Here is a 144179-nt window from a genome sequence, read left to right on the forward strand (position 1 = left end):
AATTTCGACTCCTGAAAATCAAGTACAGTACACAGTTAGTACAGCTATAGGGTATGTTAGGGCCGTGCGCAAAATAACGCAACCAAATGCTAAAGGGACGTAACTTCTGTCTAATGTCAGAAAGAACGCAAAACACTTAACGAGTACTGAAGGGCTTCGGTCCTAATTAACACTGTCGCACGTAGGATTTGGTCTTGAATGTGGTAATGCAATTTAATGTAATTTGCTTGGTAAATCACGTTTTGCACATAAAGTAATGTGTTATATATGACCAAGTTTTTCAAAATCATTAGCTCACCACATATTTTGCATAGAAATTCATGTTTTGTAAATAAAGCTATGTACTATGAAGACATTTTTTTTTTAAATAATTAGCTCAGCTTGTTTAAAAGGAAAAGTATATTCACACATTTTAAAAAGAAATGCAGCAAATAATATGCTCTGAGTTATTTCGGAAGAGGGTAGAAACAGATCCAAACGGTCATTTTGTTCTGAGATGCTTGGTAATCAACTTTTAATTTAGAATTCTTAGAAGGCACGAATGCCTAAAGAGCAAAACAGCGCATGTTCACGTGCGCTCTCCAGGTACAGAAATAAGTCACGCATGGTTGGTTAAAACTGATAGCATGGCGGCACTTTGCATGGTTGGTTAAAACTGATTGCATGGCGGCGCTTTGCATGGTTGGTTAAGACTGATAGCATGGCGGCGCTTTGCATGGTTGGTTAAAACTGATAGCACGGCGGCGCTTTAGATTTTCACAATGTGCACGATTTTGCTTCCTTTGAACTTCAAACTACTGCCTATGCAAAATCACAAAATTAAATAGGTATGTATTTTTGTTTTTCATTTTGGGATACTTTATCGAAGCATATGTGCATTTGGTCTACTGTTGTCTTTTATTTTAAAATACTAACCCTAATCAGACCAACATTATTGACAGAAGACAACGGTTTTATATGCTATATACTTACGGTGTCTTTCTAGCAGTTGTTGGTCTTCGTCCCATCCCTGGCTGTAAACCATGTCTTGTGGCCAGTCAGCTTCATCATAGATGTTCACAAGTGGCTCCAAACCGATGCGGGAGAGATAAGAACTCAACCAGTCTTTGAACCGTCAAAAATGTATTCATAAATATACTACGGTTTCATGTGATCCAAAAAATATAGTCTGCAAAGTACAATGGCGATACATCTGTTGCAGACATATTCGCCAGTGCTTATTCTAAACTTTGGAGCACGAGGCAATTATGCTCAGTGAAATAAGGGGTACAACTCCAAATCCGCCAGGTACACGTGGTGTGGGTTCAAACCCAGCCTTGGTCGTGGAATGAGCAAACTAATTTTGACCACAGGTATGATATAAACATCAGTCAAATAAATAAATAAATAAATAAGCCTCATCATACTAATCTTAATTGCCGCAATCCACATGTTTTATTGCTACATCGAAATTGTTACGATCGTTAAATTCACATGTAGTTTTAATTAATAATTAACTCTCCCCCACCTTTGTTAATTAGCCTGTTGTAGATGAGACAGAGAAGGAAGGGAGCACAGGAGACTAGTGAGCAGACCGTGTTACTGATCGGGAGTTGGTCTATCCTTTTCAACAAGGCCTGTGTACAAGGGAAAGGAAAATCATACAGTCTTAAAATGATGGGTTATTGGTTTGGAGTTCACTGTTCAACGTACATAGCTGGGACTATAGCTATCAGCCGCCAAAGGTCTGGCCCCGGGATCACCAATTAACGGATCTCAAACTTAAGTTAAAATTTCAAATCATATTAATATTGTCCTTTTTGATGTAACTAGGTGCAGGTATTGCTTGGCACCGTAAATTTTGGATAAGTTATTGTACAACAAATTTCAGCTAAAATAACGGTAAGGAACATACCAAATTTATTGTTTCAAATTGTGACTTAAGTCTAAGATAGCCACGTGATCAGGAGACCAGCACAAAATAATCTGCATCTTGCTTGACAAACAAAATTCACCATGACTTCATACACTAGTATTCAGGTTGCCTTTTTGTGTTGCTGACGATCACTGAAGTTTCATTCATTCACATTTTTATCACGCACGATTTCAAACCATATACCACTTTATGCGACAGGATGGCTCGAAATCACTCAGCCAATATATCAGTCCGCCTACACAAATGAAACCTAAAAATTGCTCTTGCATGACAAACACTATACAGTTTTCTTGATCCTTTTTTACTCAGAACTCTTTTAACGTCCGTGTGTTACCATTCCTAGGAGCGCACGACTGATATCAGTGGGTTTCGCAAAGGCCTATAAGACATTATGAAACGTTACACTCGTTTTGTTAATATACGTTTATAATGATTTTATCATGATGCTAATTTAAGTTTATATACTTCCTTATCTTAAGAATTCACTGTACTTTTACTTCCACGCAGCTTCAGTGTTGCCTTACTAGTAAAAGATGAAACAGTCAATGAGGTATTTACCCATACTGCTTCAAAAAATCCAAAGTTCGGTCTGAACTCGGCAAAGATCTTTTGCCAATCGTCACTTCCGGTACATGTCGCGGAACGGAATTTCCACCAATGGCATTCACTTGTATCACCATGGCAGCATCCCATAAATTCTGGCAATTGAATAAGCCAAACATCTCCATCCGGGTCGTCCAGCCTGATTTAAAAAAAGAGAAAAATGAATGTGATGTATATGTATAAATTTTAACTGAAGACATGGCCTGTTTCACACGCCAGTGTGCATGGTAAGATGTAAACTATCAGACTACCACATGAGCTTTTTGCTACACCTGAAAAAAATTCTGGCAGAATTTCTGTGACACATGCCTCTTAAGTTTTGATGCTTAAAAGAGAACCCCAACACCTTATTTTAATACTAAATGTTCCATAGACACAATATTTTTGCTTTGTAAGCTAATTATGTAAACTGCATTTAAAAAAACATTATTTGAGCTAGTTCCATTTTAAAAACCTAAATTGGACTAAATTGCACAATTTTGGCATTGCCCTGATCGGAATCGAACCAGGTAGCACAAAAGCATCTATGCGCAACTTAGAAGGTCCAGCTTTGGGGTTCTGCTTCAAAACAGATAGCAGAACAGAAAATTGAATCGGTATTTTCAGGCAAAAGACATAGGCTTAAAGTACCAAAACTCCCTTAATACACATATGTTCACATGCATGTCTCAGTTCGTGAAGTGTCTTTCAGATGCATTTGGCAGAACTAGTTAAGTGGCGTAGCGTTGGGGTTTTAATGAAGAGTGTGACCAAATGTATATAGGCCTACGTGTGGTCGCATGCAGAATATACAAAAGCTCGCTGAAAAAAGCCTAGTGTCGGTTTCATGAAGCTTCGTGTTACGTTGCCCTTAGCTAAGTGCACTTTATATCTCTACAACATATGTTGCCATGGTAGTTAAGGGCTTACTTAGCCAAGCGAGCTTCATGAAATCGGTCCCCATATAAAGTTAAGTTGAATTATTAGTAGTTATTGTTCGTAAATTCAGAACACAATTTGTGTCAACTCGTAAAGTGGCCATGAACTTTAGCAGAACTTACATGGTCACCTACACTGGCGTAAATATATAACCATTCTGGCTGGGGGGTAAATCTACTCCAGTTGGACACTTTATTTATTTATGATTTATTCATTTATTTATTTGACTGATGTTTAACACTAAGACAAGAATTTTGGCTTGCATATACCACAGTGGTTAGGTTTATATACATGCATGGGTGGAGGGAAGTGGAGTAAACTATTGTTCTTAATTCGCCATCACACGGTCACAAGGGCCTGACAATCGCAAGGAGCCAGCAAATGCCCCATTCATCTGTTCTCGGCGAACACAAGATACTCGCCTCTCAATCAAAAGACTTTCTTTGCTCCACTACTGACGAAATGTCAGATTTAACATTATTTAAGTTCTACATAGCAGTTCTGTTTTAAGAATATAACAACTTCCTTACTAAATTCTTGAGCACGGCATTAAACACCAATCAACCGATCAATCAATCAATAAATACTTACTGGTCAATATCCCCATATGCCATCTTGTCTCTGTTCGGGATTTCTTCTTTCTCCCAACCGTTTAGTGCCAATATCAGGCAGACAGCAGAAACGCACACGAGTTTAGAAAACATCTTCTTTGCTGTATAAATACACGTTTTGATGACTCTGTAGGTTCATATAAGTCGCTAACTTCGCGGTCTGATTGAATTCTTCCCAGGAAAGCTATTCTGCCATTGTGGTTGACAGCGTAACTATGGTATGACTTGCCCTTTGTTGCGTCAATTACGGACGTTACCGAATACGACGCTTGCCACCCGTTACGTTCCGTATTACGTCGGTGACGCTCGGTTGTTTTCGTGCGTCTTTCCAACTGTGCTTGGACAAGGACGTCGACGTTTTTATACTTTCCCAATTGTTCAAAAGTGCACTTGAACTGTCAAACATCAGTATGCCACGAGATACTGCAATCTTTTCAGTACTTTCTGGAATGCATGGGTGCATTATCTTCTAGGTTTCGTCCAAGCTCTGTCCATCTTCTATCACCTGACATGGACATGGAAGCTAAATAATTTATTAGACTTTAAGTGCCGATTAAATAAACAGTTGGCATTGCCATGTACATACAACAGGAAAGCATACAACGAGACGTTTTCTTATTAGAACAATACCGTAATTCATTCAACTGATTAAGATTTAAAGGTCTCTTTAAGAGCTTTAAAAGTACAGGGAATCGTACAATACCAGCGGTAAACCAACGACCAAAAGTCCGGTAAGTTAAACAAACTTTCCCGCGTGTGACATATATACTCGGTCAAAAAAAAGCTACCGTACATTAAAGTTTTCAGAATTGCAGAAACGATTGAACGAATAACAAGTACTTATCCTACATTAATATTCGTTCTAAACGACGTCGGAATACGCATCCACAGAGGAAACTACGCGGTACATGAAATATACGGACCACGCGACACTTTTGCCACGTGGTAAGTATTTAACGACTTTGCATGCTTCGATTTGCCAGTTTTGTGTGTCATTGAATAGTCACACTTAAGCCATTGCAAGCGTTCACTCATTCACTCAACGACATTACGATGTCATGCTAAGTCTGAGTTAAACGAAAGTTATCAGACGGTTACTGCAGGATTAACACAACAGGAGGTCGCAAAGCAGATGCATCGTCAAAGAAACACCATGGCCAAGCTCGCCCAACGCCAGGGAATTTTTCATCACGTAAGGATCGTTCACGCTCAGCCACGGGTGACAACGCCTGTGCAATATCGATGGATTAGTTTGACACATCTCAGAAACAGCCGCAGAAATCATTGGAATCATTCCACACCGTCGTCGCATAAAACCACACACTGTAAGAAATCGTCCGCTAGAGATTGGGTAACTTTGATGGAACGAAGATGCACAGAAACCATCCACGCTGGTGGATGACGCTCTCGTCACTGACCTTGACAACCTTTATTGTGACCCTTCCTCCGTAAATGACCTTGAAAACACGTTAGTGGATAACCATGTTTGCCTGCTCATCAAAAATTGGTTGCTCTTGGACCATGAAAAAAGGAAAGAAAGGCTATAAACCCTACAGTCTGTCGAGTGCCCTGCAACGCTAGGAGTCTGTCAAATGCCTGGCAAAGTTAGGAGTTTGTGAAGTGCCTCGCAAAGCTAGGAGTTTGTCAAGTGCCCATCAAAACTAGGAGCCTTTCAGGTAGCTGGCGAAGCTAGGAGTCTGTCCAGTGCCCGGCAAAGCTAGGGGTCTGTCAAGTGCCTGGCAAAGCTGGGAGTCTGTCAAGTGCCTGGCAAAGCTGGGAGTCTGTCAAGTGCCCCGCAAAGCCAGGAGTTTGTCAAGTGACTGGCAAAGCTAGGAGTAAGTCAAGTGCCTGGCAAAGCTAGAAATAAGTCAAGTAGCAGGCGAAGCTTGGGCGGTTGTTTTCGTAGTAGACTCAAGCATGCTTGATCTGAGCTAACCAAGCAGTGCCTGCCTCCCAAATAATCCTCTTTAAAGTGAACATAAAGTCTGTCACTAAAGCTGAATTAATTAATAATGTAGTATTTCAGAAATGTTCCAAAAATATTTTTAAAATTCTGCATCGCTTATCAACAAAATAAATAGCAAGCAATCGTCAGTACCTGGCCACTCACTTCGTGACGCCATTTTGCCATGTTATAGATATCTAGAGTGTCGTCACAAAAACTCTGCTCCGTTTCAAAGGGCCGATGTTTCTTTTAGTTTGGCACTCGGTCAGGCCGATGTTCGTGGACTCAAGCGTTGTGTATAGCGGTCCTGCTCGTCCTCGTCCTGCATGGATGTAAACATTAGGCCAGGCCTCAGGCGATTTACCGAGCATAGCAGCACATTCTAATTGATAACAGACCCTTTCGTTCACATTTTGGGAAGATATTTTAGTAATAAAACTGACTTTCCTGCGGAAAAATAATGCCAAGTCACAATATTTTTCTTCAAGCAATGACTCTCGAGAGGCGGCTTTCTTGCCAGCCCACCCTGACAAGTTACTGCAGGACCCTGCGCAACATGTAGACCTACGCATTGTGACACGGGCAACCGTCCTCAGTTAACTGCTAATAAATGTGTGGACAAAAATGCACCAGTTTAACACTTAAACTAACTGCAAAATCCACTTTATTGCATCAGTATCTGTCTATCCACTATAAGAAACCACACCGACAATCGAGAACCAATAGTTTTTTTGACGTGACAGCCAATTAACGCGTGACACTTTCAGCGCTAGTGATTGATCAAGTTCATGAGGGCTTCTACAACATGGCGACTTGCAGTGAATTGTCCGTCAGTGCCATATCCCCACCGCTGAATCTCATCTTCTCGGCTTTCAATACTTTATAGAAGTTTTTACACATTTTTCTCTGATAACTGTGTCCTATATCATTTCTCTATGCATATATAGTGGCAGACTTTATGTTCACTTTAACACTTTTTCAATATCAAAAGAACTCCCGGAAGCAGGCAACACAGGCAACTTAGTCATGGCCCAACTTAGTCATGGCCCAACTTAGTCATGGCCCAGATCTTTGCCCACATACAGTACGTGTATATTTGTATTATTAAATGTTTTGAGATTTATACCCATGGTAAACTACTAACCTTATGAACAGATTAGATGATATTCACGCAAGTCCACCTTAACTGCGCCATAAGAGCTATAAATGGTTTATTGCAACCAATGCCGCGAAAACTTTGAAGATTCCCTGTCTGATGTTTCAATTCCTAACTGTAAACAAAGACTATCAAACAATGAGTGCGGTCAGAATGATTTATTTATTTCATTGGAGTTTTACACCGTACTCAAGAATATTTCACTTATATGACGGCGGTCAGCATTATCGTAGGAGGAAACCGGGCAGAGCCCGAGGGACACCCACGACCATCCTCAGATTGTTGGCAGGCCTTCCCACGTACGACCGGAGGTGAAACCAGTCTGAACTCTGGACTAGAACTCACAGCAACTGCACTGGTAAAAAGCTGATGGGTCATTGTGCTGTGCTAGCATGATAACCGCTTGGCCAGAATGAACAAGCAAGGCTTGTCTCTATTTATTTATTTAATTAGTGTTTTACGCTGTACCCAAGAATATTTCACTTGTGCGACGGCAGCCAGCATTATGGTGGGCAGAATCTGGGCAGAGCCCAGGGAATACCCACGACCATCCGCAGACTGCTGGCAGACCTTCCCACGTACGGGCTTGATTCTGGCGTTTCAGTGCACAGGTTTGTGTACTGCTTGATATAAAGGCCGACGTGTGGACATGTACCCATGAATAAGGCATCCTACCGTATTGGAGAAAATCCATCAGACATCCTGACATGGTTACATGAGAGCTTCTACAAAATTATCTGCATGTTTCTGCAACTAAAATCTTGCGTAACAGTTTCTCTGAAATTTTGTCAGGCTTGAATAAATAAGGAAATGTCACGGTTTAAGAGATATATGAAATGTGTCAATCTTGCCAAGCTGGAAGAAACACGAAAATTTTGAAATTTTGCTAAGGTGGAGGAAATGTGAAAATTTTTCCAAGGCTGAAGTATTAAGGAAAATCAAAGCCTAAAGATTAAGTCTATTGCTCAAGCAATTTTATAATATTTTATAGAAAAGCAAAAAATCAGTTTCATCACTTCAGTTTATTAATATTTAAAGACAAAATATGTAAATTCCTACATAATTTCATATTTGTTATCAGTAACCAGGGTGGTTTCTCAACCATTAATGAAACATTTCAGATCTGTCAGAACATATTCTGTTCAATAATTTATGTAGCCGATAAAATAAAAAAAATAACTTACAAGTGAAACAATTAGCATAAGTTCCACTACATACAGCTAACAGCATTTCATGAAACTCTTTTATTTTGTGTTTACTGATAGCCGAAAGCGACCATAAATGTCTTGTACAATGGTATCTTCATTCTAAACACTAAAGCGGTGTGGCACATTATTAACACATGGCTTTAGAAAAAATGAATAGTTTGATGCCTTGAATGTTCTACATCAAAATGAGGTGGTGACTCATAAAAAATTGTTTTCATATCACAGACGTGTGCTAAGATGAACACAAATGGACGGTTAAATGACTGAAGAGTGAAGAAAATTGAGAAGGTTAAGAGCATTATCCAAAAATATAAATGAACAACTTTTAACAGCACCAACAAGAAAGAACTTGGAATGTTTTTAAAAAAAAAGATCACAAATGTATATCCTCCACAGGCATGGAGTCAGGTTTGCTAAAAGAGGACGTCCCTAAACCAACATGAGGTCTAGTTTTGGCCTGCCTCAACCTGAAAATACAGAAGTAGAAGAAATTTAGACAACACTAATACAAGACTCTAATGTCTTGGTATCCACACCCCACCCACCTTCCAACAAGCGGCTTTAATTTGTTAAGATTAAGTTTCTAAGACCACTGCCTATTTTTTTCTAATTAATCTTAACATTTTGTATAAATTAACAATCATAGCTCTCAGAAATGTTAACTCTACCTCATTAATTAAATCTTACTTTATAGACTCACTTTATTGTTACAATATGATATCTTCACACAAACATTTTGGCCATATCGCATGCACTTTTATCACTATTATCTATTGTGCATATTGTTAGTACTTATCTATCACAGTATTTATCATTACATAAAATGTTGATGGCATATGTATCCTATATATGGCACAGCTCTACACAACGGGATACTTCTCTACACAACGGGATACTTCTCTACACAATGGGATACTTCTCTACACAACGGGATACTTCTCTACACAATGGGATACTTCTCTACACAACGGGATACTTCTCTACACAATGGGATACTTCTCCTACACAACGGGATACTTCTCTACACAACGGGATACTTCTCTACACAACGGGATACTTCTCTACACAACAGCATACTTCTCTACACAACGGCATACTTCTCCACATAACGGGATACTTCTCTACACAACGGGATACTTCTCTACACAACGGGATACTTCTCTACACAACGGGAGAGAACAAGTTCTTTTGGAGCCTTATTCCTGCCATGTTCATACCAACAATAATATCAGTATGTTTCTGTTGTAAATCTTTTTGCCTACTGATGTGAAATTGTACCCTATGATTCTGGTGAAACAAAAGACTTCAGACTTCAAAACAAAGGAATTCAACAGAAAGTGGTCTCATTTTCCTACAAAAAACCCCCCAAAAACCACACTTTAACCTTCATAGAAGAGATTACAAATGCTCAGATTATTTACTTTTTGAAACTCTTCAACGTATCAAGTGGGTATGGTCAGTTGCCAAATGTATACAGCATATTTTTGTCTAATCCAATGAAAAACAATTTTCCCCTTGTGTACCTATTTGTAATATGTCTACACATGTACTCTCGATACGGATCTTACTGATGACTGCCATCATGACCTCTTATAACATTCATGGGATCGAACAAGACCTACAACACTTCACAGTAAAACTGGTAAAATACATGAAAAACTGTCCTTATTTTGTCAACTGGATAACTTTTCCCATGAAACTCAGGTCTAAGCTGGAGTAATCACTGAGTACTAATTGACTAGTTTGCACATAAATCTTGGTTATAAGGTAAGGGATGAACAACAGTGTTGGCCCAAATCACTTAGGCAGGAAACTTTATCACCTTACAAGTACTCAATAAAACTGAGGAGAGGAGAAGAGAATTAAATGGACTTTTCCTTTAGACGCTGACCCACCTGGGTAGGGGCATCCCCCCTGTGTGTGATAGTGGACTGTTCTAGCTTCTGTACCATCAGACGAGACTCGGCTAACAGACGGTGGAGTTTGCTGGTTGGGGAGACGCTCTCCTACAAACCACAATAAAGTGCACTGTTTTAGTTTTTATGTTCCATCATGATAGGCACAATGTGGAGGTGGGTGGGTGGAGAATGTCTTTGCTCCACACACTCCCAAAGTTTGCAGGGGAATGGTCTCCTTGATGAAATGAAAGTTACACTGACTGACAGAAGACTTTTATGTATTGTAATTAACATTCATTGTATCGGCTTTCCCCCAGGCTCTGCCCGCTTTCCTCCCACCATCATGCTGTCCATCATAAACGTGAAATAGTCTGAGTACAGCAAAAACACCACAACAATAAATTGATCATAACACCCATAATTTTAGGCTATCAAACTTCCTGTTCATCATTAAAACCTAAAGTTTTGCTGAGGTAAATGGAAGATTTTAAGACCAAATACAGAATTATCTAAAATACCTGCTAGTCATATTAAAGATCATGATGTGACGTTTCACGGAAAACTTACTTCTCTTCCACTTGTGACAGAGATCTCCAGGTCTACAGTGTTCATAGATATCAGACTGGACTCTGCTGTTCCAGGACAGTCTGGGTCCTGCAAGAACTTCATGTACAACTCGTCAAATTTCTGCCGTTCCTCTTCCAAGCTTGTCTCTTTATCTTCAGATTCTGCGACTGCTGATGTTGCGATGCTACCAGACATTAAATCTGGCTGCGTTGACAACAAGGGATTGTGAGGAGTTGATGTTTCTTTGTGCGCTACTGGTGACCTTGTCTCAAGGTCAAAGGCTGCTGGTGCATTTGGGGGTGATAATACTTCGTTCTGTGATGTCAACATTCCATCACAACAGTACTCTAGTCCATCAGCATTCACCTCTGGTATTCCATCAGAGTTCACACAAGATGTCCTTGTAGAAGAAGCATTGAGCTGAAGTCCTGGATCTGACTGGCTGTCAAACAAAGCAACAGTACAATGTCAATAGAATAAAACAAAAGAAAACAAATGACATAAACGCAATAAATATGGTTCTGCTCGTAGCCTGAAATGTACAACCACTGCTGAAAACCTCCCAAATCTGAATTATGGCTAATTAACATAATCCAGACTGACCAATGGACATGATTGTAACATCATCATGCCATTGCTGTGTAGTTACTGCAAATGAAAGAAGCAGGGGAGTGAATACAGGCCAAAGTTTACCACGTTTATTGAGATCAGGTTTTAGGCAATGCGACTATTTATGGTCCTTGACACCAGGTACTGCTGAAAGTTTTTATTTCCCTGGAAATGCAAGGCTCGGTAGTTGACAACATGCCTCTTGTAAGCTTGTGTGAATATTAACGAAGACACACCTGCACTTCAATCAATGCAAATTTGTAACTGTTTTTTGTTGTACAGAGTATTGATTGGCTGACATGGGTAACATCATTCAGAAAACCAGGTCTCTGTTGACAGCATTTGGTCGGTAGATTTGAATGGTCTGTCATGGAGAGAGTAGAAATATGGTTGCAATATCAAACAAATTCTAAAATATAAATTCACTCACTCATGCTATACTAAAATGCACAGCTAACACTACCTGTAGGCGAAAAAATCCTTATTTCTAAAATATGTCTCTTACTTTTGAGAAGAATTTTTTCATCAAATTGGTTTGTGTATTCAGGTGTGATGTGACTTACACATGACATATCTAGACTTTCTGTTTCTAAAAAAAATTGTTTTGAGCATACACAATTTACAAAACATTATATTCCTCTATAATGACAAAGATGTTAATTTAGCGCTTACGCTTGAACTTAAGATCAGGAAAATGGACACTGGTCTAAGTCTGTGCTAAACTTAAAGGAGAATAAAATTTAAATATCAAACAAATACCACTGAAAAGAGTATGCATTTCCTCACAGGTGCATGCCATAAAAATTTTGATATGTACCTCATGTTGATAAATTATAAATAAATTCAGCACCAAAATCCGCTGTGGGCAACTCCATTTTGCCTAAGATCTAATCCTGAAGTCTTCTGTATTAGACGGGGAATTGCCGTCGGAAACCGCTGAAGTGCAGTTCGTACACTTCCGGTAGAACACTTCTTTCCAGAAGGTAGCAAACAGTACAGTTCGTTTTCTGCTTGACAATAGGGAAAACAGAATGTCGGACGTAGGTTTCGAGTTTACACGAACAAGCCAGCAGTTTTAACGACTCTCATTGGCTGAGAGACAACACACTCCCAGCATAAATTACAGGGTATTAAAGATGGAGGACGCGATAAATGCGATTTATGCCAGCTTTGCCGTTATCAGGCTTTATGTCTATGGAGAGCAAAAATGGCAAAATTATGCCGCAGGCACCACCAGATAGAAAAAAATGTGCTCTTTTCAGCCTATAGTATCATTTTTTAAAAGTTTTCTTCTCCTTTAAGATTCTGCGACCTGATTTTCATACGTTATAAAACAATGTCACGAGTTCTTTTCCATTTCACTATGATCCCTTGACTGAATTCAACATTGCAACACTTTTGACCCAGTTACAGATTAGTCTGAATTAGGTCATCCAATGAATTCTCTCAGCACATACCTTCAGACACAGTGTGTTTCTCATTCTATATGTTGCGTAATCATGTGACCTCAGCAAATCTGCCTTGAGCAACACTCTGATTGGCCATAACAGCTTCTATGCTCTAGCACTACAATGGCAGTAACATCTTATTTGTGTTTAAACTGAACTTGAACTACTCTGTTGTTTCTATCTGATTTGAGTGAGGTGTAACAAATGGTAACACCACCTACCTTTTGCTCAAGGTGACTTGTTGTTTTTCTATGATGTCTTGAGAAGAGTCCAGGTTAAGCTGGAGTAAAGAGAGTTCTCTCTGCTGACGGTCATACAACTGGTGGGAGAAAAATGAAGAACATCATACAACTGGTGGGAGAAAAATGAAGAACATCATACAACTGGTGGGAGAAAAAGGAAGAACATCATACAACTGGTGGGAGAAAAAGGAACAATATCATACAACTGGTGGGAGAAAAAGGAAGAACATCATACAACTGGTGGGAGAAAAATGAAGAATATCATACAACTGGTGGGAGAAAAATGAAGAATATACAACTGGTGGGAGAAAAAGGAAGAACATCATACAACTGGTGGGAGAAAAATGAAGAATATCATACAACTGGTGGGAGAAAAAGGAAGAACATCATACAACTGGTGGGAGAAAAATGAAGAATATCATACAACTGGTGGGAGAAAAAGGAATAACATCATACAATTGGTGGGAGAAAAATGAAGAACATCATACAACTGGTGGGAGAAAAAGGAAGAACATCATACAACTGGTGGGAGAAAAAGGAACAATATCATACAACTGGTGGGAGAAAAAGGAAGAACATCATACAACTGGTGGGAAAAAAACGAAGAATATCATACAACTGGTGGGAGAAAAAGGAAGAACATCATACAACTGGTGGGAGAAAAAGGAAGAATATCATACAACTGGTGGGAGAAAAAGGAAGAACATCATACAACTGGTGGGAGAAAAATGAAGAATATCATACAACTGGTGGGAAAAAAATGAAGAACATCATACAACTGGTGGGAGAAAAAGGAATAACATCATACAACTGGTGGGAGAAAAAGGAACAATATCATACAACTGGTGGGAAGAAAGGAAGAACATCATACAACTGGTGGGAGAAAAAGGAAGAATATCATACAACTGGTGGGAGAAAAAGGAAGAACATCATACAACTGGTGGGAGAAAAAGGAAGAACATCATACAACTGGTGGGAGAAAATGAACAAAATCATATAACTGGTGGGGGGAAAACAACAAAATCATACAACATACAACTGGTGGGCGAACAATGAAGAATATCATACAATTGGTGGAAGAAAAATGAACAAAATCATGCAAGTGGTGGGAGAAAAATGAACAAATTCATACTAATGATGGGAGAAAAAATGAATAAAATCATACAACTGGTGGGAGAAAAAAGGAATAAAATCATGCAAGTGGTGGGAGAAAAATGAACAAATACTAATGGTGGGAGAAAAATGAACAAAATCACACAAATGGCAGGAGAAAATGAACAAAATCATACCACTGGTGGGAGAAAAATGAATAAAATCATGCAACTGCATTAAGAAAAATGAACAAAATTCAACCAATAGGCCCAAAAATGCTGGAGGAAAGTGGGCAGAGCTTGGAGTATAAAATCCGCAGCCTTCAGCTGATACCCAATACACCTCCTGACTGCATGCATGAAATTTATGAACACTATCACTTGCGTACCTGTCTGAGTGTGGTCAGCTCCTGTGCACTCCTCTCCTGTTTGGACTTCAGCGACTCCATCATGTCCTTAGTTCTGCACTCTCTCTCCCCTTACAAAGAAGACATACACGGGTCAAACACATCCCTAAACTTTTGGATTTTATTTATTTTCTTGACTGCCATACTAGAGGATTTTTCACCTACACGGCAGCAATCTGGTTGATGGATCCATGAAGATTCAGGATTCACACTCAGCATAGTAACACAGACCTTTTTCATTCAACTTTGAATAAAGCTTATATTTTAGCGGCGTATTTATGTTTTGGTCATTTTTTGTCAAATCCAACCTAGTTTCTCAAACCAGTTCACATCAACCATCCTATGTGTTCTGAATCCTTAGTCAGTACCTGTTCAGGGTATGCTGCGAAAAATTTCCAAACTATCAAACAGAGTTAATGTTCCAGTTAAAACAGAATACATGCATTCAAATATAGTCCAAAATGACAACCACTAATTGTAATGACTTTTGGCTTGGACGCGGTTATGCCTCTATGCCTCGTAACTATGCCTGGATGCCTCGTAGCTATGTCACTTTGCCTCATAGCTATGCCTCTATGCCTCGTAGCTATGCCTCTATGCCTCATAGCTATGCCTCTATGCCTCATAGCTATGCCTCTATGCCTCATAGCTATGCCTCTATGCCTCATAGCTATGCCTCTTTGCCTCATAGCTATACCTCTATGCCCCGTAGCTATGCCTCTATGCCCCGTAGCTATGCCTCTTTGCCTCGTGGCTAGGCCTCTATGCCTCGTAGCTATGCCTCTATGCCCCGTAGCTATGCCTCTATGCCTCGTAGCTATGCCTCTATGCCTCGTAGCTATGCCTCTACGCCTCGTAGCTATGCCTCTTTGCCTCATAGCTATGCCTCTATGCCTCGTAGCTATGCCTCTATGCTTCGTAGCTATGCCTCTATGCCATTTCACCCAAACTTGACTTCAGGCTGCAGATGACCATGAAATGGCCAGGCAACAAAGGCTGATGGCATTTACATTCAATAGCGTTGAAACATCAGTTCTGCCAGCCTAATCTTTGTAAAGATGACAGAAATTCAGCTAAAGCTGGTACCAACAGCTTAACTGTAAACGTCCCTGGCAATTTTGGAATCGAAGGATATGGTAAGATTTACCTGCCAGAGCGAGCTCTCGCTCCAGGTCGCTGATCTTCCTGCGGGACTCCTCCATTTCCTGTAAACTGCTCTGAGACTGAGTCATCACGCTGTTGAAATTCTCTACAAAACAAATATACAGTACTAGGACAAAGTTTTTTCTCTACGCTCAATCAAGGTCTTGAGCCGGACCTTAAGCTCTTCTTCTCATCCTGTCAGTCATGACATTAGTTTTTGCCACACAGTACAAAAGCATCCAAGAAAATGTGACATCTTTTGGCCGAAGGGGCAGTATTACATCTACATGTAATCCAAGGAAAGCAGTCTGTGAAAATCTCCTCAACGAAATATCAGGCCGCATAAACAAACGCAACTCTTCGGTATAAGGTTCAGTACCACTAACACCAACTGCACAACATGTTCATCACATCTCTCCACTGCAAACATGTGCGGCTAAAATACAGAAAACTTTTGAAATTGCCACAAACATGGGGCATTTTGCTTACAATCTGCCAGCAATACATGTTTATGTCATTCTTGTAAATCTATTTTAAATTGCTACCTCTGAGCCTGCCATGGTCTCTCTTTAGCTCTGTGTATTTATGTTTCCAATCCTTGGCCTGCCTCTGCGTCTCTAGCACCAGCTCATGAGCCTCCTTACAGCGCAGGTCCATCTGTGACAGCCTCGCTCTCATCTCATTCAGGAGGACAGTCGCCTCACACAACTCCTTGTCCTTGCACAACAAAGCAAAATTGAATGTGCTATTTGGAAATTCACTTGTCTCTAGTTAATGGCCAGACTTAGAAGAAAAAATATTGAAACCTTCTTCCATCAACAATGTGTCTATATACAAACTGGATGCATCTTTTATCTTGTGTTGTTTTCTTGCATGCTGCACAATGCACATTTCCCCTCCCCCTCTCCCCAACTCCACCCAGTGATGACAAATCACTTAATAAAAACATCTGTAAACATTTGTTAGATAAATTCAAGAAAACAGAAATAAGTATACTAGTATGCTAGATGTTGTTTACCTTGCTGGCTATATATGGTCCGTTACTATGAAGACACGGTTTACCTTGCTCGCTATATATAGTCCATTACTATAAAGACAAGGCTTAACTTGCCGGCTATACATAGTCCGTTACTATAAAGACGCGGTTTACCTTGCTGGCTTTACATAGTCCGTTACTATAAAGACAAGTTTTACCTTGCTGCCTATACATAGTTCGTTACTATAAAGACATGGTTTACCTTGCTGGATATACATAGTTCGTTACTATAAAGACATGGTTTACCTTGCTGGATATACATAGTCCGTTACTACAAAGATACGATTTACTTTGCTGGCTACACATAGTCCATTACTATAAAGACAAGTTTTACCTTGCTGCCTATACATATTCTATTACTATAAAGACACGGCTTACCTTGCTGGATATACATAGTCCGTTACTATAATGACACGGTTTACCTTCTTGGCTATGTATAGTCCATTACTATAATGACACGGTTTACCCTGCTGGCTATGTATAGTCCGTTCTGATAAAGACACGGTTTACCCTGCTGGCTATGTATAGTCCGTTACTATAAAGACACGGTTTACCTTGCTGGCTATGTATAGTCCGTTACTATAAAGACACGGTTTACCCTGCTGGCTATGTATAGTCCGTTACGATAAAGACACGGTTTACCCTGCTGGCTATATATAGTCTGTTACTATAAAGACACGGTTTACCTTGCTGGCTATGTATGGTCCGTTACTATAAAGACACGGTTTACCCTGCTGGCTATACATAGTCTGTTACTATAAAGACACGGTTTACCTTGCTGGCTATATATAGTCCGTTACTATAAAGACACGGTTTACCTTGCTGGCTATATATAGTCCGTTACTATAAAGACATGGTTTACCTTGCTGGCTATATACAGTTCGTTACAATAAAGACACGGTTTACCTTGCTGGCTATATACAGTCCGTTACAATACAGACACGGTTTACCTTGCTAGCTATAGTCTGTTACTATAAAGACATGTTTTACCTTGCTGGCTATATATAGTCCGTTACTATAAAGACATATGACTGACCTTTATCTTGACCAGTGTGGTCAGCTCTGTTTCTCTGGCCTCCAGCTGACCAATGGCATTAGACAGAGCCTTAACATTCTCTGACATGTTCCTGTCCTTCATCTGTAAGAAGAGCAAATGACAGATTCACTTGTTGACTAGGTATCTGCTTAGGGTACTGGTGCCTGGTTGACTTATTTGTAACACTATGTTCCCAAGAGAAGGTTTGTAATCTAAGAAAACTATTAATGGATAACTGTCAAACTTTTTCCCCAAAATGTTTTCCCAAAAAATAACTTTTTTACAAATTTACCACAATAAATGTTGTTTGATACAGAACCACATGAAGGAGATTGATCTTACGGATTGATACAGAACCACATGAAGGAGATTGATCTTATGGAATGATACAGAACCACATGAAGGAGATTGATCTTATCGATTGATACAGAACCACATGAAGGAGATTGATCTTATGGACTGATACAGAAACACATGAAGGAGACTGATCTTATGGATTGATACAGAACCACATGAAAGAGATTGATCTTATGGATTGATACAGAACCACATGAAGGAGACTGATCTTATGAACTGATACAGAACCACATGAAGGAGATTGATCTTACGGATTGATACAGAACCACATGAAGGAGATTGATCTTATGGACTGATACAGAACCACATGAAAGAGATTGATCTTATGGATTGATACAGAACCACATGAAGGAGACTGATCTTATGGATTGATACAGAACCACATGAAAGAGATTGATCTTATGGATTGATACAGAACCACATGAAGGAGACTGATCTTATGAACTGATACAGAACCACATGAAGGAGATTGATCTTACGGATTGATACAGAACCACATGAAGGAGATTGATCTTATGGATTGATACAGAACCACATGAAGGAGATTGATCTTATGGATTGATACAGAACCACATGAAGGAGATTGATCTTATCGATTGATACAGAACCACATGAAGGGGACTGATCATATTGATTGATACAGAACCACATGAAGGAGATTGATCTTATGGATTGATACAGAACCACATAAAGGAGATAATCTTATGCACTGATACAGAACCACATGAAGGAGATTGATCTTATGGATTGATACAGAACCACATGAAGGAGATTGATCTTATCGATTGATACAGAACCACATGAAGGAGATTGATCTTATCGATTGATACAGAAACACATAAAGGAGATGATCTTATGCACTGATACAGAACCACATGAAGGAGATTGATCTTATCGACTGATACAGAGCCACATGAAGGAGATTGATCTTATGGACTGATACAGAACCACATGAAAGAGATTGATCTTATGGATTGATTTTTTTAGATGAGGTCAAAATACTTAAAATCTTGTGATATGATGCATTTGTGTCTGTGATTGATTGACTGATTTAATGATTTATTTTTAGACTGGTGTTTTATGCTGTACTCAAGAATATCTCAAACATACAACAGCTGCCGAGCCCATGGGAAACCCAGAAACATCTGCAGGTTGCTAGCAGATTTTCCCACGTAGATTCTATTAAAAATTTATGCTTACACTGTACTCAAGGTTATAGTGTTTCACTTTCATGCTGGTTCAGTGGAGAAAACTGGTTAAAGGAGAAACCATGCAGACCATAGCACAAACCACTGCACCTTAGCTACACTGCTCACGCTTAGTGCTACAATGTACAACGGCCAAATGTTGCACGAGCACCTTCTAACATCTCACCTGAAATTTACTAAGTTGCAAGGATTGGTTGCCGTTTTCAGGCACCGTTTCCCACTTTGCCTGAAATTCGCTATGTTGCATGTACTGGTGATTGTTTTCAGGCACCGTCGCACACCCTCTATGAAATTCGCTAAGTTCCATCGACTGGTTGCCATTTTCAGGCACAATCTCATATCTTACCTGGATTTGTTAAGTTGCATGGACTGGTTGCCGCTTTCAGACACCATCTCACATCTTAATTGGAATTCGTTAAGTTACATGGACTGGTTGCCATTTTCTGGAACCTTCTAACATCTTACCTGGAATTCGTTAGGTTGCTTGGACTGGTTGCCATTTTCAGGCACCATCTCTCATCTTACCTGGGATTTGTTAAGTTGCATGGACTGGTTGTCGTTTTCAGACACCATCTCACATCTTAATTGGAATTCGTTAAGTTACATGGACTGGTTGCCATTTTCTGGAACCTTCTAACATCTTACCTGGAATTTGTTAGGTTGCTTGGACTGGTTGCCATTTTCAGGCACCATCTCTCATCTTACCTGGAATTCGTTAAGTTGCATGGACTGGTTGCCATTTTCAGGCACCATCTCTCATCTTACCTGGAATTCGTTAAGTTGCATGGACTGGTTGCCATTTTCAGGCACCATCTCTCACCTTACCTGGAATTCGTTAAGTTGCATGGACTGGTTGCCGTTTTCTTGACTCATCTTGTTCAGCTCATCACGTACTTTCTGAAAATCAGCCATCTGCTTTTGTCTCTCTTCCTTCAGAGTCTTTACGTACGCTGCCAGCTTGTTTAAGCTTTTCTTGTACTCCTTGATATCACCTGCAAAGATGGACAAACGAAGCTGAACATAATCACATTTTATCTATGAGTTTGTAGCATTCTACCAAAAAAGATCAGGACTAGAATAATTCAGTTTACTCTCTTCTTCAATTTTGTGCTCTGTTGACACCTAGCTTTCTGATACTAGCGAAAAGTGACAAAATCCGTCTTAACCAATTAATGCTGTGTACAAGAAATATACCCTCGCAAACGAGTACGTTCATTGGTTGATGTGGAGGTGCATCTTCATTAAAAAGAAGTACATGTACCTGAGCAATACCTGGCGTCACTGATTGCCTACAAGTCAACTGTAAATGTCTCCATACTTAAAACCCTATCTCTATCAACAAATTCTGTAATATTTAGCCCAAATTCACCTTTCTGCTTTGTTCAGTTACAGTAACTTTCTGATGCTTACAATTTTGTAAGCAAGTAGCTATTCACTGATCACAATATAAATATCAAATAAATAAATCCCACTCACTATACAGCTTTTGCTTGTTTTTGTATAAATGTATCCTTGTAGTTTCTCCACAAAAAAAACACCAATTATTAAAACTCCACCACACAGACTATGGGTAATTCAAGAACAACAGACTGAATGGTTGCTTTTGTTTTACCTGACTGAGCCAGCGAAAACGTCACAGGTTCTTTAAGTCTGCAACTTCACTGTCATACTATACATAGCAGTTGGTCAAGTTTTATCCTCCAAACTGTTTACATAATGAGGTCATTCACTTTAAAAGGGGCCTGAGTACAAGACAACACAGATGTTTTGCAAAGTGTTGCAGCTATTTTGAATCTGCACCTGTAAAGCACACCTGGTCACAGCAGCCTACGTTCATAGTGAGCAGCCTACATTCATAGTGAGCAACCTTGTGCTCCATGGTGAGCAGTTTGTCAGTCCTCCTAGGTGAACATTAGGGTCTGGTGAGCAGACACCTTGCTCACAATGGAAGGTACAGCTCTGTGGCTCGACTGTAGATTTTTTTTTGTTTAAACTGAAACCCGACAGACGGCATGATCTGACTTTACTAGCTGTGACAAGTAGCTCTATAACTTGACCCTGTCTGTCTGTCTGTCTGTAGGTTGATTGAAATTCTGATGTCCTACCTCTAAACATGGGCCAGTCGGTCAAATTTTAACGTCAAATCTTTTTACAAGGGTCATTCCCTTAACAATAAGCCTGATTGTGAGAGATCACACTGACGTTTTGTGGGATGTGGCAGTTATTGCCCATTATGGCAGTTCTATTGGCGTACTTTCGTAGTGAGCTGACTTGTGTTCGGCTGTGAGCAGTTTCTGTCGGTCCTCTTCCCATGCCAGCAGCTGAGTCTGGTGAGCAGACACCATGCTGTTGAGCTCACGGTCCCGATCTCGCAACTCGGAGATGAGCAGCTGCAGCTCCTGACGCTGCTTCTGTATGATCCCCATCTCACCTTCACTCAGTGTGGAATACATCACCTGTAAATAGAGCCGAAAGTGGACTGGTGGAAAAAATATGCAACTAAAATTTTGTCTACAAGTATGTTACTCATTTTGCCTTATTCTGAGAGTTCTCACTGATCTCAGAAATGTGTTTGGAAAGAAAGATGATATTCTCCTCGAAAAAAGTAAGCTTCAGCACCAAAAATAACATTTCAAGACATATATTAAAATTTATTTATTTGATTGGCATTTTACTTTGTTCTTAAGAATATTTTACTTAGAAGATGGCAGCCAGCTTAATAGTGGGAGGAAACGGGACAGGGTCCGGGCGAAACCTATGACCATCTCCAGGTTGCTGCCAGACTTTTCCACGTACAGCCAGGGAGGAAGCGAGCATGAGCTAGACTTGAACTCCCAGCAACCGCACTGGTGGGAGGCTCCTGTGTCATTGTGCTGTACTGGCGTCTAACCCTCTGGAAGGCCCCTCAACACTTAAAAAAACACTGTTAGGAATTTACAAGTCTAATAAAACTGAAGGATTTCACTGATGTATTGTTTGAAAATAACCTCCTGACTGTTGATTGTCTCCGTATGACCAGTAATGTTAGACACATCCACACAGCAGCCCTGTCTCCATATGACCAGTAATGTTAGACACATCATCATAGCAGCCCAGTCTCCATATGACCAGTAATGTTAGACACATCCACATAGCAGCCCTGTCTCCATATGACCAGTAATGTTAGACACATCCACATAGCAGCCCTGTCCCCATATGACCAGTAATGTTAGACACATCCACATAGCAGCCCTCTCTCCATATGGCCAGCAATGTTAGACACATCCACACAGCAGCCCTGTCTCCATATGACCAGTAATGTTAGACACATCCACATAGCAGCCCTGTCTCCATATGGCCAGCAATGTTAGACACATCCACACAGGAGCCCTGTCTCCAATGTTAGACACATCCACATAGCAGCCCTGTCTCCATATGACCAGTAATGTTAGACACATCCACATAGCAGCCCTGTCTCCATATGGCCAGCAATGTTAGACACATCCACACAGCAGCCCTGTCTCCATATGATCAGTAATGTTAGTCACATCCACATAGCAGCCCTGTCTCCATATGGCCAGCAATGTTAGACACATCCACACAGCAGCCCTCTCTCCATATGGCCAGTAATGTTAGACACATCCACATAGCAGCCCTGTCTCCATATGACCAGTAATGTTAGACACATCATCATAGCAGCCCTGTCTCCATATGGCCAGCAATGTTAGACACATCCACATAGCAGCCCTGTCACATTATGACCAGTAATGTTAGACATGCCCACATAGCAGCCCTGTCCCCATATGACCAGTAATGTTAGACACATCCACATAGCAGCCCTGTCTCCATATGATCAGTAATGTTAGACACATCCATATAGCAGCCCTGTCCCCATATGACCAGTAATGTTAGACACATCCACATAGCAGACCTGTCACCATATGACCAGTAACGTTAGACACATCCACATAGCAGCCCTGTCACCATATGACCAGTAATGTTAGACACATCATCATAGCAGCCCTGTCTCCATATGATCAGTAATGTTAGACACATCCACATAGCAGCCCAGTCTCCATATGACCAGTAATGTTAGACACATCCACATAGCAGCCTTGTCACCATATGACCAGTAATGTTAGACACATCCACATAGCAGCCCTGTCCCCATATGACCAGTAATGTTAGACACATCCACATAGCAGCCCTGTCTCCATATGGTCAGCAATGTTAGACACATCCACATAGCAGCCCTGTCACCATATGACCAGTAATGTTAGACACATCATCATAGCAGCCCTGTCTCCATATGATCAGTAATGTTAGACACATCCACATAGCAGCCCAGTCTCCATATGACCAGTAATGTTAGACACATCCACATAGCAGCCCTGTCTCCATATGACCAGTAATGTTAGACACATCCACATAGCAGCCCTGTCTCCATATGGCCAGTAATGTTAGACACATCCACATAGCAGCCCTGTCTCCATATGATCAGTAATGTTAGACACATCATCATAGCAGCCCTGTCTCCATATGACCAGTAATGTTAGACACATCCACATAGCAGCCCTGTCTCCATATGGCCAGCAATGTTAGGCACATCCACACAGCAGTCCTGTCTCCATATGACCAGTAATGTTAGACACATCCACATAGCAGTCCTGTCACCATATGACCAGTAATGTTAGACACACCCACACAGCAGCCCTGTCTCCATATGACCAGTAATGTCAGACACATCCACATAGCAGCCCTGTCTCCATATGACCAGTAATGTTAGACACATCCACATAGCAGCTCTGTCTCCATATGACCAGTAATGTTAGACACATCCACATAGCAGCCCTGTCTCCATATGACCAGTAATGTTAGACACATCCACATAGCAGCCCTGTCACCATATGACCAGTAATGTTAGACACATCCACATAGCAGCCTGTCTCCATATTACCAGTAATGTTAGACACATCCACATAGCAGCCCTATCCCCAAATGACCAGTAATGTTATACACATCCACATAGCAGCTCTGTCTCCATATGACCAGTAATGTTAGACACATCCACATAGCAGCCCTGTCACCATATGACCAGTAATGTTGGACACACCCACATAGCAGCCCTGTCTCCATATGACCAGTAATGTTAGACACATCCACATAGCAGCCCTGTCTCCATATGACCAGTAATGTTGGACACACCCACATAGCAGCCCTGTCTCCATATGACCAGTAATGTTAGACACATCCACACAGCAGCCCTGTTCATATCCTACACCCTTATAGTGTCTTATTTAGCATATATGACAAAGGCTGAATTTGTGATTAGTATTGCTATCTTTCCAAAGTTTCAATTTTCCCTTAATTTAGAGAATGAATGAATTAATATAACAGCAAAAATTTTAAAAAACTAGGAGCTACATACAACCAATCTTATCTACCTTTGTTTTCTAACACTCAGCATAACATGTAACATTGAGGCTAAATGATTTCACCATGATCGCAATTAACTCCACTCTCCCTGTAATACAAAACTGAAATATACCTGTTGATGTCCCGAGGTGAAATCAACGCGGGCAGTACCCCTTGAAGAGCTTCCTTGTGGTCGAGGAAGAACACCCTTGCTTGCAGCACCATCTCGGCTGAGAGCGCTGGTATGATTTATACATGATTTGAGAGTATTAATATCCCTCTCTGCCGGTGAGGGCTGGGTTACCGCTGACTGGACAGGGGTGGGGACGTCAGCACCCCCTGCAGGGAACATTGCTGACCCCTTTTCGTTCACAGCCTGGAGAACATGAATGTACAAAAAGGTTTACTTCAATGTTTTAAATTATCATGCAAATTCCACTAGCATTTTTTTTTTTAAATGAAAGCATGTCCAATAAAATATCATTTTGTTTAAAAATTCATTTCTCGCCAATGTTTTCAGCCACACTCCAGATAATTTTACTTTGGTATAGGTCTGTCATTAGCTTTGAACATGGAGAAAATCTGGCTAAAACTGGAAGAAATCAAGCCAAAACAGATGAATTTTGAAGAAATCCGGGAAATCCGGGCTGAAACTGTACTGAACTTAAGGGAAACAATCAAATAATTACAATGTCAGGTACAAAGTGAGCCAAAGAAACATTTGCTGTTATCTTATACTAGGACTCGTGAGGGATTTTAAAGCACTTTTGACAAGTCTGCTTAAGGGTTTAATCTTGTTTCGTACTGAGTCAAATCCGGAGAATGCGTGAATTTGACTCAGCGTTCGTACGAAACAAGGTTCAGCAGCATCAGGTTACACAACAAACACCAAGACGAAGGTGCTTAAGTCTATTCTACCCCCAAAAATGAAGATAATGTAGCAAACAATGCATATTTCAAGCTGCCATTCTGTTTTACTACCTCCACAGAGGTCATGCACTTCTGACCATTCAACGGAAAGCTTAGGCCATGGCAGTTGACCTAGATAGGTCAAAGCTGCATATGTATGTTGCGTGGCGTGGAAATGTAAAAGTTTACTATACATGTATTATGACGTCATACCGCTGAGCTCAGGATGGAATGTCTTGAAACAAATGTTTTTTTTTGTTTTAATGTCATGGTGTGTGGGTGCAAAATATAAGAAAAATGAAAAACAAAAGCGATATTTATAAACTGTGCAAAAAACACTTTTATCGCTGATGGAAATTCCTGAAGTTCACCTTAATATAAATCACGAAACAAATCAAAACAAACTCAAATTCATTTATTTGTAGACATAAACAGCATGAAATGATATTACTCGGGAAGGTAAACGTACCGGCAAGTGTGTTGCGAGAAACATGCGATTTTGTTTGAAAGGTCATGTATTTAAAATGTTTATTCGCACATGGCCCACAACTAATAGCGGGGTAGAATGGTCAACATACTAGTGAGATAAACCCTGGGCTACTCACCTTAACTGGGGTGCTGTGCTGTGGTTGGAATGACCCTCCAGACATGAGAGGACTGTTACCTGTATTAAGTAGTTCTGGATGCATTATTATTGCCTCTATGAACGAGCATACGTTTTGCCATCATTCATTTGTTTCTCTGTCAGCAAGTTTACTTAAAGAGCTATGGATGAATTTGATGAAATTCAAATTTTGGTGCGAAATAGTACACAAATGCAAGGTATGTAGCTATGTGCAGTGTTTTGAATCCTCTAACAGTTTGTTCTCGCTTTCTATAATACACCTGTCTGATCAATCCACTCTTACCTGAAGTAGATGTAGAGGAAAACATTGCCATCTGTTCTTTGATCTTCACATTACAGCTGAACTCAATACAATACTATCCTGGAGTTCTGGAACACCAAAAAACATATTATTCTTGTAATGAGATATATAGTGTGGTAAATGACTAAAAATTCACCCCTGACTAAGCTGCACACTTCTGACTAAGCTGCATACCCCTGACTAAGCTGCACACTTCTGACTAAGCTGCACACTTCTGACTAAGCTGCACACCCCTGACTAAGCTGCACACCCCTGCCCATGCCGGTCTATATATTTATTTGTGATTAATGTTATAAAGATGATTTCTTATGTATATCATGGCCATTTAAAAAATTCAAAATGGCTATTGCAAGAATAACGGCTAATTAAGTCACCTGGCAAGACTTCTGGATCACAGAACAACCTGAGTGGCAAAGCTATGGTCTGTACCCCTGGCAGGCCAAGCTACCATCTGTGTTCTTGGCAGGCTAAGCTACGGTCTGTACTCACGGCAGGCCAAGCTACGGTCTGCACTCCCGGCAGGCCAAGCTACCGTCTGCATTCCCGGCAGGCCAAGCTACGGTCTGTACTCCTGGCAGGCTAAGCTACGGTCTGTCCTCCTGGCAGGCCAAGCTACCGTCTGTACTCCCGGCAGGCCAAGCTATCGTCTGCATTCCCGGCAGGCCAAGCTACGGTCTGTACTCAGGCAGGCCAAGCTACGGTCTGTACTCCTGGCAGGCCAAGCTACCATCTGTACTCCCGGCGGGCCAAGCTATCGTCTGCATTCCCGGCAGGCCAAGCTACGGTCTGTACTCCTGGCAGGCCAAGCTAGGTCTGTCCTCCTGGCAGGCCAAGCTACGGTCTGTCCTCCTGGCAGGCCAAGCTACGGTCTGTCCTCCTGGCAGGCCAAGCTACGGTCTGTACTCCAGGCAGGCCAAGCTACGGTCTGTACTCCTAGCAGGCCAAGCTACGGTCTGTCCTCCTGGCAGGCCAAGCTACGGTCTGTACTCCAGGCAGGCCAAGCTACGGTCTGTACTCCAGGCAGGCCAAGCTACGGTCTGTACTCCAGGCAGGCCAAGCTACGGTCTGTACTCCAGGCAGGCCACGCTACGGTCTGTACTCAGGCAGGCCAAGCTACGGTCTGTACTCCAGGCAGGCCAAGCTACAGTCTGTACTCAGGCAGGCTAAGCTACAGTCTGTACTCCTGGCATGCCAAGCAGGTATGTTAAGCAATGTCTGCACACACGGTGGTAGATCACTTGATTTAGTGAACTAGTGGCATGAACCAATGGAAGGTAACTACTATCATTCATGTAACTGAGACATCTCGTCTCCCAGAAGGAAAGTTTTGGCAAATTTTGTTTTCCCTTTGGATAATTCCAAATTTTCTGTCTAAAACTTATAGCAGATAATGTGATAACCATGACACCATGCTGCAATTCTAGTCAGAAGTTGCTCCATCTAAAATCAGTAAGAGTTTCAGCATGTGCGACACAAGCAGTCCCTGCGCACATAATGGTGGGTACAACTAAAAGCCTGAACGGAGAAGAGGTGTCCAAGACTTTGTCACACAGCCGCCATTGTTTGACGATGCTTTGACCCAGTGATGGCACGCTTACTACATTAAACATCCATTTCATTGAAATTCTGGATTGGAAACCGTGTCCCCATTCGCAGTAACTCATAGCATGGAGGTATACGTGGAAGGAGGAACAACTCGCAAAGTCGGCCCGGCAAGTCGGCCAGACATACCTGCTGTGCCTTTCTACTCTGAATGAGTAGAAAACAATTGATGTTCAATGTATGATACCATGTCTCACAGCAAGTAAGCCAACTACGTTAGGAAGAACTGTTAGGAAAAGTATCCCATCAAACTTTGAATGAAAATTTTCCAAATTCTGCTCACAACAAAGAAGTAATAAGGTCATACTTTTGCATCAAAGAGATCATTTTGCTCGCATCTATGCGACCACTGTATGGCAAGATATAGTTTGTAGTTTGTGATATTTAGTCAGAAATCGGGAACATTTTGTAACTTTTCGCTGTATTCCAGTGGGCATAGTTCGATAAAATTATGTTTTTCAATCAGCATTAGTTTGTGTGATTTACCGGGTGCTGAAGGGTTATCGGCCCCAGATCTCAATTTTGCTAAAATGATGATTGAAAATTGAGAAAATTGCCCATTTGAAATACATGGGCCTTTTTCAAAAATAGCCAAAATTGGTCATGCTTGAATGCCATAAAATCCCATTTCTGCACAACCAACGATATGCTGTTCATAAAAATAACATCAGGGAACTATTTAACAGAAACCGCACGTGGCAATTCAGGGTTCCATAAGCGGTTTCTTACCCACTTTGACTTATCCAACTCCCATCGGACAGTAATGCGGTCCACACTTGTACATTGGCATATAGTATATATGTACGTTCTATATGCAAACAGATTCCTACTGTTTTTAAGAATACTAGAACCCATCTGGGGTGAAATATTCTGGCTACGTGTGGTACACCTTACTGGCTAATCCCAAAAGACCATATACAAAGGCATACAATTCAGTAAAATAAATACCTATGAATAGTTTGGACAACTGTTAAAACAACAAAAAAAGAACAAAAACTTTGGCCATATATTTGTTGAAAATGAAGACGAAACAGATGAAATTCTAACATGACTTGTAGGCCTATCTTGTCGTCGTCAAACAATGCAACGCGTTTCAATTCACCGCGAGCATGTTTTTGTTCATGTTATTTACTTTCAAGCATGACATTCCCATGGAAACTGCCAATTTCTTCTGTTGTGATAAGTGAATCAAAGTGATCTGGCATCCATTCTATTATATCTATCTATCTTCATTATTGGTCATCTCTCCCGGCAGCCTCTGTTGTGAGCAAGCGACGCATGACTGGTTGCTGAGTTTCTTTCACAACCGGTGTCAAAAGCGGCTGGTCTGGACAGCGCATGCATGATCATCTGCCATAAGCACAGACAGGTTAATCCTCTGTTAAAACAAAGCCTGAGTCCTGCTGTGTCAGTATCGTACATTAAACACTTTGAAGAGCCTGAGTTGTTCCTCCTTACATAAATACCTCCAAGCTTATTGTAAAGACAATGGAGAAACTGAAAATGTCAAGAAGAAAGTGTTAGTTTGAAATGTTGCTGTTTTATTGGCAGCTGTAACCTCAAACTTCAAAGGCCACTGTCTGCAACAAACTGACCCAATGGCCAACTGACCCAAGAAAACTGGTCCCACTAGTTAACCAGTTCAATAATTCAAGCTACATGTATGTGGTATAACACCAACAGTGCACAATTTCACACATAAAGATCTTTTGGGGGGGGGGGGGGGGTTAACATGTAGTTATTGCTAGGATTCATGCAATTTTCTGTCCTTTGTATCAAGCTCTGTGTGGTGAACTGTTTCCACACGACAGTTTACATGCACTGTAACCATGCACTGAATGACTGGTCAATATGGCGAATTTCAGTCAAGGTCCTTAAATCATTTAGAGGTAGACTCAGTTTCAGCAATGGATTAACTTTTTTCCCCATTACATTACATATCTTGTGCTTTTCTTCTGTAGAAAACACCTGCAACTTGAATTCTTATAATAAAGACATTGTACAATATTTTGTGACATAAGAAATCAACAACCAGTTGATATGCATATCCTTGAGATGTTGGAAGCTCAAGGCAAGAAGGCTCAGAACATTTTTTTGTGAATGGCTTAACCCAAAACAAACTCAAAGTCAAAAGATCAAGTTCAAAGCAAATCACAAAATTTTTTTTACTGCAGTATATTCTTTGTGTGTTGTTACATGTGAGGCACAATGTTAAAGTATTACAATCAAAGCCACACTGACTATACATAGGTCTCAAAATTCCTTTTGCTGTACTTGATGTGATGTCTAAAAAGATTTATTTCAAGTCACATATATTTTGTCTGAATTTTAACAGCTAATGGCAGTCCTGCAAAAAAGAATTTCACTTCACCCAGTCAGCCATTTCTCTTTTCACATTCAACCGTCTTGACAGATCTCACCAGAGATAACTGGTTATATTAAGTAGGCTTACAGAAAATTGTGTGATATCAACCAGAAGGCAACCAGCCTTAAGTTACCCTAGATATGTTATCCTGAAAAAGACTTTTTTTATCTATAAAACTGGATGATAAAACCACTGGGCCAGTTGACTCAGTACTTTTGGGCCAGTTGTCTTGGGTCAGTCAGCTGTTGGATCAGTTGACAGGATACCGTGACTGGATGCTAAATTGGCCATGGTTGCGCTTTTGTGGCGAGTGTTGTGGCGTGCATCCTGAAATGCGAATGTGGCTACAAGTTTTAGTCAGCAAAATTTTGACTACCCTTTGTAAAGACAAGATTAATGCCTTTTCTCGGGAGTTCATTGAAAAGTTGATTCTTCAATTAATTCACGTCACTCTACCACGTGACAGCAAAATCAGCTTTAAAATTCCCACGAGTTGATTTGACCTTAAACTATGAAATTTCGTGACAATTAACACTGACTATAACCCGGCGTTGTTGTTGTTACACAAATGTCTTGCAGGTCAAGTTGTGTACTGTGTACACTAGTGCAGTATTGATCGACATGACTTACTTCTCCTCGGCTGGACGTCAATCTTTATCCGTTGTTTGTCACACTTAATGACACAAAAACAATCTCACAGTTTTCCAAAACGCACATCATAAAGTTTTCTGACGCTTTCAACTTGTCAAAACACGCGCAACATTTCATTTTGTTCTCGCGCATGCTAGGTTTTCGTTTCCGGCATATGTGACTAGCCTCATGCTACCAGCTTTCATTGTCCATAAGCCTTTATAACAAACAGCGTCTGTTTAGACAATTATTTCTGGTCCATACTCATTGAAGTAGAAAAATCTAAATTTTTGGTAAATCATTATATGAAATATGAATATGACAGATTTTTTCAACCTATTCCTATGGATGAGAAGCTCTCACAAGATTGCGACTTCTTCTTGAGGTCTACTGAAATTTTGTCATTACCAGACGTTTGTCTAAACGGAAATTGACATAGCAGAACGGTTTAGAGACTACACATGCACATGGTTAGGCAGGTAATGTTGACATCCGAGCGTAAGAAATCTTTGCACATCTCTTTATTCCGCAAGAAGACTGACCAGCATCTGCTCACGAGAAAGTGGTGTTATTCAAGCTTCTGTAGGCACGTGTGTCGAAGTTGAACCGACATGAAAACTGTGTGATCAAACTATGTGACATGTTGAGCTAATGAAGTTATTGTAAACAATATGTTGATTTCATTGTCAGTGACATTATCATAGTTTGCAGCTCATAGACCAGTTTATTGAATTTGTCGACGCTGTATTTATCTGTACTGTAGGATTTATAGTGTGTTTCTTTGGACTGGTGCTGTAATTATTTATGATCAGCTTTTATTTGACCAGTATTTTTGGACTGCCAAGCAACATTATCATTTCAGGAAGCCGCTCAATCAACGACTTTGAAGGAAATTTGTCTGGCCTGTGTTGTGAAATATTAAGGAAGAATAATTGCAAAGCCCGAAAAAACTCAAAATTCCATTCCTTCCTTTAATTATTCTACAATGACAGTTGTAAATGTATGCCGGAAATGTTGTAATTAACACAATGCTTGTATCTCAAAGACGTAAGTGCATGTGTTATGGTGTTATGGGACCAACACCCAGTTCACCCCTGAGTGCCGGGGGGTGGGGGATGGGGGTGGGGGGTCGGGGGTGGGGTGGGGGGTGGTCTTGTGGTTGTGGAGATGATGTAGCACATGTTGTATTGAGTATGATACTTCACTTAGACAGCACTATAAGTATGGTGTCATTGGGACCATCCATTGCTGCATTGTTTGCTTTGGTCCACATGATAATTTACAGAAACATATTTGTTTAAGTATTGAATTTAGGAAAACTGCATCAATTAATGAAGTAGATTATTCAACTAATGGTATTTTCTTTCTTCCTTGTCTTGTTAATTTTAATAGTATTTGGGGTTGAACATCAAATATGGCAGAAGTAGATGCATCTCCCAAGAATGCTGACAGCGCGGGTGATAGTGGAAAATCATTTTTCGACAGACCAAAAGCACAAAAAGATGTCCGTTATCCTATTATGGTGACATATTGTGGAGGTAAGTGACAACCATTAGCTTAAGTTGTTATAAAGGTAACCACAGAAGTTGTCTAATTGGAAATATACCCCCCAAATTATCATCAGGAGTGAAAAGATAATTAAAAAGCTCCATGATTATCCTTATTTTCTTTTTAACATTTTTCTTTACTGAATAAAAAGAATTTAATTTGGTGCCTTTTTAACCAATTTAAGTTATGTGGTCAAAATAATTTTTTTTCTAGTTAAAATGTCAGGAGAATTTCATCCAAGGGTGAAAATAGAAATTCATTAGTTTAATATCAGCTCTGTTGACTCTTTGGATATCAGTAATATTCATGTTTATTCACTGTTCAGTATGTCAAACCTGCGCGTGAATGTGACCAGAAGATTCCTGTCATTTCCTGGATTCCCGTCGGAAATAATGCTCTGCACACTGTCAAAATTAATGAATATGAATGAATGATTATGGCTTAACACCACATCGGCCATACCGTGACGATTGATGAGTATGGCTTAACTTTACTGTGCCATCACAAGCTATTGGTCATTATTATATAATGTATTTGAGGCCTCTATGGCTGAGTGGTTAGAGTGCCAGCACAGTACAGTGGCCCAGAAGCCTCCCACCAATGTGATTGCTCATGCTGACTTCCTCTCTGACTGTACGTGGGAAGGTCTGTCAGCAAACTGCAGATGGTCAAGGGTTTCCCTGAGGCTCTGCTCGGTTCCCCCTCACCTTAATGCTGGCTGCTGTTGTGAACGAAATAATCTTGAGTGCAGCATAAGACAAATGAAGAAAATAAAGAAATAAATACATGTATTATATGTATTATAAAATCTAATTCTTATAAATGTGCAGTTTTATGTACATTTTTCTAGATTCCAAGCATGTAAATTGGTTTTCAACTTTTACCTTATTTTTGTCTTATTGTCCATCTATATTTCTTTGATTTTGTATCTTCTTTCTCATTGATAGCCTTTTACCATCTCCTGGTTTTAACATGTTCTCACCACAACATGGCTGCGGTATGACCAAAGTGGCTTTGAGCCATAAACATTCATTTGATCATTCATATCATAGGAGGTCTGGCAGCAACTTGCAGATGGTTGTGGGTTTCCCCGAGCCCGGTTTCCTCCCACCATAATGCTGGCCACCACCGTATAAGTGAAATATTCTTGAGTACGGCGTAAAACATCAATCAAATAAATAAATAAATTCATATCATAGGCTACAGCATGACAAATCCAATTTAGGATTTAGAGTTTGAATCTTTTCAAGGTGTAAATCTTGTTGCTTATGAACTGTCTTGTAATGGACTTTGATACAATTTCCTATGTTTGTCTTTCAGAATGCTCTTTACCAATAGAAGTAAGTAACTTAGATGTATAGTGCTGCTTTAGTTCCAAGAGAAACTGGGTGGAAATGTTTAAATGATATAAAGGAAATTTGATGGAATAAAGCAGACACCATGGTTCAGATGCATGTCAGCCATGTAGTGACTTACCAGCTGAAAAGCGCAACAATGTGTTAGTAAGGATTTTTCTCTTTTTCTAGGTTTTTCCTGTTCTTCATGGTGTTTCAATCACATAAATATCTGTTTTAACACAGTATGTGTTTTAACTAGGTTAATTGTTGAAACAATCCATATTTCCTGCAAATTACTTGTTTTTTTTTCTGTTTTAGTTTTATTTTTGTAAAAATGAAGAGGCCTCCTTGGCTGAGGAGGTTAGCACGCTGGCGCGGTTCACTGACCCAGGAGCCTCTGTGTCTGAGGGGGTTAGCGTCCCCAGCACGGTGCACTGACCCAGGAGCCTCTTACCAATATGGTCGCTTTGATTTCAAGTCCAGCTCATCCTGGCTTCCTCTCCTGACGTTCTTGGGAAGGTCCTCCAGCAACCTGCGGATGGTTGTGGGTTTCTACCGGGCTCTGCCTGGTTTCCTCCCACCATAATGATGGCTGCGCTCGTCTAAGTGAAATGCTTTTGAGTACAGGGTAAAACACCAATCAAATAAATAAATAAATAAATAGATTTAAACAAACATTTAAATTGGTGTGGCCTAACAGCTATAATATGTCTTTGGTATAATTTCCAGTTTAAACTCTTTCAAAGTCAAAAAAAGATCTCACTGTATCATGTGACCTGTCATAAATGTTAGGTACTTTTTTTTATCACAACTCAAATGTTTGAGTTTGAATGTTTCAGTACTGTGAATATCATCCAAATTATGAGCGATGTAAAAAATGGTTGGAAGACCACCTTCCCGAGGAGTTTGAGAAACTAATGGAGAAAAAAGGTGAGATATGAAGGAAATCCTATTGAACATGGCTAACACTGTGGTTCAAAAGAGTCCTCAACCGCAGAATAATCTTTGTCCGCAAAATTTTCCTGGTGTGACCTGATAATATTCTTTGTGTGATGATGAATCAGGACGATGTAGGCAGATATCCTGGAGTGTCAGCGGTAGTGTTTGACATTATAGCACTATATGGGACTATATCTCGCAGATGAGTAGCTTTATATGAGTTATGCCCCTTTAGTAAACATGCTTATTGTTGAATGTGCTAACTCATATGTTGCCAACAGTCTTACACTAAGAGCACTGTTTGAACCCCCAGTCAACTCAGGAACAGAGTGTTTACCTTTAGGAATATTTCAAGCTATACTTCTCAAACATAATGGCAAATTGGGTAGGGAGAGGTGTAAGTTACAGGGGGCGAGAAGGACTGCATCAGCAGAAGATGCAACATAACAGAAGACATAAAGTTCATGTTTTGTAACATTTTAGGGCGTTCTGTCATGGATGGGTTAACAATTAACTGCTGACTTCATGTCTAAATACCCAGATGGTAAATTCCAAATGGCACACAGAAGGGGTCTTTCCATGGCCCCAAATACCAAACACCAAAGGAAACTGCAAGACTTTTGATTCTTTCAGAGGGACTTTCACTCTCTCATTTACCTGCCATTAATGCTTAACTAGCATCTTGCTCCTTAATTTAATGTCTTAGGGGCCTTCGTGGCTCAGTTGGTTAGCGCGCTAGCGCAGCGCAATGACCCAGGAGCCTCTCACCAATGCGGTCGCTGTGAGTTCAGCTCATGCTGGCTTCCTCTCCGGCCGTACGTGGGAAGGTCTGCCAGCAACCTGTGGATAGTCGTGAGTTTCCCCCGGGCTCAGCCCGGTTTCCTCTCACCATAATGCTGACCGCCGTCGTATAAGTGAAATATTCTTGAGTACGGCGTAAAACACCAATCAAATAAATAAATAAATTTGATGTGTTAATTGCAAGGTGGCTTTAATTACGGAACCCTGGGTGTTCACCGTCATTGATTCGTTGTAAGGTCAGACTGTCTTGATAGCGGAGAAGATTTCTGTTCTCATCAGAAAAACAGAGTAAAGTGATTCGTCCAACTCCCTCTGAAACATGATTGTTTGTGAACGTCTTGACCTTGTTTGTGAGCGTCTTGACCTTGTTTGTGAACGTCTTGACCTTGTTTGTGAACTTCTTGACCTTGATGTTAAATCTGTCAAACGCAGTACTGTTTGATTTAAAAGGTGAACATTCCTTACAAGAAGATCTTTTCATTGAATGTTTTCATTAACTCATGTAAAGTACGTTTTTGTTCGTCCATTAACTCCTATACAGTAGGTTTTTGTTCCTCCAGTAACACCTATACAGTATGTATTTTGTTCCTCCATTAACTCCTATACAGTACGTTTTTGTTCTTCCATTAACTCCTATACAGTACGTTTTTGTTCCTCCATTAACTCCTATACAGTACGTTTTTGTTCCTCCGTTAACTTCTATACAGACTGTGTTTGTTCCTCCATTAACTGCTATACAGTACGTTTTTGTTCCTCCATTAACTCCCATACAGTATGTTTGTGTACCTGCATCAACTCCTATACAGTATGGTTTTGTTCCTCCAGTAACACCTATACAGCATGTTTTTGTTCCTCCAGTAACACCTATACAGTATGTTTTTGTTCCTCCATTAACTCCTATATAGTCTGTTTTTTTCCTTCATTAACTCCTATACGGTCTGTTTTTGTTTCTTCATTTAGTCCTACACATTATGTTTCTGTTCCTCCATTAACTCCTATACAGTATGTTTTTCTTCCTCCATTAACTCCTATGCAGTCTGTTTTTGTTCCTCCATTACTCCTATACAGTCTGTTTTTGTTCTGCCAGAAACTCCTATACAGTCTGTTTTTGTTCCTCCATTAACTCCTATGGTCTGTTTTTGTACCTCCATCAACTCCTATACAGTATGTTTTTGTTCCTCCATTAACTCCTATAAAGTATGTTTTTGTTCCTCCATTAACTCCTATACAGTATGATGAAGGGGATAGCGCAACGACTTGTTGAACTGTATCAGTATAATGGCTCAGGCGGGGCAGCTTACTTGTCTTCGGTAAGCGATCTGAGTGAAGCAGCACTAGATAGAAGAGTGTTGTAAATCTGTCCTGCAACATGGAGGCACATTACATGCACTCTAAGGATTCCTTCGTCATCATATGACTGAAAATTGTGGGAAAAAAATAGTACGACGTTAAACTCCAAGCCCTCACTCACTCACTCCTACACATTATGTTTCTGTTCCTCCATTAACTCCCGTACAGTATGTTTCTTTTCCCCCAGCACTATTTCTGGATGAATGGATGCCACGGATGCGGCCATTGGCGATTGAAGTCGACTGCTCATATATTTTCAAGTGTGATTCAGTGATTATCCAGAAATTTGAGTATCTGTACCAGAAAAACGGAGAATTGAATTTTAGCTGAATTTTACCACCGGATACTGTCGTCAAAAATCAATGTGTATGAATCCCTGTATGATTACTTTTCCAGTTTTCAACCTGCTAGAGGAAGGGAAAGTAAATTGCATTAGAGTTTCAGGGTTATTAGATGAATTCAGAAAATAGTTATTTGTTTGATTGTAGCCAAATGGTGGTCTCCAAAACTGTTCTCTAGTACAACAGTAGTCAGTTTTGTGTGTCAGTTGAACTGGAGTGCTGTCAGAAAATTACTGACACTTTCACATAGTGTATGGACTTGAATGCCATATTGGCTGAAAAACAGTCAGTCCATCCAACAAATTTCTGAAAACTTCATTGTTTTACACAGTAAATTTGTCCCTGAAATTGCTGTTGTACAGGCAATTAATTGTCTGGAAATATTACATTTTTGTGCAGAAACATCTTCCCAGTAGGATATCATCCAACCTTCCAAAGGAACCACAAAAGACATTTCTATGATCAATGGAACTTAAAATCAGTCAAAATGTGCATTTTCCCACTATAATGCTGGCCACCATCATATAAGTGAAATATTCCAGAGCACAACGTAAAACACCAAACAAATAAATAAATAAATTTGCATCTCAGTCATGGAGGGGTGTGCGTGGAATTTCAAGTCATTTACCACAGTACACAAAAAAAAAAAATATACATTTATATTTCTTTCGCAGAGGATGGCGGCGGTGGAGAGGAAGACGATGATAAAAAATCCAGGAGACAAAAACGAGGAGGAAAGGGAATGATCAAAACAAAGAAAAAAGCCGAACCCCAGGGAGTGAAGCTAGCTCTGTCAAAACGGGGCAAGAAAAAGATGGTTACTATAGTGATGGGTTTAGGGACATATGGTGAGTGTGGTGTGCAAAGCTTATTTCTTTATGTGTCAGCCATAAACCAGCCTAAGTGTTGACTGTTGTATTGTTTCTGTGCGTAGATTGGAATGTAAAGGCTAATTTACTCTGTGGATTAAAAAATCCAATTTTCTAAGGCACAAGTAACTCAGCATTTCATCACGGCAAACAGGTTTTAGTTTGAAGTAAAACTTTAAAATGAAAAAACTATAATCTTTTGAAAACTGTATTTTGTTTTTTGACTCCTTAGTAATGAGAAAATCTGGAGAAATGGTTAATTTTGCACCATTTTGTTTTTAGAGCTTTTTCTTTCTGTCAAAATGTAGGTCGACTGTGAATTGAATAATTTACTTTGATGTTTTATTTTTGTTTTTCTGTTTCTCAGAAATTGATCTGAAAGATGCAAGCAAATTCTTTTCATCCAAGTTTTCATGTGGGTCATCTGTTACTGGTGATGACGAGATAGTGATACAGGGAGATGTGAAGGAGGATTTGCTGGATATCCTCTCAGAGAAATGGCCAGAGGTGAGGTGACATTTTTACCCTGACAACATATACCCCTTATTCAAAAACCTTCTGGCACGTGCAAGAGCAACTTTTATTGCGATTTACGAGCCTTTTTCATTTGATTTTGGAGGCAAACCTACATTGATTGGGTTGGCCACTTTCTGGGCGTCACAAAAAATATAAATGACCTCTTAACTCCATATCACAACAAAACAAGAATTCTGATACTAGTATTGGACAATGGGCGATGTTTCACAGCTGATTCTGTTTATTTCTCATTTCAGATTGATGAGGATGACATTGATGATCTGGGAGAAATGAAGAAATGAAAGAAGCTAATTTTATTTTGTTGGGTTGGGGAGGGGGGGGGGGGGGGGAGGGCAAGGCAACAGTAAAATTCGACACACTGTACAGATAACCATAATAAAGACATGATTAGATCAAATATTGATGATTTTCGTTCAGTGTCTGTGACAGCTTTACAGGACATTGTGGATTTCATTTGTAGAGTTTTGTAGAGAAAATTGGATTTGACAAGTAAACTTCTCAGGATCATTTGTAGGCAGAGACTACACACAATTTGAAAATGTTTAATGGAAGTAGGCAATGACCAAATGGTGAGTCCCTCAGTCACTGGAACACACAAGGTGTTGGTTAAATCCCGGCTTGATTGACACCCTTGCCTTACGGTTGATAGCCGACCAAAGGTACTAATGTGGCCGTTAGTGCAGCCTAATGTCCGTTGAAGACCATTTTGTCTTGCACCAATATAGACATGTACATCACATGGGAAAGTGTTGTCACTGGTTTATTTTGTTCGATTGGTGTTTCACCTATACAGCAGCAGATGACATTATAGTGGGAGGAAACCGGGCCGTCAGTCCATGAGGAAACCCACAAACATCCGCAGGTTGCTACCAGAACTTCCCACGTATGACCGAAGAGGAAGCCAGCATGAGTTGGACTTGAACTCAAAGCAGCTGTATTGATGACGGGCTGCTGAGTCATTACGCCGCTCTGGCATTCTAACCTTCTGGATTATGGATTGCCAGTAGTTCACCCCAAGCACTTTGGATTCCTAAAACCATAAAACTGACCCCCAAAGTATGAAAAGTTCTTTAGTTCATTCCATTAAGCCACAATCAGTCAATCAATCAAAGCCTTCCTTGGTTCCCACAGCACTAGTGAGCTTATCTGGTTTCCCCCATCCCTACAGAAATTCGCACTGGTTCATCCAGCACTGGTCTGGTTTCCTCCATCACTACTGGACCTTACATTGGTTCACCCAGCATTACAGATCTTTTCTGGTTTCTTCCATCACTACTGGACCTTTTGTTGGTTCATCCAGCACTACTGATCTTTGCCTTAATTGGTTCACTCAGCACCACTGGACCTTGTGTTGGTTCACCCAGCACTACTGATCTTGTCTGCTTTCCTCCATCACCACTGGACCTTACACTGGTTCACCCAGCACTACTGATCTTGTCTGCTTTCCTCCATCACTACTGGACCTTGTGTTGGTTCACCCAGCATTACAGATCTTTTCTGGTTTCTTCATCACTACTGAACCTTACCTTAATTGGTTCACTCAGCACTACTGGACCTTGTGTTGGTTCACCCAGCACTACTGATCTTGTCTGCTTTCCTCCATCACCACTGGACCTTACACTGGTTCACCCAGCACTACTGATCTTGTCTGCTTTCCTCCATCACTACTGGACCTTGTGTTGGTTCACCCAGCATTACAGATCTTTTCTGGTTTCTTCATCACTACTGGACCTTACCTTAGTTCATCCAGCACTACTGATCTTATCTGGTTTTCGCCATCACTACAGATCCTTGCCTTAATTGGTTCACTCAGCACCACTGGACCTTGTGTTGGTTCACCCAGCACTAATGACCTTGTCTGGTTTCCTCCATCAGATCCTTGGCTTGTTTCAATCAGCATTACTGATCTTGTCATGCTGTATCTGATTTGAATTCCACCGCCCCAACGGTATCTTATTTCTGCTGCCTGGGAGTGAAAGGCAGACTTCGCCACAATTTGAATAAATTTTCAATGTTATGATATTGTATCTGCTATAGCTGGGTATGACATGTGTTACATGTAGCTCATCAGCGTATGTGTTCTCTTCTCTGTTACAACATTAGCAGGTCATATGTCTGACATGAATGTATGAGTCTGGCAGTTAGTTGGTGCGTGTACCCTCAAAAGCATTTCCGTACTTCAGTCTTGCTATTTTAAGTGCACCCATAAATAGTCACGCGCTCGGTGGTCACATGACAGCAATATGGCGAATGATTGACGACATGAGAAATGCAGTTCCGTTAACTGAATTATTAACAAAACAGACAGAGATAAACTGTGTGGCCTAAAGCTGTAATACTGACAGAGAGTGAATGAATTTTGAACCGTTTGTCGGATTCTGAGGTTCAATATTCAGTGTACTGTCGAAGGTGTAGAAAAACTCTACCACAGAACAAAGACTTGGCTACTGCCGTACTAACGCTTTTCGAAACAAAGACAGCTGGGATCTGTGTTATTTTTTTCCCTGATGTCAGATACGATATATAGCAGGTACTCTAGCGGACGGCTTTGTCTGGCTGTCAGAATTAGCAGGGGAGGTCAGATTTAAGCAGCGCTTTACTACTGTCATTCAGCGTACTGCTGTCAAAGGTTGAGCCGAAGTAAACATAGACTTTGTAATGTAGATCAGATGAAGTGGCAGTACCGTACGTTTTGTTTAACCTCAGTCCATACAGCGATACCCATGCCAGTGGATAAAATACGACTGGCTGACTTTTGTGCCCCATATGAGTGAGTTGGAGAAAACTATGTCATTGACAGAAGTGGGCGTTGGATATCTCTGCGTTCTGTACACTGCTGTACCTCTTTTTGGGGCTTGATGGATTTATTGTTCTACTCTGAAGTGAAGTACAGAACACATAACTAATGTGGGATTCTGTCTCCAGATTCTGTCAAGATTTTCTGTGAGCAGTAATATACTTGATGATGTGTATATTTTCCTTTTTTTAGTCTCTCTGATTACTAGTGACTGCTAAAGTTTTTGAGAATTTTGCACTTGTAAGCGACATGGAGTTGTTCTCAAGATATTTTGGCTTGCAGTATTCCCTGGTGTCACCTATACTCACAGTATTGTATTTGTTAATCTCAGAAGTACCACTGGGCAGGTAAGCGTGAACAGTTACACACTCGTTTTGTACTGAAGAATTAAACTTGTAGCATAATCCTTATTATGTAATGATTATCAGAATAGAGTAGAATAAGAGAAGTGATTTCCAAAATAATTGTAAATTAAGGAATTGTGGTTCATTAACAATCAATTGTTATTTACTAGCGCATTAACAATCAGTATTTTAATAATTTATTTTTCATTTTTTTTTCTTCTTAACGTATAATTTTAATTTCTCCCTTTACAGTTTTGACAGTTGTATGCTTAGGACCAGGCTTATTCATGTTATTCCTTCTGGCTACGTGTAAAACCCTTAGTGTTTTTAGGAACAAAATTGTACACACTCTAATTTGAAAAGGATTACGATCCCATTATGATATTTACAGTGCCAAGTTCTGCACCAAACTTATGTCAGAAGAAAGAAGGAACACCTCCATAGTGCAGGTACCCTGTGTTCAGAAGTTCGAGCACTCCTGCGGGACATTTATGTCCTTTGATTATTGTACATATTACAGGTGAGTTTGTGATTCATAACTGATAAAATATGTTCCATTGAATAGGCTTTATTACTTAAAGGACTTCGGGTTTGAGGATTATTAAAATTAACATTGAAGTTAGCTCATTATGAAAATCTGATTTGATGGAAAATCATGTCTACAGTGTATAAGTATTAAATTAATATCAACATTTTATATAGAGTGTCTGCCTCCAACACAGACAGTAGATCTGGGGTTCAAGTTTTGAATTGAGTCATACCTAAGACTTTAACATCGGTAATCTTGGCACTACGTTGCTTGGCTCTCAGCATATGAAGAATAGACCAAGTCTATGTTTTATAATTTCTTGTATATAGCTTTGCCCAGGCATGATTTACGTGTACGTGTTATGAGATGATTGTTTTGGCTTTCGCCAGCAAAAAATCATGTGATGGATGGAAACATGGAAATTTCAAGGCCTGTGATTGTAGGTGACTTGTTGATAAAACCAATCTGTATGATTAAAATTTCTTCTGAGGGGACTCTATTAAATATTAAGTAAATTAAGCATTCATGTTTATGAAATATGGGTAAAAGTTGACAGTCTTTGAAATTATGCTACAATGAACATGTTTAGCTGCACGTGCAAATGCATGTGTGTAGGTGTTGCTTTAATCGCATCTTCATCTCGCCTGCTGGTAGGCCTAGTTTGCAAGTATTGATGCACAGTATGCTAAATTCTGCTACAGCTTTGCATGCAGAGAGCCCTGCAATTTATAAAGTAATATTTGCCACAACACTCCACGTGCATAAAGGTACTGGGTAGTCATGCTGAATCTCCACATGAGTTTTCTCCCAACGTTCCATTTATCATAAAACAATAATAATACAACAATCATCCTGTTGCAAAGTGCATGTACTGAAATCATTTTGATGAAAACTGAGGAAAACATGAACTGTTGGTGGTAGGAGCAAAGACTAACTGCTCAGTGAAGCTTGTTTATTACATTCTTGAACTGTCAGTATAATCCCCTGACCATACCTGATACTCTCAGTCAGTAAAAATTACAATCATCATAACGAATCCTGGAATACAATTTCCAAGTTTGAGTGGGAAACTTTAGGTCGTTTACTAGATGTATTCATTACCTAGTTCATCAATATTTTCGCCTGTGAAAGAAGAACTTTAAGTGGAATTTTTTCACATTTTGACTTTGATTTTTGAGACAAAACTACATTGGTTGGATTGGCTAGTGTCAGAGGTTCACAGAAAGTATAATTTTATTATTTAGCACGGAGTAATGCCTTCAGATTATGCTTGAATAAACACTTTGTAAACATGCGAAAATGTTGAAGAATTACATTATTTTGATTTCTAGTGGATAATTTCACTCTTTCCTTAAGGTAGGAACTGTTTATAATTGCTTGTTGCAGAAGTATGAATATACATTTCACACCTACATACAAAGTGAATGATTGGTATTACAACTAGATCTTTATTTTTAGGAATTCAGAAGAAATGCAGTAAAGGCAGGAAGATAATGGTTTATTTAGTTAATTTCAATTCATATTTCTCCTCAGAAAAGGCATGTGTGAGAAGCAATTGAACTTCACCTACAACTGGTACTACGCAGTCCAGGAATGCTGTCCAGGATACTACAAAACTCCGGATGGAAATTGCATAGGTCAGAGATGGATATAGAAGTCTTTATACAGCGCAGTATTAAACTTGTTATGTTGTGTGACATAGTCTTATCTGTTAGACAATAAGTCAGATCAGCATTTTAGGAGTCTCACAAGCTCACATGGGCCTGGAAAAGGCAACTTGGAAGGCTCTCCCAAACTAACCCAACTAAAACCATAAACTAGTTACTTCATTGAACCTACATGCATATCTTGTGTACTCTGGTGTGTCAGGTAAATAGAGACGTTAGCAGCTGATGTAAAGTCATGCCTTTTAGCAGCATTAGTTGTGTGGGCCCCACGTTATCTCCCCTAAACCCGTGTGAACTCACAAGACTTGTGAAATGCCAGTTCAACTTATTACAGTGCATCACAACATTCATTGTCACGCGACAGTCAATTTAGTTGGGCAGCAATGAGCATGAGAAGTAGCAGCAGCTTTAGGAGTGAGTTGGCCCATGCTCCTAGCTTTAGGAGTGGGATGGTTCATTCTCCTAGCTTTAGGAGTGAGATGGTCCATGCTCCTAGCTTTAGGAGTGAGATGGTCCATGCTCCTAGCTTTAGGAGTGAGATGGCCCATGCTCCTAGCTTTGGGAGTGAGATGGCCCATGCTCCTAGCTTTAGGAGTGGGATGGTTCATTCTCCTAGCTTTAGGAGTGAGATGGTCCATGCTCCTAGCTTTAGGAGTGAGATGGTCCATGCTCCTAGCTCTAGGAGTGAGATGGTCCATGCTCCTAGCTTTAGGAGTGAGATGGTCCATGCTCCCAGCTCTAGGAGTGAGATGGTCCATGCTCCTAGCTTTAGGAGTGGGATGGTCCATGCTCCTAGCTTTAGGAGTGGGATGGTCCATGCTCCTGGCATTATCTTGATGTTGAGGATACCTGTAGGAATGTTGTTTGGTGATGGAAAATGCAGGTTTCAATATATGACATTACGATAACTGAGTGACATTACGACAACTAACTGACATTACAACAATATAGTGACATTACAATAACTGAGTGACATTACTACAATATAGTGACATTACAATAACTGAGTGACATTCCAACAATATAGTGACATTACAATAACTGAATGACATTACAACAATATAGTGACATTACAATAACTGAGTGACATTCCAACAACATAGTGACATTACAACAACAGAGTGACATGCCATTGTGATGTTGCCATTTTACAGCATGGTACAGTCACTCCACCAATTTTAACATTATGATGGCATATAGAATATAGGAAAGTAATTACACACTATTAGATATCTGATCTATCTTCTGAACTATGTTCTTGGGTGGCTTGGGGTGGTTAGCAGTGGCCCAGGAGCCTCTCACCAATATGATTTCTGTGATTTCAAATTCAGTTCATTCTGGCTTCCTCTCAAGCCGTTTGTCCGAAGGCCTGCTGCCACCTGGTTTGCCCCAGGTTCTGCCCAGTTTTCTCCCACTGTAACGCTGACCGCCGTCATATAAGAGATATATTCTTGAGTACAGCGTTAAACAAGAATCAAATAAAGAAATCAGTAAATAAATCTTGGGGGCGTTTCGGTGTCAAACTTTGAACCAATATTGATATTCTGCTGGTAGACCTATCTAAGCCTTAACGCAGCCATGTTAAAACATAGGCAAGTAGCACTACAGTGTGGTGAAATGGTGAAGTTATTTTGCAGTGAGATGTCACTCTCAACGTAATTTCTTTCCTGTTGCTTTAACTTTCTTCTGCATCTTACTAGTACAACAATGCGCTTAATGGTAATAATACATTGTTCTCATGGGACAGACCATTTGTAGAAGGAATTGTTTAGCAGCTTACGCCACTTGAGCTGTGTAGTGACAGCATTGTGCTTCACATTTTGAATGTTTCAACCTTGCTGCTTGTGATTGTTCTTACGCATACACATAACAAACGTAACAGATCGCTTTGGAGGCCTAACGGTTAGAGCATCCGTGCAGAAATGAGGAGACCTGTGATCAAACCCCAGTTGGGTCATACCAAAGACTTTTAAAAAGGATGCTTGTTGCTGCCTCACTTGGCATTCAGCACTGAGAGGATAGAGCAAGAAAATAGGTTGGCCCAGTGTCAGCATAATGTGGCTGGGTGGGGTGTCATACCTGGTGTCTTTGGTATGATACCGCAGTGGTGGCAGCACTTTGGCAGCATGGACTCGCACGGCCACAAGACACACCTAATGACTTTTCGTTGTCATATGACTGAAGAATTGTTAAGTAGGATGTTAAAGCCCAAGCATTCATTTATTTTTAACAAACATAGTAATTGGTCGGTAACCACTCCTCCTGACAACCAGGACACTTTTGCTAAACTTTCTAAATCACCTGTTTCATAGAAATTTTTTATATGAAGATCTTGGGAAAGTGGTAACATTACTGTTACTGTATGAATGGATCATATGATCATCCTAAAATTTGATAAAATGTAGTTACCAGGTATAAACAGGGTTCATTGGCCTCTTAGACCACTCCAGTTTAAATATTTGCTTAACAGGCAGATTGAATTGTTTTCGGGTGTCGAAGGAGGATGTAAGAGTTAAAATAAAAGTGAAAAATTATCTGGTTTGTGAGAAATGTGGACTGTCTCAGAGATTAAATATGTCAAATATGTGTTTGTGTGACTTGAAAGCACAGGAAAACATAAAATAAAATTAAAAAAATTTCAGTTTTGGTTTATTTATTTTTAGTGCTGCTCAGTTGTAAAACATAAAATAGAATTGGTGTTGTCTGATCTAAAAATATTTTTTAGTTTTCAATTCGTACAGAATTCTGATTTTCTGAAAAATAAAAATGTCAAGGATTGTTAATTTTATGCAGAAAACAAAATGTACAAATGTAGTACTCAAAATACACCCACTCAAACTAAAAGTTCAAAGTAATAATAATTTTTTAGTACATGAGTTCTTAACTATTATCTAAATATTGTTAAATTTCCAGTTATTCTTGTTACGTCTTTAATAGAACTACTTAGTTTCAAGCCTTAATTTTCCTGTGTAATTTTGACAAACATTAAATTCAAGAATAAATGTGTTATGGCTAAAAAAGCAAAATTTGATTCTCTGAATATTAAAGGGTTATTGCTTAGGTATTTGTGTGCCAAGTGGAAAGGATCACACAAAACTGGATATTTATGTGTTTATTCCTTACCTGTTTTTAGCACCAAAAGACGCTGCAGATATTCCCAAGCATTTGCAAACTAATGGTAAGCCTTGAATGTAAACCCATATATGTAAGAAAGTATGTTCTTTGCCTGAAAGTTTTGTACAAGCTTATATTTTATGTCACTGCTACTAACACCTCAAAGTTCCCTTCAAAGTGTTATGAATTCACACGTTGCTAACCCTGTTCAACTATTAATTTTGTCCACTAGTTATTAAAACAAGTTTATAAATTTTGAGGGTAGGCCTCCCCCATAACTGAATGGAGTGCATTCTACACCTGCTGCTGTTTGAAGTTTTCACATAATTAGCTGAAATTGTCTTTAAATATATAGACAATTTCTGCTTCTTTAAGATATTGCCTGTGGCATGATTTACCTGATGCTTTCTTTTGAGTGTCTTTATTTTACTAACATTAACCAAAGCTTTTGCATGTAAGAGTTTCCCATGTATGTCTGCTTATACTAACATGTTAAGTTGTGGGCGGGATCGTGGGCAGGATCATGGGCGGGATCTTGGGTGGGATGATGGGCGGGATAGTGGACGGGATCATGGGGGGGATAATGGATGGGATCGTGGGCGGGATCATGGGCGGGATCGTGGGTGGGCTTTTGACATGGTTATCTGTCATTCACTAGGACACATGATGGGAGAGTTAACCCAATCCTTGAACAGAGAATTTGTACATTCCCTCACTCTCACAGTTCATGTGATAGTGGTGCCAGTAAAGTGATAGCAGTTTACCGTTGGCAAAGTCTTCCACCAGTACATGTCTGTAGCACATTTCAGTACATGTAGGAAAAGTCTGACAGTTTCTTAACAAAGGTTGCTGGTTTACCCTGGGCAGGCATTCGAGTTTTCTCCATCGCCCATAAAACTTCAAGCATAGCTTGATGTGAACCTGTCTTTGTTAGGATTTATTGATGGGTGAACTGTCAAGAATCTAGGTGGATTGTTTATCAAAGCGTTTGTGTAGGCTTATGTGGAGCAATGTGCATTCGTGTAGGCTTATCTGGAGCTCTGTGCATTGTTTCAAGAGCTCATTCCTTTAATCAGCTAGTTTTATACATGTACATATGGTAAGCATTTAGTGTGCCACAGGCTTTCATGAAATAAGCCTCCATATATTCCTGCACCCTACCCATTTGTATTGCTTTATGGCATGCTCCAATTTGTTTCAAGTATGAAGACTCAACTCAGTTGATTTCCCAGAGCATTTCCTGCCCAATGAGTGCTCCTTGTATTCAGTTTGATTTTAGAGTCATTTGTGTTCGTCCATTTAAAAGAAAGGGTAAATCAACCTTAAAAAGGACTCAGAACGGCTGGGGTTTTGGTGACTCTGAAAGATACTTTGGCATCTAGAAGCAAATTGTTTAAGTTGCCCTATGCAGGTTTGCTAATCACAGTAAGAAAAAGTTTTCTTGGACATTTTCTTAAAATTTCTTCATTGAGAAAACACATGCCCATTCTGCCAATCAGGAAAGGTTAAACTATTGCAGAGCAGAGTAATCAGAAAAAAGACGGCTGTTTGGGGCTTACTTTCTGGTGTTAGATATCATATAAGTAAGACGCTTTATTTAAAATTGCAAACATGTAGATTTTTTATTATTGGAGTAAACTTAAGAAAACATCCAATTTTAAGAAATTTGTCTAGCCAGATTTTTTAAGATTTAAGGAAATAATTCTTGCTAGAGAGAAAAAATTAGAATTAACTGATGTTTTCTTTTTTGAGAAATTTAAATGTTTTGTTATTTACATTTAATTTTTCTCTGTAATTCTGATTTGTATTGAAAAGGGAATAGGGGGCCTCTGTGACCGAGTTAGCGTGCCAATGCGGCGCATTAAACCGGTCGTTGTGAGTTCAAATCCATTGTATGCTGGCTTCCTCTCTGCTTATACATTGGAAAGTCTGTCAGCAACCTGCGGATGAAATGGGTTTCCCCTGGGCTCTGCCAGGTTTCCTCCCATTATAATGCTTGCCGGTGTCGTTTAAGTAAAATATTCTTAAGTACAGCATAAAACACCAATCAATCAAAGAAATAGATTAATAAGTAAAAGGGAGTGTGCGATTAATTATTTAAAACATTTTGAGAAAATTGAGGAACATGATCGAGAAAACCCTTTACATTGTATGTATAACTGAATCTTGTCAAACACTGATAGATGCTCACAATCTCAAGGTGTTTGTCTGACTAAGCTTTGGAGTCTGGTTGATTTTGCTGAGTTGGACCCGAGTCTTACAAACACAAGTCAATGTGCATTTCATGGGTGACAGAGAGAGGTAGGAGGAGGTGGGGCAGGTTGGGTGGGGGTGGGGATGGGTGTGTTGTAAGGATTGTAAATCTTGTTTCATTTTGTGCGCAAAAGTTTTCAACACAGAATAAATTTCCTTGAATGCTTACAGTAGTAATTTAGCCATAATATCAAATTAGATTTTATCTGTTTCAGATTTTACCTGTTGATTATCTTAAACACAATTGTTCATGTATTTCTAGGCGGAATATTCAGTGTCTTCAAGGCATTATGTAGATTATGATACGTATGATAAACCAGAGTGAAAAGTCTAAAGGTACCACAATTATGATGATTTTAACTGTTTCAGAGACCAGGTCAATCGCAGAAAAGCATCGCAGCACACAGCAGGTGCAGCTGTCACCCGGAGCGTATGCTGGGATTGCAGCGGCGGCCGTTGCTCTGCTGTGTGTCGTGGGGATCATCATAGTTGTGTTATATAGACGGTGAGTGTAACACACGTACTTGGCTGTCTAATACTTAAAAACATACAGATTGGATACTGAGTGACAGACAGCTAGAGGTAAGCTTTTCTGGGTTAAAACCTACAGCCCTTGTCACACTGGGATGAATGTATGTGTGTATGTATGCATGTTTTTTTTTTTTATGTCATCCTTAACATTTTTTCAGCCATGTGGTAAAGAGGAGTCATGTCATGCGTTCAAAATTATTTTCCATGTTCCAACGTTGTGTTCCTGGGGCCTCCGTGGCCAAGGCAATTAGCATGCCAGCAATGACCCAATCACCTCTCACCAATGCGGTCACTGTGAGTTCAAGTTCAGCTCATGCTGGCTTCCTCTCCAGCTGTATGTGGGAAGGCCTGCAGCAATATGAAGATGGTCATGGGTTTCCTCTGCTCTGCCCAATTTCCTCTCACAATACAGCTGGTAGTTGTATAAGTGAAATATTCTTGAGTACAATAAATCACTAAAATAACCAATAAATCAGTCAAAATCTTGTGTTCTGCATTATTTGCCTCATGTTACAACCTTGTGTTCTACATTATTTGCCTCATATTATAACTTTGTTCCATCTTTTTGTTACAAATTATTTGTATCATATTACGACTTTGTTCCACATTGTTTGTATCATATTACAACTTTGTTCCACATTATTTGTATAATATTACACCTTTGTTCCACGTTGTTTGTATCATATTACAACTTTGTTCCACATTATTTGTATAATATTACATCTTTGTTCCACATTGTTTGTATCATATTACATCTTTGTTCCACATTATTTGTATCATATTACAACTTTGTTCCACATTATTTGTATCATATTACAATTTTGTTCCACTTTATTTGCCTCATATTACAACTTTGTTCCACATTATTTTTATCATATTACAACTTTGTTCCACATTATTTGCCTCATTTTACAACTTTGTTTCACATTATTTGTATCATATTACAACTTTGTTCCACATTATTTGTATCATGTTACAATTTTGTTGAAAGATGAAAAAAAGTTTGAAAATGACAACACCTTAGAAGTTCATTTAAAATATATCCTGTTTTTTTTTGTGAGAGTAGTTACAGACAAGGCTACTTTTTATGGAAACAAATCTGAAAGTGATATAGAATCATTGCTGATTGGCTGGTGTGAGAGTCTGGCAAGTCGAGGTTGTGTCAGGGTAACTTGCTTAAGCTGAGCTTTAGGTCTAGTTCATTTCTTCCAGTCAGAAGTCCTAGAATCAAACCTGGGCTGGGTCATTCTAAAGACTTTAAAAATGACACTTGTTGTTGCCTCGCTTGGTGCAGGACACTGTGAGGTTAGATGAAGGAAACATGACTAATTAGTACAATATGACCGGGTGGGGTGTCATGTCTAGTGTCTTGTCTGGTGTCTTCGGCATAATACTTCAGTGACGACAGCACTTTGGCAGCATAGAGTCATCATGCAAGAAGACACAGTATATGTACACGTGCCTAATGCCTAATAAGTATGAAGTTGAGTATGAAGTGCAACCGCAAGCCTGCAATCATACATGATGTGGATAATGATAAAGATAATGTTGAACAAGCTTGTTGAATTGGAATTTGAATCCAAATAATCTGGGACAGAGACATGATGTGATAGAAAAACGATGTGTTGAAAATAAGGCAGAGCAAGTTGTAATATGATGTAAATAATGTTGAACAATGTTGTAATATGATGACAGTAATGTTGAACACACAGTTGGTAGATCGTCCACTTTGGGACCGGTAGATCCAGGGTCAATCCTTGGCCGAGTCACAGCTAAGACTTTAAAAGAGGAAGTTGCAGCTTCGTCACTTGGCGCTCAGCATGAAGGGGATAGTGCATCTACTATTCGACCCGTATCAGTATAATGGCTTGGGCGGGGCAGCTTATTTGCCTTCAGTAAGACGTCTGATTGAAGCAGCACTAGATAAAAGAGCGATGGAAACCCGTCCTGCAACAAGGAGGCACAGTACATGCACTCTAAGGATTCCTTCATCGTCATATGACTGAAAAATTGATAAGTACGACGTTAAACCCCAAGCACTCACTCACTCTAATGTTGAACAAGGTTGTAATGGGATGCATGTAATGTTGAACAAGGATGTAATGAGATGCAAGTAATGTTGAACAAGGTTGTAATGGGATGCAAACAATGTTGAACAAGGTTGTGATGTGATGCAAGTAATGTTGAACAAGGATGTAATGGGATGCAGGTAATGTTGAACAAGGTTGTAATGGGATGCAAGTAATGTTGAACAAGGTTGTGATGTGATGCAAGTAATGTTGAACAAGGTTGTAATGGGATGCAAACAAGGTTGTGATGTGATGCAAGTAATGTTGAACAAGGATGTAATGGGATGCAGGTAATGTTGAACAAGGTTGTAATGGGATGCAAACAATGTTGGACAAGGTTGTAATGGGATGCAAGTAGTGCTGAACAAGGATGTAATGGAATGTAAGTAATGTTGAACAAGGATGTAATGGGATGCAAGTAATGTTGAACAAGGTTGTGATATGATGCAAGTAATGTTGAACAAGGTTGTAATGGGATGCAAACAATGTTGAACAAGGCTGTAAAGGGATGCAGGTAATGTTGAACAAGGATGTAATGGGATGCAGGTAATGTTGAACAAGGTTGTAATGGGATGCAAACAATGTTGGACAAGGTTGCAATGGGATGCAAGTAATGTTGCTCAATGTTGTAATGGGATGCCAGTCACATTGAACAAGGTTGTGATGTGATTCAAACAATGTTGAACAAGATTGTAAAGGGATGCAAACAATGTTGAACAAGGTTGTAAAGGGATGCAAACAATGTTGAACAAGGTTGTGATGTGATGCAAGTAATGTTGAACAAGGTTGTAAAGGGATGTAAGTAATGTTGAACAAGGTTGTGATGTGATGCAAGTAATGTTGAACAAGGTTGTAATGGGATGCAAACAATGTTGAACAAGGTTGTGATGTGATGCAAGTAGTGTTGAACAAGGATGTAATGGGATGCAGGTAATGTTGAACAAGGTTGTAATGGGATGCAAACAATGTTGGACAAGGTTGTAATGGGATGCAAGTAATGTTGCTCAATGTTGTAATGGGATGCCAGTCACATTGAACAAGGTTGTGATTTGATGCAAACAATGTTGAACAAGATTGTAAAGGGATGCAAACAATGTTGAACAAGGTTGTAAAGGGATGCAAACAATGTTGAACAAGGTTGTGATGTGATGCAAGTAATGTTGAACAAGGTTGTAAAGGGATGCCAGTAATGTTGAACAAGGTTGTAATGGGATGGGGATATGGGTGAAAACTGAATTAAGGCTGAAAAGTAATTTTTGTTTATTTAAATTAAAAGCTTAGAATAGACCACATTAGCTAGGATTTTTTTCCCCCAAGATGTAATTGTAAATGTATGTCTTCTGTACTGTGATATGGTGAACTTTGTTCAAGTGTTGCTGTGGACATCACTCCCTCGCCCCTCTCCCCTCCCCTAGTTGTGGATGACCCAGTGATATGTGTATTAAGTCTCAGGTGGTGTGATGTCTGTCGTTTATCTCCCTCTACCAAGTGCAGGGGTTTTTAGGGCATGCAAGGATAGGGTTGTGTCAGTTGTGGGATTCTGGTAAAAAATAGGACAGATAACACACAACAATGAGATGTTGACTTGGCTTGACCCCTGAGTACTGGATATTTGGTGTAGTGAAAGACTGGATTTTTCACATGTTTTTTCTGTTCCATTTTCCATTCAAAGTGAATATCGGGCCTCTGTGGCCAAAACGTTTAAACCATAGCACAATGACTCTGGTGTCCTTCCACCATAATGCTGGCTGCCATCATACCAGTGAAATATTCTTCATTATGTCTTAAAGTATCAGATAAATAAATCAGTCAGTACATAGAGGAGACAAATGTTTTTGTCATCAACACCCACCCACTTGTCCCTATCAGATGTTTCTTAATGTTTCAGACCACTTGTCATCCAGGAGTATGGCAGTCAGATTTGTTCATCACACACCTGAAAGTTTGTCAGTAACTTGCCTAATTCGGTGGTTTACCGCAAATACTCCTGTTTTATTCACCCCTAAATTCTGACCACTACCGTACTCGTAAGTGACACGCTCACAACACTCATGACAAGATGAATAGTATAGTCAGTCAAGCTTACCCACATGTAAACTCTTAATGTGTAGTTGGAGAATATTAACATGTGTTCAGTTTCCCTGTAGGATATCATCTTTTCTTCCAAACCAACCTCAAACCACCTTCTAAAATCAATGGGTCTCCTAGAATCTGCAACTCTGTCATGGGCAAAAGTTTAGAGCATTTATCTTAAAATATGTACAGTTAGAGGTGCAGCTTGGTTGTAGAGGTGCAGCTTAGTTGTAGAGGTGCAGCTTGGTTGTAGAGGTGCAGCTCGGTTGTAGAGGTGCAGCTCGGTTGTAGAGGTGCAGCTCGGTTGTAGAGGTGCAGCTCGGTTGTAGAGATGCAGCTCGGTTGAAGAGGTGTAGCTCGGTTGTAGAGGTGCAGCTTGGTTGTAGAGGTGCAGCTCGGTTGTAGAGGTGCAGCTTGGTTGTAGAGGTGCAACTCTGTTGTAGAGGTATGATGCTAAATGAGAAAGCTAAAATATGAAGTAAGGTTCACAACACAGACAACTGAAAACTATGCGTAGAAATAGTTTCATTTATTTTTTCAGATTTTTTCCTAAATGTTGAAAGACATTCAAATATTTGAATACTATGCTGGGCTTTATGAGCCATACTGATAGCATTTTGGAACTCTGACGTCACAGCACCATTTTTCCTGATGTTTAACAGAAGGAAGGGATTTTTGGGAACATTATGTCAGTAATCTTTACTCATAGGTAAAAAGAGATATTCCAACACTTGGAACTCTTGATTAGAGTTGGATAAACTTCCTGTGGCGTCAGAATTCCTAGCCTGTGATGGTACGGTCCATAAAGCCGACCTTAAAACTTAAATGTTTGAGCACCTCTTTTCACAAAAATCTAAAAAGTTAAATGAAAATATATTTATGCATAGTTTTAGTTTATTTCTTGATGTCTACTTCGATTTATAGGGGTCTTCTCCTTTAATATTTGATCAACGTCAACAACATCAACATCTTGACACCATACATCACCCAAGTGGACTAAGTAACATCCATGTAGCTTTGGCTGATGCAATTTTTAGGCAGGGTGGTGTTTATGCTTACTGCGTTGTGTATCAGCAGGTGACTTTATTTGGCATCCCATATTGACCAAGTCGACTAAAGATTTACGTTACAACTGATAAGACTGGGGAAAGTAGGGAAGGTGGGGAGGGGGTGAAATGGGGTGGGGTTGTAGAGTAGGGTGATGATGCTGAACCAGGTTTGTCCGTGTGGCAATGTTTATTAATGAGTGCATGCCCATCCTGTGGCGGTGTTCTGTGTACAGATGTATGCTCAGCTGGTTTGTCCCTAGAGCTGCACATCATTCTACTTCAGGTCACTTAGATCACATTTGATTCCTTGTTTCCCTTCATCACTCATAAGTCACATTACCATCCATAACGAACTCTTGCTTTCATTTTTTGTCTGAAATTATCATATCATAAGATACTGAATAATGATAATGAAAAATGAAAGATGTTGGACTGCCCACAGACAATTTCTAAAATATTTTGACAGGAAACAAGAAATCAAGTGTCAATAGCCATAGAGTGAAGTAGAGGCTTATATGTACTAACATGTCTATAGTAGACAGGTCAGATGCCAGTGTATGTTGTGAAAACCTGGTGACCTTTGTGCACCATATATCAGAGTTTTGTTATCCAATCAGCAGCTAGACCATCCCAGCCGATGTCTTGATGGGGTCAAAAGGGACACAGTTAATGCTGATACGAACTGACTGTTTTTTTAGCTTGACTGTACAAAGTTCAGGCGTAGCTTATGTCATACATCGAGGGCTGGCATCGTCTAATAACAGGGAAAATTAAGCCATGTTAAACAAAATATTAGGGGTGGTAACTTAAAGAGTACTGCATGTATTAAGCCGAGGTTCTCCACACATGGGGGATATTCCATCGTTGATTTGCTGAGGGCATATTTAATATTGTATATCAAAAAATTCGTGAAGTAGTGTACTGTGTATTAGAATCAGCGTTAAAGTAAATGTTAGGGGTTTGAACTCATGTAGAGCACAATAATACGGCAGGGATGTTCCATCGTTGATTGCCTGAGGGCATACTTAAAATAAAATAAATTCACGATCTAGCGTATTGTGTATTTGAATCAATACAAATGGTATCTCAAAAAGTACTTGGTATATTGAGCTGAGGTTTTACAGATATGTAATGCACACTAACACAAGGGGAATGTTCCCTCATTGAAGTGATGTATGCATATTAATTACCATAAACTACAACCTTAGTGTATTGTGTATTGGCTTAATTGGGGGGCCTCTGTGGCTCAGTGAGTTAGCATGCTAGTGCAGCATAATGACCCAGGAACCTCTCACCAATGTTCAAGTCCAGCTCATAACTTAGTGTATTGTGTATTAGCTTAATTGGGGGGCCTCTGTGGCTCAGTGAGTTAGCATGCTAGTGCAGCATAATGACCCAGGAACCTCTCACCAGTGTTCAAGTCCAGCTCATAACTTAGTGTATTGTGTATTAGCTTAATTGGGGGGCCTCTGTGGCTCAGTGAGTTAGCATGCTAGTGCAGCATAATGACCCAGGAACCTCTCACCAATGTTCAAGTCCAGCTCATAACTTAGTGTATTGTGTATTAGCTTAATTGGGGGGCCTCTGTGGCTCAGTGAGTTAGCATGCTAGTGCAGCATAATGACCCAGGAACCTCTCACCAATGTTCAAGTCCAGCTCATAACTTAGTGTATTGTGTATTAGCTTTATTGGGGGGCCTCTGTGGCTCAGTGAGTTAGCATGCTAGTGCAGCATAATGACCCAGGAACCTCTCACCAATGTTCAAGTCCAGCTCATAACTTAGTGTATTGTGTATTAGCTTTATTGGGGGGCCTCTGTGGCTGAGTGGGTTAGCATGCTAGTGCAGCATAATGACCCAGGAACCTCTCACCAATGTTCAAGTCCAGCTCATAACTTAGTGTATTGTGTATTAGCTTAATTGGGGGACCTCTGTGGCTGAGTGGGTTAGCATGCTAGTGCAGCATAATGACCCAGGAACCTCTCACCAGTGTTCAAGTCCAGCTCATAACTTAGTGTATTGTGTATTAGCTTAATTGGGGGGCCTCTGTGGCTCAGTGAGTTAGCATGCTAGTGCAGCATAATGACCCAGGAACCTCTCACCAATGTTCAAGTCCAGCTCATAACTTAGTGTATTGTGTATAAGCTTAATTGGGGGGCCTCTGTGGCTCAGTGAGTTAGCATGCTAGTGCAGCATAATGACCCAGGAACCTCTCACCAATGTTCAAGTCCAGCTCATAACTTAGTGTATTGTGTATTAGCTTAATTGGGGGGCCTCTGTGGCTGAGTGGGTTAGCATGCTAGTGCAGCATAATGACCCAGGAACCTCTCACCAGTGTTCAAGTCCAGCTCATAACTTAGTGTATTGTGTATTAGCTTAATTGGGGGGCCTCTGTGGCTCAGTGAGTTAGCATGCTAGTGCAGCATAATGACCCAGGAACCTCTCACCAATGTTCAAGTCCAGCTCATAACTTAGTGTATTGTGTATAAGCGTAATTGGGGCACCTCCGTGGCTCAGTGGGGGTGGGGGGTTGTGGGTTTTTGCCCTACCATTGATACGCTGTGTGCATATTCATTACTGTAAATTACAAAATTCACACATTCATTACTTTTTTCTAATGTAATATTTATTTTGGAAATGCACTGCTCACTGCAGTTAGTGAGGAGAAGCTTGAGGTTGATTTTTGCCTGTCTGTCTATTCAAGTATGGCTGCTGTCAGTTGTCTTAACACTATGGACTTTTGGAGAAGAGATTTGTCCACCACTGAGCGTCCACCACTAAGCGTCAATCGCTAAGTGTCCACCACTGAGCGTCCACCACTAAGCATCAATCGCTAAGTGTCCACCACTAAGTGTCCACCACTAAGCGAGTTCTTTTCTTGATTAATAGCAGCGCTAAGCGTCAACCGCTAAGTGTCCACCACTAAGTGTCCACCACTAAGTGTCCACTGCTAAGCGTCCACCCTTAAGTGTTCACCACGAAGCGTGTTCTTTTCTTGATTAATTGCAGCACTAAGTGTCCTCCCCTAAGTGTCCACCGCTAAGCATCCACCACTAAGCATGTTCTTTTCTTGATTAATTGCAGTGCTAAGTGTCCACCACTAAGCGTCCACCACTAAACGTCCACCGTTGATTGTCCACCACTAAGAGTGTTCTTTTCTTGATTAATTGCAGCACTAAGTGTCCTCCCCTAAGTGTCCACCACTAAGCATGTTCTTTTCTTGATTAATTGCAGCGCTAAGTGTCCATCACTAAGTGTCCACCCATAAGCGTCCACCACAAGTGTCCACCCCTAAGCATCCACCACTAAGCCTCCATCCCTAAGTGTCCAACACTAAACATCCACCACTAAGTGTCCACCCCTAAGCGTCTACCACAAAGTATCCGCCCCTAAGTCTCCACCATAAGCATCCACCCCTAAGTGTCCACCCCTAAGCATCCACCACTAAGTCACCATCCCTAAGTGTCCACCACTGAACATCCACCACTAAGCATGTTTTTTTTTTGATTAATTGCAGTGTTAAGTGTAACCCCTAAGTGTCCACCACTAAGCTTCCCCTACTAAGCGTGTTCTTTTCTTGATTTATTGCAGCGCTAAGTGTCCACCCCTAAGTGGCAACCACTCAGTGTGTTCTTTTCTTGATTAATTGCAGGCAACAGAAGAAACCTAGAGAAACAGAAGTGGAGTTAGAACAGACAGTAGGCTTGCAACAAGGTGCCTCAGCTGAGGCAAAGGCAGATGCTGCACAGAGTTAGCCGGACAAGAAAAATGTGTCAGTCATGTATACTATCTCAGCATCATTTCACGTCAACTCTTGTACACAAAAGCAGATGTGTTGGAACGTCGCTTTGACTGCATGTCGCTGTGTGACATTGTGGCACCTGGCATGGTTTGCAAACTTCCTGCTCAAAAACTTTTCCGAGGAAATAGCAGCCAGTATTCAGCTTAGTGTTGAAACTCATGTTTTGAGCAGTCTCTTAAAGTGCCAAAGAAAGGAATAGTGCCTCAAATTCCAGCTTTTGACTGACAAAGAATTATCACTGGATGTTTGTTAGTGTTGTGGGGGGTTTGTTAGTGTTGTGGGGGGTTATTGGTGTTGTGCGGGTTTGTTAGTGTTGTGGGGGTTTGTTAGTGTTGTGGGAGTCTGTTGGTGTTGTGGGAGTCTGTTGGTGTTGTGGGGGTCTGTTAGTGTTGTGGGGTTTGTTCGTATAGATGTAATGGTGGACATTAAAACACAGTATTATTTTGATAACATACAACTGTCCAGCATGAATGGAAACAGATTGTGGAAGATGTGGATTGCTCCCGTGGCAGAAAAAAGCTTGATTTGTGGACATGTATGTAAACAGGAAACCTGTGATTGGTGATATAGGATAAAGGCATGTCTGCCACAGGGAAAGGTCTGTTCTGAATTTCACAGGCTGACGTCAGTCTAAACATAAAGTAAAAAGTGGGACAGTTTGAATTCCATCATTGACAGTGGCCTTTCTTTGTCATTACTCTTGATGGTCCCCTCCCCTTGCCCCCTGTTGATAGAATACCCCTCTGTCTACCCCAGTGCTGATGACTAACAATGAGATCACATGTCAGCATCAACACAGTTCTGAGTGTGGTGTGAAACAGTAACGTGTAGTTTAAGACAATTCTGAGTATGGATTAAAACAGTCGTGTGTAGTTTAGGTCAGGTCTGAGTATGGAGGAAAACAGTCGTGTGTAGTTTAAAACAATTCTGAGTATGGAGGAAAACAGTCGTGTGTAGTTGAGGTCAGGTCTGAGTATGGAGGAAAACAGTCGTGTGTAGTTTAAAACAATTCTGAGTATGGAGGAAAACAGTCGTGTGTAGTTTAGGTCAGGTCTGAGTATGGAGGAAAACAGTCGTGTGTAGTTTAAAACAGTTCTGAGTGTGGAGGAAAACAGTCGTGTGTAGTTTGGGACAGGTCTGAGTATGGATGAAAACAGTCGTGTGTAGTTTAGGACAGGTCTGAGTATGGAGGAAAACAGTCGTGTGTAGTTTAGGACAGGTCTGAGTATGGAGGAAAACAGTCGTGTGTAGTTTAGGACAGGTCTGAGTATGGAGGAAAACAGTTGTGTGTAGTTTAGCACAGGTCTGAGTATGGAGGAAAACAGTCGTGTGTAGTTTAAGGCAGTTTTGAGTATTGTGTGGAGCAGTTGCGTGTAGTTTAAGACAGTTCTGAATATGGCGTGAAGCAGTTGTGTGTAAGACAGCTCTGGTTTCCCACGGGGAATGCCCAGTTTCCTCCAACCGTAATGCTGTCAGCTGTCGTAGGATGAATGAAATATTCTTGAGTGCGCCATATAAGACCATTCTAATAAATAAATAAATTATACTATGACCCATATATCAAGGAATGGCTGATTTCTTAGTGTATATAGTTGCTTTCATTGAGGAGATTGTTGTCAGTGCCATAGACATGAAAGTCATCAGTTACGGTTACCAGAATGTTTGGATATTTTGATATTGCCCCTTTGCGCCAAAATATATATGTTTGTGTTTGAAAGAGCACAGTGTCATGGTTGACTCAGAAAATGTTTGGTTTTGTAACACTTGGCCAAAGAAGTTTAGAACCTTGAGAGCAGATTTTCATATTAATTTGGGAACTTATTTAGGGAGTGCGTACAGATTAAATTTAGGGGCTGTGTACAGATTAAATTTAGGGGCTGTGTACAGATTTAATTTAGGGAGTGCGTACAGACAAACCACCTGTCGGTTTGCTTACACTTAATTTGGCTTAGTTACATATCAGTTTTGTTCAGATTTGTTGCAGTACGTTAAAAATGTTTGAATGATTGCTATACATTTGGAAAATATTTGGATCCTTGATTTTGATAGATGAGGTAACATTTTGTCTCAAGAAGTAATATTGTCATCTAACTATGCAACGAATCTGAGTTTTTGGAGTGAAAGTTTCACCCTCGTGGCCTCCTGTCACTTTGGACAATTTTGTTAGCAAAGTAGAAAACACATGTACCAGTAGTTTGGAGAAAACTTAATGGTGCAGCGAATTTCTGTTTGTTTTTGTGGTCAGTCAGACATTAAGCTATATTGACTTTGTCCAAAGAGGATGTTTGTTTCAAGTATAATATTGTTAAATAATATGTTTCAAGTGTAATATGTAAAACGTTGTGTCTGACTTAATAGAGGCCATGCAGTATTGACTTATTACTTAAACAACACCGTTGAAGTTTGTATGTGAGTCTCTTTATGATAGACTTAGAAAATCCCCCCCCCCAAAAAAAAGACCAAGTGCGGTAAAGTGCGTACATGTCAAGACAGGCAGTTGTCAGTTTTACTGTTAATTAGTTAGCATGCAGTTTTACAGTTGATAATTACAGAATATTTACGAGAAGCCGCCATGGCACATAGATGAGACAAGCCACTTGTGAGCAGTTTATTTTGAGTAAATTTTCTTGTACAAATTTTTATGTTTTCCTGAACTGTAAATAATACCGGGTTGGTATGTGCTTCTGATGTGTTCATATGCTTCTGATAGGCTTGTGAACAACAACGCTACATTTTTTATTGCTATGTTTTCATGATAAGACAATTTTTTCTTTGATGTTTTTAGTTAGTACTAGTAGAAGGTTTAGAAGATTGGTATATAAGGAGATGCAAATTCCACATGATATAATTTATATTTTTCAAAGATAATTACTAAGCGTACATAAATTACTTTAAATTATTCACCACTTTTTTCATTTTTTATTTAATTTCGTGAAAAAGCGTTCGTTCTACACGAAGTCAGCATTTGTTTTTGTAGGGTTTTATGTTGTTTATAATCACAAGGTTACAAGATATTCTGCTAAATAGTCCTGCGCAGTAAACAATGCGGTCGTTGGGAGATCCAGTCCAGCTGATGCTGGCTTTCTTTCCGATCGCACGTGGGATGGTCTTCCAGCAATCTGCGGGTGGTGGTTGGTTTCCAGCTGCCACTGCTTGGTTTCCTTCCACCAAAATGCTGACTGCCGTCTTATAAGAAATCTTGCTTGAGTAGGGGCGTAATACACCAGTAAAATAAGGAAATAAACTCCGCAAAGCAAATACATGGACATGTAGTAACAATCATGCTTTACTAGATTTCAGTACATTATATAGTCACTTTTTTTTCATTCATCCGGTCGCCACGATATGGTGGAAATATTGTTGAGGTTACGTTAAGCCATAATCTTTCATTCATTCAACATCCGGACGTAATCTTGCTGATTGTAGCACAGATTCATACCGCCGTTAAAACAGCCTGAACCTTGCCGCCGTCAAAGATATTTTCCTTCCAAACATTGCTTTACAGTGACAAAACCTACTCTCTCCTCAACTTTCATATTTTAGACAGTCAGCAAGATAAAGTCCGAATATTGAATAAAGAGATAAATCTGTATAATTGTACAGTCCTAGAAAAAAGTTTGGAATATTGGTGAATTTCACACCATCTCCACGAAGAGCGTGGTTCGTTGCGTTCAGGTCAATAATCTGTCGATTGGTTTCACTTGGACTAGTCTCTATGATGCATTATCAATAGTTTCCTCAAACCAAAACATGTCTAAATGTTATAGGAGACGAGTTTTTCACGATATTCTGAAAGCGCCCCAAACAAGTGCAGAAATTCAGTGAAATCCATGTATTTTATTACGAGCTGTAACTTTTATTCGATTGGAAATATGTCTACAATACTTGGTAAGTTAAATATGCAAAACACTAACAATACAGAAAATTAATTTAGTACTTGGTGTGCCCACCCCTCGCATTGTACAATGCGCGCACACGTCTTGGCATACTGGCAACTAAGGAAGTCAAAGTTTCTTCCGGTATATCTCTCCAGCAAGTGAGCACAGCACGAGTTAGTTCAGCCACGTTCGTTGGGGCTTCATCCAGGTTATTCAATCCACGGGAAACTTCCGCCCACAAGTTCTCAATTGGGTTCATATCCGGTGAAATGGCTGGCCACTGCATGTGCTCAACACCCTCCTGTTCCAGAAAATTCCGTATCAGTTCGGTCCGGTGCGGCGTGGCGTTGTCGTCCTGATACACAAAGTTTGCCCTGAATTGTTGCTGAGCAAATGGGATAATTATCGTTTCCAGAATCCGTTGATATTGGTGCTGGTTCAGGTGTCCATCCAAGACGTGCAGGTCGCATTTACCAGTGCTATGAAAAGCACCCCAGACGGTGACCCCACCGCCCCTGTCTTGGACTCTGGGCATGATGAAATCTTCGTTCAGAGCCTCGTGAGCCTAACGACGCACCACCACACGGCCATCTTCCCGGTAGACGACAAAACGAGACTCATCACTGAATATCAAGTGTCGCCAGTGTCCCACCTGCCAGTTCAGGTGTTCCCGCGCCCAGGATAAGCGTGCCTGGCGGTGTCGACGCTGTAGCAAAGGCTTCCTCTTAGGCCTCCTTACCAAATACCCAGCAGTCAACAGTCTGGATCGCACTAAGGAGCTTGACACAGGAGTATTGGTAAATCTCATCCAGTCAGCGCGTATCTGGTTGGAACTCTTCGTACGGCCATTGCGGCAAAGTCTCACCAGAAACCGGTCCTCTCTCTCGGTGGTCTTTCGTGGCCGACCAGACCTCGGTCTAGGCGTCGGCACACCCGTCTGTCGGTGTCGCTTAAAGATTTTGGAGACGGCTCCCTGAGTGACACCAAGAGCTGCTGCAATGTCCTTCTGTTTTGCTCCAGCCAGGCTCATACCAACGATACGGTTGCAGACTGCAGCACTCAGTTGACGTCTCATGATCACAGCAGTATTGTTGGAAACACTCTGGAGCACTGGCATGCCTTAACCGAGCTTTTATAAGAGTTACAAGGTTAAATTATAATCATGTCTGCGTACATGACTTTTTCACTGAGAAATGGATGGTCATGCTTTGTCCCAACTGTAATTTTGCTCAGGTGACACAAGCAATAATGGTGTGTATGAGCTGAAAGGGGACATAATCCACTACATTTTCCACCCAAACAAGAATGTGTGCATTCAATGTAAGGCGCACAAAAGTATGTTTCTGGTAAATGCTATCATCAGTGAAAACAATATTCCAAACTTTTTTCCAGGACTGTATGATCTCCTATTAATGGTAAATGGAATGGTCTTATCATAGATTAATCTGGCCAGTATTGTTAATTTTTTTAACATTTGAAACTTGCAATCAATGATATTTTATCCCCAAAACATGAGATTAAGTCTGATTTTGTCCATAATCTACAAAAAATGGGAATTATCATGGTTTATAAGATTTCTTTGTTCTGATATTTACATGAGGCTTTTCAATTCTTGAGAGTAAATCTGTACCTACAAAGGTAAATACCCAATTATTTCTTTGTTCACTTCATTCCATTAAATCTCTTTTTCTTTTTGGTAAATACGCTCACATTTTTTTTTAAATTCTCGCAGCATCTTCATGTACCTGTAATGTTGGGAAAATATAGTTGTGTTTAAAAAGCGCAGTGTTTTCTTTGGTTAATTTTGTAGAGCACCAGTTTTCTTAAAACTTGTTAGTGCCATCTTAGGCAATAGAGCAATGCATCATAGGTTTTCTGGCATTTAATAAAATTGCTTAAGAGCGAAATTTACTTTCATTGTGTTTAAGGTTGTTCAAGTCATAACGTTTTCTTCATTGTGTTTTGCAATAGATCAGAACTAACTTTGGGTTTAACGTGGTACTTTTACAATTTTTACCATATAACGAAGAAGAATCATTAGGTGTGTGTACCGGTACTGTGTCTCCTTGTAGCACGGCTAGTCCATACCGCCAAAGTGGTGCTGCAGCTGAAGTATCATGCCGAAGACACCAGACATGACACCCCACCCAGTCACGTTATACTGACACCAGGCCAACCAGTCATGCTTCCTTGCTCTAACCTCTTTCAGTTTTTTCTCAACAACAAAAAAGTGTTGGGGGAGTTTAGCTCCATTTGTTACGAGTATTATGTGGTTCCCGATTTTTTCCAAATTTTGTTTGGGCTTGAACTTTTGTGTCTTCTCCCTGGTCTTTGTTAGGTGTAATTTGTTTTGAAGTTTACAGCCATGTCTTTTGGGTAGGTGATTCACCATATTTCACCGGTTAGGACTGACCATTTGCCAACTAACACAGCCTCGTACCTGCTTTGGTTTTACTCTTCATGCTGTATTCTTTTATGCTATATGCCTTCCTAACCAGGATTCTGCTGGTGGACAATGAAGTGTCCCCGAGGTCTTCAATGATCATAGATTGTTACTGTCACAAATGAGCTGGTGGGCCAGGAGTCCGCGACGCATGGTCCCCTTCCTTTGTTTTAATGTTATTCTTATTACATGCGATGACAACACCGCGAGTGAGTAGTTATTGGCCTTTAACATGTACTTCTACATAAATTATGGTGATAGGTGACGAGTAACATACTGCAACTTCAGCATTTATATGCACAGCTAGAATAAAATCCTAACTGAAGTAAATTTCACCGGTGTGAACATTTACCATTGTGGCCGTATTTCACCATGTTCACCATTGTGGCCGTATTTCACCGGTGTGAACATTTACCATTGTGGCCGTATTTCACCAGTGTGAACATTTATCATTGTGGCCGTATTTCACCGGTGTGGATATTTACCATTGTGGCCGTATTTCACCAGTGTGGGTATTTACCATTGTGGCCGTATTTGACCATTGTGGACATTTACCATTGGTACCCATATTTCACCAGTGTGAACATTTACCATTCTGGCCGTATTTCACCAGTGTGGGCATTTACCGTTGTGGCCGTATTTCACCAGTGTGTACATTTACCGTTATGCCCGTATTTTACCAGTGTTTACATTTACCATTGTGGCCGCATTTCGCCGGTGTGCATTTACCATTGTGACCGAATTTCACCAGTGTGGACATTTACCATTGTGAAGACGGTATCCAATGGTTTGGTAAAAGTCGTGAGTGCATCGCATATCAAACATCGCATATCGCATATCAAACGTTTATGAGAAACATTACCAACAGAGTACATGTACAAGACGAATACATCTGAGTCATTTGGCATATATTGCAAAAACATTTTCTGAATGAATGGGAAATTTAAAATCAATGTATGCATTGACGTGTTCATTTATTAGAGGTACCATCGTTCACCATGCAAAGCGTGTCTGCGGGACATGAATCAGTTCTTATAATCAATATGATTTTTAAAAGAGAAACAGCATGAATTTAATACGATCTGTAAGTTCATCAACACCTCCACAACACATTGACATCTGGTCAGTTCTGGTAAGGTCACATGGTTATCTTTCGTTTTATAAAACAAGTCCGTGATGAAAGATTTCTAGAAAGCCTGTGACACCCAAACAAAACAGGTAATAAGACCAGAAAGAAAAAAAACGCAAAAACGCTAAGCCTAAGCACCATATTCCTGAATGGAGCGACTCTTGAGAGCGAAGACATAACGTCCGTGGGAAAGAACCCATTCTGGTGGACGATTTTAGCGTAATATATAGCAGAGTCCCTGGGTGTCCTTCTCCGATCGGGGTCTGTGAAGTCCACGTGGAAAAGCCCGAACTTCTGGCTGTAGCCACTGGTCCATTCAAAATTGTCCATGAGGGCCCAGGCCGTGAAGCCCTTGACGTTACAACCGTCTTCGTGTATGGCTGAAGTGAACACAGAGAAGATAACAGTGAAGGCTATGCGCAATATCCTTAGAAACTCTGATGGGATAATTGTCCTAATACCTGATCTTTGCCGAAAACTGGAGAACGTTGGTGAGATTTGTAATTTAAAAGGAGTGAGTGCTTGGGGTTTAACGTCGTACTCAACAATTTTTCAGTCATATGACGACGAAGGAATCATTAGGGTGCATGTACGTGTAATGTGCCTCCTTGTTGCAGGACGGATTTCCACCGCTCTTTTATTTAGTGCTGCTTCACTGAGACGACTTACCGAAGGCAAGTAAGCCGCCCCGCCCGAGCCATTATACTGATACGGGTCAACCAGTCGTTGCACTATCCTCTTCATGCTGAACGCCAAGCGAGGAAGTTACAACTTCCTCTTTTAAAGTCTTAGATGTGACTCGATCAAGGACTGATCCTGGATCTACCGGTCCCGCAGCAATTTAAAAGGAAAGACAAGAAATAATATAGCCTGTGTTATTTAAGACAAGGAGTGAAAACAAACCCAAATGTTCAGACATTTTTTCCCGCTAACTGATAAATCAAATAAAAAGGAATTCTTAGGAGGCCATCCCCTAGGATGCGCCAAGTTAGAACAACCGGAAACACGATGTCGCGTCACTCGTACTAGCGCACATATTGTTAAAAGGCAAAACAAAAACAGGTGTTCAGACCACATAAGCGGAAACAGCTGTGTTGACACATGTACTTGAGTCTCTCACCAATGCGGTCGCTGTGAGTTCAAGTCAAGCTCATGCTGGCTTCCTCTCCAGCCGTACGTGGAATGGTGTAGCAGCAACCTGCGGATGGTCGTGGGTTCCCCCCGGGCTCTGCCCGGTTTCCACCCACCATAATGCTGGCCGCCGTCGTATAAGTGAAATATTCTTGAGTACAGCGTAAAACACCAATCAAATAAATAAATAAAATCATACATATACTTATATCAGTTTCGACTCTCAGTGCTGCAAGTATTTTATTATATCAATTTAAATTCATCGTTTAGTTTGTGGATAAACGAATCTATTTAGCTTTTGCAAGAGAATAGGAGTGGAAGTAATTTTTGGCTAAGTTGATACCTAGAACCAGTATACATGTAGAGTGTGTATAACGTACTCATACACACGATTGCTGTTGAGCTCGGTGAAGAGAAACGTTAAACACCATCATACATCTGGCGTTTCACCAGCTCTTCAATCTTTATATTCACTGCTGGGTGGCTCATGCTCGCTTTGGATAATCCTGTGAACTATACCCGGGGGAAAAATCTCTGCACAGCTGATCACTAATCATCTGCTCTGAGGGTCCGTCAGCAACCCACTAGGAGACTTGTCTAAGCAACAAATACCTGGACACAGTTCTGTCACGTTTCAGGTGTTAAACTTTATGTATTTTTTCTCTTGCAGGGCACTCATTACATCTCACCAGGCGGCATATAATGATACCTTGAGTAATACCTCATTTTGGTAGAAAGCGAATAACTGACGTGAGACATGTCAACCTGACGTCCTCACCTTTACAATTATAGGCAGCCCAAAACATCCGCCATTGGTTATATTTATGGAGTAAACAGAGAAAAAACGAGAAAACCTGTTGACTATGTACAACGAAATACTACATTTCGCGTTTTATTACCGGTTACTTTGTTTACCGGCTACTTTACAGAAACATGTATAAAGGGTTTGCTGTGTGCAACCACAAGGGACCAGAACAAGAGCGGCAAACCGTTCGGATGGACGGCACAAGAGACAATTATCTGATTTTGCCTACTTTGAACTGCGATGTCTCGGCTGTGTAAAATCACAAAAATAAAAATTTACGTTTTTCAAACTGCCCATTGTATTACGGTGATATATAAGCTTCACCTTCCTCCGGGCTGGACTATAGAGGTAGAACACGATTATTTGTACGTAAGTCTGGCCATTATGTACTATCATAATACCTGCTATCTGCACGGAAATCAAAAACAATCATTTTTCATTTCTGATCGAGTTTCATAAAAATAGTTAAAATATTATTTGTGAATAAAACTTTGATCTGATTACAATCAGAATATAATCGTTCCAATTGAACACCCTTTTATGCAAATCTCAGAAAACCCGTTGCCATGGTTACCTTGTAAAACGTTGTTGATGTACATCCGGAAGTAGTCCACTCTGTCTCTATCCGCCAGTCGTCCGAAATCCGACACTCCACTCTCAGTGATGTAAACAGGCACGTCTCCATAACGCGCCTTGATCCATCTCAGTAACTTCCGCATCCCCCAAGGAACTACTTTAAGCCAATCAAGAGTCGAGCTGAAAGACAACAAAAGTACACATCATCTAAAAGACGATCTTCTACTGATTCCAAATATGGGTTTCATGAATTTTTTTTACACTTTTGACAGTGAATAAAATGCAAATAATAACTGAGCTTTGGCTGTGGACGTTTTGGAGTATATTTGACCAGCTGACGTTACCAGTTTTCTTTAACCATCAAGCTTACTCTGATTGCTATAGTTCCACGATCAACATCAATAAACATGTAAGCCCCAAATACTACAGACATGTATAAATCTGTATGTAATGTGGACAACTAGCAGTTAGATTAAGCAGCAAAAAAAAATACATATATATATATATATATATATATATATATATATATATATATATATATATATATATATATATATATATATATATATATCCGTCTGGTAAATGATGTGTAGGCCTTCATTAAAACAATTTAACGCATTGTTTTGCAATTTTGCAGAGGATGAGGAACATCAAGCCATTAAACTGTAAAATGTGAAAGTACATGTATTCATGGCAAATATTAGTGCTAAATTTAAAACTACTGTAGTTAGTCAGTATGCTGACTTTTTCCAGTTGGGGTCATGGATGTTCTGAACATCCTGGTCGTGCCCGTAGTCTGGCGAATGTGGCTTGTTCTCGTGATGGGACACGATCTGTGACGTGTAATGATTCAGTCCGAAAAAGTCAGCAGCACCTGGAATAGTAAGAGGGGATTGGTTGATTAAACCAGTACGGGAAAATGCAAGGAAAGTTGATAGCCTGGCCAATCAGAAACTAAAGTTTGAGAACATTTGAGACATTTTTGGCACTTTTTTGTACCCTTATGAGTAGATTTGAACTGAAGTCTTGAAAATCGGAGGCTATGGTCATGTGGCTGAGATGGGCATGGATGCCGTAGTAAGGCAGCATGGTAACGAAGCACCGAGATAGCGAAGCAGCGAAGCAGCGAAGCGAGTCAGCCTCGCTTCGATACTTCGCTGCCTCGCTATCTTGTTACCTCGCTTTCTCGGCATTCAAGGTCAGGAACTTAGTGAATCTCCTACTGCGTATGATTGTTGGGATCTGACCAAAGCCTGTCATTGTTTTGATTCGGCTTTATAGAAGGTTTTATATTCATGCACACATGTAGAAAAGTAAACACAAGGAGCTAAACCGCTATAATACTGTCAAAACTGACAAAAGTGTCATCAAATCCATTATATCCACAATAATGCTGGATGTCGTAAATAGATAAATTATTAAATAAATACCACCAGTACTGAAATATGGCCTAGTAAAGATTAATAAGAGGGACAATGATGGAAGGAAAAGCGATCACCATATATATATACCATAATAAAAACCTCCCCTCCTTTTGCACCTCAATTCCCATAGCCCACCTACCTAGCTGGGACTATTATATAACAGTTCCACGTCCTGGCAATCAGAGTGTTGATGTCCCCCAGCATCACATCATGCCAGGTGTGTCAAGAACCCAACTTACACATGGTGTATGCCTCACCCTGACACTAGGACGATTAATAACTGCTCCCCACCTCGCTACCTCACTGCCTCGCTTCGCAACCTCGCTGCCTTGTATCACTACCTCGCTATCTCACATCGCTACCTCGCTGCCTCGCATCGTTACCTTGCTACACCGCTACATCGTTACCTCGTTACCTGGCTTTGCTACCTCCTTAAATTGCTTCGCTACCCCCTTACCTCGCTGTCTCGTCCTGTATTAGAAAGGTCGAGGTAGCGAGGTAGCGAGATGTCCTCGGTCGTCTTCCATAATTGGGGCATACGTCTTGACCGTTTTAGTTTGTTCCATCATATTCATCTAAATAAAGTGATTTTTCCCTTTTTGTATTTCGTTCCGGAATACTCCACTGAGAGATAGATGCATACTGGGTTTTTATTTTGAACTGCTGATATAGAGTACAAGTTCCATGCTAACTGTTTTCTCCAAGCGCTAATAAAGTGTATTAAGGGTTTCACCCCACACCTTGTACCAATTCATTGTATGACTATGGGAGGGCAAGCGTGTAGAAAGTGCCATGTTTCGCAGTCTTTGCTGCCGTAGAGCGCGGTTGTCCGTTCCACGTCCAAATTGTTGCAAAGTTAGCCAACATGGCCGCCCGCAAAGTTAACAGCGAACTTCGCGTATTCTTACATATATATGGTTTAAGGCAAACGCTAAAAACAGTCATTGCCGATGGTGGTTTTCAAACATTGAATCCACTTTGTCTAGAGCTCTGTTTGCCTTGACTTCACTTTAAAAAGATGGGCATTAAAAATATGCCAGGTTACCTCGATTTTGCATTTTATCTTCTTCGGTAAAACTCGGAAGCCGAGAATACTCTAATCCTTGCGCGTGACTTTTCTTGCCAATGTATTCTTTCATGACATCCGGGTAATCTCCCGAAGCCCCGTATATCGGGTCGGCGAACCAGCCCAGCTTGAAGAGTATGGCCCTCTCCGCAGCTTCACGGTCCACGTGACTGTCTGATGCCGGTTCCTTCCAATCGCTGTCCACGCTTATTCCTACCATACCTGCAGAAAATAGACTCATTGATTGATTGGTATGACTGGTGGTGAACGCCGTGCTCAAGAAGGCGAGGTTCATGGGTAAGGAAAGCGGAGTGCCTTGTTTACCGCTTTCTGTCTTCTCTATTTTCTCAACTTCTCGTCTGGGTTACTACTGCTTAAATTATTTGATTGGTATTTGACGTCGTACTCAAGAATATTTCACTTATACGACGCGGGCCAACATTATTGTTGGAGGAAATCAGGCAGATCCCGGGGAAAGCCGTCACCATCCGCAGATTGCTGCCAGACCTTCCCACGTACAGCCGGACAGTTAACCAAAATGACGTGGACTCAAGCAGGTGACACTATGGAAGATATTGGACGTAGTGCAATCGGGAACGAGGTCGCTTTTATTGATGATGGTGTCATTGACGCAGCTTGTGTCCCTGCCGTTGTTAAGATGAATGCTACACCGGAAATGTACAGATCACGGCGCGCAGAAGGGAATGCTGGGAACCAGTATACTGCGGATGAAGCCTCTAATGCTACAAACACAGAGGCTACGAAAGTTAACGATGGTGTGCCTTCAAATCCCCAGGATATGCCAATGTAAACTATTTTAGGTAAAAGCAAACAGGCATAACCAAACATTAACAAACCTGTTTGATTTATTTGATTGGTGTTTTACGCCGTACTCAAGAATATTTCACTTATACAACGGCGGCCAGCATTATGGTTGGTGGAAACCGGGTGGGGCCCAGGGGAAACCCACGACCATCCGCAGTTTGGTGGGAGACCTTCCCACTTACGGCCGGAGAGGAAGTCAGCATGAGCTGGACTTGAACTCACAGCGACCGCATCGGTGAGAGACTCCTGGGTCATTACGCTGCGCCAGCGCGCTAATCAACTGAGCCACGGAGGCCCCCATAAACCTGTTTGAAGATAACAGTAAATTTTAGCATTCAACTATTGAAGGATTTGACTCAGGGAACATAAACGACTCACACCTTTTTGTATTCTTTGTAATAGGCTCTCTGAACTTTCAAACTTTCGAAATTTCAATTTAATTTTGTAGTATCTATTCAAATGCTCCCGCCCTCTGTATAGTAATTTAAATTAACGTACCGAGCCCGTGTCAGCGCTGCGGCAACAGGAGAAAGGTCGGCGACAAACACTACGTTATATATTGCTGTACATTTTCTACCAGGCCAGACGGGCATGTTGTCTTCATCATAAGGCGTGTGTGACAGAAACGATAGGCGTGTATGACGACGAAGATTTGCAGAAACCGGGGACCAATAGTCAGTCTGGTTTATACCTGTGTGTCATGTAGTGATATATTTATTTGCTTGGTGCTTTACACGGTACTCAAGAATATTTCACTGATACGACATTATGGTGGGAGGAAACCGGACAGTTCCCAAGGGAAACCCACGACCATCCGTGGGTTGTTGATAGACCTCCCCACGTGCGACCCTCATGTTGTGATTGAAGTTTGGTTGTGACAAAGATGTCTTATAGATGGGGTAGACTACGCAATGTGCGCCAACGACCCTCATGTTGTGATTGAAGTTTGGTTGTGACAAAGGTGTCTTATAGATGGGGTAGACTACGCAATGTGCGCCAACGACCTTCAAGTGGTGATTGAAGTTTGGTTGTGACAAAGATGTCTTATAGATGGGGTAGACTACGCAATGTGCGTCAACGACCCTCACGTTGTGATTGAAGTTTGGTTGTGACAAAGGTGTCTTATAGATGGGGTAGACTACGCAATGTGCGCCAACGACCCTCACGTTGTGATTGAAGTTTGGTTGTGACAAAGATGTCTTATAGATGGGGTAGACTACGCAATGTGCGCCAACGACCCTCACGTTGTGATTGAAGTTTGGTTGTGACAAAGGTGTCTTATAGATGGGGTAGACTACGCAATGTGCGCCAACGACCTTCAAGTGGTAATTGAAGTTTGGTTGTGACAAAGATGTCTTGTAGATGGGGTAGACTACGCAATGTGCGTCAACGACCCTCACGTTGTGATTGAAGTTTGGTTGTGACAAAGATGTCTTATAGATGGGGTAGACTACGCAATGTGCGTCAACGACCCTCACGTTGTGATTGAAGTTTGGTAGAGAAAAATATAAATGGATCACATGACCAGGATTAGAAAACATAAAATGGTGGCTTATGAACACATTTTGTGACGCCCCATTTATCGATCTCTAACCATTCCCGTCACGTGACATATCTAGTCTCTCTCTGCACATACACCGTGCCCATTCATTTCACACCTGGAAATATTATCAGACGCTCCATTGACACACGATGCACACAAATCGTCCTCGCTTACCTGTAAGGTATATTGTCACAAACAAAATGCAATCACCAGGTAGGCAAAAGGTGTGATTCACCGACTACTGCTGTAGGTTAATTGCGTTTCTTCGTCCTCAGCACGACCCACTCTAAAGACCATCGCACCAGACGATGGCGTGACCTGTTCTGCCAAACTCTGTGGAATTTTACAGCCGTGTGTACTGACTAGTTGTCTCCCCCTGCTTAGTGTTCACCCAGCCACGACCGCTCCACGCTTGAGATTTCCGGAAAGGTCACAGGAAGCAATGTCTTGGCAACTTTGAATTACCGGTAACAAGAGGTTTATTAACTCAACCTAATATGGCTTTATTAAACAATCCCAGCTTTTAGTTCTTTTGGCCTTGATGCTTGGTGAGTGGATTCAGTGAGAGCTCACAAGAGGCACAGAGATACATTCTGGTTACTTTTGGAACTGAAATGGCATTCAAATTTCAAAATTTTAGATTTCCTCTCAAAACATTAAGCATTTTTATTACCATAATCTGCATATTTTACTAATTGAATCAAATTTACAAAATAACACAAATTCAATATTTCTGTTTTCTTTTCGACAATCACAAATAGCTATTAGTGAGTCGTTTATGGACTGATTTAGCTTTGTTAATTACACCCTCTGTTTGTGTTAATCTGAAAAAAGACTGAATTCCTCGTTGCATTTTATATCCGTTAGAATGATCACCGATTAAGATAAATACTAAAAACTGTTTGATTGGTTATAAACATTAGCATCAACTGAATTCCGTCCGATGTATTTCGATTCTTATACAGTCTAAGGTAGTTGACATATATAGGAATACTTGACAATTGTCGGATACATATTCCTAAATGTCGGCGTGATTTGTACTTAACACATTTTGAGCACGCCTTTGGATGAGTTTGAAGCCGATACATTTTGACACACATCGGTGTGATTTTGCAGCCAATACATTTTGACACGCATAGGCGTGATTTTGTACGGATACATTTTGACACATGTTGGCGTGAGTTTGTAGCAAAAACAATTTTACACTAATCCCTGTGATTTTGCAGCCAATACATTTTGACACGCATAGGCGTGATTTTGTACGGATACATTTTGACACGCATAGACGTGATTTTGTACGGATACATTTTGACACGCATAGGCGTGATTTTGCAAATTTTGCGTTTTGACAGGCGTTGGCTGTATTGTCATTCACAAATGATAACTTCATGACGCTATAGGTGTACTGACTTGATGTTTGTTTATTTGTGTAATGTATTTGGTGTAATAAATTGACTGAAAATATGATGTACGTCTGTACGGCTTGATTGTATGAATGCAAAAAGGATGTTATTAATGTTGACCTTGGCATCATTAACACTATAATATGTGGTGTTGAAAAGAGACAAGTAGCAGAAAGCCTTTCACTACAGCTCTCTTCTGACCTTCTTTATACAAACCTTAATTGTAAGTGGGATGTGTGGTGTTTTCGGAATGGCGTTCTGTAGTGAGGCAGCGCCATACATATGCTGGCGTTGGAGTCAGATTTGAATGTATTAATTCTCAATGGGATACTACTTCACAAGCAAACAAACTTACTTACACCATCTATAAGATAAGCACAAATTGTCAATGGTTGGTATATATCCCACCAAATCCGATTTCGTCTTGCCCTCAGGCTCTTCGTGAAGCGAATGATCAAAACAACGTACAGGCGGACTGAGAGAGTTATACATGGATTCGTGTGCCTCCCGAAAATTGTAAACCATGATATGTAAAACAAAACTTTAAGAAAAGAAAAATGATTTCACCTCTCTGGCCAGGTTTGAACTCTCGCTGATAGGTGTAATATGCCCTGACGTGAGCCTTGATGATGGTGTGCGTTGCCTTGTACGGGCCTGTCCCCGGCTCTTCTAACCCGGGGGCGAAGATTCCAATCCCGTACCCCAGCCACGACACTGACGACGGCTCGTTAAAAGTCACCCAGTAACGCACCTGGCGAAACACAGGGTAACAAGCGATTAAGACAAGTGTTTCATAGCATCGCATGACACGGTCAGATTATATAGTACATAAACTACACCAAAGAGGCTCTCAGTGACTCATGTCAGCTTCGTCACTTACACTCGCATGCCATCAGACCCAAAACCCACGACCAGCAACCATAAACAGAACCCACTGCCAGCAATCATGTGCAGAACCCACGGCCAGCAATCATGTACAGAACCAACAGCCAGTAATCATGTACAGAACCCACTGCCAGCAATCATATACAGAACCCACGGCCAGCAATCATGTACAGAACCCACGCCCAGCACTCATGTACAGAACCCACGCCCAGCAATCATATACAGAACCCACGGCCAGCAATCATGTACAGAACCCACGCCCAGCACTCATGTACAGAACCCACGCCCAGCACTCATGTACAGAACCCACGCCCAGCACTCATGTACAGAACCCACGCCCAGCACTCATGTACAGAGCCCACAAACAGACATTATGTACAGAACCCACCTACAGCAATCATGTACAGAACCCACCTACAACAATCATGTACAGAACCCTTGGCCAGCAATCGTTCACAGAGCCCACACTGCCAGCAATCGTGTACAGAACCATAATAACTTGACAAACTTGCTTATGAATAACAACTTCTAACTTCAATCTGGACGACGTTTCGGTGAACATCCTAGCGCCTTCTTCAAGTGAGTTGTGTCCATAAGCAAGTCTGTCAACTTATTATTCAACTTATTCATTTTCTAAATGCCACTGGAAGATGTCGTGTACGGAGCCTATTAAACACCAATCATGTACAGAACCCACGACCAGCAATATCGTGTACAGAGCCCACGGCCAGCAATCGTGTACAGAGCCCGCGGCCAGCAATCACTTACAAAGGCCACGGCCAGCAATCGAGTACAGAGTCCACGGACAGCAATCGTGTACAGAGCCCACGGGCAGCAATTGTGTACAGAGCCCACGGCCAGCAATTGTGTACAGAACCCACGGCCAGCAATTTTGTATAGAAACCACGGCCAACAATCGTGTACAGAGCCCACGGCCAGCAATCGTGTACAGAGCCCACGGCCAGCAATTGTGTACAGAACCCATGGCCAGCAATTGTGTACAGATACCACGGCCAGCAATTGTGTGCAGAACCCACGGCCAGCACTAGTGTACAGAACCCAAGGCCGGCAATCGTGTACAGAGCCCACGGCTAGCAATCGTGTATAGAACCGACGGCTAGCAATCATATAGAGAACCCACGGCCAGCAATCGTGTACAGAACCCACGGCCAGTAATTATGTACAGAACCCACGGCTATCAATCGTGTACAGAACTCACGGCCAGCAATTTAAGATTTTACTGTTGTTTAACACCGTCTTCAAAGATTTTTCACTTGTCCAGTGAATCTCGTGGCAATGTGACGGCGTAAAACTCCAATCATAGTGTGTTATATATGGTGTGAAAAAGTTTTGACGTTCGATCTACTGCGATGACTGGCTACGATTATCATCACGTTGGCCAATGGAATCGTGAGTTCGAATCCAGGTCTCGCTGTTTCGACTGCGGCCAGATATATAGCGAAGTTCGTTGGCTTACCTTGGTTTTCTCCACGCATAAATCTGACCGACGTCACAAAAGTAAAAGGATCTTCAGCACGGCGTAAAACACCAGTCAACCAATCAATCAAGAAATCTGAGCCACCAACTCACCCGATCTCCAAATCTGTGAAAACAAAGTCTGGCGTAATCATTAAAATACTCGACGAGACTCTCGTTATACCATCCGCCAATATTCTGCAGCGCTTGAGGGAGGTCCCAGTGGTACAGTGTTACCATTGGCTGGATACCATGTGACAGCAAGGCGTTGATCAAGGCGTTGTAATAGGCGATTCCCATTTCGTTAATGTGGTAAAGTGTTCCATCCGGCAACAACCGAGGCCAGGAGATCGAGAATCGGTAGAACTGAACCTGTGAAAACAACAGATTTATTCATTTGATTTTTTGACTGTTGTTTCATGCTGTACTCAAGAATATTTCCCTTGTACAACAGCATTATGGTGGGAAGAAGCCATTCGCAGGTTGCTGGCAGACTTCCCCACGTACGACTGGAGGAGAAGCCATCATCATCTTGACAGCCTTGGCGAGAGGCAACTATTTTACTGTGCCGCGAAAGCACGCTAACCATGAAGGCCCCCATTTACAGCAAGTAGTGTGATTAATATGAAAGTTCAATTATTCCTTACGTGAATTTGTCCTTTCATTTGAGGAAGTTCACTGGGAAAATGGTTCCTTGCGACTATTTTATATCAATTAGGTACAGGTATGACAAGAACATTTTACAAGATCACCGATAAATCCACAAATGAATACAGATGAACTGTGTGTGATTTTATGTTAGATCATTTTGAATACATACACATTGTCATTTGCCATTGATATGAGTCCTTTAAAGAAATCATCTAGATCGCAATACATATATGTGTGTGACACGACCGAACATAATAGGCTACCGAGTGGATAAGGGTGTGTGACACGACGGCATATAATAGGCCACAGAGGGGATAAGGATGTGTGACACGACGGCACATAATAGGCCACAGAGGGGATAAGGGTGTGTGACACGAAGGCACATAATAGGCCACAGAGGGGATAAGGGTGTGTGACACGACGGCACATAATAGGCTACAGAGGGGATAAGGGTGTGTGACACGACGGCATATAATAGGCTACAGAGGGGATAAGGCTTGTGACACGACTGCACATAATAGGCCACAGAGGGGATAAGGCTTGTGACACGACTGCATATAATAGGCCACAGAGGGGATAAGGGTGTGTGACACAAGGGCACATAACAGGCTACAGAGGTGTGTGGCACGACGACACATAATAGGTTATAGAGGTGTGTGACGCGACGGCAAATAATAGACCACAGAGGGGATAAGGGTGTGTGACGCGACGGCAAATAATAGGCTACAGAGGGGATAAGGGTGGGTGACACGACCGAACATAATAGGCTACAGAGGGGATAAGGGTGTATGACACGACGGCACATAATAGGCTACAGAGGGTATAACGCTGTGTGGCACGACGGCACATAATAGGCTACAGAGGGGATAAGGGTGTGTGACACGACGGCATATAATAGGTTACAGAGGTGTGTGACGCGACGGCAAATAATAGGCTACAGAGGGGATAAGGGTGTGTGACACGACGGCATATAATAGGCTACAGAGGGTATAACGACGGCACATAATAGGTTATAGAGGTGTGTGACGCGACGGCAACTAATAGTCTACAAAAGGGATAAGGCGATCACAGACAAGAGCTGACATTTAGTGTTATAGACTATTTAAAGGCTCATGATATATGGAGCACCGTAGGTTAACAATAATGAAAACAATAATAAAACAATTATAAAAGAGATACTGCACTGCATGTCGGAGAGGCGTAGATGTTAGTATTTCATGTATCTTACCCCAAGTCTTGCAATCATTTCGACGTCATCGTGGATTTTATGGTAGCTGTCACAAGCGAAGTCACCGTTGTCACCATTCAACGTCCGGCCCGGGGTGTGGGTGAAAGTGTCCCAGATACTCGGACCTTTTCCTGATGGACGGGAGTAGGAGGGGCGTTAATCGGTGATTGAACATATCCACTAAATGACTGACTGGTGCAATAATGCCATGCCTGTATGTAATTATTTATTTCTTGGTTTATTTGATTGGTGTTTGCCGTCCTCATGAATATACACGAACATATACGACGACGACCAGCATTATGGTGGGAGGAAACCAGACAAAGCCCGGGGGAAACCCATGGAAATCCGCAGGTTGCCGAGAGACCTTTCCAAGAAATTACCTCCCCACATTATTTTCTTGCAAGGCGTAAAGATGAATTAACTGCTTTTTGACTAATTGCCTTACGGACTAACATTATACAGAGATTATCAAAACACCCATGCAGGCAGTTTGTGTTCTTTCCAGGAGATGTTAACTCGGCGACATTCTCTTCTGTCTCCTTCATGGGCGTATGGCATGATGAGTAGCCGACAGAAACCAACATTGCCGTATTAACATTTTAAAGGTAGGCTTTTGTATCCAACACATGGATGAAATTTCCATTTGAAACTGATATCTGTCTGTAAGCTTACCATCTTCATTCCACGCTCCCTCAATTTGATAGGCCGATGTGGCCACGCCCCACATGAAATCTGGCGGGAAAGCTCCATAGATAAAACGCTCCTCGCGCTGACTGTCAATCCCATTGGTTAACACTGATAGAAATGCTCCAATCAATACCGTCGTTCTCGAAACCGCCATGATGGTACTCAGGAACTGAGGATATTATGGTATAAAAACAGAATGCAAATCTTATGACTACTGAATAGAAACCATTATATAGGCCTACATTCCATATACATCGGTTAATTTAAAAACAGACAATTACACACGTTTCTACGCCATGTTAAATATCTTGAGAATGTCCCTAAAATATATTTCTCCAGGAGGTGTTTCAGGTATCTGGAGAAGGGTGGTCATTTGTAAGGTACCTGGAGAAGGACAGTGGTTTGTCAGGTACCTGGAGAAGGGCCGTGGTTTGTCAGGTACCTGGAGAAGGGCTGTGGTTTGATCCGGGGATTCTGACTGCCTTGACTTGTAAACCTCACGATCATCATATAAGTTCAAAAATTTTGAATGTGTCAGTGGGGTTACGTGGTTAGTTATCACATATTCTGTGTAGTTAGTTATCACATATTCTATATGGTTAATTATCGCATAGTACATGTGGTTAGTTATCACATATTAAGCGTTTAAGTTTAAGTTGTGATGTTTTTACATAAGAAAACGCCTAATGCAATATAGTACAGTGATAGAATACAACATCCATATAACTGTAACCAACCACACGTGAGAAACCACACGTCTCGCGTGATTACATACGACCGTTGTGAGATGGTTGTAAGTTTACTTGAGCAAATAATTATATTATAACCCATGTAGATATTGATTGCAGTAGATATTGAGTGCAGTAGATATTGATTGCAGTAGATATTGAGTGCAGTAGATATTGATTGCAGTAGATATTGAGTGCAGTAGATATTGATTGCAGTGCAGTTTTGGAAAAATATAGAATAATATGTATAAACAGTCCACTTTTGCCTCGCGATAGAAAACAAATTGGTCTATGAAAAAGACAGACAAAATAGCCAGAAAAAAATCAGCATTAAGGGTAAGTAATTGGATAAAAACATAAATTAACATGTTGTAATGTCTCCAAGACATCTCTCTATTATATATGGTGTGTAATAAATAAACAAATAAATAAACATACCTGGTTTACATAGCTGTTCACGTATATATCACAGTAAGTAAACAAAGAAAGAAAATAAAGAAATATGTATGTAACATCGTTTAAGACCTGTATGTATAAGTCATATATAGTTGTACTATTAGGCTACTACGATTGATATGCGCTGTACTACACCTTGTTGTAATCCAGCAGATTGATATGCGCTGTACTACACCTTGTTGTAATCAGACAGATTGATATGCGCTGTACTACACCTTGTTGTACTCAGACAGATTGATATGCGCTGTACTACACCTTGTTGTAATCCGGCAGATTGATATGCGCTGTACTACACCTTGTTGTAATCCAGCAGATTGATATGCGCTGTACTACACCTTGTTGTAATCAGACAGATTGATATGCGCTGTACTACACCTTGTTGTACTCAGACAGATTGATATGCGCTGTACTACACCTTGTTGTAATCCGGCAGATTGATATGCGCTGTACTACACCTTGTTGTAATCCGGCAGATTGATATGCGCTGTACTACACCTTGTTGTAATCAGACAGATTGATATCGCTGTACTACACCTTGTTGTAATCCGGCAGATTGATATGCGCTGTACTACACCTTGTTGTAATCCGGCAAATTGATATGCGCTGTACTACACCTTGTTGTAATCCGGCAGATTTGCAATGTTACGGTTTCCTTTCTCGCGGGCGATGTGTGGCAGCGCTGCTGTAACATGACTTAGACTACATGATACCGCACCGTGGAGATTTAAAGAGCTTATAGTTAAATGTTACCCGACTTATGGATCTAGTGGACCTCCTCAGTGGAAGTAAATGATGAACGCCGACTCAAGTCTCGAGGACATGCAGGAAATACCTGCAAGCAGGAATTTATTAAATTAAATAAAACCTTAGGTTAAGCATCCCGTACACTATGTCGGTCGGTTGGTGCGTGTGTAGACGGGTCCATAATTAACAACTTGACCAAATGTAATAACAATATATCTCTGTTGATCTTCCATACTTATGATACTGTGCTTTATGTCATAACAGTATGGCACTATCGATGCTCCATTGTTTACATTACGGCTCGAATACTACATGATCGCTTGACTGTTTTTACATGGGCGAATTGCCGTTACCTTAATAAACGCTGTGGTGTTACACGAACAGATTTTCGGTGCGTTTGTCACCACTAGTCTTCCGTAGTTACAGATAAAGTATTCCTTGAATACACTTATTCTTGACGTTTATCATATCAAATAACTGTCCACATGACATCAGAGAACGTGTTTAAATTCGTGAAACAATAACCTAGAACTCCAGAAATGTGTTCAAAACGGGCTACCACACATTTAAACAGCACGACTAGGCTGGAATGAATACAACAAAATCACACAGCTACATTTCCGTGTGCTAATTGCAGGAAAACATTATTTTTTTACCCAATTAAATTTTCAAATAATCAAGTCTTCACATTTACTTTAGTACTGTATGTTTTCTCACCTAAATCTGTCAGATTTTCACTTTCGTCCCGCCAAATAAGTGTCGTCTAGACATTTCGATTATAAGACCTAATACACAAAGTCTACCGAATTACTTCACAAATATCTGCTAACTCGACATATGATATGTATCGAGGATAAATCTCTCGTCTTCAGAAAAATCACTTGGTGACCAGTGAAGTAATTTTTAGGGCTGTAACCATTAATATAAGATATGGACGCATTTAATATTTCACGATCGCATTAAGGATTAGTAGGTCTGCGGGTATTCCTTTATCCTTCCATATTCCTCATACGTAAGTCGCATTAAGGATTAGTAGGTCTGCGGGTATTCCTTTATCCTTCCATATTCCTCATACGTAAGTCGCATTAAGGATTAGTAGGTCTGCGGGTATTCCTTTATCCTTCCATATTCCTCATCCGTAAGTCGCATGGGAGCTCTTCTGATTCTCGTTGGCCTCGTGTGATCGACATCTTCATCATGATCAGTGCAAATATCTTACTCTTCTGGATAGACTTCCGCACCCCCAGGGTCTGTGTCCTGTCTGACGGAAGTTGATTCCACCGGAACAAATGGATTGTACTGAGGGTTGAGAAGAGTTGAAGATGATGGAGTCACGAATGGCAGGAAATCAAGATTATCCTCTTCACCCGACGTCTGGTTACTGACTGGTACAGATTCTCGACGAGATTCTCTGTCCTGTCTTTTGCGTTTGGTATCACTGGACGTAAGTGGCTGTTCAACAGGGTCACAACTCATGAACAAGTTTCTTTGGACACGTGCAGGACCCTTGCCATTCTTTGGTCTGACACCTGTTGTACATCTTTAACTATACGACCGACAGGACTGTCCTTGTCGATCTGTTTCTCCACTACGTGTATTGTATCCTCCCGAAAGTTCCCCTGTTCGCCCTCGTTCCGACAGGTTGCTTACGAGAGCACTGTTGGGATGAAGACCGTATGTCTGACTGCTGCCTCCCTAAACACTTCTTCCATACCTTCTCTCCAGCCGGCAAAGTATGCAAGATTACGACTCTCCTATTTGTTCTGTGTTGAAGAGCATGACTACTGGAAGACTACATGATCTTCCGAACACCAAGAAGATCGATGTGTAGGCGGTAGCTTCATGTCTCATGCAAGGTAGGCATGGGTCATCTTATTCAGATGTAAATTCCATGATGATTTGTTTGCCTCGGGCAAGATTCTCAGCATCTCCAGAAGAGATCCTTTATATTGCTCGACTTGACCTTTCTCCTAAGACGACAGCGTGTCGTCCTAGACCGGGCAATGCCACAACACTGTTGGAGGCAGTGTAAGAACTGTTTCATAAATTCACCACGCTGGTTGTGGTGAATTCGGCTGGGAATCCGAGGCGGAGTACGTAATCATTGAAAAGACGGTCAGCTGCTATAGAAACCATCCCTCATGCGTTTAGTGTGGCCAGTAGACACCATCCCTCACTACGTATAGTGTGGCCAGTAGAAACCATCCCTCATGCGTTTAGTGTGGCCAGTAAAAACCATCCCTCATGCGTTTAGTGTGGCCAGTAGAAACCATCCCTCACTGCGCTTAGTGTGGCCAGTAGACACCATCCCTCACTACGTATAGTGTGGCCAGTAGAAACCATCCCTCATGCGTTTAGTGTGGCCAGTAGAAACCATCCCTCATGCGTTTAGTGTGGCCAGAAGAAACCATCCCTCACTGCGTTTAGTGTGGCCAGTAGACACCATCCCTCACTACCTATAGTGTAGTCAGTAGAAACCATCCCTCACTACCTTTAGTGTGGCCAGTAGAAACGACCCCTCACTACGTTTAGTGTGGCCAGTAGAAACCATCCCTCACTACGTTTAGTGTGGCCAGTAGAAACGACCCCTCACTACGTTTAGTGTGGCCAGTAGAAACCATCCCTCACTACGTTTAGTGTGGCCAGTAGAAACCATCCCTCACTACGTTTAGTGTGGCCAGTAGAATCCATCCCTCACTACATTTATTGTGGCCAGTAGAAACCATCCCTCATGCGTTTAGTGTGGGCAGTAGAAACGACTCCTCACTACGTTTAGTGTGGCCAGTAGAAACCATCCCTCACTACGTTTAGTGTGGCCAGTAGAAACCATCCCTCACTACGTTTAGTGTGGCCAGTAGAAACGACTCCTCACTACGTTTAGAAACTATCCCTCACTACGTTTAGTGTAGCCAGAAGAAACCATCTCTCACTACGTTTAGTGTTGCCAGTAGAAACCATCCCTCACTACGTATAGTGTGGCCAGTAGAAACCATCCCTCACTACGTTTAGTGTGGCCAGTAGAAACGACCCCTCACTACGTATAGTGTGGCCAGTAGAAACCATCTCTCACTACGCATAATGTGGCCAGTAGAAACGACCCCTCACTACGTTTATTGTGGCCAGTAAAAACCATCTCTCACTACGTATAGTGTGGCCAGTAGAAACCATCCCTCACTACGTTTAGTGTGGCCAGTAGAAACCATCTCTCACTACGTATAGTGTGGCCAGTAGAACCATCCCTCACTACGTTTAGTGTGGCCAGTAGAAACGACCCCTCACTACGTTTAGTGTGGCCAGTAGAAACTATCCCTCACTACGTTTAGTGTGGCCAGTAGAAACCATCTCTCACTGCGTTTAGTGTGGCCAGAAGAAACCATCCCTCACTACGTTTATTGTGGCCAGTAGAAACCATACCTCACTACGTTTAGTGTGGCCAGTAGAAACGACCCCTCACTACGTATAGTGTGGCCAGTAGAAACGACCCCTCACTACGTATAGTGTGGCCAGTAGAAACGACCCTTCATTACGTTTAGTGTACGCTTACAGATCCTTTACACCAGGAGAGTATACCATCTATCGATCGCAGTTTTTGTGGTTGCAGTTAGGTTGTCGCTCATCCGTAGACATGCACTTCCTACGTTGTAGTGTTGGGCACCTGGGATAAGGGCACTGACGTCATCTTGGTTGTGCCCCTCTCTGCATCTTGACATCATTTGCGACATTGGCATCCGAGATAATTTATCGGCGTCGCCATTCGCTCTGCCTGGTCGATACTCGATTGTGAAGTTGAAGTCAGCGAGCTTAGCTATCCACTTCATCCTGGTTGCGTCGAGTCTGGCAGTACTTAGAACGTACGTCAGTGGATTGTTGTCGCTGTACACACAGAAACTTGGGGCATAATACAGATAATCGCGAAAGCGGTATGTTATAGCCCACTTGAGTGCTAAGAATCCCAACTTTCCCTAGTGAAAGTAGTAATTCTTTTCAGACGGACTTAAAGTTTTGGAGCCATGCCAGATTACCCTAAGTTTCCCCATCATCCTGCTTCTGATATAAAACAGCCCCTAACAGTTCACAAGACGCATCTGTATGGAATATAAATGGCTTCTCAAAGCTTACGTAAGCCATGACTTCTCCTTGTGTCAGAATGCCAACTAACAACTCTAACGTTTCCCTGTGTTCGAAAGTCCATTTTGCTGGGGTGTTAGAGAGTGCTTGTCCAGCTTTAGTTCAGCGAACACGCTTGTGCGCAGAATTCCTTTTCTTGTGGTTTCGGAGGCGCTTGTCTGTGGTACCTTTGACAAATCATTGATTATCTTTGCTTTGTAGTTTAGAATGTATATTCGGTAGTAGCCGGGAAAACCCATCAAACGGCTCACATCACCCACAGTCTTTGGCAATTTGTCCTTCAATTCCACAACTGCCTTTATGTCTTCTGGATGTTGACCTCTCTTTCACAGAAACTGCCTTTTGAGGCTTTAAGTCGACTTGCTTGAGTCGACAAAACCATCTTCACGTCCTTCAGATGCTGCTCAAAGGTCGGGCTGTAAACAATTACATCATCAATGTGTGGCAGACAAATTCTGTCTCGCAGGTTTCCCAAACGCTCGTTCATGTGACGTGAGGAGGCTCCTTTCTCACTCGTTGTCAGATGTCGACTGCTCTGTTTGACGAAGCCTCGATGATAGGCTTTGCCCTGGTTCAAGACAGCAAACCATGCGCTACGGGCTAAAGATTCAAGGGCATCCTGGATCCGGTATAGATTGCCGGCAGTCGATGCAGAGGCGTAAGTCCCCCGTTCTTTCGTACAAAAATCATTGGCAAAAAGTAATTGGACCTGCTCTAGGTTATCCACCCTTTCTAGATCAGGTTCTGCTAGTAATCTTTACCTTTCTGGTATAATGGGCACGTTATGGAGCAGTATGTTTTCTGCACAGGTTCCACGTCCGTAGTTTGATATCCATCTCAAGTCCATATAGACAGCCGATGTTGTTGTTCGTCTTGGTGAGAACATCTGAGTCCTCATGGAGCATGTGCAGCACTTTTTGCCTCTGTTCTTCATTTAGATCAGTGCTTGACAGATCAAGCTAAGCTGTTTGAGACGTAGTGATAGACGTCTATCACTACATTCAAAATACCAATTTCCTTACGTCCCAAAAACGAGTGAGTGGGTGAGTGCTTAAGGTTTGACGTCGCCCTTAACAATTTTTCAGTCATATGACGACGAAGGAGCGCATGTAATGTGCCCCCTTTGTTGCAGGACAGATTTCCACCGCTCTTTTATTTAGTGCTGCTTCACTGAGACGACTTACCGAAGGCAAGAAAGCCGTCCCACCCAAGCCATTATACTGATACGGGTCAACCAGCTGTTGCACTATCCCCTTAATGCTGAACGCCAACCGAGGAAGTAGCAACTTCCTCTTTTAGGTGTTAGGTTCCGACCCAGGGCGGACCCTGGATCTACCGCTCTCGAAAAGGAGGCTCTACCAACTGAACTATCGGGGCCGGTTCCTAAAATCGAGATGTCATGGTTGGTCTTGTCCTTGAAAACTACATCCACTTTACGGTGCTTGCGAAGTTCAACAGACTTCTCAGGCACGTCTACTCCTTAAGGTAGTCGTGAAATGTCTGACGGCTCTAGGTGAAGAGTTATAACTTTCTGTGCATTCCCCAGGAAGGATATTGCAGGATTCCATCGATATGCTTTTAGCAGGTATGTTTAATATCTTTCTTGGGTTTCTCATAATACATGGTATGTCTCTGTCTTCAGTATTGATCAAACTGGCCACACATTTGGTTTCTGGTCCTCAGAGAGGGCGTGTTTGATCAGATTCACCGTGGTCTCCGCCTCCCCAATCAGTTTTTCAGTTTTACCCAAACTCCCTTGTGGTACGAATATTGCTGGTTGTAGTTCATACTGTACAGCTGACCCTAGTTTCTCTGGTTGTTGTTCATACTTTCGCCTTCCTACCCCGTGGAGACTGGCACCGTTTATATCCAGCTGCAACTGTTCCCCTCTGTACAGCTGACCTTAGTTTCTCAGGTTGTTGTTCATACTTTCGCCTTCCTACCCCGTGGAGACTGGCACCGTTTATATCCAGCTGCACCTAGTCCCCTCTGTACAGCTGGCCCTAGTTTCTCAGGTTGTTGTTCATACTTTCGCCTTCCTACCCCGTGGAGACTGGCACCGTTTATATCCAGCTGCACCTAGTCCCCTCTGTACAGCTGACCTTAGTTTCTCAGGTTGTTGTTCATACTTTCGCCTCCCTACCCCACGGAGACTGGCACCGTTTATATCCAGCTGCACCTAGTCCCCTCTGTACAGCTGGCCCTAGTTTCTCAGGTTGTTGTTCATACTTTCGCCTTCCTATCCCGTGGAGACTGGCACCGTTTATATCCAACTACACCTAGTCCCCTCTGTACAGCTGGCCCTAGTTTCTCGGGTTGTTGTTCATACTTTCGCCTTCCTACCCCGTGGAGACTGGCACCGTTTATATCCAGCTGCACCTATTCCCCTCTGTACAGCTGGCCCTAGTTTCTCAGGTTGTTGTTCATACTTTCGCCTCCCTACCCCGTGGAGACTGGCACCGTTTATATCCAACTACACCTAGTCCCCTCTGTACAGCTGGCCCTAGTTTCTCAGGTTGTTGTTCATACTTTCGCCTTCCTACCCCACGGAGACTGGCACCGTTTATATCCAGCTGCACCTAGTCCCCTCTGTACAGCTGACCTTAGTTTCTCAGGTTGTTGTTCATACTTTCGCCTTCCTACCCCGTGGAGACTGGCACCGTTTATATCCAGCTGCACCTAGTCCCCTCTGTACAGCTGGCCCTAGTTTCTCAGGTTGTTGTTCATACTTTCGCCTTCCTACCCCGTGGAGATTGGCACCGTTTATATCCAGCTGCACCTAGTCCCCTCTGTACAGCTGGCCCTAGTTTCTCAGGTTGTTGTTCATACTTTCGCCTTCCCACCCCACGGAGACTGGCACCGTTTATATCCAGCTGCACCTAGTCCCCTCTGTACAGCTGGCCCTAGTTTCTCAGGTTGTTGTTCATACTTTCGCCTTCCTACCCCGTGGAGACTGCCACCGTTTATATCCAGCTGCAACTGTTCCGCTCTGTACAGCTGGCCCTAGTTTCTCAGGTTGTTGTTCATACTTTCGCCTTCCTACCCCGTGGAGATTGGCACCGTTTATATCCAGCTGCACCTAGTCCCCTCTGTACAGCTGGCCCTAGTTTCTCAGGTTGTTGTTCATACTTTCGCCTTCCTACCCCGTGGAGACTGGCAACGTTTATATCTAGCTGCAACTGTTCCGCTCTGTACAGCTGACCTTAGTTTCTCAGGTTGTTGTTCACAGGATTCTGTTGCTTCTACGGTCCTGCAGCCTGTCGACCCATGTTTTTTACTTCCACACCGAAAGCAATGGTCACAGATACTGGCTTCTCTGCACGGTAAACAACCGATTTGGCAATCCCTTTTTTTCTTATCTTGTTGTTTCTTTTTCCACTGTGGTTCTCTGTCACCTTGGATCTGATTTGTGGACAAATGAACATTGCTATCCAGGTTGTTGGCTATGGTCTCTACTGCAACTATGACTTCCTGTAACTGTGCCGGAGGAGAATCCTGTTTTGCTTCCTCCACCCAGTCCTGTAGACGACATTTCTTTACAGTAAGACTTGATGATCCGCCTGAGTGATCCCAGATCACGTGGTGGTTTTGCAAGAGATAATCCTTCAACACTAAGCCAGGGGCAATCGCTCTGATAACCCCTTGAATGATTTCCTTTTCCTTGTATGCCTGATGTATCCTCAATTCTGTTTGGCAGGTCAAGCTCAGGAAACTCGATCCTTTGGCCAGCAATTCTGACTTCTTCCCTCCAACTATTAGAGTGAGTGCGAGTGCTTGGGGTTTAACGTCGTTCCAACTATTAGATAGTGGTAGAACTGTTGAGTTACCAGTGCTATTTTCAGCTGGCATCTCCTTTAATGTCATGAGGAACTCTAAATGTTCAAAGTGAATTCACTAGTTGAACTGGCGTCAATGAATAAACTCTGTCAAAAAAGAAACGCAACCCGTATTTTAGAGATTTTAATATTTAGTTTTAGGACGGCACAACTTTTTTCTTATTGAAGACAGAAGTCAGAAATTTGGCAGAATAATAATCAAGATGGTCATGTTTAAAACTGTCTTTTCAAAAGTCATCTCACAGACACCAGTTGCTCGCCAGGGGGCGTCTTCCTCAGTATCTCGTATGACCACAACGAGCTGCAATCACTGCACGGCATCTCCTTGGACAAGAACGGATAAGACGCCGGATTCTCTCCTGGGGAATGGCCCTCCACTCCTCCTGTAACGCAACGGCGAGCTGTTGAAGCGTCTGTGACGGTGGCTGACGTTGACGCACGTGTCGATCCAGAGTATCCCACAGGTGTTCAATAGGGTTGAGGTCTGGTGATTTAGAGGGCCACGGCAAGACATTGACGTTGGAATCCTGCAGAAAGTTCATGGTTGCACGTGCAGTATGAGGCCTGGCGTTGTCCTGTTGAAAAAGCTGTGTCTGTCGGTCAATAATCGGGAGAAGGTGAGGCTGTAATACGTGGTTGATGTAACGTTGGGCTGTCAGGTTCCCTGGAACGATCACCAAGTCTGATTTCTGGTTGTACGAGATGGCTCCCCAAACCATAACACTGCCTCCGCCAAATCTGTCCACCTGCCGGACGCAGATGGGCGCAAAGCGTTCATGACGTCTCCTATGCACACGCTGTCTTCCGTCGTGACGTGTCAAAAGAAAACGGGATTCATCAGAAAACCAGATGCGCCTCCAGTTTTGTAAAGTCCATATCCTTACGTTGTTGCACCACCTAAGTCGTAGGCGTCGATGTAAGGGGTGTAGTACAGGTCCAACAACTGGTCTACAGGCACGTAAACCCGCTTCTTTCAGACGGTTCCTAATCGTTTGAGCCGACACTCTCCTCAAACCTGGTATTTGTGTGGCAGTCACGGTTGGTAGGGCATGCCGATTACGCAGGTGAAGGACCCGGATGTACCGATCTTGAAGTGGGGTCGTGATTCTTGGCCTTCCACTTCTCGGGCGATCGTTGGTCGAATTAAAGTTGTTGTAACGGCTCCAAAGTCGGGATATCGTTGTTTTGTGAACATTTAGGTGTCGTGCAATAGTACTAAAACTTTCTCCGGCTTGAAGACGACCAATGGCGATATTTCGGTCGGCAACACTCAGTCGCGGCATTTTACCGACTGCCTTTCGTCGACGAATGAATAAATAAAATACGAAAGCACATGGGCTTTTATACACCCCCACACTATAACTGCCATTGACATGATTTGCATGTGAATGGTTCTGTGTGCGACGTCAACAGGGTCAGTCCATGCGTTGTGACGTCATAAGCAATAAAATACACTTAGGAGAGAAAAGGCAGTTGTTTGGATGGTAATCTTCATTAAAAACGTGTATAATTTAATTACATTTGGCTAAAATTTAGTTTGGAAGCAATAACTTTATTCGAACGAATTTTTGATATCCGAGGACAGGGGTTGCGTTTCTTTTTTGACAGAGTTTATAATATCTTCCTCACCTGAACTCAAGCTCTACATTAGACATGGTTACAGTAATGCAGTTTCACCAAATCAAATATATAAGCTTTCAATGAGTCACATACCTACAGATAATACTTATGACACCTGCTTACCCCTTCTATTATCAGTCTGTCTGTTGTTTAATGTTCAGTCTCATAGAGATAACCATGAAAACCTGTACTGACACATCACTGAGACACACAGAAAATGTTCAAGATGTTTTCGGTTTTGGGCTCGCAATTTCAACGACAATCACGGGAATCGTGATAAACTGTCGTCAAAAAGATGGTAGAGAATGTCACGGTGATGACAAAGTGTCACTTCTTATCCCCCATACATGCACTGACACAGTTCCTTCTCTAGTGATGATACACTACTAATATCTCTGCTACTTCTGGTTCACCATACACAAAATCACATCAAAGTTCACCAGCTGACCGCTTAGAAAAGTTCAACGGAAGTTACGTTTGCACACATATCATCTCACTGCTACAATTAGAGAATGATCTCATACATATGGCATCTATTATCCCGGACAGGCCCCCAAAATGTACCCCGGGTCACACATTTCGTGGACCTTTTCAGTGGAAGTAAATGATCAACGCCGACACATGTCGCCAAGGAGATGCAGGAAATTCTTGCAAACCTTAGGTGAAGCATCCCCTGCAGTATATCGGCCGGTCTGTCCGTGTAGACGGCCGGGTGTTACTAAAATATGGAGTTCACGAATGGGTCACGGACTTTCAGCTTGCTACAAATGTACGTTCCTATTACAAATCTTCACATTTACTTTAGCACTGTATATTTTCAGGAGCTAAATCTGTCAGACTCTCACATATACTGTACTATGCGAGGGAAGCCGATTTTCGCAAGCATGTATCTCTAAAAGTATTTTAAAAACTCTACATTTCTTGGTTTACATTTTCAAATATGTTGGAAACTGAAAGAAGAAACCGAGAAAAACTAAGCGAGGTTGGGGGGTGGGGGGGCGTGGTTCAGTTGGTTGTCTCTCCCTCCCACCATAATGCTGGCCGCCGTCGTATAAGTGAAATACTCTTGATTACGGTGCAAAACAACAATGAAATAAATAAATAAATAAAATGAACAATGGTACTTGTATATTCTGACCATGATATTATAAGCTGTAATGCTCGTATATTATTGTTATTATTGTTATCGCTATGAGCAGTGGTGCTTGTATAATGATGCTGTGAAAATGTCATTGCAATAGCCACACATATGACTGTTATGTTAATGATGATTATGGTGATGATATTGATGGCGATGATGATGATGATGATAGTGTTGATGATAATGGGTTGTGTTGATAATAATGGTGAGGATGGTGATGTTATAAGAAAGGTGTTGATGGTTAATAGTGGTGATGATGATGATGATGTGTTAATGACGATGGTGTTGATGATGGTGTTGTTGTTATTGTTGATGATGACGACGACGACGACGATGATGATGTATTGATGAAAATGAAGATGAGAATGATGGTATTGATGAGGATGATGATGGTGGTGATGACGTTGATGATACTGATTGTGTGATGGTGTGATGATGACAATGGCGGTTGTCATGAGTATGATGGCGATGATGACGATGATGATGATGATGATGATGGGGTGCTGATGACGGCGATGGTGATAACGATGATGACGATGACGTGGTGATGATGATGATAGTGATGTTGCTGATGATAACGATGGTGATGGTAATGACGACGACGACAACGACGACAACGACGACGACGACGATGATAATGCTGCTGAGGATGATGCTGTTGCTGATGATGGTGATGTACGTCAGTAATGATATAATGAATATTACACCAGTTGCTGGTCTGTATTGTGATTATTTATTCCGTTGTTGTTGTATCCCTGTCGGCTTACTAACGAATGTTTTATAATCATAGAACAGTATGAAGCTTCTGGATGTAGGAGACCAGGCAAAGCCCAAAGAGAATCCACCGCCTCTCTTCTCATCGGACTCATGACCACTCAACCAACAACCCCATCCCCGCCCATGCGCCTCCTTTCAACTCACAACACGCAACCCCACCCTCCTCTCATTTCCACCGCAGTAAGATAACACGCAGGTGAATTGACAACAGCTGGATTCAAAAGCGTGATCTCGTTCGACATGGCCAGGAGTAGTAAAAAACATTGTAGGTGTTTATCTCACATGATAGAGGATATAAGGTTATTCCCATTTAAGAGGCTGCTTTTCAAATTGAACATGTCAGAATCTGGCCACGCAGGAAAGGGCAAACCCCACCAATTCTCTACTGCTAACAATAATAGTAATAACTATTATAGGGGTAATGGGGACAATAATGACATCTAACTTAATTCCAAGTATGGTCCGATTAAGATGATGGTGCCAAGTGAACATGATAACTATAACAATGACAATGGTGGCGATTAGTAAATGAAACTTATACTTCGAAGTTTCTTACCTGTATGTTGTAAGTTTGTAAACTTCTCCAGTAATCGTATCCCTGCAGCCACTACAGGAATCTTCGATGTCGGTTGGCCCTAATGGCCACAGAAGGTACTTGATTTACATATACCAACAGGTGAATCACAGCTGCTCACATCTGTGGAACCTAAACTTGCCCACGATGAAATTTGTTTGCTCAACATAAATCTGTGTATTTAAATAGGTAAAATTTAAAAGCTTGCGTCCGATTTTCCGATTGCATGAATTAATTTAATTGCTATGTATTTTTGGTTACCGATATGCCATTAATAACCTAGGCCTCTGTAACATTATATAACTGCGAAATCTCACGTGAGAACAAACGTAATAAAATGAAGCCAGAACTAACACTGGCTATAACTTACAAGAACGTTACGTGTTCCTCGTATACAGTGGTCATCGGATACTCTGCAGATCAAGAAGCACTCTATGGCGCTACCCCTTACGAACAATTTGACCAAAGTCACGTGGTCGGCTTTAAAGGATATCTACACCTTTTACCTTGCTAATGTCTGAAGTATGCAAACGACCCGGAACGTTCTGGTGCTTTTATTCCGTGCCCCACTGGATATCTCACAACCTCACAGCAGCTATGCATGATAGCCATCGTGAACTGAACAGATGGAGATTATCTTTAATGCAATATACATTTGTGAGATGTATACAGTAATAAGCACATGTGCATCTACGTCACTAATGACTCACCACGGCAATATACTTATATCACTTTTGATCTAGCACATATGTTTGTAGTTCCAATTAAATTAAATCCTAGGGCATATTATCAACAATTTCTGATGTATTCTGTAAGTGTCTCAATAGTTTATTCTCGACTTTAAAAATCCGATATCGGGTTGTTCACGAAGGCAGGTAAATAACAGAAATTATCTAGAACAGACATAAAAGTTCAATTCGACAGAATACATCTCATTGCCAATGGAACTAAAGTGCACCTCAGACAAAAAAAATTTTCTGTGTAGCGCTAGAAAAATATAATTTTTTATTTTTGCTTTTTTATCGTCAAACTCTAGAATGTTTTATCTTATATGTGATGACTGGGTTTCGCCCTGTTTCCCTCCCAACATAATGCTGGCCACCGTCGAGTAACTAAACATAACACCAATTAGATTAATAAATAAATATGTGATGTATTTTACATGGGTGGAGGAAACCGGAGTGTCCAGGTAAACCACCCAGCTTTGGCATGTCAGGCCTGTATAGTTAATAACTTACTATGTCTGACGTATATATCGACCGCTTTTTCCCACCAAGGCACCGATATCACTGAAAACGAGGATCTTGAAAACTCCATATCCCAGCATGGGATTGAACCCACGTCTGGTGCGACCTAGCGACATGAAAAGGAATCAACTTAACGCTGCCAGCCAAAAATATTTGAAAGAGGAAAGATTCCAAATTTCTGTAGCAAATTTCCGCTTATTTTAGTGTGACGTACACCATTAATGTTGCATCCCGATTTTAACCAATCTGAAATGTGCGTAGGCCTATTCATGGCCCAGCCTGCCATACTGATTTAGACCTAGAGCCAGGTTTTATTCAAGTTTTTCATGAATGCCCATCTTGATAGGACACTATGGTCTATTATAATTTATAAATGCTGTTAAACTGCACGATATCCAACCAGTCAGTGGATTTAATCCTTGTACTATCGGCATCTTTATCGAGACCAAAGTGTCCGTATACCGTAATTTTTTTTAAACAAATGGTACGAAGGCGGCAAATATCCTTAGTATTTGTGTATGATTTATTTATTTATTTATTTATTTCATTAGTGTTTTACGCCGTACTTAAAAATATTTCACTTAGAGGACAGTGGCCAGCATTATGGTGGGAGGATTTGTGTTAGAATATTGATTCCAATACCAGTCACATCTGAACTCATCATTTGATTTTTGCATGCAGACCTCTTTATCCCAGGAGTCACAGGATTGTATGGAAATAAAGGCTCTCTGTGACCAAACTGTGCAGATTCATGATAGTCCGACCGACCGACCGATCAGTATTAGAATAATGGCACCCAGTAACATTGGTCGCAGCTGGTGTTTTGAGACGAACATTGGGATGCAAAAGAGGAAACTATACATCACACACATAATTTTGTCATATTTGGCATTTTTGAAGAAAATTCTGAACATTTTAAATGTAAATAAAGAGGAATCCCTCCAAGAAGAGGACAAATCTCATGCCTGATCAATAGTCGCCTAGATCCTCTACAACATATCATGCAATCCCTCCAAGAAGAGGACAAATCTTATGCCTGATCAATAGTCGCCTAGATCCTCTACAACATATCATGCAATCCCTCCAAGAAGAGGACAAATCTCATGCCTGATCAATAGTCGCCTAGATCCTCTACGGCATATCGTGCAATCAGTCCAAGATGTACGATGACGAAACACTTTTTCGTCCGAAGGTTGTCTCAACTATGGCTGTATGTGTGGGTGTCACTGGGCCTTCAGTGAAAACTTTCTCATTGAGAACATCAATATAAATAAATTTATAAAGTTGGATAAAGTAAGAAATTTACCACACTAAATTTAAGAAATGAAGAACCTCTGTACAAGACAAAAATTTTATTTTCTTTTTTTTACATGACACCTGTCAAAAACTGTACAAAACTACAACATTTTTCTCTTTAAAGACATGCGTGTATCGATATAGAATAAAATACGCAAATTACAAATAATATAACAATGAATGGACAGAAAAGTAGTTGATCTGACATGCAAACTCACTGACAGAATCATCAAGAGATCACCATTTATGGGTCCTGTAACTCTCTAGGTTGTTGAAAGATATTTACCGAACTCCCCTATAACTAAGGCTTCGAGAGGCAACACACCTACAATGCCAAAATTTGACTGAAATATATTAATTGAAAACATAAAATATGTGACTTCTCAGTTGTTTGGGGATATGTATGCTTACTTTTCCATAATCCTATGCTTACTTGGGGTAAACAAAGTCATCTATGAGCTTTATGGCGCTCACCGGTTTTAGAGGTGGCCACGACACTGTACCGAGAACCTGAAAAACATCTAGACGCCAAAAGCACCAGTCTTATCCCTTCTGTCAGGTTTCCTAAGTAACCCAAATAGAGTCTGATGGATGATGGAGTAGATGACATAGATGGCTGTGAGGATGATTTTATACAGGATGGGCAAAGTGTCAAACTGAAATCAGCATGACAGAACATTTATTAGTGCTTTGATTATCAGCCACATCTGCATCCTACGTGCACGCTGCTACACTTGTCAAAACAGAGCAGCCAACGTAGTCCGCTTTGCAGCTGCTCTCCACGGCCAATAAATTGGCAACATTTCAAAGTAACACTTTTTTTTACCTGTAATGCCAAACACAGTAGTACCTAGCTAACATGTACTGTTGGTCTTGTCACATTTCGACTCAAGAAATGAAGCCTATCTAAAATGCAAACATGGCTTATTTCGCTCACCTCAAAAACATGTAAAGAAACAAAGAATGTGAACAAAAATGACATACCCTCAGAAATGGGTATTAAGCCCAAAGTAAATAGGTTTACCACAACTCATTATGCCCAAAGTTGGTGATTCAATGTTTGTTTATTTATTGTAAAAACAGTAAACTGGACAAAAGATCATGGATTGATATGACAATGTTAACAGTATGGTAGCTTCACAATTTGTCTGTACCGGTGAATACAGCATTTTTACCTTGGCTTCAAACAGTACAATGCTTGTGATGATTCAGACTGGGACGAAACATGTGTTGAAGTAGAGAGACATCTGCAGGGGCAAATTTGTGATAAAAGATGAAAAGAGTTAAAAGACTAATCATAGCACACACGTTGCATGGGGTAATGCGCATGGCGTTGCACAGGCCAGTTAAACACTTACTTAAATCTACATTTCCAAACGCAAAAGTGCTGTGCACAATTTACATGTAATGTTCAGCTGATATCTTTTTATTTTTTTGTTTGGTGTTTTACGCCTTACTGAAGATTATTTCACTTACAAGATGGCATCCAGCATTATGGTAGGACGAAACCGGGCAGAGTGCGGGGGAAACCCAAGATCATCCGCAGGTTGTTAGCAGACCGTTCCACGTACAGTCGGTCGGAGGCGAATTCATCTTGTGCTTGATTTCAACTCACGGCAACAGCGTCGGTGAGAGACTTCTGCGTCATTGCGCCGCGCTGGCACGCTTCCCACCTCGGCCATGTTGGTCCCGTTCAACTAATACACTAGCTGTATCTAGTGTGATCTGTTCTGAGGCAATTGTCAACTTAAAAGCACAAAGAGTTAAAACTTAAATAACAGAATCCCAAAATTTGTTCAGGACAGAACAGGTACTTTTCAAGAAATTTCAAGAAATTGACACCAATGACTTCTGTAGAAAACATGGAATAAATATAATTTTGAAATAGGTCGACGCTTCTGAATGCTTCACGATATATTGCATGCTATTAAGTTATGCTGTATCTTCGGTACCAGTATCTATCTGTGTGACTGTTTATGTCATCTACAACATTTAAACACTTCATAAGACTTTTGAGTCAAGCAGCTTTCGGTTTTTGAATATGCAGGCTTGTCTGTTTTTTTGTTTTTTTTTTTTTTTGATTTTTTTTTGTTTGTTTTTTAAAGATGGTTTTAGTTCTGAATTGCCTAGAAATCTCTGGTGTTGACACTGAACAAATGACAAAATGATTTGTTGTTTCAGACTGACACCAGTTGAATTCTGTTAGTCACTGAGGTGGATACCAACATGTTCATTTCATTTGTGTTTGAAACTGCCACATATTTTGTGGATTATGGATTACGCTGATCAATACCGAACTTAGTGACCTAACCCACAGGCGGATATAGCCCAATCTTAGAGAATGCCGCTTAGCAGATGAACTTTGACCCAGGTTAGAAATCATCTGATTGGTCAATAGCAAACCGAAAAGCGGAAAGGTTATTTCAACAACAGCGCCATTTTCAAAAGAAGTTGATTTCGGTTTGCTGAATGTTCACACGCAGGTACCACTTGTGGTCATTTTGTAATTTATAGGGCCCTTATCATTACTTAGTCATTGTGTATCAAGTAGTCCAGCTGTTATATTGTTTCTGCACAGATTTCATACGATTTTACAGCAGCCACCCACAAACAAAAGATTTGTCTGATTTATTTATTTGATTGGTGTTCTACGCCGTATTCAAGAATATTTCAGTTATACGACGGCGGCCAGCTTTATGGTGGGAGGAAACCGGCCAGACCTTGGGAGAAACCCATGACTATCCGCAGGTTGCTTGCTGACCTTCCCACGTACCGCCGGAGAGGAAGCCAACATGAGTTGGACTTGAACTCACCGCGACTGCATTGGTGAGAGGCTCCTGGGTCATTATGCTGCGCTAGCCGCGCTAACCAACTGAGCCAGGGAGGCCCCACAATCTAAAGAAGATAAAATACCTTATCCAACCTACCTGGCCTAGCCCCACCTACATGTGATACCCGACCACGTGATCGTATACCCGACCACGTGATCTTTTTATTTCTTGTCGCTGGTTATGTAATACCTTTCAATCAGGTAAACACTCTCAAATCCATTCAAAATCATAGATTTTTATCCTCAAAAAAACATCGCTAGTATCATTCAGAATAGAAGGTAACCTGCTGCAAAAACAACGTCAATCTGATCTGATCTTTTTTGGCGATTTAATCTGAAACCACAGGTCTGATCACGTTTTCCTTACAGCCCATGCGTCGCTCTCTACCATTCGCTTTACATCACTGCCGTGAGTGGCAAATTTTGTACAGAAATCTTGAACAACGCCGAGGTCACTGGTTCACGGTGATGAGGTACAAAGTGATGTCAGAAAACACAAACAATCCGTCTCAACCTTTGTCTCTAATAATACTTTATTTATATAGAGTATGTACAACCTACGTCGGTCATACAGGGTCCAAGAGCAAAATTGGTCATATCGTCCAAGGTGTATAATAGTATCGTCCAGCATACACAATCATACCGTACATGGTGTAAAGTCTTCCTCGGGGATCCGTGTTTATCGGCATGCAGCTGCACCATTGTTTAGTAAAGCACGATGTAGGTCTTTTTTCAACAGTTTCTGATATTTACATGACAGATTAATCTCTGATGTCTAGCAGCAACCTGTTGACGGTTGTGGGTTTTCCTTGTTGGTCTACCTTAGCTGTAAATCAGCGTCTGACTGCAATCTGAAAACTAGGTCATCAGGCAGGCGGAGATTCATATGCGTGTATTGTGGACATACGAATTTTGAAATCAACATAAAAAATGAAATCAATTCATCGGACGTCTTTTATAAAATTATCCATGTATTTAAAAAAAAATTAAAGAAACATTGTCATCTACCTGAACTCAAACCCACAATTTCCCTGTCCAAACAAAATTTTGACAGCGTTTATACACTCGCAACCAATACCCTAATGCACCAACGCGGTCGCTATCAGTTCAAGTCCAGCCCATGCTGGCTTCCTCTTCGGTCGTACGTGGGAAGACCTGACAGCAACTTATTGATGGTCGTGGGTTTCCCCTGGGCTGTGCCCGGTTTTCTCCCACCAAAATGCTGGACGCCGTCATATAAGTGAAATATTCTTGAGTACGGTGTAAGGCATCAATCAAGTAAATAAATAATTAACTACACTGATGCCGCAAAACGGGCTGCAATTCGGCAGCATTTATTTATTCAACATCAGTGTGTCAAAAGAGTTCTGCTTTGCAAACAGTAGACGGACCAGGTAATTTCAGAATCAAAAATTAAAGACAGGAGGACCTATGGCTTGGTGAATTCAATATGCAAGTGTAGAGGGCACTTAAAAGAGGAAAGAGTGGACCTTAGATGGACCTTGATACAGGCTGTTCTACTGTGGCATCAGTGTAGCTTGTATTTAAGTACTTGACACTAGTAACTTGTCAAAGAGGATACCCTGGGATATCCAGTTTAGGATCATCTCCAACCACAAACTATCCATCGCCAATGTATAAGTGGAAAAATTTTTGAGTGAGTATGGGGTTCAACACCAATCATTAACTTACTTGTCCCAAGTCCTTCAGGACTGTTTCCGTCAGGATGCTGTTTTAGAATTCCAGTATTGATCACATCACTGAGTACATTGCCACCTCTCAATAAATATGATCTGAAGCTACAATTTGCATGTCACTGATAGCAACTGAACTGCCCTTGTTATCTCATGGTTAGCCCAAATTTAAGCCAATTCCCTGCAAATTCTTTAAAGATACAATTACATGAAAATCAACTCTAAAATGAAGATTGTGATTTTAATGTAAATTAAGGAAACTGTGCCAAAAAGAAATTCATCCCTGGGATATGTTCTATGTCTTAAAATTGCCACTGTATTTCATGCATATTTTTAGTCAAAGGTCGAACATTTCCGAAAATTATGTCTTCGGAGAGCTTAGACCTACTGGAAACATAACCCGAGAAGTCTTAGCTGTGACCATTTTGATTTTTATACTCACCCGCCATTAGCCGGAGCACATTGTGTTATAGCGATTTTGTCTGTCCGCTTTATCTCCAGTTGTTTGCCACAGATAGTCTTAATTTTTGATGGATACATACATACACAGATGACGATGTCAGCTTCTTGATACCGGTCTCAGGACATGATGTTGTTGTTTGTAGTACAAATTCATAACACCGTCAACAGTCTGAACCTTGTCGTCGTCGAAGACATTTTTCGTCCAGACATCTCTATACAGTATCCTAGAAAGTGTCCTCTCCTCAACTGTCAAGGTTTAGACAACCGGCAAGAAAAAGTCCGAATATGGAATAAACTGATTTTAGTGCAATCTGTACATTTGTGTGATCTTCTATAATGGTAAACCGAATGGTTTTATCAGATTTTTTTTTTCGATTTTTTTTTTAGCGTTTGAAACATGCAGTCATTGACATTTTATTCTGATAACATGAGATTAAGTCTGCTTTTCTCCATAGTCTGCAAAGATTGGGAATTATCATCGTTTATAGGTTTTCTGTATTCTGATATTGAAATAAGGCTTTTGTGTCAAGCCTTGAGAGTGTAAATCTGTACTTACAAAGGTAAATACTGGGTTAATTATCTCTTTGTTCACTTCATTCCATTAACTCCTTTTTCTTTTTGGTAAATACACACACATTTTTTTTAAAGTTCCTGCCGCATTTACATGTACCTGTAATGTTGGGAAAACAGTTCTGTTTAAAAAGGGCTTTGTTTTATTTGGTTAATTTTGTTGAGCGACAGTTTTCTTGTTTGTTTTTTGTTTTCTGGAGGAAGGGGATTTTTGTTTTCGGGGTAGGTGGATTTTTGCTTTCTGGAGGAAGGGGATTTTTGTTTTCTGGGGAAGGGGGATTTTTGTTTTCTAGAGGAGGGTTTTTTTGTTTTATGGGGGAGTGGGATTTTTGTTTTCTTGGGGAGGGAGATTTTTGTTTTCGCTTTATTTATACAACCAACAGCGGCCTGGAACATGTATTGGAATGTGGAGGGTATGCGCATCGACAGCAGTTTTTCTGGTCTAAGACCAGATCGTCAGGTAATGACTGCTACATCGCCGAAGCGCATGGTGTGAAGCCATAATCATTCTTTCACTTTTTTCTGGTTTATATTAACATGCAGAGCAATTCAATTAGTATATTTCCCTGGCTGGCCGCCCTTGTAAAAGTGAAATATTCTTGAGTACGGCGAAAAACACCAATCAAATAAGTTAATGAATTAATGAGTGCATTGGAGAAATGCCACAGGATGGTGGATAAGCCTTTGATTAACAAGGTTACATGGAATTAGACACGATCATGAAGCAGACTGCACAGAGTCTCGACGCTCTGTCCATACTGATTTACAAGAAAATTATACACACTGTAAAACTTAAGAAAGAGTGATAGAATCTGATGGAATAACCTTGACACATCAGTTTTTGTAGTAATAACTGCCGATGACTTTGACTGAAATCGTCACACAACACACAGGATCTAACAACTGCAACAAGACGAGATATGTATACGCCATATACACAACCCTACTGTACATTGCTGTCAAAGTAAGGATAATTAACAATGTCAAAATTGAAACTATCTTTCTTGTCGAAAAGTCTGTGAGAGAGGAAACCGTTTTGGCCTTTGAGCAGACAAGATGTACCATCCGGGGAGTTTGTGGTTTGCCGGTACTTTAAATCCAGCGAAGGTGGGTAACTATCTTTCACAGCCTTTGCCATATATGGATTGTTTAAAGTTAGCAGATCATCAATATACCGTTCGGTGAATAAGAACGATTGGGCCTGGTGAGGATTACTCCTCAATAGTTCCTACATATAGTCGTATTCAGGTATATAGGCCGGTAATCCAAAGAATGGGGGTGGGGGTGGGGGATGGGGGTGTGAGGGAGGTAACGGTGGCATAATTTGTACCCATCGGAATACTTGTACACTGCTGATATATGGTTTCCTCAATTTCACGTAGATCTTATTAATGAGAAATCCAAATAACTCGATGAACAACGAAATTTTCCTCAAAATGTGGTTGACGGATAAACAGAACAAGACACTTGACTTTCTTGGCACAGGTAGTTAAAGACGCAGTTTATAAACACGCAAATAGAAATTAACATCGGATTTGACATATACATATAAATAAGCCCTACCGATTCTCGTGTTCTCAAAGTGTCATCTACATAACACTCAAATCATTAATCTGTTTATTTTAACAGAATATCTGTTGTTTAAGTGGCGCTAGAATGTATTTCTGTTATAATAGCACAATATTCTGTCATGTTCAACATAATACACACTAAGTCTAACAGAATCTTTATGTTGAATTAATAGAATATGGATGTTACGTTTAACAGAATAATCTGCTGCAATAACAGAATACATTCCAGCATCACTCAGACAACAGACTTTCTGTTAAATATAACACAAAATTTTTTTGAGTACGGGTATCGTAATCTTTACCAGCTTATATAAGTATTCAAAATGGAATGAATGAATGTTTGGGGTTTAACGACGTACTTAACAATTTTTAGGTCATATGACGACAAGCAGTCAGATGGTGTTTGTACATATACTATGTCTCCTTGTGGCAGGGCGAGTCCATGTCGCCAAAATGTTGTCGCCACTGAAGTATTATGACGAAGACACCAGACATGACACCCCACTCAGTCACATTATACACATTACACCGAGCCAATCCGTCATATTTCCTTGCTCTAACCCCTCACTGCTGAGTGACAAACGACGCAGCAACAAGTACGATTTTCAAAATCTTTGTTATGACCCGACTGGCTTTGATCCCGGGTCTTCCAACTTAGAGGCGTACGCTATTCAGAATGGAAGAGACGTAATAGATGACCCCAAGATTTCAAACCATCCAGTACCCCATCACCTGTATATCCAGGTACGGTTTATCCAGCAATCGATCAGAACTGCGCATGTGTACATGTTTACATTACAAGGGCAACAAGAGTGGACTGAAAGAGGTGTGGATTTCATAAAACATAAAGCAGGCGTTATTTCACCAGTCTGGACGTTTACCATTGTAATGGTGGTATCCAATCTTCTAGCGAAGGGTGATGTCACATAAAAAACGTTTCTGAGAAACGTAACAACTATAGCACAAAGCGAATACATCCGGGTCATTTGGCGCAAAAACGTGATCTGCATGAATGTGAAATTTAAAATCAATATATACGTTGATGTGTTCATTTATTAGAGGTGCCAACATTCACACTGTATGTCTCCGGGACATGAACCATTTCAAGAGTTGGACCAGAAATACAGCACCAATTTAATATCATCTCTAAGTTCATAGACAACAAGTACAACAAATTGCCTCACCTGGCCATCTCTAGTAAGGTCATCTGGTTACCTCTCGTTTCATAAAACTACTTTGTAACCTTTCATTGGGAGAATGTTGGATCATCGACCAGTTCGTAAACACCATTTTTCACAATGTAGATGCATTTACCATTGCTACACAATAACTTAAGACGACGAAGCCTTACGAGCCTAAGTCTTACGAAACAGTCGGACCATGAAGTTATATACGTCACCATGGTAAATGCGCTTGATGTAACGTTGCGGCAGCTTTGTAAGGTTTTTAAGCCGCCTGCACCACCGTCACAAAGCAAAGACCAGAAAGAGAAAAGACGAAAAAACGCCAAGTCTAAACACCATATTACTGAAAGGAGCTACTCTTGAGACCGAAGACATAACGTCGAAAGGGAAAAACCCATTCTGGTCGACGATTTTAGCGTAGTATATAGCAGAGTCCTTGGGTGTCCTTCTCCGATCGGGATCGTTAAAGTCCACGTGGAAAAGCCCGAACTTTTGGCTGTAACCACTCACCCATTCAAAATTGTCCATGAGGGCCCAGGCCGTGTAACCCTTAACGTTACAACCGTCTTCATGTATGGCTGAAATGAACACAGAGAAAATATCGGTGTACGCTATTTGCTATGTCCTAAGAAACTTTAATTTAATAACTGTCCTAATACCTGACCTTTGAAGATATCCGGGGAACATTTGTGACACGTACTATTAAAAAGGAAAGACAAGCAATAATATAAGCTGAGTTACTTAAGAAAATGAGCGAAAACAGGCCTAAACGGTCACAGACACGAAATCAGACGTAAACGGTCCCAGACACGAAAACACACCTAAACGGTCACAGACACGAAAACAGACCTAAACGGTCACAGACACGAAAACTGTCCTTAACGGTCACAGACACGAAAACAGACCTAAACGGTCACAGACACGAAAACTGACCTTAACGGTCACAGACACGAAAACTGACCTCAACGGTCACAGACACGAAAACAGACCTAAACGGTCGCAGAAACGAAAACAGACCTAAACGGTCCCAGACACGAAAACAGACCTAAACGGTCGCAGACACGAAAACAGACGTAATGGGTCACAGGCACGAAAACAGACGTAAACGGTCACAGACGCGAAACAGACCTAAACGGTCACAAACACGAAAACATACGTAAACGGTCACAGACGTGAAAACAGACCCAAACGGCAACTCTGTATACCAACTTTTAATAAGGAATATTTATTGACTTACGAATATTGGTACGTAAGTCTGACCAGTATATATTATCATAATACCTGCTATGTGTACGGAAATCAAAAGCAATAATTTTTCATTTTCGATCGTGTTTCATAAAAATAATTAAAATATTTTACCTGAAAATGTGAATAAAACTTTGACCTGATTACAATCAGAATCGTTCCAATTGAATACCATTTCCTGCAAATCTCAGGAACCCGTTGCCATAGTTACCTTGTAAAACGTTGTTGATGTACATCCGGAAGTAGTCCACTCTGTCTCGATCCGCCAGTTGTCCTAAATCCGATACTCCGTTCTCAGTAATGTAAACAGGCACGTCTCCATAACGTTCCTTCACCCATCTCAGCAACTTCCGCATCCCCCAAGGAACTACTTTAAGCCAATCGGAAGCCGAGCTGAAAGACAAAAAACTACACATCATCTAAAAGACCATCTTCTACTGATTCCAAATATGGATTTCATGAATTTTTTTTACACTTTTGACAGTGAATAAAATGCAAATAATAACTGAGCTTTGGATGTGGACGTTTTGGAGTATATTTGACCAGCTGACGTCACCAGTTTTCTTTAACGATCAAGCATACTCTGATTGCTATAGTTCCACGATCAACATCAATAAACACGTAAGCCCCAAATATATGGCCCCAAAAGTCCACCATAGAACCTGAGATATCTTTCCTTTCATTTTATTTACTGTAAGACAAAAAAAGAAAAGAAAAAAAAATTTGAAAAGGAGTGAGTGAGTGTTGTGGTTTAACGTCGTACTCAACAATTTTTCACTCATATGACGACGAAGGAATCCTTAGGGCGCATGTACGTGTAATGTGCCTCCTTGTTGCAGGACGGATTTCCACCGCTCTTTTATCTAGTGCTGCTTCATTGAGACGACTTATCGAAGGCAGGTAAGCCGCCCCACCCGAGCCCTTATACTGATACGGCTCAATAAGTCGTTGCACTATCCCCTTCATGCCGAACGCCAAGCGATGAAGTTACAACTTCCACTTTTAAAGTCTTAGGAGTGACTCGATCAAGGATTGATCCTGGATCTACCGATCCCGAAGCGGACGCTCTACCAACTGTGCTATCCGGGCCGGTTTTTTTGGAAAAGGACATTTGGAATCTACATTAAATGGACTGAGTATTCAACATACATAGCAATCCGTCTGGTAAATGACGTTAATTCTTCATTAAAACCATTTAACGCATTGTTTTGCAATTTTGCAGAGGATGAGGAACATCAAGCCATTAAACTGTAAAAAACAAAAGTACATGTATTTAGGGCAAGTGCTTGTGCTAAATTCAAAATTTCTAGTTAACATGCTGACCTCTTCCAGTAAGGGTCTTGAATGACGTAGACATCCTGGTCGTGCTCGTAGTTTGGCGGATGTAGCTCGGGCTCGTGATGGGACACGATCTGTGACGTGTAATGATTCAGCCCGAAAAAGTCAGCAGCACCTGGAATAGTAAGAGGGGATTGGTTGATTAATCCATAAAGGAAAATGCCAGGAAAGTTGATAACCTGGCCGAGCAGAAACCAAAGTTTGAGAACACAAGCAATTTTTGGCACTTTTTTGTACCCCTATGACTAGATTTGAACTGAAGCCTTGAATTGGGGCATTCATCTTGACAGTTTTAGTTTGTCCAAGCTAAAAGAAAATAATTTTTGCCTCTTTGTATTTCGTTCCGGAATACCTCAACAGTAACATAGAGAATCCACTGAGAGATAGATGCATACTGGGTTTTTATTTTGAAGGGCTGATATAGAGTACAAGTTCCAGGCTAACTGTCCTCTCCAAGCGCTAATAAAGTGCACTAAGGGTTTCACCGCACACCTTGTACCAATTCATTGTATAACTATGGGAGGGCAAGCGTGAAGAAAGTGCCATGTTTCGCAGTCTTTGCTGCCGTAGAGCGCGGTTGTCCGTTCCACGTCCAAATTGTTGCAAAGTTAGCCAACATGGCCGCCCGCAAAGTTAACAGCGAACTTCGCGTATTCTTACATATATATGGTTTAAGGCAAACGCTAAAAACAGTCATTGCCGATGGTGGTTTTCAAACATTGAATCCACTTTGTCTAGAGCTCTGTTTGCCTTGACTTCACTTTAAAAAGATGGGCATTAAAAATATGCCAGGTTACCTCGATTTTGCATTTTATCTTCTTCGGTAAAACTCGGAAGCCGAGAATACTCTAATCCTTGCGCGTGACTTTTCTTGCCAATGTATTCTTTCATGACATCCGGGTAATCTCCCGAAGCCCCGTATATCGGGTCGGCGAACCACCCCAGCTTGAAGAGTATGGCCCTCTCGGCAGCTTCACGGTCCACGTGACTGTCTGATGCCGGTTCCTTCCAATCGCTGTCCACGCTTATTCCTACCATACCTGCAGAAAACAGACTCATTGATTGATTGATATGACTGGTGCTGAACGCCGTGCTCAAAAAGGAGAGGTTCATGGGTGAGGAAACCGGAGTGCCTTTTATAAACCAACGACCTTTACCACATACCTGACAGTCGAAACAGCGAGAGCTCGATTCCAACATGCGATTCCCTGTACAAAACTCATCTGCATAAAATATTTAGTTGCTTTACTCTTAAAGCGAGAATGTCACTGCGAAAACTGATGGAATCCTAACTCTTATTTTTATTATCCTAACGACACCCTGACATTTTTATAATCCTAACTCTTTATTATTGTTATTTGTTTATCACCGACGTTAAAATAAAAACTGTATTTAGAGTGTGCTGTAGAGTGTGGTGGGTTTTTAAAGAGGAGTTCACGGATAAATATCATTCATTTCCTTGAGAGTTTCTAAATTCATACCTACAGGCGATGATAACTGTTATTGCTGGTATTTCGAACAGTGCACCTATGCCGCCGCTGTGAGTCCAGCTCATGCTGGCTTCCCCTCCGGCCGTATGTGGGAAGGTCTTTCGGCAACCTGCGGATGGTCATGGGTTTCCCCCGGGCAACGCCCGATTTCCTCCCGCCATAATGCTGGCCGATGTCGTATTAGTAAAATATTCTTGAGTACGGCGTAAACACCAATCAAATAAATAAATAAATAAATCGCACAGACTCAGCCAATATAGTCGGGTACAATATAAATACGATGTGGACTTCTGTGTCAGTGTACAGAGATTTACTATCTTGTACGTGATTCAGTTTTCAGTTCAGTTTTATAGTATTTTATAGCCATTGTGATCAGATGCTGGCGTGAAATGTACCTATAAATGCCAACAAATGTCTGCGTTGTGGTGATGTCAGCGATTTTTTTTTTTTTTTTTGATTGATGTTTTACGCCGTACTCAAGAATATTTCACTTATACGACGGCGGCCAGCATTATGTTGGGTGGAAACCGGGCAGAGCCCGGTGGAAACCCACGACCATCCGCAGGTTGCTGACAGACCTTCTCACGTACGGCCGGAGAGGAAGCCAGCATGAGCTGGACTTGAACTCACAGCGACCGCATTGGTGAGAGACTCCTGGGTCATTACGCTGCGCTAGCGCTTTAACCGACTGAGCCACGGAGGCCCGGTGATGTCAGCGAGGTTGAGAGGAAAGAAAAGAGAATTACATCTGTAAATCTACCCCTCCCTCCGAGCCAGGTCATCTGGAAACTTGAGAAAACAAACTCTGGGGTTCTTTTACGTGGAGATATTTAATACCCTTGTTATCATTCTTGTATAGCTGTTTAACAGTGGGCTAAATAACGACACTCTGACATCTCGTACAGGTTGGTCTTGTATGACCTAATTCGGCGGAGATTACCGAATGTTGGCGGAAAATATGATTAAATGAGAATCATGATCCATTGATTTTAAATGAAATGCTACTCAAATAAATGCACCACTTTTTGTATTTTTAGTCTGAAATGAACAATACCCACGGGTATACATAATTATGAATAAGTAATTAATCCAATCCTTTAATATTAGGTTTTCTGAGTAAGGATGGTATAGTTTGACACTGTTATATTTATCGAGTTTCATAATATGCTCACGTTGGATATATGAACAGTTGCAAAGTGCAACTGAGATACATGTTTTACTATCCGCAACTTATATACTAGCATGGCACACGATTTGGATACCGGTACGGATTTCATTCATTCGCCAGAACATGCCAACAATTTAAACTGTTGGATACTTCTCTTTGCATGATTCATTCCGTCCAGTTCTATATTAACACTTAGATTAAATTGGAACTGAATGAAAACATTTTCATCCATCAACGACGTCCAGAAACGATATTGCGACCGCTGCAATGGGAGGGCGGCATATTTTTTTAATCCCGTGAAGTGGCGCTAGCCTGAAGCGGGACTTCGAGAGGGACTTCCAGGAATGGATTGTAGCGTAACGCCTACAAAGTTACAACGTATCAGTTTCCATTGTAACGTCGTATTGTCTTTAATGTGACGTCAAGGTCCTGCTGCCAGGCGTTTGACATGTCACCAGAGCTGAATGGATCGTAAACAATCTTGCTATTGTCCTTTGTGACGTTGAACGCTCTGTCGAATTTCTCCCCCTTCAGTGAGGTCATAAAGGAAGGATAGTGAAAATTACGCACGTCGTGGACGAACAAAGCATGCTGGGAGCGACGTCACAATGACGTTTCCATGGTTTCTCTCTAGTCGGAGACGTTCTGTTTACCGACAAGACGTAGGAGAGCTTCCAGAAAGCTACATACGTGGATATATACCGGCCAACATTCAGTCAACAAACATACAGAAAATAGATTTAGGATGGGTTGGAACTGTTTTAAGTGTCAAGACAATGAAGAGAGCCAAGAAGAAGGTAAGGGACATTTCTGACCGTTTTTGCCATCATGCTGCTGTTTGTGAGAGTTTTCAATATACATCAGTGGAAAATATTTTCCTATAAAATTAAAATCCTGTTATTTTTCCCTGTTCAAACTTAGTTTAACATGCCAGGGAAGTTTATTCAGTAACCAATGATTAATCTATGCGTGGAAGAAGACATTCGTATACTAGCCGTCAACCGATATGGATATTCCAGGTCAGTAATCGCAAGGCCAATTCTCAAAACGTGGTTTAAAATAAACCCTTGAAAATATCGTGCTATAAGTTAGGAACTTTAGACCAGTTGTTTGGTAAAGCCTTCACTTAAACGTATGGATGGAGCTATCACCAATTGCCAAGTCTTTTACGTCAAGGTTACCATGCTGCTGTACTATGGCTTAAACATCTTTGCTAAGTCATGCAGGTTTAAGTCAATGTTGGTTTTATGCCAATTACTGCAATTCGTCGCATGTGCATATTAAAGGCTTACAGAGGCAAGAGACTCCCATATAGTCCACCAAAGTAACCACTGGATATAACTATGCATTTCATTGGTGTTTTACGCCGTACTAAAGAATATTTCACTTACATGTATAGGCCTACGACGGCGGCTACCACCGTGGTGGGACAGAAAACCCGCGACCATTGGCAAGCTGGCCCATTAAGAAGACCATCAGTCCTTATTGCAGAGTTTATACACAAACCAATACCACTTACAAAAGCCACTATTGATACTAAATATCTTCCTTTTATAAATATATGGAAATCACTGTTAGAAAATGAGAGCTTCGAATCTTTTTGCGGTAACATCTATTGCTTACCTTATACTTTTATTTCTACAGCATACATTGGAAGCAAATGTATCTGTATTTTTTACGATGAAAATTTATCAAAGTTTTAAAACATAACGCCTGTAAATAAAGGGATGATAGAAAACTCTCTCTCTCTCTCCAGCGGAGAAGGTTCTAGTAGGGACACAGATCAGCCAATCTCTACAGAACCGATTCCCCTGGCTCTACAAACTCATCAAGCGCATCAAAGGTAAATTATCTTACGACACAACTCCGTTCGTATGTCTGTCTACAGACAAAACTTTGTTTTATTAACAAAACTTTTGTTGCTGAATGCGCAAACTTGAGTATGTGCGGACACTCTGGTTTCGGTTTATACTTGTGGTCAATGTGCAAACTTGAGTATGCGCGGACACTCTGGTGTCGGTTTATACTTGTGGTCAATGTGCAAACTTGAGTATGCGCGGACACTCTGGTTTCGGTTTATACTTGTGGTCAATGTGCAAACTTGAGTATGCGCGGACACTCTGGTGTCGGTTTATACTTGTGGTCAAGTTTTAATGGAATTAAATTTATTAAAACCAATAATGAACTTGATTATCTGTTGTTCACTGTCCTACGTCTAAAACACTGAAACATATATAGGTTCGTATTTACTTAAACCAGCTTTTTCTGTAGGTATAAATGTTGATGAAAGCGTCTACGTTTCTTGGGGATTTCACACACGCTTAAGGAAACATTTAAACAGCTTTCTGCCTTCTCTGTTTACTCGACTTCTCATCTGGGTATCTGGTTACTACCGCTTAATTTACTTATTTATTTGATTGATGTTTTACGCCGAACTCAAGAATATTTCATTTTTACGACGGCGGAGAGCATTATGGTGGGGGGAAACCGGACAGAGCCGTGGGGAAACCCATGACCACCCGTAGGGTGCTGGCATACCTTCCCACGTACGGCCGGAGAGTTCGCCAGCATGAGCTGGACTGGAACTACCGCTTAAAGTTTCACTTTCTGCAATTGTTCCCTGTATTAAATTCAACAGAAGATGGTGCCCCCTTCAAACTCAAGAAACGACGAAAGCGCAGAGTGAACAGTATAGTGCCAGTTACCTCCCCTGCTCTGCCACGCGCTCAAGAGGTACGTAATCAGTTCATCTTGGCACTTATGCATATCTGAAAATATCAATTATCTCTAAAATGGAATTATTAATGGAACCAAATCTTTTCTCCCCCTCCCCCCCAAAAAAAAATGTTGGAAGCGTGCTTCTGTATCAGTCATCCTTTCATCTATTAACCGGAGCGTCATATAAGGCTACCCTTTTTCAGGCTTTATACGACAGTTAACTAGCAGGAAATGTATATCCTGAAACTACTGACTAACAACCAGTGGAACTAAAAGGTGCTTAGTATTAGCAGAAAACAGGTTTATCAGTCCACAAAGCACAAAAGCATATTGCCCTCACTATAATGGGTCTTTAAGATTTACAAATAATAAGTTTTTTCTGACCTGAATTATATAAAGAAAATTCTCTAACTTCTATGCTATGCGTTTTGAAGATATATTTAAAGGTTTTGAAGATATATTTAAAGGTTTTGAAGATATATTTAAAGATATATTTAAATGTTCGTAGTTACAACATCCGGTAGTCTATTTGCGTAGAAATTATGTTAAGCAGCGAGTACATATGCTGATGTAACTAAAAGAAATATTTTCTCCCATTGGGAACGCAGTGAAATTGCAGAATGGGATCTTTCACATTCTTATAAAGAGTACATATACCAACTAATAGGCTAGCATCCAATCACTAGTGAAGACGAACACAGAAACGTACATCGTAAGACAGTAAAGGGGTAATTACTTCACTTTCAGATGTCGTTATTTGTTTGCTGTTTGAAACACTGTTTGCATTTTAGGAAATAAAGAAGAAAACAATGGAAAAGGGGAAGAAAGAAATTGTCACAATCAATGGCAACGTCATCGCGGACAAAGGATCCGATTCTAAAAAAGAGAAAAGGGCAAATAATCTTGATGAAAACAAAGATACTGGACAGTATGGTAATGTCAGAAGAATTATAGTGCAGCCCATGAACTATCAAGGTTCAAATTGCACCAAGCAGTCTAACAGGGAACATAACAAATTCCTGGCATCTCCATCGTTCAGTTCAGAAAGCCTGTACTCCGTCACTATGGGGGAGTTTGTAGAAAGTTGCGGTTCCTCCGTTTCAAGTTTTGGAGAAAAGCAATATGGTGAAAAATATTCTGATGAAAGCAAAACTAAGGTGACCCACGCCGAGTCATTGGATAAATTGAAACGTATGACCGTTTTTCCTGCAACTAGTCAAAACACACAGGGATATGTAACATATCAGGGCTCCCAAAGTCCGAGTTGCACCCCGATGCGAGCTACCTCTCCTTTGGACAGCAACTTTACAACATCCCTGAAAAAGGAAGGTTTCTCTCACCACGACAGTCAAGCCAGCCTGAAGACTGCAGTAAAACCAAGCAGCCCTGGGGACAGCCAAAATGTCATATCTCAGGGCAATGTCAAGAGAATCCTTGTGCCTCCAGCACCAAACCGAGATGCTCAAAGGGTGTCTCTTACCCCTAGCTCCGGAAGACCTAGCCCGGTAACTATGCGCCTGGCTTCACTGATCGACATTGTTGTTGACGCCGCCATGAAAGAGCTCAATGTTGACCCTGCGTCCATCAACTCCGGACGACCTAGCCCCGTAACCATGCATGTTGCCTCACTGAACGACAATGTTGTTGACATCGCCATCAGAGAGCTCCAAGGAGATGCTGTGTCAACCAGTTCCGAACGACCCAGCTCCGTTCCTCCAGAGGTCGCCACCTTGGTAGACAGTATTGTCAAAAGTGCCATTACACAGTTCCAGAGAGATACGGCGTCCACCACCTCCGGGCAACCCCGCTCCGTCCCTCCAGGCGTCGCCACCTTGGTAGATAGCATTGTTAAGAACGCCACTGCACAGTTCCAGAGAGATACCACGTCCATCACTTCCGAACGACCCAACTCCGTCAATCCAGAGGTCGCCACCTTGGTAGAAAATGTTGTTAAGAGCGCCATCAGAAATGTCCACAGTGATGGCGCGTTCACTAGTTCGGAACAACCCAGCTGCCTCACCCCAGAGGTCTCCTCCATACAAGAGCTTCAGAGAAGTGACGTGTCAACCAGCAAGATCCCCACTGACGTGGAAGCAACAGAGAAGCGGCAGGTCATTCATGACTCAGTCTCCCAGGATAGCAATTCTTCAACGAAAACTGATGAATTCTACGAATGCAACTTTGACGTCGTCTTCGCTGAAGGATATGATGATGAGTACGATGAATATTATAATCAGGATTATGATGGCATTAATTTTGATGAGGACGACGATGTTATTGACACAGAGGATGAGAAAGACGCAGTGAACGTCAACAAGACCACTGACACCAAAGCTCAGAAACTCAAGGACACAAGCTCAATCTGTACCGTAGACAGGCAAGAAGGAGACCACATAGCAGTCGACGTGAAGAGTCAGGACCCATTTAGATAGTGATACTGAAATGAAGTCGGCCAGACCCAGCCATAGTAACAGACATGAAAACAGATGAAATAGACATCACCACCAATAACCACATCATCAATATCGGAGAAAATATCGGGACAATATCGGGACAAAAAAGCGATAAAAGCAGGCTTAATGCAGGCGACATCAATTCTAAAGCCAAAAGTCGTCTTTCCTCAGTTGCCCAGAACGATGACACTGGAGGAAACACATCTGCCAGATCGGAGCTTCTACTTTGGGTTAACCACGCAACACATCGCGATAATGCGCGAGATGACCCTAGTGCCACTGGTGACAGATCTGAGGGGAAACAAGGCCACAGGAAAGACATGGACTCAACCAGGCATGGTGGGACGCTGGCGGCTGTGGGCGAGGTATCACACAGGAATGACACAGACACGGTCACTGAGAGCAAGATCCAAAGCATCCAAGCAGGTGACACTATGGAAGATGATGGAAGTGGTACAATCGGGAACGAGGTCCCTTTTATTGATGATGGTGTCACTGACTCAGCTTGTGTCCCTGCCGTTGATAAGATGAGTGCTACACCGGAAATGTACAGATCACGGCGCGTAGAAAGGAATGCTGGGAACCAGTATACTGCGGATGAAGCCTCTAATGCTACAAACACAGACGCTACGAAATACAACAATGATGTGACTTCAACTTTCAGCATTGAACTATTCCATGATCTGACTCAGGGAGCATAAACTACTCACAGCTTTTGTATTGTTTTTAATAGGTTCTTTGGACGTTAAAACTTTCGAAATATCAATTTAATTTTGTAGCATCTATACAAATTAACGTACCGAACCCGTGTCAACGCATGGGCAACAGGAGAAAGGACGACAAAGACTACGTTATACATTGCTGTACATTTTCTACCAGGCTTGACAGGCATGTTGTCTTTCTCATAAGGCGTGTGTGACAGAACAGTTAGGCGTGTATGACGGCGGAGGTTTGCATACACCTGGGAGCAATAATCAGTCTGGTCTATACTTATGTGTCAGGTGGTGATTTACTTATTTGATTGGTGTTTTACGCTGTAATCAAGAATATTTCACTTTTACGACGGTGGCCAGCATTATGGTGGGAGGAAGCTGGCCATGCCATCCGTAAGTTGCTGGATGACCTTCCCATGTGTGACCCTCACGTGGAGATTGAAATTTAGTTTGACAAAATATTTTATAGGTGGGATACACTGTAAAATGTGCGTCAACACAAAAGGTTATCTTGAAGTAATAATGCCTTTTGAAATGAGTATGGGCTGCGCATATGTAGAGAAAATGTAGATAGGTCACATGAACAGGAGTGGTTAAAAACATAAAATGGTGGCTTGTGAATAGATTTTGCGACGCCCCATTTCTCGATCTTTAACAGTTCCTGGTCACGTGACATATCAAGACCCTGCACATGCGCGGTGGACATTCACTTAACACCTGGGAACATTATCAGACATTCCCTTGACACACAATGTACACGAATCGTTCCCCCTTACCTGTAAGGTATATTGTCACAACCAAACTGGAATCACCAGGTAAGAAACAGGTGTAATTCAACGACTACTGCTCTAGGCTAATTTCATTTCTTCGTCGTCATCACGACCCACTCTAAAGACCAGCACGCCAGACGATGGCGAGACCTGTTCTGCCAAACTCTGTGGAATTTTACAGCCGTGTGTACTGACTAGTTGTCTCCCCCTGCTTAGTGTTCACCCAGCCAAGACCGCCCCACGCTTGAGAGTTCCGGAAAGGTCACAGGAAGCATCTACAGAGGAGCTATTTGGTCAGCTTTATCGAGACTATCGAGACATTCAAAATTCAAAATTTTAATTCTTCTTTCAAAATTGTAACGTAATAATGTAATAATTCTGGTTTATAAAACTGAGTATCATTAAGATATCTTAAAATAGACCGAATTTTCTATTTTTGTCTCGGAAACTTTGAATTACCGGTAAAAAGAGGTTTATTAATTCAGCCTGATATGGTTTTATTAAATAATCCGGATTTCTAGCTTTTAGTTCCTGCGGCCTTGCTGCTTGGTATGTTAGTGGATTCAGTGAGAGCTCACAAGAGGCACAGAGGTACATTCTGGTCACTTGTGGAACTGAAATGGCGTTTAAGATTCAAAATTCCAGATTTCCTCTCAAAACATTAAATATTTTTATTACTATTATCTGCATGTTTTATTAATTGAAACAAATTTACAAAATAACACAAATTCAATATTTAAGTTTTCTTTTCGACAATCACAAATAGCTATTAGTAAGTCGTTTATGGACTGATTTAGCTTTGTTAATTACACCCTCTGTTTGTGTTAATCTAAAAAAAAGACTAAACTCTTCGTTGCATTTTATGTCTGTTAGAATGATCACCGATTCAGATAAATACTAAAAACTGTTTGATTGGTTATAAACATTAGCATCAACTGAATTCCGTCCGATGTATTTATCACAGTTCGATTCTTATACAGTTTAAGGTAATTGACATAGTATAGGAATATTTGACAACTGTCGGATACATATTCCTAAATGTCAGCGTGATTTGTACTTAACACATTTTAAGCACACCCTAGTGTGATTTGAAGCCGATACGTGTTGGAATACATCGACATGATTTTGCAGTCGACACATGTTGACACGCATCTGTGTGATTTTGTAGCCAGTACATTTTCACATGCCATGTTGGCGTGAGTTTGTGGCCAAAATTTTTGACGAATATTTGCGCGATTTTGCAACCGATAAATTTTGACACGTGTCGGCTTGAGTTTGTAGACAAAACAATTTCACGCTATAAGCGCCGTGATTTTGTAGCCGATACATTTTGACACATGTCGGCGTGAGTTTGTGACAAAAACAATTTTACACTAATCGCCGTGATTTTGCAGCCGATACACTTTGACGCATCCGCGTGACTATTAGCCGATACATTTTGACACGCATCGACATGAGTTTGTCAATAATATTATTGGACCAGTATTGGCGTGGTTTTGTAGCGGATACATTTTGACACGCGATGGCGTGAGTTTGTACCCAATATTTTTTTACAAGTATTGGCGTGATTTTGTAGCCGATACATTTTGACATGGATGCGTTGGCGTGAGTTTGTGGCCAATATATCTTGACAAGTATTGGCGTGATTTTGTTGCCGATACATTTTCACACCCGTTGGCGTGGTTTGTAGCCAATTCTTTTGACAAGTTTGTCATAAGTATTTAAGTGATTTTGTAGCCCATACATTTTACCACGTGTTTTTGTGATTTTGTCACATATTGGCATGATTCTGTCTTAATGTACTTCGAAATGTGTGGACATGGTTTTGTAGAATTGCTTCACTATTCAAACTTTCAATAAGCCGAAGACATATATATGTACTGTAGTCAGTACAAATATGTTATGGAGAACTTTAAGCCAGATTCAGTTTACCAGATTGTTTCTTCTTCACCAACAAATTACACATCGTTTAGAAGTGGTGAGGAATTTTTTCCGAGCAGGCGAACATAATTCGCTGTATTGTCATCCACAAATGATAACTTCATGACGGTATAGATGTACTGAATTGATGTTTGTATATTTGTGTAATGTATTTGGTGTAATAAATTGAGGCAAGTAGCAGAAAACCATTCACTACAGTTCTCCCCTGACCTTCTTTATGAAAACCTTAATTGTAAGTGGGATGTCATGTCTGGCGTCTTCGGAATGGCGTTCTATAGTGAGGCAAACCAAACAAATAGCAAACCAAACAAACTTACTTACATCATCTATAAAATAAGCACAAATTGTCAATGAATGGTATATATCCCACCAAATCCGATTTCGTCTTGCCCTCAGGCACTTTGTGAAGCGAATGGTCCAAACAACGTACAGACCGACTGAAAAACAGAGCTATGCAGACATAGATTCTTGTGGCTGTCAAAAATTGTAAACCGGGATATGTAATACAAAATTTTAAGAAAAGAAAAATGATTTCACCTCTCTGGCCAGGTTTGAACTCTCGCTGATAGGTGTAATATGCCCTGACGTGAGCCTTGATGATGGTGTGCGTTGCCTTGTACGGGCCTGTCCCCGGCTGTTCTATCCCGGGGGCGAAGATTCCAATCCCGTACCCCAGCCACGACACTGACCACGGCTCGTTAAACGTCACCCAGTGACGCACCTGGATAAAGACACGGTAACAAGCGATTAAGACAAGTGTTTCATAAGTTTGCATGACACGGCCAGTTTATATAGTGCATAAAATACACCAAAGAGGCTCTCAGTGACTTATGTCAGCTTTGTCACTTACGCATGCCATAAGATCCAAAAACCCACGACCAGCAACCATAAACAGGGCCCACGGCAAGTAATCATGCGCAAAACCCACGACCAGCAATCATGTACACAGCCCACGGCCAGTAATCATGTACAGAACCCACGGCCAGCAAATCATGTACACAGCCCATCGTAAGCCATCGTGTACAGGACCCCATACACGGCCAGCAATCATGTACAGAACCCACGGCCAGCAATCATGTACAGACCCCATGCACGGCCAGTAATCATGTACAGAGCTCATGCACAACCAGTTATCATGTACAGAACCCAGAGCCAGCAATCATGTACAGATCCCATGGCCAACAGTCATGTATAGAATGCACGGCCAGCAATCATGTACAGAACTCATGGCCAGCAATCATGTACAGAACTCACGGCCAGCAATCATGTACAGACCCCATGGCCAACAGTCATGTATAGAATGCACGTCCAGCAATCATGTACAGAACTCACGGCCAGCAATCATGTACAGAACTCACGGCCAGCAATCATGTACAGAACCCATGCATGGCCAGCAATTTAAGATTTTACTCTTGTTTAAAGCCATCCTCAAGGATTTTTCACTTATCCAGTGAAGCACCGACAAAGTCACGGCGTAAAACCCCAATCATACTGTGTTATGTATAGTGTGGAAAGGTTTTGACGTTCCATCTTGCCATTGGGTTTGGCAAAAGTTTGTATCGATATCATAACAGGGTAAAAACTATGCTAAAAACCACCATGTAAACAATCTGAGGCCAGGTAAAACCCAAATCAACCCATCCAGGGCCCGGCTGGCCCATATGGTTAAAGCTATGACTGGCTACAATTATCAGGCCCTTGACCAATGGAGTCGCGAGTTCGAATCCAGCTCTCGCTCATTCAGCTGCGGCCAGATATATAGCGAAGTTCAATGGCTTACCTTGGTTTTCTACACATATAAACCGGACTCCCATGACATACGTGAAAGTATCGAGCGCACCAATGAACCAACCAATGAACCAGTCTGAGCCACCAACTCACCCGATCTCCAAATCTGTGAAAACAAAGTCTGGCGTAATCATTAAAATACTCGACGAGACTTTCGTTGTACCATCCGCCAATGTTCTGCAGCGCTTGAGGGAGGTCCCAGTGGTACAGTGTTACCATTGGCTGGATACCATGTGACAGCAAGGCGTTGATCAAGGCGTTGTAGTAGGTGATTCCCATTTCGTTAATGTGGTAAAGTGTTCCATCCGGCAACAACCGAGGCCAGGAGATCGAGAATCGGTAGAACTGAACCTGTGAAAACAACAGATTTATTTATTTGATTTTTTGACTGTTGTTTCATGCTGTACTCAAGAATATTTCCCTTGTACAACAGCATTATGGTGGGAAGAAGCCATCCGCAGGTTGCTGGCAGACTTCCCCACGTACGACTGGAGGAGAAGCCATCATCATCTTGACAGCCTTGGCGAGAGGCTACTATTTCACTGTGCCGCGAAAGCACGCTAACCATGAAGGCCCCCATTTACAGCAAGTAGCGTGATTAATTAGTTCAATAAATCATTAGTTAATAAAGTTCAATTATTCCTTACGTGAATTTGTCCTTTCATTTGAGGAAGTTCACTGGGAAAATGGTTTCTTGCGACTATTTTATATCAATTAGGTACAGGTATGACAAGAACATTTTACAAGATCACTGATAAATCCACAAATGAATACAGATAAACTGTCTGTGATTTTATGTTAGATCATTTTGAATACATACACATTGTCGTTTGCCATTGATATAAGTCCTTTAAAGAAATCATCTAGATCGCAATACATATATGTGTGTGACACGACGGCATATAATAGACCACAGAGGGGATAAGGGTGTGTGACACGACGGCATATAATAGGCCACAGAGGGGATAAGGGTGTGTGACACGACGGCACATAATAGGCTACAGAGGGGATAAGGGTGTGTGACACGAAGGCACATAATAGGCTACAGAGGGGATAAGGGTGTGTGACACGACGGCACATAATAGGCTACAGAGGGGATAAGGGTGTGTGACACGAAGGCACATAATAGGCTACAGAGGGGATAAGGCTTGTGACACGACGGCATATAATAGGCTACAGAGGGGATAAGGGTGTGTGACACGACGGCATATAATAGGCCACAGAGGGGATAAGGGTGTGTGACATGACGGCACATGATTGGCTACAAGCGGATAAGGGTGTGTGACACGACGGCACATAATAGGCTACAGGGGGGATAAGGGTGTGTGACACGACGGCATATAATAGGCCACAGAGGGGATAAGGGTGTGTGACACGACGGCATATAATAGGCCACAGAGGGGATAAGGGTGTGTGGCATGACGGCATATAATAGGCTACAGAGGGGATAAGAGTGTGTGACACGACGGCATATAATAGGCCACAGAGGGGAAAAGGGTGTATGACACAACTGCACATAATAGGCTACAGAGGGGATAAGGGTGTGTGACACAGAGGCAGTAATAGGCTACAAGGAGGATAAGGGTGTGTGACACGACGGCATATAATAGGCCACAGAGGGAATAAGGGTGTGTGACACGACGGCATATAATAGGCCACAGAGGGGATAAGGGTGTGTGACATGACGGCACATAATTGGCTACAGAGGGGATAAGGGTGTGTGACACGAAGGCACATAATAGGCTACAGTGGGGATAAGGTTGTGTGACATGACGGCATATAATAGGCTACAGAGGGGATAAGGTTGTGTGACATGACGGCATATAATAGGCCACAGAGGGGATAAGGGTGTGTGGCATGACGGCATATAATAGGCTACAGAGGGGATAAGGGTGTGTGACACGACGGCATATAATAGGCCACAGAGGGAATAAGGGTGTGTGACATGACGGCACATAATAGGCTACAGAGGGGATAAGGGTGTGTGACACGACGGCACATAACAGGCAACAGATGGGAGAAGGGTGTGTGACACGACTGCACATAACAGGCTACAGAGGGGAAAAGGGTGTATGACACAACTGCACATAATAGGCTACAGAGGGGATAAGGGTGTGTGACACAGAGGCAGTAATAGGCTACAAGGGGGATAAGGGTGTGTGACACGACGGCACATAATAGGCTACAGAGGGGATAAGGCTTGTGACACGAAGGCGCATAATAGGCTACAGAGGAGATAAGGGTGTGTGACACGACGGCACATGATAGGCTACAGAGGAAATAAGGGTGTGTGAAAGGTGTGACATATGTATAGGGATAGTTGTAGCCACAGCTGAAATTTGCTCATATATTTGAATTGATTGTTCTTCAATGCCAATATCAAGTTTTTCACTTACAACAAACGAAGGGTCAGTAGACTTACACGTCAACTTACATCAGCAAGTCTCTGCCAGCAAACTGAGGATGGTCGTGGGTTTTCCCCGCGCTGTGGCCGGTTTCCTCCCACCATAATGCTGACCGCTGTCGTATAAGGGAAATATTCTTGAGTGCCGCGTAAAGCACCAATCAAATAAATAAATACATAAGCAAGTATGAGTTGTAGACTATTGTTCAAGGGTTTGGGATAGACGAAGGATGCTATGGTTGTTACAGCAACCAAAATTCATTTTATAGACTTTTGTCTAACGGCTTACAATTGACAAAGGATCGTGCTTGACTTAAGGCCTTGTAAGAGCTGGAATCTATTGTCTAGACTATTGTTTTATACGTTGTGAAATATGAAGGTTGCTATAGGTCTCACAAGAGCTGATATTTATTGTACACTATTGTTTAAAGGTTTGCAAAAGACCATCACAGGCAAGAGCTGACACTTGTATATATCATTGTTCAAAGGTTTGCATTAGACGAAAGATCGTAGACAAGAGCTGACATTTACCGTTAAAGACAATTCAAAGGCTCGGAGTATCGGGTGTGACACGACGGCACATAACAGGCTACAGAGTCGGAGTATCGTAGGTTAGCAATAAACGAAGGATCGTAAGCCTGATCAAAAAGATATTGTATTACACGTCTGGGTCTTGGTAGTATCGGTTTCGTTCCTCACAATAACCTATTCCATGAATCTTACCCCAAGTTTTGCAATCATTTCGACGTCATCATGAATTTTATGGTAGCTGTCACAAGCGAAGTCACCGTTGTCACCATTCCACGTCCGGTCCGGGGTGTGGGTGAAAGTGTCCCAGATACTCGGACCTTTTCCTGGTGAACGGGAGTAGGAGGGGCGTTAATCGGTGATTGAACATATCCACTAAATGACTGACTGGTGCAATAATGAATAAATAAATATTTATTGATTGATTTATTTGATTGGTGTTCGCCGTCCTCATGAATATATAGGAAGTTATACGACGGCGGCCAGCATTATGGTGGGAGGAAACCTGGCAGAGCCCTGGGGAAACCCATGACCACCCGCAGGTTGCTGAGAGACCTTCCCACGAACGGCCTAACAGTAAGTCGATAAGCTGCATGTAGGCCTATATGTCCCCATGAAAATTACCTCCCAATTATCAAAACACCACTGCAGGCAGTTTGTGTTCTTAGCCCTTCCAGGAGATGTTAACTCGGCGACATTATCTTCTGTCTCCTTATATGGACGTATGGCATGATGACAGGTATGTATCACAGAAACGGATTAAATTTCCATTTGAAACTAAAATCTTGCCTATAAACTTACCATCTTCATTCCACGCTCCCTCAATTTGATAGGCCGATGTGGCCACGCCCCACATGAAATCTGGCGGGAAAGCTCCATAGATAAAACGCTCCTCGCGCTGACTGTCAATCCCATTGGTTAACACTGATAGAAATGCTCCAATCAATACCGTCGTTCTCGAAACCGCCATGATGGTAGTCAGGAACTGAGGTATAAAACTTATGGTATAAAAACAGAATGCAAATCTTATGACTACTGAATAGAAAGCATTATATAGGCCTACATTCCATATACATCGGTTAATTTAAAAACAGACAATTACACACGTTTCTACGCCATGTTAAATATCTTGAGAATGTCCTTAAAATATATTTCTCCAGGTCTCTTTTATTGATTTCAGGAGGTTTGCCAGGTACGTGGAGAAGGGCTGTGGTTTGTCAGGTGCCTGGAGAAGGGCGGTGGTTTGTCAGGTACATGGAGAAGGTGGTTTGTCAGCTACCTGGAGAAGGGCGGTGGTTTGTCAGCTACCTGGAGAAGGGCGGTGGTTTGTCAGCTACCTGGAGAAGGGCGGTGGTTTGCTCCGGGGATTCTGGCTGCCTTCACCCATAAACCTAACCATCATCATATAAGTTCAAAAATCTTGAGTACGGCTTCAAACGTCAGTGAAATAAATGAAAAAAATACGTTTTAACAAATTAATTTTGAGACACTCGCCTTCATGAAAGATTTGTACGTTATCAAGGTTGTCCCAGATGACACCAACGCCTACTTGATGAGTAAGTATTGAGTAAACTTATAAACACATATTCCATGTTTTAAAACATAAAATTAGGCGTGTAAATTTACGTTGTAATGTATTCTCACATAAAAAAACGCATACTGCCATATAATACAGGAGCAGAATACAGCCTCCATATAGCTGTAACAAATCACACGTGAGAAACTACAAGTCTCGCGTGATTACATACGACCGTTGTAAATTGTTTGTAACTTTACTTGAACAAATAATTATAGTATAACCCATACAGGTATTGATATTGCGGTGGGTTTTTTTTTCTACATGCAGCTTTTGAAAAATATAGAATAATGTGAAAAAAAAACAGACTATATATAGCTCACGATGAAAGAAAAATTGGTCTATAAAAATGGAGACCAAAAAGACGTAAAAAATTAGCATTAAGTAAAGGTAAGGTAAGTAATTGGATTAGACAAATGAACATGATGTAATGTCTCCGTGACATCTCTACATTATATACGGTGTGTAATAAATAAACAAACGAATAAACATACCTGGTTTTACTCAGATATTCACGTATATATCACAGTAAGTAAACAAAGAAAGAAAATAAAGAAATATGTAAACATCGTTTAAGGCCTGTATGTATAAGTGATACATAGTTCACATACATAGGTTATAGCGATGTTAAGATTTGTAATCCCTACTACGATTGACATGCGCTGTACTACACCTTGTAATCCGGCAGATTTGCAATGTTACGGTTTCCCTTCCCGCGGGCGATGTGTGGTAGCGCTGGTAGAACATGACTTAGACTACATGATACCGCCCTGTGGAGGTTTATAGGGCTTATCGGTATACCGTACTATGCGAGTCAAGCCGATTTTCGCAAGCCTCGGTTTTAAAGGTATCCTGGAAGGGTAGGACAAATAACGGGACAATATGAGGTATTTCCCCATAAAGTCCTGTCTTGTGCGTCACTTTACATATTAATTCCCTTCAAGGTAATGTACATGTATCGCTAAAAATATTTAAAAAATTCTACATTTCTTGGGTTATATATTTCAAATATGTTGGAAACTGAAAGAGGAAATAGACAAAAAACAAAAAAAAAACATGAAAACGATGATTATCAACGACGACCACTGCGCTTATATATGATGAAAATGATGACTATGTGATATATGATGACTATGATGATTGTTATTGTTTTGAGCAATGATATTATGAGGATGATTATTATAAGCAGCAATGCTCGTAAATTATCGCTATTGTTATCGCTACAACAGTGGTACTTCTATAATGATGCTGTCTAAACTTCTCTGCAACAGCCACATGACGGTCATGTATGGCGATGATGATGGTGGTGTTGATGATAATGATGGTGATATTGATGATAATGATGGTGGTGGTGATGCTGCTGCTACTGATGATGATGATGATCATGACGAAGACGATGGTGGTGGTGATGGTGTTGAGGATGATGGTATCCCCAATCCCACCCAACCTCTCGGTATCCCCAATCCCACCCCAACCTCTCGGTATCCCCAATCCCACCCCAACCTCTCGGTATCCCCAACCCCACCCCAACCTCTCGGTATCCCCAACCCCATCCCAACCTCTCGGTATCCCACCCCCACGCCAACCTCTCTGTATCCCCAGCCCCCACCCCAACCTCTCGGTATCCCACCCCCACCCCAACCTCTCGGTATCCCCAACCCCACCCCAACCTCTCGGTATCCCCAGTCCCACCCCAACCTCTCTGTATCCCCAGCCCCCACCCCAACCTCTCGGTATCCCCAACCCCACCCCAACCTCTCGGTATCGCCAGCCCCCACCCCAACCTCTCGGTATCGCCAGCCCCCACCTCAACCTCTTGGTATCCCACCCCCACCCCAACCTCTCGGTATCCCCAGCCCCCACCCCAACCTCTCGGTATCCCCAACCCCACCCCAAGCTCTCGGTATCCCCAGCCCCCACCTCAACCTCTTGGTATCCCACCCCCACCCCAACCTCTCGGTATCCCCAGCCCCCACCCCAACCTCTCTGTATCCCCAACCCCACCCCAAGCTCTCGGTATACCCAGCCCCACCCCAACCTCTCGGTATCCCCAGCCCCCACCCCAACCTCTCTGTATCCCCAACCCCACCCCAACCTCTCGGTATCCCCAGCCCCCACTCCAAGCTCTCGGTATCCCCAGCCCCCACCCCAACCTCTCGGTATCCCCAGCCCCACCCCAACCTCTCAGTATCCCCAATCCCACCCCAAGCTCTCGGTATCCCCAGCCCCCACCCCAACCTCTCGGTATCCCCAGCCCCCACCCCAACCTCTCGGTATCCCCAGCCCCAAAGCTGTTACGAACAGTGAATATCTGAGAAGAGGGTCGCGCAAAATGGGTACACTCCACCCAATTTTCTACTACTTCCGCCAGTACACTACAGCGAAGACACAGCGGTAATGGTAATGGTAATTATAATGATAATGATAATGTTGATAGCAGTAATAGTATGAAAATGGGCTTGATGACATCCAACTTCCAAGTATCGTCTGATTAAGATAATGGTACCAAGTGAGTGAGTGAGTGAGTGAGTACTTGGGATTTAAAGCTGTACTTAACAATTTTTCAGTCATATGACGACGAAGGAGTCCCTTTAGTACATGTAATGTGCCTCCTTTTTGCAGGGCGGATTTCCACCGCTCTTTTATCCAGTGCTTCTTCACTGAGACGAAATATCGAAGGCAAGTTGGGCGCCCCGCACGAGCCATTACACTGATACGGTCGTTGCACTATCCCCTTCATGCTGAACGACAAGCGAGGAAGTAAAATGATAGATCCTGAATCTACCGCCTCCCGAAGCGGACGCTATACCAACTGTGCTAGGGGTGCCAGTGGTATAAAATGGAGACGATAACTAACAACCACAATGGTAAGGATTATTAAATGAAGCATATGCTTAGAAGTTTTCTTACCTGCAGTTTGTAGATTTGTACACTTTTCCAGTAATCGTATCCCTGTAGAAGCGTTGATGTTGGTAATGGCCACCGAAGGTACCGGACTAACGCATAACAACAGGTGAATCGGAACTGCTCACAGTTGTGGAAGCGAACCTTGGCCACCATAAAGCGGATTTGCACAACATAAATCTGTATGTTTAAATATGTAAATTTAAAAGCTTCTGTCCGATTTTCTGATTACACGACTGAATTTAATTGTTATGTTTTCGTGGGTACCGATATATCGTGAATAGCATAGGCCTATATAGCACTATATGACAGCGAAACCTCTCGTGAGACAAAACTTAAAATGAAGCCAGACACGACGTCAAATTAAGACTAGATAGAGAAAACTATATTCGTCAAGGCGTCAGTGTTCATTTCAATGAAGGCAGGCGTCAATGAAGGCAGGTGACAGAACGTCTTTCACCCGCCTTGACATGAAACATAAACTCCACGCGACTGGTTGGAATTACAGGTGTTCCTAACAAAGCTGCTATAGTTTGATGTAGGTCTTCACTATGAAAGGTTCCAAATCAATCACCCGCCCTGTCAATCACCAATCAGTAATTATGCGACGCGATATACATGCAGATTCACGTGTGGAAATACAAGTGTGCACCGACGGATTCCGACTGCAGCTCTTAGAAGAACGTTACATGTTGCTCGTACACGATGGCCATCGGATGCTCTGCAGATACAACACTCTATACACCTCACGAACAGTTGGACCACAGTCCTCTTAAGGCTATGTAGGCTACACCTTTAACCTGGCTAATGTCTGAAGTATGCGAACGACCCGGACCACGTTCTGCTGTTTTTATTTCGTGCCTCACTGGATATATCACAAGCTGAGAGCAGCTAATCCTGAAAATGACCGAGAACTGAGCAGATGGGGATTATCTTTAATATACACTTGTGAGTGGTATACAGCAATAAGTACATGTACATGTACGTCACTGATGATTCACCACGGTAGGCCTATATACTTACATCACTTCAGATCTAGCACATATGTTTGTACTTCGATTAAATAAAATCCTGGGGCATAGTTTTGAAAATTTCTGATATTTTCCGTTCCGTCATTGCTTTAGTCTCAACCTTAAAAATCCTATATCGGGTTGTTCCCCAAGGCAGGTAAATATTAGAAATTTTCCAAAAGCGACAGGAATGTTTGATTTAACACAATACATCTCTGGTGAAGAGTAGAGGTTCGAATGCCAGTAAGACTTTATCCAGTAAATTAGACAATTAAAAACTACATTACCACACAAATTAAAGTGCACATCAAATAAAAAAAAATTCTGAATCGCGCTAGGAAAATATGATGTTGCTTCTAACTCGATCAACGTCCTTTACGCCAACAATGGAAAAAAAGAAAGATTTAAATGCCAAATTTCTGTGGCAAGTTTGCGCTCATTTTAGTTTGTCACACAACATAAATCTGAAATCAGCTTCCAGCTATCATGACTTAGCCGTGTTGTATTCAATGTTACCCAAAATACCAATCTCGTTAGAACTGCTTTGTTTCGTATAGTTTACAAATAATGATAAACGTGATATTCATCCTGTCGGTAGCTTTAATTCTTATATTAACAGAATCTTCATCGAGAACAAAACTTCCCTATAGCTAAATCTTAAAAACAAACGGTCCAAAGGCGATAAGTATCCTTTGTACCTGAACAAGATTATTGGATTCAATCCCATGGAATTTCAGTCCTTTCTGAACTGATCCTTCGATTCTTGCTGAATTCCTAATCCACATGTATCCACGGTAGTCACGTGGTTTTATGAAAACAAAGGCACTCAGTGAAAAATGTCTGCATATACGATTCATCATGATCCGACAAAGACAGATTGATCAAAATTAGTCTGAATAGATGAACGATAACCAAAACTTTGGTCACATCTGTTCTTTTTTTTTTTCGCTTGCACAAAAACCACCCGCCACTACTCCGACTGCCACGCGATCGCGAGCGATATCTTCATATACATAAACGCCGTCAACTCAAGAAGTGAAATATTCTTGAGTACGGCGTAAAACACCAATTAAATAAATAATTAAATAAATCAAATGCATCAATAGTCGCCCAGATCCCCGACGACATATCGACTAATCAGTCCAAGAGTTATGATAACCCAAAATTTTTCAGTCGAAGGTTGTCTCATTTATAATGGTATGTGGGCCTTCAGTGAAAACTTCAATAAGAGCATCAATACATAAAGAACACCTTACAACTTAATGGGAAATCGCCACCCGGTCGCTCAGGTCAACTGCCAAACTGCTCACAGTGACAAATCGTCTGCGAAATGACGCAAGGGCTTTCCCTTTATGCGGTGGGAGTTGTTACGTGACAGGTGTAGCCGATGAAGGATCGTGGTTAACCATCAGCCTACTGTATGCTGTCAAATATATGGGATAATACCCTTTTACGGCTAATGTTGGTATTTGAAACAGGTCTTGTCTTTCGAATTATTCCGTGGATATATATATGAAAGTGTCTTACAGACATTTATGACGAAGCTAAAATAATAAACAGATGCCTCTTTCTCTGTGTCATTGTACGACACGCTGCTAGCGTTGAGCTTTCACTCCAATAATACTGCATAGCTTTACAATAATATGATCTTACCTCTTGACAATATGTGAAGAAATACAAAAAAAAGAACTTGTGTTGTGCAAATTAATCTCCCCCTCCATTATCTCACTTTGTAATGCACTAAAAGGAAAAAAAACATACGCAATTATAGGAATCGAACTCGTTATCCTGTTCCACCAAGTTGCCTCAAGGTATGTATGTTACCACTGAACGAAAACGGGCAAGGCGTTTGAAACCATGAAATATGGTGAATGTAGAGTTCCTCTGAACTTTTAATTATTTCGTTTTTTGCAATTTATTGAAATATGATTGCGTGAACCAGCACGATACTTCGTTATAGCTTATTACTTCCTAACTAGATACCAAACCTGTAGAAATGATTTTGGTTCACGTAATCATACTTTTATCATGACGGGAATTCCCGCAGCAAAACGCCTTACAAGAGCAAAATCTGCTTTTGACCCTAGTTTTGCCTTTTGATAAAACAAAAACTATAAATCGCACCTCTCAGATTTTTCACACACTTTCTTCAGTGTACTTCATATTCAAGTAAGTTCTACTTGTTTTTCTGCATGAAAAAATATTAGACCTCACTGCTGCACCCAAGTGGTACGATTTCCTATCTAGTTGCACGGGGTCCTTCATAAAGTTGGACAAAATAAGAAATTTACCACACTAAATTTAAGAAATAAAGAACCTCTTGACAAGTGACGGTTGAAATTTTATTTTTTTTTTACATGACACGTAAGTAACATATCGAAGACTGTACACAACTGGAACATTTTCTCTTTAAAAACAAATGTGTATCGATATAGAATAAAATACACAACTAACACATAATATAACAATGGATGGACGGAAAAGTATTTCCAACGGACATGCAAAACTCCCTGGCAGAATTGCTAGTACCACGATATCACCATTCATGGGTGCTGTCACTTTCTAGGTCCTCGAGAGAAAGTCGTACATTTGACATTTCAATATTTTTAAGATGACAAAATAGAATTTTGACTAAAATATTGTCATTTGAAATGTGAGAAACAGAAAAAAACAGAATGTGAGATTTCTCACTTGTTTCGGGATATCTATGCTTAATTTTTCATTATCCTAACCTTACTCGTGAATGAGTTATCTACCCTCTATTCTCACCTTATTTGCGTATAACCTAAGATTCTACATGCCGTTTTAAGTATTCCCAAAAAGAAAAAATATTTATAGCTCTGCCTACCCAAGAAGGCTTCTAAACCCAGCTGTTAAATACACACGTACCAATATCTGGTACTGACGTATGTGTCTCAGTCTAGGGTTTCATCAATGGTATCATTTCACTGTTCACTTAGGTCAATTTTCAACAATTTTTGACATATACCAGCCCGAACATTTTACTTCATCCTCAAAATGAAAAAAAATCCTACTGGAGAACCTCACGGTCAGATGTAATGAACGATTTGCACAGGTGTTAACTCTTTGGGTTGGATGGCTCTTCTTGCTCACTGTCTTCTGCAGGTTTTTGGGTGGACTGTTCAGAGCACCTGGACTCAACTTTGTGACGGTGAGCTACATGATGTCACTGCTTCATTACTGGTTAAATTTTGTTTGATCACCTTTAATGAATACCTTTAACAGGTCACCTTTGACAGGTGAAATCAGTAATTTCTCTGCCTCAGAAGCACCTTTAGCGTACATCTTCAAGGCGAACATTTTCACCTGGTGAATCACCTGTAATGAACGTCCTGCACATGTGTGTAGTGCTCAGGCAACTGTTCAAGGTCACTGAACTGCTGCAGGTGAAATCTTGTGACCTGATAGTTCACCATGATGCGGATGGCGAAGTAACCTGTGAACGCCTCAAAGAGGACGAACAGAAGCTCCACAATGTGAACAGCCCGTTCCAAGGGGAGGATGTTCGTATCCTCATTGAGGAGGAGGAAGAGGATAAGTGGGAGCTGGATGAGGAGTGTGAGAAGCCAGCAGCCGGCTAACTCCGGGACCTGGAGAGAAAAAATCAGATTGTATTTTTATTTATTTAACAGGGAGTTTTGAGTGAGAACTCTAATATCATTAAATGTTAAAAAAAGTGCTACTGTATCATGTGACCTGTCAAAAATGCTAGGTAACTATTACTGATCGCACTTACCATAACACAGGCATTTGAAAAATAGTTTCACAAAAAGTCATTTAGAGTAAACGATCATTAGTGAAAACGCATTAGATGAATGTGTTTGGACTTGGAAAGTTTCTAGGAAAGAAGCGATGTCATTTGGGCCTCTGGAACACTGTGAGACAAGTTATCAGTAAATAATTGTCAATACAGGTTGCCTGACAGTTTTCACAAGTCACATGATACAGCGGGACTGTTTTCACCTTTAACAACGGAATAGTCCAAACTCGAAACCCCGTAATGGAGTTTAATACTGACTTTATCGCTTATATAAAAAGGGTCTGGTTTATGGGTGGAGGAAACCCGACAGGCCACAATAAATCACAAATCAACATTCTCTTGCACAAAGGGATTGTAAGTTACGATAGTTGTAACTTACTATCAGAAATTACAATCGCATCGACCCTGTGGTAAATACTTAGAATCGTCCCAAAATTAACATTAAGTACAAATATCTGCCATAGGTAGACTGTTACACAGTATTTTTTGACTCTGTTTGCAGACATGTGCAATGTAGTTCTCTCAAAAATATCTTAGGCGCATTTTTCCCCTGTTGTTGTTGTTGTTGGCTGCTGAATCATTATGATGTAGAACTCTTTTGAAAATAAAGAAATGTTAATGACTGGTACATTTTCAATTTACACAAGCCACCTATAAGATCGCGATAGTAACTTCAAAAATTTACACGCGGACACGGCGCAATGCATTTTTACAATCAACTGTGGGGTCTACAATCGATTGTAGCTAAAATCTCTTTGTGCAAAATGGCCCGGAAAAACTTGAATAAAAGCTGCAGTCCAAGCAGTGAGAGCTGGATTTGAAGAAGTAACTTTATTAGTCTTTGTCAAATGCCTGTCTAACTTTCAGACTTCAACATGCATCTAATTCAGACAGGGAGAGATCTGAACAAGAAACCTAATAACAAATCAAACTTGACAGTCACAGGAAGCCAGCACTTTAACCACCTGAAAGAGTCACGGCCCTGAGATCAGATTGTAAAACACAGATGATAACGGATAACTAGCAACCAGGGCTCTATGTAAAACGGTGGTAAAAAGTGTCTACATTCTCTTGTCACTCAAATTATACAAGTGGTGTATTTTTTTGGATGCGACTACATTGTAAGCAGCTCTGAGTTGTTTATATTTGGACTGCCTTAACATTGTAAGCAACTCTGAGTTGGTTCTTTTTGGCTGCGACTACACTGTAAGCAGCTCTGAGTTGGTTATTTTTTTTGGTAAGTGGTTATGATATCTATTGGTTCAGTTAGTGTGAACATAAAAATCTTCAATATGAAGTTGATTGAGTGAAGGGGGGGGGGGGGGGGGGGGTGAGAAAATCGAAACATACATGTGCATACTTGTATAGGCCTACATAGATATACTGGTACAGAGATTCTTGTAGTTACATATAGGCCTACATAGACCTACCAGTACAGAGATTCTTGTAGTTACATATACGCCTACATAGACCTATCAGTGCAGAGAGTCTTGTAGTTACATATAGGCCTACATAGACCTACCAGTACAGAGAGTCTTGTAGTTACATATAGGCCTACATAGACCTACCAGTACAGAGATTCTTGTAGTTACATATAGGCCTACATAGACCTACCAGTGCAGAGATTCTTGTAGTTACATATAGGCCTACATAGACCTACCGGTACAGAGATTCTTGTAGTTACATATAGGCCTGCATAGACCTACCAGCGCACAGAGTCTTGTAGTTACATATAGGACTACATAGAGCTACCAGAGCAGAGATTCTTGTAGCTACATATAGGACTACATAAACCTACCAGTACAGAGATTCTTGTAGTTACATATAGGCCTACATAGACCTACCAGTACAGAGAGTCTTGTAGTTACATATAGGCCTACATAGACCTACCAGTGCAGAGAGTCTTGTAGTTACATATAGGCCTCCATAGACCTACCAGTGCAGAGAGTCTTGTAGTTACATATAGGCCTACATAGACCTACCAGTACAGAGATTCTTGTAGTTACATATAGGCCTACATAGGCCTACCAGTACAGAGATTCTTGTAGTTACATATAGGCCTACATAGGCCTACCAGTGCAGAGATTCTTGTAGTTACATATAGGCCTACATAGACCTGCCAGTACAGAGATTCTTGTAGTTACATATAGGCCTACATATACCTACCAGTGCAGCGAGTCTTGTAGATACATATAGGCCTACACAGACCTACCAGTACAGAGAGTGTTGTAGTTACATATAGGCCTACATAGACCTACCAGTAAAGAGATTCTTGTAGTTACATATAGGCCTACATAGACCTACCAGTAAAGAGATTCTTGTAGTTACATATAGGCCTACACAGACCTACCAGTACAGAGAGTCTTGTAGTTACATATAGGCCTACATAGACCTGCCGGTACAAAGAGTCTTGTAGTTACATATAGGACTACATTGACCTGCCAGTACAGAGATTCTTGTAGTTACATATAGGACTACATTGACCTGCCAGTACAGAGATTCTTGTAGTTACATATAGAACCGAGAACCTGAAAAAACATCTAGATGCCAAAAGCACCAGTCTTACCCTTTCTGTCAGGTTTCCTAAGTAACCCAAATAGAGTCTGATGACTTCAAGGATGGAGTAGATGACGTAGATGGCTGTGAGGATGATTTTATACAGGATGGGCAGAGTGTCAAACTGAAATCAGCATGACAGAACATTTATTAGTGCTTTGATTATCAGCCACATCTGCATCCTACATCTGCACGCTGCAAAACATTGCACACTTGTCAAAACAGAGCAGCCAACGTGGTCCGCTTTGCAGCTGCTTTCCATGGCCAATAAATTGGCAACATTTCAAAGTAACACTTTTTTTTTACCTGTAATGCCAAACACAGTAGTACCTAGCTAACATGTACTGCGCGATCTTGTCACATTTCGACTCAAAAAATGAAGGCTATCTAAAATGCAAACATGGCTTATTTCGCTCACCTCAAAAACATGTAAAGAAATAAATAATGTGAACAAAAGAGACATACCCTAAGAAATGGGTATTAAGCCCAACGTAAATAGGTTTACCACAACTCATTATGTATATAATGTTGGTGATTCAATGTTTGTTTATTTATTGTAAAAACAGTAAAGTGGACAAAAGATCATGGATTGACATGACCACAACAATTCACATTAATTAACCTTTCTGGCAATGTGTGGAAGAAAAACAAAAAACCCAATCTGCATATATCTGCCACTAAATTTGACATTGGCCACATATCACTTCAAACGCGTCCATTTGTTCTGAGATTGGAATGCCTTACTTGTCCCCAAAAATTCGAAACAGCCATTGTAGACAATGTTAACAATATGGTAGCTTCACAATTTGTCTGTACCGGTGAATACAGCATTTTTACCTTGGCTTCAAATAGTACAATGCTTGTGATGATCCAAAATGGGGCGAAACATGTGTTGAAGTAGAGAGACATCTGCAGGGGCAAATTTGTGACATAGTCATTTCCTGAAAGTTGAAAAGAGTTAACAGATTGATGCAAGTGACAAAATTTTACACTGAGTGGTTTAACAATAGGTAAGTTAACACTGGTTTAAATACACGTTTCAAAATATTTTTCCCTTTCGCGTTGAAAGTCCCGTCCACAATTTACATGTAATGTTGAACTAATATTTTTACACGATGGTGCCCAGCATTATGATGGGAGGAAAATGGGCAGAGCCCAGGGGAAACATACGATCATGTGCAGGTTGCTGTCAGACCTTACCACGTACGACCGGAGAGGAAGCCAACTTGTGCTTGACTTGAACTCACAGCGACTGCATCGGTGAGAGGTTCCTGGGTCACTGCGCCCCACCCTAGCATGCTAACCACCTCAATCATGTTGGCCAAGTTCAACTAATAAACTTAAAATCACGAAGTGTTAAAACTTAAATAACAGAATCCAGAAGTTTGTTCGAAGAAGAGGTGCTTTTTTAAGAAATTGACATCACAGAGTTCTAGATAACATCATGTGGCAGGTTACAGACCTGTGTTTCCAACTGAATCATGCGAGAAACAAAGTGCAGACTGAAGATTCAGTCTCAACAATTGTTGGACAACTGGTGATTTTACCTTAAGTTAGCTGGAATAAAAAACTTAATCTTTCCTTTTGAAAGATCCTATCTTAAAGCAAGTGACTTGATAAACTTGCAAAGGCAGTGATTCAACCAGGCTTTACTCCTGCACCAAGCGTATGGAGGTTACTAGAAATGATTTGATTGAAGGCTAATTAAAAAACGACATGGAGTAACTACAATTTCAAATTAGGATACGATACATTGCAAATTATTAAACCATCCTGTAGCTTCGGTACCAGTCTCTGTCTGAGTGTCTTATGTCATCTACAATATTAAAGCACTTAATAAGGAGTTCTGAGTCAAGTTTTTAATACAGAGGCTGTCCTCTGACCAGACAACTCTAGTGTTGACAGCAAATGATTTGATTTGATGACTTAAAAACATACAACATTTATTTTGTGGGTTAAGTCGTCAAACGTTACACTGAGGTCTATGGCCAACCAAAAGTAGTGGAGCATTTGACTTTGCTTTGGTGATCTAGGGTGATATCCAGGCAGCATGTAGTTGTTTTTGACAGGTAATCAACTTTTGATCATTCAACTCTGGGTGGCTACTTCAATTCCATCTTTATACTCTGCTAGCAAAGTATTATAGCCACAGGGGCAACCAAAGGTAAACCATACGCCATTCCACGCCATTTCTAAATGATGTCTGCCATCCAAAACAGGTGTCAACTGTGGTTCTTACCTCTCAGCTAACCCGCACATGGAACATCCCAGGTATATTCCACTTGGTAATGACACACCAGCACAGTATCCACGACATACTGCAACCTGTTTCAAAACAAGTCTGCCATTAGGCTTGTTCTTTCAGGATTTATGAACATAACTGTGGTGAAGGCAAAGTAGCAGGTGCTTCAGCAAAGATGGTAACCGGGCTGGTGTGTCATTGCCGAGTGGAATATACCTGGGATGTTGTGTGTGCAGGCAAGATGACAGGTAAGAGCCACAGATGAATCACATTGCTTAGAAAGGACTTATCAGACATAGCGTGAAATGGTGTATGGTTTACCATTGGTTGCCAGCCCAGCGTAAAGAGAGAAGCTGAAATAGCCACCTAGTACAACTCTGTGTCTCATCAGAACTATAAACAGTTTACAGACTTACACTGTATAGGATTAAGGGTTGCCTTTCGTGTGTTATGGAGAGAGTGCTGAACAAAAATAAGTATCTGAACTGATGAAAATTGAGATCAAATTTAAGATTTTACTAGCTCTGTTTTTGTTATAATTCTTTAATACAAGAGAGTTTATCCTCCACAATCAGACTGCTTCAAAGGTAAAGAGCTGGGCTGTTGAGCACATCAGAATACTGATACGGCTATTAAGCTGTTGACTGACTACGCACTGCCTACAATTTACAAACAGCGATAAATTGGTGTTGTTGTTGTTGTTTAGACATGTCCGATCAGATGTTCGATATCCTAAATGTTCTCGAGTGGTTACGTAGAACAGTGGCTTGTGTGCTAGCTAGTTCTGACCATCGTGCAACTTTACCGGATCTTAGAATGTGATGTTTTTGCGGATCCTGAGAAGCTTTGGACACAGGAAACACTCGATCGGTCACAGATGTGACAGCGCGCCTCAAAGTTACGTCCATCTTGACGATTGGGTCACGTGGTGTAAACAGGTCGAAAACATCCGCAAAGTGGAGAACAAACCCAAAGAAAAATTTTATTTTAGAATTAAATTAAATTTTCGCTTTTGGTTCACCTTGAGGTTGGCGAATTAATGAAAATTCCACTGGAAAATTGATGGATTGCGTTGATAAATACCGAACTTAGCGGCTTAACCCATAGGCGGATATAGCCCAATATTGGAGAATGCCGCTTAGCAGATGAACTTTGACCCAGGTTAGAAATCATCTGATTGGTCAATAGCAAACCGAAAAGCGGAAAGGTCATTTCGACAACAGCGCCATTTTCAAAAGAAGTTGTTTTCGGTTTGCTGAATGTTCACACGCAGGTACCATTTGTGGTCATTTTGTAATTTATAGGGCCCTATCATTACTTAGTCATTGTGTATCAAGTAATCCAGGTGTTGTATTGTTTCTGCACAGATTTCATACGATTTTACAGCAGCCATCCACAATCAAGAGAAGATACATTGTAATTCATTGCAACAACAACCACATGAGTACGGTCATATTGTGCAAAACCAAAATTGGTTAAATCGTTCAAGATGTATAGTACTCTCGTCCAGCTCACACATATCGTACATGATGTTGTAGCAACCTCTTCTGTGATGTATGTTTGTTAGCATGCAGATGCATGTTTGGTAAAGCATGATGCAATTCTATTTTCAATAATTTCTGATGTTTATCTGCCTCAATTATTCATAGTTTTTGCACCCGGGTTAAAGGAGCAGGAGGGATAAACAACATGGAGCTAAATGGGCAAAATGCAAATTTTTGCCTATCCCAAAAGTTCAAAATACAGTTGTAGTTCAATTAAATTGAAGGTCAAGGTCTATTTTCCACAAATTCTGATATTTACCTGCCTTAATGTTTAATTGTTGGACCCATTCAGTCCATTCTGCAAAGTAAGTGGGCCTTTGTATCCAATTTAAAGCAGCATTTGATCTGGACCACTTTAGTGGCCTAATGGTTAAAATGATCAAATCCATGTTGCATATACCAAAGACTTCAAAAATCGTTTTTGTTGCTCCCTCGCTTGCCATTCAGTACTTAGAGGGTAGAGCACCAGGCCTCGTCGTTTGAAAATCCCAGGAGTGCTATTTTCAGTCCTCCTTATTTCAGCAAGGAGTGTGAAAAGCTCTCCTGGAAATAGTCCTCCTAAATTACTTTAGGAGAGCTATTTCATAAAATATACAAAAACTGAAAATCTATATAAACATGGCTACCATAGTTTTGGTAAGTTAAATGGCTTTGACCTGGACTATTTTACTGAGGGCCTGCATGGTCATGGGTGGATAACAGGTGTCTTAATGAGGGTAAATTCAATACCAGAAGACAGCACAAGTCAGAAGTGTCATTGTCAGAAGTGTCATTGAATGCTGTGAAAAAAAATAATAATAATAAAAAAAATAACAGCATATAATTCCAAAAGATATGAGAAGTCATCATTGTCTCAGCCAACTTTTCAAGTTCGACACCCATATGATGCACTTTAGATTCAAGGTGCCGCATGACGGTGTGTTTTGTAATAAAGCTGGTTCCCGTTGTATACTTCATGAAGTCAGCGACAGCTCTTCCACGGAGCTTGGGTACCAACTGCGCCTTGTGAGCAGCGCAGGTTTTGCACCACACCTCAGTTACTTGCGTCAGTCCATCCTCGCTACTCGTTTTGTAGCCTATCACATTTCCTGTTGGCCATGCAAGGAAGGTTTTTAGCTTCACGGAAGACATCCTGTTGAAGACTAGAGCGTGAACGTTCTGTACGGTGCACTTAACCAGTACACATGCCGTTCCCTTTCGCCTTGCAGAGGCAACGATTGTCACCTTCAACACAGAAGAGTTTGCCTAAAGTTACCTCCCCTGTCACGGCGGCTGGCGTGCGATTTATAGAGCTCCCCAAAATGAGTTTAGGTGCGCGTAGGAGCGCGAGCACGATCGCACTCCTTATATTTCAAGGCCTGGAGCACGGAAACAGGACTGATTGGCCTGGTGTCAGTATGATGTGACTGGGTGTCACTTGTGTGGTATCATGTCTGGTGTCTTTGGCATGATACTTCAGTGGCGGCAGCACGGACTCAACCTGCAACAAGAAGAGACAGTATGTGTACACACGCATAATGAACTGAAAAATGGTTAAAGTAAAAGAAAGCTAAAGTATGAAGTAAGATTCATCATACAGACAACTTAAAACTATGCATAACTATACTTTCACTTATGTTATTTTTAGATTTTTGTGAAGAGAGTTAAAGCCGCTAAAACCTTTGAATTCTAAGGTGGGCTTTATGAACCATACTATCAGAGTTTAGGAACTCTGACGTGACAGGAAGTTTTTCCAACTTCAATCACGACACTGAATGTTGTAATAACTGTTTTAACCCATGAGTAAAAGATTACTGAAATAATGTTCTCAAAAATTCCTTCCTACTGGTGAACATCAGGAAAAAAGGTGACGTCATAGTACCTAAATACCGTCAGTATAGCCCATAAAGGCTACCATAGAAATCAAATATTTAAATGCCTTTCAATACTCTGAAAAAAGTCTGAAAAATAAATGAAAGTATTTTTACAGTTTTCAGTTATCTTTATGATGAACATTACTTCATATTGTAGCTTTCTTTAACTTTAAGTATGACGTTGAACCCCGCTGAATCCATCCATCCATGCCCTTGTTATCTCATGGTTGGCCCCAGTTGAGGCCGATTCCCTGTTGATTCTTAAAAAGATACAAATACATTAAAAGGATGAAAAATTCATTGTAAATTAAATATCAAAAACAAAAAAAAAAAAGTTCATTTGAGACATGTTCTATATTTTCAAATTACCCCTCTATTTTAAGCATATTTTCTGTCAATAGTCATAAATTTGCCAAAATTATGTCATCGCAGAATTAACTGGGAACATAACCTGAGCAGCCTTGGTGGTATCGTCACAGCCAAGTATGTCTCCACGGTTAAATAGTGACAGCCATAATTTGGCATATATTTAGGCAATATATTAAGAATCCTTGAGCAAGAATGAACATTGCTATCCCGGTTTAATAACATCAGCATGTCTTAGTAACTTTATTACTTCACGTCTAGCCATAGTTTCCTACGTGCACATGCTCGCCATGGTTTAGTTGAGTTCAAACATTTACATGGGCAGATTGTTCATTGTGCGCGTTGTAGTTAGGTGATTAGACGGCTAAGAAAGGTCAACTGTTTCGGCTAAGAAAGGTCAACTGTTTCGGCTAAGAAAACTCAGAAGCATTATGACAGCCACATGTCTGCTCGCTGAACTTTTTTTTTACATTACATGTATATTCAAAATCGTATTTGATGGGGTTTTTTTTGTTGATACATGAATTGTGCACAAGAAGTTTGTGGCGTTGGAAATCTATTCTACAGCTTCAGAACTTCAAGATTATCAGTAATCTGAATAAAATAAAACTTTTTACTTGTAGAGCATCATGGAATTCAATGATCAAGAAAATCAACCACCTGTTCTTAAGGTATGTGATGGTTTCGCATCAATAAATAAACTGTATTATATTTAGCTACTGGCCTTTCATCTATATTTACATGTTTATCTACTGTAGTTTTTAACATGATAAATAAAAAGAGCAAACATTGATTTGTGAAATCTACTTGTGATGAACTATAATCTGTATTTCCATACACACAACAGATAGCATATAACTTTGTCATTCGAGGTTTCTTCCTCTCTGATGATAAACTAAGGTTTTACAGTCTAGATAGTTTTGAGTACTGCTTCAGAAAGCTGTAGGTTATGGGTTAACTCCCACCATAAAGGTCGTGCCTGTTGTACAAGTGAAATATTCTTGAGTATGATACGGTGTAAAACACCAATCAAATAAATAAATGACAAAGTTTTGGTGTATAATGGAGAACTCGTAGTTCAGTCCAATGCTATGCGTGTATGTGTGTTCATAAAAAGCCAAGTGGTTTAGCATGCCAGCATGCCTCAGTGACAGTCGTCGTCATGTGACTGTAAAATTGTTGAGTACGACGTTAAACTCTAAGCACTCACTCACTCACTCCTGGCTTCCTTTCCATCTGTATGTGGGAAGGTCAACCAGCAACCTAGTGATGGCAGTGGGTTTCCCCACATTTGCTGGCCGCCGTCATGTGTGAAATATTCTTTTAGTACAGAGTAAAACACTGATCAGGTAAATAAATGACAAAAAATATATATGAAGTACACAAGCACAGCACTGGAAACAATGTGTTCTGAGTACACAGGCACAGCACTGAAAACGATGTGTTCTGTATACACAAGCACAGCACTGAAAACGATGAGTTCTGAGTACACAAGCACAGCACTGAAAACGATGAGTTCTGTGTACACAAGCACAGCACTGAAAACAATGTGTTCTGACTGCTATGATTTGGACATGAGCCTCCCATTGACTGCCATCCATTTCTTGTTGTATTTCAGGAGAGTGTCGCCCCTCCTCGTCAGCCCCTTCATGATGTCATCAACTGTACTCAGTCTAACCTACCTCTTCCGTCAAGCAGGTGTAAAATACCTGTCCCACACAAAAGCGTCAAGTATGCCGTTTTATTTATGCCTGTTTCATCCCTGTTTTCAAGAAAGTACATGAGCTAGTTCAGTTTGAAGCTGCACTGTCTGCTCTGTAGAGTATTTGAACACGGCCTTGGATTTAACCTGAATGTGAAACATGAAGAAAGTCTCATTTTTATTTTTTTCTCCTGTTTTTACCATGTTTTCATCATTAACAGTGAGACCCTTCCCCCTCCCCCAGTCTGAACCTGTGGTCAAAAGTGATATTGTCGCAAATTCATCGATTGAAGATTGAAGATCTGTGTACTTGTTACATGAGCTTTCACCTCATATTTAATTCTGAAAAATAAAATTTTTCTTTTATGTTTGATTTTATTGCAGTAGTCAATTCAGTTAGTAAAGTTAAAGGGCCATTCACCCACTGTCCCTTGAAGCTGTTGAGAGATATGAAATTTTATGAAATATACTCTTTTGGCAGGAATGGTGTATGATTTTAATTTATTCAACAGACCATCTGGATTAAAACCGCCGTCAAGTCACTCAACAGGTCTGGTATCAAAGAGATCAAGCCATGTAAGTCTCTCCTTGTCCTGTGCGTGTTGTGTCTGTCTTTGCACAAATTATCAGAATTAGATTTAAAGATTAGAAAGCTCTGCTGTGATGCTGTAAATGAAGGTAACTACCATTTCCATCACTGAGTCGCCTCACTGAAGTTTATAATGCACCATTTTCAGAATTCAAAGTTCAAATTCCAAAAAAGAAAAAAAAAAAATTTCCTGATTTGTGTTCACCGATCATTTATCCTGTATATGAAATAACTAGCTACGCACTTGGTTTTGTAAAACTGCATGGAATATTGTTTTCAGTTCTAACTGAATTTATATAAAACTTTGGTGTTTTAAC

At 41.1% G+C, this 144179-nt stretch overlaps 8 protein-coding genes across 11 annotated transcripts in view; 4 read left to right on the plus strand and 4 right to left on the minus strand.

Annotated features, from left to right (window-relative positions):
- Nucleotides 1-8742: 8742 nt before the first annotated feature.
- LOC135476725 (coiled-coil domain-containing protein 62-like) lies at nt 8743-26695 on the minus strand. Its single transcript, XM_064756842.1, has 13 exons — nt 26610-26695; nt 26307-26365; nt 24926-25168; nt 21653-21854; nt 20224-20390; nt 17834-17935; nt 16307-16478; nt 15766-15867; nt 14601-14689; nt 13100-13197; nt 10822-11263; nt 10252-10362; nt 8743-8823 (listed from the first exon to the last, which is right to left on the minus strand). Exons 1-13 carry the CDS (start codon nt 26638-26640, stop codon nt 8803-8805), a joined length of 1839 nt encoding a protein of 612 aa, XP_064612912.1. The 5' UTR covers nt 26641-26695; the 3' UTR covers nt 8743-8802.
- A 4824-nt stretch (nt 26696-31519) lies between these two features.
- On the plus strand, nt 31520-39258 carry LOC135476516 (density-regulated protein homolog). Of its 3 annotated transcripts, none has more exons than XM_064756558.1 (7): nt 31520-31703; nt 32617-32762; nt 34093-34112; nt 34949-35039; nt 38215-38388; nt 38777-38916; nt 39183-39258. In XM_064756558.1, exons 2-7 carry the CDS (start codon nt 32639-32641, stop codon nt 39225-39227), a joined length of 594 nt encoding a protein of 197 aa, XP_064612628.1. In that variant the 5' UTR covers nt 31520-31703; nt 32617-32638; the 3' UTR covers nt 39228-39258. The 3 variants fall into 3 exon arrangements, with proteins under 3 accessions (XP_064612628.1, XP_064612629.1, XP_064612630.1); XM_064756559.1 differs by having other exon boundaries at nt 31656-31810; XM_064756560.1 differs by having other exon boundaries at nt 31702-31722.
- Nucleotides 39259-41197: 1939 nt separating this feature from the next.
- Nucleotides 41198-64902, plus strand: LOC135476548 (uncharacterized). 2 transcript variants are annotated; one of them, XM_064756602.1, is made up of 6 exons: nt 41198-42090; nt 42479-42607; nt 44150-44253; nt 47417-47461; nt 50020-50155; nt 59023-64902. In XM_064756602.1, the coding sequence occupies exons 1-6, from the start codon at nt 41993-41995 to the stop codon at nt 59123-59125; spliced, it is 615 nt and encodes a 204-aa protein (XP_064612672.1). In that variant the 5' UTR covers nt 41198-41992; the 3' UTR covers nt 59126-64902. The 2 variants fall into 2 exon arrangements, with proteins under 2 accessions (XP_064612672.1, XP_064612673.1); XM_064756603.1 differs by lacking the exon at nt 47417-47461.
- On the minus strand, nt 64726-80479 carry LOC135476355 (cytosolic beta-glucosidase-like). The gene is made up of 9 exons (XM_064756354.1): nt 80311-80479; nt 79636-79766; nt 77871-78128; nt 75963-76146; nt 71604-71846; nt 69879-70008; nt 69133-69314; nt 66819-67002; nt 64726-64795 (listed from the first exon to the last, which is right to left on the minus strand). Exons 1-9 carry the CDS (start codon nt 80477-80479, stop codon nt 64726-64728), a joined length of 1551 nt encoding a protein of 516 aa, XP_064612424.1.
- A 16914-nt stretch (nt 80480-97393) lies between these two features.
- Nucleotides 97394-124709, minus strand: LOC135476356 (lactase-like protein). The gene is made up of 9 exons (XM_064756355.1): nt 124541-124709; nt 123935-124065; nt 120901-121158; nt 119557-119740; nt 108564-108806; nt 107752-107881; nt 106640-106821; nt 105541-105761; nt 97394-97528 (listed from the first exon to the last, which is right to left on the minus strand). Exons 1-9 carry the CDS (start codon nt 124707-124709, stop codon nt 97394-97396), a joined length of 1653 nt encoding a protein of 550 aa, XP_064612425.1.
- A 1848-nt stretch (nt 124710-126557) lies between these two features.
- LOC135476357 (uncharacterized) lies at nt 126558-127622 on the plus strand. Its single transcript, XM_064756356.1, has one exon. It carries the CDS (start codon nt 126558-126560, stop codon nt 127620-127622), a length of 1065 nt encoding a protein of 354 aa, XP_064612426.1.
- Nucleotides 127623-131564: 3942 nt separating this feature from the next.
- LOC135476731 (transmembrane protein 17-like) lies at nt 131565-138723 on the minus strand. The gene is made up of 4 exons (XM_064756851.1): nt 138614-138723; nt 136404-136507; nt 135577-135690; nt 131565-132840 (listed from the first exon to the last, which is right to left on the minus strand). Exons 1-4 carry the CDS (start codon nt 138714-138716, stop codon nt 132565-132567), a joined length of 597 nt encoding a protein of 198 aa, XP_064612921.1. The 5' UTR covers nt 138717-138723; the 3' UTR covers nt 131565-132564.
- A 289-nt stretch (nt 138724-139012) lies between these two features.
- LOC135476609 (uncharacterized) overlaps nt 139013-144179 on the plus strand; it is a 34339-nt gene continuing 29172 nt past the window's right edge. The window contains exons 1-4 of the mRNA XM_064756691.1: nt 139013-139081; nt 142195-142242; nt 143190-143302; nt 143786-143849. Of these exons, the coding sequence (XP_064612761.1) occupies nt 142201-142242; nt 143190-143302; nt 143786-143849 (219 nt within the window). The 5' untranslated portion in view covers nt 139013-139081; nt 142195-142200. The remainder of the gene's footprint in view (nt 139082-142194; nt 142243-143189; nt 143303-143785; nt 143850-144179) is intronic.

Source organism: Liolophura sinensis, chromosome 10 (assembly GCF_032854445.1).
Source record: "Liolophura sinensis isolate JHLJ2023 chromosome 10, CUHK_Ljap_v2, whole genome shotgun sequence".
Taxonomy (NCBI): domain Eukaryota; kingdom Metazoa; phylum Mollusca; class Polyplacophora; order Chitonida; family Chitonidae; genus Liolophura; species Liolophura sinensis.

Excerpts from the sequence above, each read along its gene's own strand:
- LOC135476725 (XM_064756842.1), bottom strand. The coding sequence starts at position 26,640 with ATGGCAATGTTTTCCTCTACATCTACTTCAG. Across the intron at positions 21,855-24,925 it reads TCACCTCGGGACATCAACAG|GTGATGTATTCCACACTGAG; the intron begins GTATATTTCAGT and ends CTCTATTTACAG. Across the intron at positions 14,690-15,765 it reads GCGAGAGCTCGCTCTGGCAG|GGGAGAGAGAGTGCAGAACT; the intron begins GTAAATCTTACC and ends CTTCTTTGTAAG.
- LOC135476516 (XM_064756558.1), top strand. The coding sequence starts at position 32,639 with ATGGCAGAAGTAGATGCATCTCCCAAGAATGCTGACAGCGCGGGTGAT. Across the intron at positions 34,113-34,948 it reads AATGCTCTTTACCAATAGAA|TACTGTGAATATCATCCAAA; the intron begins GTAAGTAACTTA and ends TGAATGTTTCAG. Across the intron at positions 38,389-38,776 it reads GATGGGTTTAGGGACATATG|AAATTGATCTGAAAGATGCA; the intron begins GTGAGTGTGGTG and ends TCTGTTTCTCAG.
- LOC135476548 (XM_064756602.1), top strand. The coding sequence starts at position 41,993 with ATGGAGTTGTTCTCAAGATATTTTGGCTTGCAGTATTCCCTGGTGTCA. Across the intron at positions 42,608-44,149 it reads GATTATTGTACATATTACAG|AAAAGGCATGTGTGAGAAGC; the intron begins GTGAGTTTGTGA and ends ATTTCTCCTCAG. Across the intron at positions 44,254-47,416 it reads TCCGGATGGAAATTGCATAG|CACCAAAAGACGCTGCAGAT; the intron begins GTCAGAGATGGA and ends ACCTGTTTTTAG.
- LOC135476355 (XM_064756354.1), bottom strand. The coding sequence starts at position 80,479 with ATGGCGGTTTCGAGAACGACGGTATTGATTGGAGCATTTCTATCAGTG. Across the intron at positions 78,129-79,635 it reads AAATGATTGCAAGACTTGGG|GTTCAGTTCTACCGATTCTC; the intron begins GTAAGATACATG and ends TTGTTTTCACAG. Across the intron at positions 70,009-71,603 it reads AGATAAAATGCAAAATCGAG|GTGCTGCTGACTTTTTCGGA; the intron begins GTAACCTGGCAT and ends TTACTATTCCAG.
- LOC135476356 (XM_064756355.1), bottom strand. The coding sequence starts at position 124,709 with ATGGCGGTTTCGAGAACGACGGTATTGATTGGAGCATTTCTATCAGTG. Across the intron at positions 121,159-123,934 it reads AAATGATTGCAAAACTTGGG|GTTCAGTTCTACCGATTCTC; the intron begins GTAAGATTCATG and ends TTGTTTTCACAG. Across the intron at positions 119,741-120,900 it reads TTCACAGATTTGGAGATCGG|GTGCGTCACTGGGTGACGTT; the intron begins GTGAGTTGGTGG and ends GTCTTTATCCAG.
- LOC135476357 (XM_064756356.1), top strand. The coding sequence starts at position 126,558 with ATGATGCTGTCTAAACTTCTCTGCAACAGCCACATGACGGTCATGTAT.
- LOC135476731 (XM_064756851.1), bottom strand. The coding sequence starts at position 138,716 with ATGGACGTAACTTTGAGGCGCGCTGTCACATCTGTGACCGATCGAGTG. Across the intron at positions 136,508-138,613 it reads ACATCACATTCTAAGATCCG|GAAATGACTATGTCACAAAT; the intron begins GTAAAGTTGCAC and ends TTCAACTTTCAG. Across the intron at positions 132,841-135,576 it reads TAGGAAACCTGACAGAAAGG|GTCCCGGAGTTAGCCGGCTG; the intron begins GTAAGACTGGTG and ends TTTTCTCTCCAG.